This window comes from Ursus arctos, unplaced genomic scaffold (assembly GCF_023065955.2).
Source record: "Ursus arctos isolate Adak ecotype North America unplaced genomic scaffold, UrsArc2.0 scaffold_25, whole genome shotgun sequence".
NCBI classification, from domain to species: domain Eukaryota; kingdom Metazoa; phylum Chordata; class Mammalia; order Carnivora; family Ursidae; genus Ursus; species Ursus arctos.
In genome coordinates, this window is record NW_026622930.1 from 18,096,918 (window position 1) to 18,241,096 (window position 144,179).

The following is a 144,179-nucleotide window of genomic DNA, read 5'->3' on the forward strand; positions in this document are numbered from 1 at the left end:
CAAATCCAACAAAGATCTGTAAAAATTTCAGCCCTCAGATTAACAGAGGAGAACTTAAATTTTTTAAAATTCAAAAATAACTACTTCAGGATGTCTGCTATTAAAAATAATTTTACCCACTTGAAAACAAATCATGGAAACATTTCAAATCTTGTTATTACTATCTCTCTGGCCTTATTTTCTCTCTTTGATCTGGAATGGAAAGTGATTACTAAAGACATGGACACCAAGAAAAACAAAGCTGTTGTCACAAATGCTGCCTATTTGCAAAAAAAAAAAAAAAAAAAAAAAAAAAAAAGATGTATTTTCTTCACATATGCTATCATAAGATCTGTATTTGTATTTATCTTTTGTAGGGACGTTTATATTTTCACCTTTTGGCAGCTTTTAGTTTATTATTAATTTCATCTTCTGTCAACTGGGCATTGGGATTCCTGAGTATCACACCCATTGCTATATTCATTTAGAGGAGGAATCTGGATTAAAAGTATTACAACCCACTTGTCCAAGGATTTGAAATGCCTTTGGCAGTCAACAAAACAGTACTTACAAATTCATAGGATTATATTAAGTGCTTGCATTAGCATAGACAGTGAGGCACATTCTTCTGTTGTTAAAAACTGGCCCATAGAAGTGTTCCCACATTTATCACAGATGGAATGCTCTGGACTTAGTTAGAAGAAGTGAGTTGTAAAGGATGGACTTTATCACATAGATTCCAGCATTCACAGTCGGGGCTGACATTCCACAGTGAATTCTTCCATCGGATTTTTTACTTCTGCTTCCAGAAGAAAATTAAGATGAGAAACACATACATACACATACAAATGAAAAGTAATTGTGCAAAGGGGTTATTTGAGTGTCCTCTAAACATAAGGAGAAATTTTGGTAAAAATTAAGAAGTATATTATTGTATCTAAAATAGACATTTGTCACCAAATATGTGTTACAGTTTAAGGAAGCAAACTCCTTTTAGATGATGAACTATATCTCTACTAAGAAAGAACCAAATATTAAGAAAAAGGGGGAATGTACTGAATCAGGTATTAAGAGTTAAGAAATAAGCAACATTTACTTACAAGTACATGCCATGTTATAATGATTTTTGGAAGGAGTTATGAGAAAAATAATAAAAGTACAAAGATGTTTAGGTTCTGTTTATATGACTGTATAGCGTCCCAGGCAAGTTATCCATGTATCAAAAGAAAATTAAGAAAGTGTTAAAAGTAGCCATATTGAAGTTGACTATTGACTCGGGACAAAGTACTGAAGAACCAAAATACATACATTACTAAAGATCATTTGAATTTTGGGGTAAGATTAAGTGAAGCCTGTGAATTTTGGCCAAACAAGTGGGTAAAAAAGTAGGGACTAGCGACCACCTTTAACAAACTCAGATGTGGGGCTGCTTTTAAGGGATCTGAAACTCTGCCAGACAAATAGACCAAAAAGTTTACTAGGGAAGCTGTGTGTGAGAAGGCTCACTCCAACCCATGGCCGATCATTCAGTGTGACTTCTCAGAATGGGATATGGCTTTTGGTTAGGAAATTAAAGGCCAATATTATCATCAGTCCCTTTACATCAGAGACCTTGTCCTTTTCTCCTGTACCTCAAACTGTACTTGTCTTATTTAAGTAATAAATTAAAGTAATAATACATAAATTAATAATTCAATTTATTAAATAGTGTAATTAGTTAATACACCTAGGCAAAAACACCTTATAGATTATACATTGATTTTCTGGTTAATAATAATAGGTGACATAAATTGTTCTTAATACTCTCTCCAGACTTGTTTTTCTATAACGTTGATTAAACTTCTGACCAAAATGAAAATTAGGTAAAATTTTGTAACAAAATGATAACCAGTAAAAGAGGAAAAACTAATGAAATAAAACAAATACGAAATAGAGTAAGTCAATGGAACCAAAATTTGGTTCTTTGAAAAGACTAATGTTGACACACTTGTGCTGATAATTATAAAGAAAAAAAGGGAAAGGGAACAAAAGAATCACTTGAATGAGGAAGAAGATAGAGCTGTAAAAGATGCAGTCATTAAAAAGATAATGAGAGGGACACCTGGGTGGCTCAGTCGGTGAAGTGTCCACCTTCAGCTCAGGTCATGACCCAGGGGGTCCTGGGATCCAGCTCTGAGTCCTTCCTGCCCAGTGGGGAGCCTGCTTCTTCCTCTCCCTCTGCCTCTCCTACCTGCTTGTGCTGTCTCTCTCTTTCAAATAAATACATAAAATGTTAAAAAAAAAAAAAAAAGATAATGAGAGGATATTAAGGACATCTTTTCATTTGAAATTTTAAAAATCGAGTTAAGATGAACTATTTTATCTAAGTTGCCAAATTTAAGTCACTGAAATCTAAGTCAAAAGAATTGGGTAATTTGAAAAATTCTATAGTGCTTTAAAAAGTAGATAAATATTTTTCCCACCAGCAAAGCAAAAAAACAAAACAACAAAACAAAACAAAAAACCAAAACTAAAAACAACAAAGGAAAAATGGGTCTATACGTTTTTGAGGGTGTCTACACCCAAAATGATAATGTCTACCAAACATTTATAGAAGTGCTACTTTCACTTGTACAAAAACTATTCTATAAAAAAAGAAGAAGAATACTACATATATTGACTTAACTTATTTCACTGAAGTAAGGATAGCGTAGTTATATAAACTCACAAAACAGGAAATGAAAGAAAAATTAAAAGCCAAACCCTCAAGCCATTGGTAAAACAATCCTGAAAAATAGTAAAATAGCAGTGATTTTAATCATGGAAATGGTTAAAAATTATAATTTACCATGAGCAAGTTGAGTTTACCCAAGAATGAAAGATAAATTTAACAGAGGACAATTTATTAATCTAATTTACTGAAAATGATTAAAGAAAAAAAACATTATATGATCTTCTAGATGAACAGCAAAATCTAGTAAAATTCAAGTTTCCTTCATGTTAAAATATCCCAAAAAGTGTAACTATACGTGAATCTTCTTACTCTAAGAAAAGATTCTGCAGCCCCAGTGGTGATGCGTATGGCAAAGATTAATCTTTGACAACATCTTCTTTAAAATTGAGAATTAAAGAAGAATATACTTTAGAATCATTATTCTCCCATATTTTACTGGAAAGTCTGGCCAATAAAATAAAACAAGGAACATAATTGAAGGTTAGAAGGATTGCAAGTAAGATTATAGCACTGTCCCTATGTATAAATGATACAATTATTTAAGTAGAAATACAATTCAATTGTTCAGAGTTTAGCAAGTTTTCTCAAATAAAGGAGTATAGAAATAAATTCCACTTCACAAATTAACTTCTGGGAAAGGTGTTACTAAAATAGTGCAAAAATACAAAGTGTTCTTAGGAATAAACTAAAGAAGTCGTGTACAAGACTTTTGTGGTGATATGATATAACATTGTGTTGAAAGACGTTAGAGAAAACCTAAGTAAGTTGTTCATCTGTTGGAGGCTTATTATTAGAAATATTGCAAGCATCTCCAAATTGACCTATTGACAAATACAATTCCAAGCAAAATCTCAGTATTTTCATTTATTTTTAATGAAATTTGACATGTGAATTCTAAATTTGATGTGGAAATGCAACGTTCCAAGAATAACCAAGAAACTCCTGAAGTGAGACAGATGGATGAAATGTTATACTGATTATTAAGCCATAATAAGTGTATTAAAATTAAGACTATGGTAATGGAATAGAGAAAAAAAAATATTGACCAGTGGAACAAAATAGAGATCCATGAACCGATGCACAAAAATGTGGAAATCCGGCATAGGAGAGATCTGAGATTGAATATCAATTGTTTTACCTCCTCTCTATAGATGAGATAATTATAAGGGTTTGCACATCTCTTAGCACTTCCTTGGGACATCGTTTTATTATCTGAGGCTCAGAAGGAACATCTCTTTTAACTCCCACTTCAATAGCAACACTGTCACAGGGGATGTGTAATACGTGTCTGTAGATGTGCTGGGGGATACATAATATGTGGTATTTATTGAACACTTGATACATACCAGCATCATTCTAAGACCTGCCTATCTTTCTAACTTGTAAACCTCTACGCAATGGCTTCTGTGATCTATATTATTATCATCCCTTTAAACATGAAGAAACCAAAGGTCAAGGTGGTTAAATATTTTGGGTAAGGGTCTTCTCTTTTAACAAGAGTAAGAGCTAGCATTGGGATTTGAATGCAGGCATTCAGAGACCAAGGACGCCACTGCTAGAAATTAGGAGCATAGGAGCACTTCTCTAAAAGCCACATCTTTTAAAACATTAATGTATTTATTTTAATTGACAAACTATCTGTAGAAAATTCTGAGCAACTGGAATTAAATTAATACTCTAGGAACAAAGGTGTTCACTTATCCTACTCAATTCAAAAGTTTCTATATAGCAATATATAGAAAATACAGAAAAGTGACACAGGTGTTGATGTGTGTGGTTGTTATTACTAAGTCACCATGATAACAAAATTGACAAAAAGTTTTTATTATCATAGTATTTCATTTACGTTGCAGTGCCAGTGGAAGTAATCAGAACACAAAAATAAAAACACAGCGTGTGTCAGCTATGCCACAAATACACAGGTGAGAGATTGGAAAGGAAATGTTAACAGTATTTTTTGCCTTGTTGGAGGCATATGAGGATGATTATTCCTTTTATTTTCTGTATTCCCCGTATATTTGGCAAAAGTCATGTATTACTTTGTCACTGAAAAAATGAAATATGCTATTTCTAAGTATTGTTTTAACAAATCAAGAAACATTTCCAGTTTCAGTGTTTCAACAAAGGGTGCAGCAGAGGAAAGACCCATTTCTGGACCTGTGAACTTGCTCAGCAGTTGACCAGTTTCAAGCTCAGGCAAACCCCACATCCTCATTTTAGGATGGAGAAAACTGAAGCTCAGAGAAACCAACGAGCACACAGGGATGTTCTGAAGATCAAATTAGATAATGGACAAGAAAGGACTCTAAAAACCATAAAGGCTCGTAGAGATAAGGTGTTCCTGCATTCTCGTAAAGTGTGAAACCTGCAGTTGAATGAAATACTTGTGATCTAATGGCCCAGAAAAATCAATAGTATGTTATTTTAAGCTCTATCCTTGACTTGCTTCTTACTCAAAGAACATCTTCAGGAAGGAAAGTTAAACTTCCTGTCCTAGACTTTCTCCTGCTGAATAACATGCATAATGCTCTTTATTTCTTTGCAAAACGAATAGGGATCAATACATTAGAACAAATTCAGCTCAGAATATTATTACCATCACAGAATGACATATCCCCAGCCCAAAAGATTTTAGGATGTTACATATTTAAATTATATAAAAATCAAAACTCTAGCACTAAACAGGCATATGGTGTTCTCTCTTCATTTCAGCCAAATTCCTTCATGGCAGTATTTAATGATTCTCTTACAAATCCAGAGGACATTAGGTTGGGTGTTAAAAGTACAGTTGAAGACTCTTGTTTGGTTTCAGCTGGTAAGTACTGTTAGTTTGAAGGTTAAACAAGTACAGGAAAACATTCCATAAAAGAAACTTAAGTGCAGGCAAAAGCACAGACAAGAGGGTTGGTAGGAGTCCCAGTTGGCCTGCATCAGTGGGGGGGGGGGGGGCACTTTATTAACAAATATCAATGTTAATGGCCATGGTTGATTGAATCTTTCTATTCTTTCTTACCAAAGATAGTCTGTTGTGATCAGATCCCAAGGCCAGGAAGTTAGGAACATTTCTGTGAAAGAACCAATACCTATTAATTAAAGTGCCTTTAAAAAAATAAATAAGAGGCAAACACGAAGGCAAGGATGGCCTTATTTCATTTCTCACTTGTTGTGATTCTCATTTCTATATCAAAACTACAGCCACTGTTTGTATTCTCAATGGCAATTACTGCTTACATTGCTCGAGGTTTGTTTTGCTCATGGTTTTTACCCAGTTTGTCTATGTGACCATTAATATGAAATATGTATAATTTGTTATAGATGTATTAGAAATCAGTTGTCAAAACAGTATTCTGAAAGATCAAGACACATTCTACAAGAGAAAGGAATTTTAATGTCCCTTGAACGCCATAAAACTCTATTCCTTTCTTTTTAGTGAACATGTACATTTATTGCTTTTACTGGTAAGGAAAAACAGGACAGATGGCACAGAAATGGAACCTCGGAAAATCGCTTACAGTGAAACCAATTTTAATACCCTTGCTAATAAAGTTCTCTCTATACATATGGGCCTGATATTTCCAGGAAAAAGGGAATAATTCTTCATTTTGTCTGGGGAGTTTAACTCTTTCAATACCCTGGGGCACTATATGGTGCATTAAATTATACTAAATAGCCTGAAAGAATTAACACACTTTCCAAGTCAAGTCTTTTATTTCTTTTTGCTAGGTAACATCAGGCCATTGATCATATTAGAAGGTCTAACCAACTCCCACAAGGCACTTTCCCTTATGTCAGAGCTAGCCAGGTGTGATAGTTTCCTTTCTTGAACTCCAATAAACTTTATAAGACCTATCCAACATCACTCAGCTAAATCACATAATGGTAAATTTATAACCCAATGGCTAAATGATCTAGTTGATTATCTCCACTGCTTGCTAAGTAAATATTAAAAATAAAGCCATCTAACCCAACGTTTATCTAAAATTGTGTTTCTTGACACTTATCATCCCAAACAAGGGAAAAGTTGCATGCCACACCGAATTTCCCTTAATTATGACTTTCTCCAATTGGTCTTGTAAAATGGGGGAGCCAGTCAAGCTTTTTATCCCACCTCAGGGGGTCGAGAGAATAGGAAACCTGTCACTAATTCCTTTCACCTTACAGGCAAAACTCCTTCACCCAATTAACTAAGACCAGGTGCACCCTCCAGTGAGTCTGAGGAATGCGGAGAACTCACAAGCCCTGCTTCCATTTTGGCAGAAAGGGAGTCCAGCCTGCCCCTGATTAGCACGCTTTCCTAGGGCTGCAGAAAGTCGGTAAATGGATATAATTCTCCCCATGGAAGCTGGTAAAGATCGCGAAGGCTGCCTGTGAATGATGATACATGGCAGCAATTCAGACAAATCAGCAAGCACCAGCATGCTACCGTAGCATGCAGACACGAGTGCTCTTTAACAAACTCCAAGGACATAGCTAGAGTATGTGACTAATTGAGTTTTCAAGAGTAAACAGTAACATATTCAGATAAAAATGGTAGAAAAGCAGCCACGTAGGGGGAATGAACACTAATCCTAGTTTTGAAATTAGAAATGACTACCCCAAGTATCAAGTTATGACAAAGGTGGGAACAGTAGCTAATGGTTGCACAAGAGGATGCTGGAATTCCAAAGACCTCGCTTCGAAACACTGACGGAGTTATGACCCCACTAGCATATATTTGCATAAATTCCTTTTAAAAAAAGATTTTATATTTATTTATTTATAGACTTTATTTATTTATTTGAGAGAGAGAGTACAAGCCGGGGGAGCAGCAGAGGGAGAGGGAGAAACAAGCTCCCTGCTCAGCTCGATCCAAGGACGCTGGGATCAGGACCTGAGCTGGAGGCAGAAGCTTAACTGACTGAGCCACCCAGGTGCCCCCAACATTGTATTTGTTTATTTGAGAGAGAGAATGCTTGCACGTGAGTGGGAAGAGAGGCAAAGCAGACTCCCCATTGAGTGTGGAGCCCAACATGGGGCTGGATCCCAGGACCTAGAGATCATGACCTGAGCCAAAGTCAGATGCCTAACAGATTGAGCCATCCAGGCGCCCCCTTGCATAAATTCCTTAATGTCTCTCATCTTCAGTTTCCTCGGGAAAACTGGAAAATTAATAATAATAATAATAATAATACCTACTTTATAGGGTTGTAATGAAGATTAAATGAGATGTCATCAGAGTTTAGAAGACTATGGCAGGCATATAATATGCACTCAGTAATTGTGTGCTCTTATGATTATTGAAGACATTTAATTACTAAAAGTAGCAAAATAATCAAATGAAAAAATATGTTCTTTCCCAGAAGGTAAGTCTTTTAAATGAGAAGTTAAGGCCCTGCCTAATAATTTGGCACCAACTGGCTGGGATCCAGGAAATTAAAAGGGAACGGTTTAGAGCTGTGATTTTTCCAAATGCACTTAGCTGGGTCCTAAAGCAGTTTTTGGAGGTGCCTCAGGGCTCATGCTGCAAAAGAGAAAGAGGCAGAGTGGGGGTTGAGTAGGCAAAGTTTCTCACTCCCATTTTAATCAGGGAGCAGGTTTGCTTTGATCTATTTTATATATTAGATTTTGTCATACAATTTTATTTGAAAATTGTAAAGCTAAAAAATTTTGAAAGCACAAGCTTAGTGTAACCGAAGGCCATTGGTGCTGAGGATAACAATTATATGTTCTTTCCCCTAAAGTTATCTCCCCAATCCATCACAGGTAAAGACTGAAAATGCCCCCACCAGGAGTGCTAATATTAAATAGTCATAATCAGCACTCGCTTGCTGACTCCTTATGAGGTGATCACACAGGAACTGGATCCGAGTTGATCTGCCTGATGCATTAAAGCCAATCACTGAGACGTTAGGTCTGCAGCAAGGGAAGAGTTTATTTGAGAGGCAGACAAATGAGAAGAGGGGAGGATGAGTCTCAACTCTGCCTCCCTTAAGGGGGAGAGAACCAGTTTTTGTTCTCATAATGGTTGCGATTATATACATATTGATGAAAAGGGAGGGGAAACTAGTGACAATTTATGAGGAAAGAGGGAGCACGAGCCTTGAACAAACATATGTGTAACACACATCTCATGTCCACTTTGAGGTGGATGCTTAACATGGGAACGAGGCAAAATTCAGCCCCTCACATCAGAAGGTTATTTTAGGACAAGAAGAGTGGCTATGGGCTTTCTCCAAGAGCCAGTGTAAATTGGATAGGGTCTTGGGCTCCTTATCTCTGGTAGGAATGCCAGGGCCTTGCTTGTTCATGGGCTGGAACCCAGCTGAGCTTGAGTCCAGGCTTCCGCAGAAATAGCGAGTGGATTTTTTTAATGGGATCTGAAAAGACAATAGCTGATTAGAAAGAAACAGATCTCTGAAAATCAAGCTTTGAACTATCTGCTAGTTTCAACCTCATTAACCCAACGGGGCACGGTTTCAAACAATGACACTTGATCCACTGGATTTCTTTAGTGTCTATTAGGGATCACACCGTATCACGGCTTGCAAAAACCTTAATGAATCACAAGTTCTCCAAGAAGTGGTAGTGAAGAACGTCTGCTCTTTGCTGGTGATGTCTGCAAGATTTAACCAATCCTAACAAGTCAACCATTGACCATTTCTTTCCATCCAAGGAACCTATAGTTCTTTAAGAAAGCGTGTGTCTAGGAGGTTGCCTCATTTACAATTTACAGTTTCGTAAGAGGGTTTTAAGATTTCATCAGGGAGGTGAACCCACATAATACTACATAAGCCTCCTTTTGTCTCTACAAAAATCCCTCTTTCTATTTTAGTGTCATCTGCACATCGTCTCTGTTTCTCTGACGTCTCTTCCTAAGAACTCCAGCGGCCCCTGTCTGACTGCTTCCTGCTCTGTTACCTGAGTAGCCCGACAGTCCTGCAGTTGAGGTGAACACCTTGTTGGCTCAGGTGTGCAGCGAAGATTTTAAGTTGTATCTGGACACCTTAGGTTTGAGACCATGAACCACACCCTCCAAAATGTAAACTGAGCAAATATAAATTATGCCCCCTCCCCGTAGCTTTGGCTCAGTCTGAAATAGTCAAAGGACTACAATCCAAAAGATTAGTCTTTAAGAAGACTTCCTGTGTTCAGTTACAACTCTCAAAGCACTTTAAAAGAGATGTAAGTCATAACCCAGGGCAACATCATTGAAAAAAAATTTTAATTATTTTTCACCTTTAATTATCTTTCAATTACTCAATGAGCATTTCATTGGCCAGTCACGCCTCCTGCCACCCATTCCTGACAAATTCCACTCTACTCCAATCTTGAGGAATTATGCCACACTTCCTTCTCAGAGAAAGCCTGTTTTGAGCCCCTTCTCTTTCTTCACATACATAGCACATGAGAAATGGGATTCTTCCAATAGCCAAAAATACATTTCAATTACTAAGTTTAGCTAGTGCTTTCACATATAGATATTTCTTATTGATATGTTTAGACTTTTTGTATAAATAGCTGAAATTTATAATCAGATGTTTGGGGAAAAGTCAAAATATTTGGTAGGAATTTAATAAAACTTGATTGAAAGCATTTGTCATCTGTGTATTTCTTACATGTTTTGTAAAACAGCCCCGTCCTGAGTCTTTCTGTGTATTAATTTTCCATGGTAGTTACCACACTCCTATTTCCTATTCCAAAAAAACAATAATACACAATTTTATGCCATTTTACGGCCCTGGACCTATAAGCCAATAAATTCCTGAAATTTTAAAGACTATTGAATAATTTTTGCCAATTCAGGTATATAAAAAAGTATTCTTTTCCTAGACTGGATTTTTCCCCACAAGTTGTTTTAAAATGTCTTTCATTGATGAAGGAGTATTTTTAAGCCTAGCTTTTCCAATGATTTTTCCCCTAATAAATCAAGGGGAAAATGAAATTAATAAAAAAGTACTTTTTGCAATGGTCCAAGTCGTATATGTAAGTTTCCTCAATAAAATTTTAAAATGTTTTTCTTTAATGTCCACTACTGCAATAAGCACGTAGTGGAACCAAGCAAACCCTTGAGGAACGCGTGTGGATGTGGAATTCGGGATCTCTAGATATAAGAGTGAGTGAGAATGCAGAATACATGCACTTGAGTTCTAGCTTTCTTTATTACCCAATTGGACGACTGCAAAGAAATGTGGGTGGACATTTTGAGATAACTTTATTCTCTGGATTTTGGATAATTACTATATAAAACTAGGTTAAGACTTGCCATTACTACTAAATAGGATTACCGTAGGCTCAATAAAATTTTTTTAAAATAGAGGAATAAAATCTACCACTTGAGTGTTGCTATATGTCAGATATTTAGAGCATTTTTATTTATGTTTGTTCATGCACATGCATATACACTTAAAAGAGTTAATGGATATTTTAAAATCTAACATAATTCATTTGGATACAAGCTTCCATGGGGAAAGAAATCTAATTATGCTCCATTATTCCCCTGTATCTGTGCTACTAAAGTGGCAGCCCCTAGTCACATGTGACTTGCTGAACATTTGAAATGTGTTTAGTGACTGAAGATCTGAATTTTTAATTTAATATAATTAATATAAAATTTAAAAGAATACTTACTTCAGTTAGCGGAAAACTTTTAATCATGTTTGGAATGATTTGAATACATGAATCTACTTTTTCAATGGTAAATTTTATGAAATCTAAATTCAAATGGATATTTCAGATGCAAATTTAGCATCCAGATTGAGGGAAGTACTGTGAATATAAACTATTCACTGGGTTTTTAAGACTTGGTATGAAAAGTAGAATGTAAAATATCTTATTAGTAAATTTATATTTTTATAATCTGAAATAACATTTCGCACATATTGGGTTAAAGTATTTCATTAAAATAATTTCACTCTTTTACAAACTTTTTTAATGTGGCTACTAGAGAATTTACAATTACCTATGTGGTTATATTTGTTCTGGATAGAGCTGCTATGTATTTACAAATGAAATTGTGTTGAAATAAATTTAAAATTCAGGCTCTATGTCCAGAGAAACACAGCATGGAACCTAAGGGTGTGTATAAAATAAGGAAAGGTGAATTATTGGTCTTTGTATTTTTTATGAGAGAACCGATACAGACCTGCAATAATTTCTTGATATCACAAACATTGATAATACATTTTAGGTGGTATGGAATTTCATTGTATTTATCTTGTCTTCATAATTAAATTAAAAAAAATGAAATAGGTTAAATCTCCCCAAATCTCCAAAATAGCATTTAGGTGGCACATTTATGACAGTGAAAATAATTTTTAAAAAACATGGATTTATATTTTTTCCTCTGAAAAAATGCATCCTAAATATCGTCCTATATTAAAATGGAATATTTGAATGACATTCTCCAATGTAGCTATTTAATTTATTTATTCAACAAATTTTTATGTACAGGCACAGCCCACAGTTCTGGGATATAATATAGTAAACAGTGAAGATTTAGGCAACACATCTTAATGGAACTTATATAGACCAAATATAATGAAACACAAATAATTATACATCACTTAATAAATATAAATAAAACAATAAGTCCTTTTACGAAAGAAGTAATGGAATTCAGGAGTAGTTTTTATTGAATCTCAGAAGTCGGACACCTCATTTGAATTGCACCAAGGAGAGAGTAAGTGTGAGAATTAGTTGGTGAATCTGAGTTAACTCTGACGGTTTGAGTATAGCATAGTTCTGTGAAAAGATAAATTACCTGGGGAAAGATTTGGGGATCATTGTAGGGCATTTAAAGAGGAGACTTTCTGGGAAAAGTCTTTAAAGGCAATGGGAATAACCAGTAGGAAGGTAAGGGGTCAGTGATGTAGGAAATCAGTAGCTGAGTTTCTTGGAAAGTGGAAGGTATGACATCCGATCCCTTAAATCAAGGAAGAGACACTTGATGCATTATAACAGAAAGGAAAAAGGGGAAGTTGGACTCTGGTGTAAACAGCCAGAAGAGAGAGGAGTTCCAATCAGGAGAATAGGATGTACAATATAAAGCAAGATTGTCTGCCGAGGTCTTGCGGGCTTAAGCAGATATGAAATTGATACTTGAAGGTGGGACAAAATGAGCTCACAAGAGAGACACAATGGGGCTCCTGGGAATTACATAGCACAGATTTGAGGTTAATGTCCAAGAAATTAAGTTTAAAAAGTTAGTTGGTTGTGCGTTTATTTGTTTCGTGCCCAGTATGGTGGTTCTGGTTCTGGTGTGGAAAGAGTAGATAACGAATTCATCCAGAATTGGGATCTTGCCAATAGAGGAAGCGATGGCCATGGGACCACTCTCTACCATTTTTGGCTAAAAGACTTTTTCACACTATCACACAAGCCCACCTCCTTGTAGACTTTATTTTGAAAACCGCTTATTCATTTTTTTCTCTTTTATATGTTATTCAAGGTTAATGGCTTAGTTTAAGAAATGTGACTTCAAAAAGATCATATGCGAAACATCTGTATCTGGCACATTGTCCACAGAATAAATTCAAAAGGTTTAAACGTTTAAAGTCTCCAGGCAAGAAAAAAAAAAGTGCTGGGATGAATGACAGACTTAAAATGAGGAAGGTGTGCACTGTGAGACACCATGATTCTGGTGAGGTCATGAGGAAAAAATGGGTGCCATGTTTAGCCACAGTAAAGTGAATGGATCTTGTGCCAACTTGGGATGCTTATACATTCCCCTTAAAATGTTGTGGTTAACTTCTCCAAGGAATGTGAAAGTTGATTTAAATAAGTTTCCAGAAACTGAACTGTTTATTCTAGCTTTCTCCAAAAAGCTTTGATATGTAAATCAATTTGGAAACAAAGATATTTTTGTCTCTTAATGTTTCCATTCTCTATGTGTGTTCGATGGCAACCTTGGAATAATTTCCCTTGATCTAAGAAATAGGCCTAATGTAGATTTTGTGAAGGTCAGTTTGAGATGAAGAGATTTAATTCAATCCAACCAAAATGAAATGCATTTGCATTATATGGGGCATATGAAGTAGAAAGATCTGGGAACAGACTTACACTGGTTTAAATTCTTATCTGGCCCAAGTCAAGTCAATGAACCTTCTGGAACCTCAGTTTTATTATCTATGAAATAGGAATAATCACAATTAGTTTCTGAGTTTCGGAGGAATTAGAGATCATGCACATGAAGCATTTAACCCAGTTCTGATTGAAAAGTGAACACCTAACCAATGGTATTTGCTGATTTGGCTATTTTTGCATTTCTAAACATGATTATATAGGTCAGGACAGTGCTTCCTGCTGGATATACTAAGAAGAATAAAAAAAAAAAATATCCCTGAAAAAGCCACACACACACACACACATGCACGCGCACACACACACACAAACCCCAACTTAGAATGTAGTAAAGGAATAAGTGATTTTAACATAGTGTGGTTGTTCTCATGTATGCGTTTGAAGTCTGGCACCTAATAGGCCAATAATATGTTTCCCTTCCCCGTCTGCCAGTGAGAATGGCAGTCAGCCAGTATATATCAGGATGGCGCTATTGTTTTATGCGGCTGATGTACATTCTGATTGGTCAGTGCCTCTGACATACCGATTATTAGATATTTCAAACATTATCCCTACCTTCATGCCTTATGATGGGTGTATTAAGGTAAAAGACACAAGGATCCTCTGACAGAGGCTGAAATTGTGCAAATTGTTTTCTTGTTCTGAGTACATTTTTCTTGCTCTGAATACAAAGTCTCATTCACATCGCTTGATAGGCAAATGAATTGTTGCATAGTCTCAGAATTTGACTATTTATAAAATAGACATAGATAAATCACATCAGACATTTGCACACCAAAAAAATAATAATAAAGTTTTTTCCTAACCTGGAGGAATAGTCATCTTGATCAGGTTGAACTTAATCTTAGCACGTTTTCCTCATTCTGACTTGTGAAACACTTGCCATATGACCAACAGCTGTGTTATTTTTTAAACAAACAGGTTTTCAATAAAAACGTCAGTGTTGGCATTTTAAAATAAACAATTACATTAAAAGTTTGACAAACCAGGGGAGAAAAATTTTAGAGTTTTAGAAACAGCATCTTTCACCAATTCCATTAAGCCTCTAATTTTCACAGACGTCAGTAACAATTGGTTTCGTGTGCTGATTACTTATTGTTTATCAACAGAATAGAAAGTATTATGATTACTGATACTTTTCATTCCTAATGCCATACTGAAGCTGTTCTGTTGACTAATGACAATGTAAAAAAAAGGAAATTGCAGGCCCAATATGGTGTCCCTTAGACAGAGTTCCCCCACCAGGGCTTAATACCCAACTAACTGCAGTTTTAACCTTCTCCAGAGATGTAGTCTTCACTGTCAATCAGGAAGTTCTTTTTCTATCAGCATCAATGAGTATATCACCTGGGTTCTCTCCATCCCACATGATAAGACACTTTGTTTTTTCCCCTAGAAAACAGCCTCATTTGGAATAATCCTTTCCTTTTACTAATAACTTTCTTGTCCCCCATCCTCTGTCTATAAAAATCTCCCATTTTGTGTAATTCCTTGGAGTGCCTCTCTACGTTGCTAGATGGTGTGCTGCCTGGTTATTGCATCCTTTAACAGAGCCAATTAGATGTTCAAATTTACTTGATTAAATTTCTTTTTTAGGGCGCCTGGGTGGCTCAGTCATTAAGCGTCTGCCTTCGGCTCAGGGTGTGATCTGGCGTTCTGGGATCGAGCCCCACGTCAGGCTCCTCCCTGGGAGTCTGCTTCTTCCTCTCCCACTCCCCCTGCTTGTGTTCTCTTTCTCGCTGGCTGTCTCTCTCTCTGTCAAATGAATAAATACAATTTTTTAAAAATTTTTTCTTTTTTAAAGATTTTATTTATTCATTTATTTATTTTAGAGCATGAGAGAGAGAGAGAGAGTGAGTGGGAAGAGGGACACGGAGGGGGAGAGAAATCCTCAAGCAGACTCCCCGCTGAGCACAGAGCCTGATGTTCCATCCCAGGACCCCAAGATCATGACCTCAGTCGAAGTCAAGAGCCTGATGCCTAACTGACTGAGTCACCCAGGCACCCCCATTTTTTTTTTTTTAACAATAGTCAACTCCTTTGGGGAAGAAAGTTCCAAGGCCATGGAATATCATTTATTTAAGAAGTAGTATATGGCCAGTTCTGCTATAAGGCTACATGTGTATTCCTAAATCACCATGCTATGCAAAATCTCACAATAAAATCCATGAGGCTTAGGAGAAAAATGGCATCAGGGCACAGCAATCAAATATGTCATCAGAGACACATTAAAGAAAACACAGGAACTTCACAAAAATGAAAGCTAACGTGCTAAATGGTTAAGGAATAAATGGTTAGGATAATAAATATGGCGCCTTACTTTGAAAAAGACCTGAAGCTTGCTTGTGGAGGTACACGTGGTAAGGGCTGCAGTTCATGAGGTTGTCTGAAACCAGATGGAAAGTCAGAGGCAGATGGGTGTGCCTCAAGGTACAGGCAAGTGAACTGAGGTAACACACAGATGTGTGAGGGGTGTGCAGTCTGGGGGCTCCCTCGATACTGCTAGAATGAAATCTGGTTCCAGAGAAAGCATTACAGCATGACTGCCCCAGAATCATTTTGCAAATCAGATTTCGGATAAGTGAACTGTTTAAATATTTCTATGTCTAAATATTTCTACGTTGAGTAACATTTTTGACGTCCTAAGAAAAGCTCATGCGCTGGTCTGTAGAACATTCATTAAGCGCCCAGGCTTTGATTCAGATGGATTTGCATTTGATCCGTGCTTTATCTGTTTGAACAAGCATCCTTAACCTCCTTAAGCTCAGTTTCCTGAACTGTGAACAAAAGATGAAAAATTCTACCTCACGGCATGACTAGGATGATTAAAAGATACAATGTATGCAAACTCCTTAGAGAAAAAGGCACATGGAAAGCACTTGGTAAATGATAGTTGCTCTGACTGTGTTTAATCATGTAATATACCGTATTATGCTACACATGTGCTGAGCTTGTTTCTACTTGTACTATTTTTCTTTAATATTAATCCTGGTGATTTTTTCTGGTAATGAATCTTTCCAAAGCTTATATTTGTGTACATTTCTTGTTTTCTTAGAATTAAGCACACCTGATTTCAGGAGACATATTCCTGTCATACTCAGACCCACCACACAGGAATGAGTATGCATTTTGTTGTTGTTGTTGGAAATTTGCAGTTACTGATAGATGAGTGAAAATTTGTGGTTATTATATCATTAGATCCCCATCTTTCTGGCTTGAACGTTATAGAGGGAGCCACTTTTCCCCAGAAATGGCCATAAAATTAAACGTCAGTGGGCACCTTGAGGAATATCTAAGTTATTTCTGGTGTCTATCTTTATGATCTGCTGATGATCTCAGAAAAAGAGGAACATCACACCATTGGAATTTGAAATTAATGGACCCTATTAAGTGGATTAGAGAGCGTACAATATGAGATTTTGTGTTTTTCCAAGAAGCAGTCAAGTTTCCTCTGCAGATGTCTGTGGTATGACAGAAAATATGGCATCTGCTGTATGTAGATAGAGAAACCCTTTGCAAGTTTAGATAGATATTAAATCATTATCATTATATTTTTTTTATTTTTTTTCTTTTTTATCATTAAATTTATTTTTAATGATTTTGTGTTCAAAATCTTAAATAAACCACTAGGAGATGCAATGCTGATGTAAAAACTGACAGTCCTTGAATATAGGTGCTTTTGTTTCCCAGAGCAAATAAATATATGTCAAAAAGTCATTATGATTTTTACAATATGGATACAAAGTACAGTAACGGAAGTACGTCTATGGTACTGATGTGGTGCAGAAGAGAGCACACATAACTCTGATTGGAACAGCCAAAAAATTTCTAAAAAGTATGTGGTTTCTAAATCTTTTGGAAAGGTACACAAAAAAATAGGGGAAGGGAAAAATAATGGAAGGCAGAAAGATCAGCACTTTAAAGCATGGTGTGCTAGAGGAAGGATTAACCATGGAGGTTGGAAAGGGGGCAGAGCCAGCACCTGCAGGATGCGAGCCTAGTAGTTGGTGGAAGAGCACCAAGCTTTTCATGTCACAGTTTATTATTTGGTGACTAGAATCCCTCACTTTGAAAATTACATTTTATGCTGGGTAAGGTGGTGTGGGAAAGGACCCTCGGGAATGTTTCGTGTTTATTTCTTTTAAATGAAAAGAGTGAAAACTTGACAATGAGAGGAATCATGAGCCACTCAGTGGGCTAGGGTACTAAAGAAAAGCACGTCACCCCCTTAGAAAGTTACCCATATTGGTAATATGGTGAATCATGGAGGAATTTCCAGAGAATTTTAAGAGGAAGTGAAACTCAGGATTAGGGTCAAGACCCATTGCATTAGCCACCTGTCCCTAAGTGGTGATCTAGAGTTTTCTAAGCCCACATTTGGAGGTAGTTTATGCATTGGTCTTTTGTTAGACGTAGCAACTTCAGCATTGTCTGTTTTCCAAACACTTGATTCTTTCCAGCCATGACCACTATTCGATGGGACTGATCCTTTAATTCCCTTTGGGTCCCCAGCCATCTATCTCTTCTCTTTTCTTTCCTTCTAAGCCCTTCCTCTCTAAATACGTTTAAATATTCAGGGGCTTCATCAATATTCCAAAGTAGTAAAAGAAAACCTTTCTTGACCCTTCTGCCTATTTCATGTCATGTAATTTTTCTCCTCCGTTCCACTTCCATTGTGTGTGTGTGTGTGTGTGTGTGTGTGTGTGTGTGTGTGTGTGTGATAATCTATACTCACTGCTTCTACCTTCTATCCATCCCTGCCTATTTTAAACCTCAGGCACATCATTCTTCTGAAATACAACCTTGAGAGCCCTCAAATGGCTTTCTTTTTGCTAATTCCAATGACCTCTCTCCCCCTCATATTTTAAACCTCTGGAGTATTGAATATCACTTAACTATACTTCTTCCTTGACATCTCTAACACTGCTATATATTGGATTTCATTCTTCCTCTAACTATTGCCTTGGTTTTAAATGCTATCTTTTCTTGATGAACTCTGCTGTATATATCAAAATTCGTCCATTTCATAAGTCCAAGTGTTTCCAATATAATGTTAAATCCCCAAACTGGGATTATGTGATGAAATGTTGATATTGCAAGAATATCCAATATATTATTTTTTTTGGTAAAATGTGTTAGAATGACAAGGTTTTAGTGCAGTACTTATGAATTTAAGAAAACAGAAATAGCTTATGTTCTTATAAATATCAGATACTAAATATCATGTACTTTATAGAATTGTTGGAAACATTATCTGAGTTAAAGTTTGTAAAGTGTTCAAATCAGTACTTGACATGTAGTTGATGCATACATTTTCAGGTATTAATAATTGCTTTTTGTTAATAAAGTGTGTATGAAAGCTGGAATGACACAGAATGTAGTCATTCTTCATTTTTAAGTAAACATTTTTCCCCCTAACTCATACTCACTTCGTATTAGAAATTCCCACAGTTTTTCCTTTGTAATATTATGTACAATTTCTGTCTGGTTGCATTTTTTGGTGTGCATATTTTCCCATGAAAAATACAAACTGACTCCTTCCTAGTCTAAATAAAAGGAAGGGCTGGAGGAAAGCACCTAATCATGAACTTAAACATCTGTGGTCAACATTTTGGTGACAACTTAGTTTTCAAATATTTTGAATCAAATTGCTTTATCCTGAATAGTTAATAGTTGTTTGCATTTTATTACTCAAACTTTGCAAATGGCTTACATCTGGAGAATGGATTATTTATAGTAATTAAGAAAACATTGATTTGGTTTTTGTGGAATATATTTTATTTTTGTATATATCGAGCTAATCAATGTCATTATAAGACTTAAACTTATTAAATAGATAGTTGTATCATTATTCCTAGGATATTATAGTACTTGGGTCCAGGAATTTTATATACCAAGTGTAAAATTGTAGACCCAATTTTTCTTTACTTGCTTTTCATAAAAATTCTCCTCAACCTTTATTTACTTATTTATTTATTTGATTTGATTTATTCATTTGACAGCGAGAGAGAGACAGCCAGCGAGAGAGGGAACACAAGTAGGGGGAGTGGGAGAGGAAGAAGCAGGCTCCCAGCAGAAGAGCCTGATGTGGGGCTCGATCCCAGGACTCCGGGATTACGCCCTGAGCCGAAGGCAGATGCTTAACAACTGAGCCACCCAGGTGCCCCTCAACCTTTATTTTTCATCATAGCTTTATCTTTAGATCTCATCCTTTTGGGTTATTTATTCCTATGGCCATGTTTTAAACACAACATCTTCCATCTCTACCCTGATCAAATTGTCCAATAATATTGTAGTCAACTCTGAGATGACATAATTAGCCTGGTGCGGAAGACTGAAAAACTAGCTGATCTAGTAAAAGAAGGATCTGGATGGTGAGGATGATAATCAAAATATTCTTCAAATAAGAAAGGAGGAAAACAAACATTTTTTTTATTCTGGAAAAGAACAGAAGGGAACACATACTAGCTATTTCCTCATGTTTGAACAACTGCTCTTTCTTTGGGAAAAAAAGATTTAGATTTATGTTATGCTGTTCCAGAGAACAGAGATATAAATGATGGGAAGCAAGTTATCCTGAATATTCAAATTAAATGAAAGGGGTACACTTCCTGGAGGAATGGTGAGTTCAATTGGGATTAGTACAACTTCTTAGTGAGGTTATGCCAAGCATTTATGAAGAGTTTCAGCAAATACCTTCAAGGTAACTTTTGAAAGTCTAAGACACAATTACTCTTGGAGGATTACTTTAAATGGATCATATCCTTCTCATAAGACCTTAAAACTTGAGATGGTAATTGCTAAGATAGCAGGCACCTGAATGACTTATGTTCTCTGTGATATGACCCACAATAATACCTGAACCGAGCGTAACTAGCCCCCAATACATTTGAAATTTTAATATCACATCTTGCATCTACTCTCTTTCCTCTGGTCTAAACAAATCTGTATGTAAAAATTACTGTCTTTCCTTGGTTTTCTTCAAAACACCATTACACAAACAATTTCTGTGAGTCCCAGACTTGACCGAATTTTTGGAGAGTTAGAACCATTTCATACCATGGAAACTGTGGATTAGGTCCCTGTTTTAAAAAATTTCTTAAAGAACATTGTGAATCTCCAATGGCCACCTTTCTCTTCAATCACAAACCTCCTGCCATGAGGCTCACCCCTTTTTTCTCTCATAGAGCTTTTATTGAAACTGTCACAGCATTAAATTATGCAGGACAATTTCTCTCTCTGTTCACTAAACTCTCCGGTGACTACATACTAAAATCTCATTAATATATAGTACATGCCTATAGGCCATCCACTCTGGGTCTCACTTTTTCCCAAAGCAGCCTTTCAAATTTCATTCCTTCTGATCTCTTTCTCTCCCTATACTCTATATAATTGGAAAAAATAAGATATAATTATTTCGTGTGACATTACATAAAAGATGACAGTCGTCTCATTTATTTGTACTCAACAAACCACTTTGTGCATCTAAAGAGATAGGTGTATTTCCTATTTCTTAATATATTTCGTATATTTGCTTTTCTGTAATTGTGTCCCTCCTTGGCTGGAATCAATCACTATTGTACCTATCCAAAAGCTACTCAGCTTTCAAGCCTGACCAAGTTCCATGTTCTCCATGAAATCATCCATCTCCATGCAATCACTCCAATACAGACTGATCTATCATATTTTTTTTTCTGAAAATGTATAGCCTTATTCCCTTATATTTTTAAAAAGTTACTCCCTACACATTGATATTACATCTCCAACTAAACTGTAAGCTGTTTGACACTAAATACTGCGTTCATGTATGCGTATGTGAATGTTCCCCAAATAATGATGGCGTTGCTGTTGCAGAGTATTTATTTCTGTTTGGGACTGCCTGGCTTTGCTAGAGCTCAGTGTCTCCTTGTCATTTCCTTTAATTAGGCTAAATTTTTAAAAGTCATCTGCAGGAGACATTTGAAAACTTCTAATAAAAATTGAAGTCTAGCTTTAACTGTCAAAAATAGAGGCCATAGATCCTAAGAGAGAGAATACTTTGATTTCAGTTCTACCTAAAACTCGTGATCTTTGGCAATTGGAAGATCAGTCTTTCTAATATTACATTTTCCATTCCCACGTAACAGGCAAGATATATTAACAAATTTAACAACACACTTTCATCTCTGTCTTATACACAGAAGCACCAGCATGATTCATAAGAATGAATTATGGGACTAAATGCCACCATAAATGCTTTTTCTTCTTACGCCCATGCAGTTCAGAACATTTTGATTCAATTAACTCTGCATGCCCAAGATTCAAATAACTTTTTTCTCTGCCGGAATCACATCTTAATAATTTCATTGTCATTATGCCTATAAAATGTCAGCTCTATGCATCCTGCTATAGTTAGTACTAGAAAGTAACAGAAATTTGGGTGGCATTCAGGCTTTCTCCTAGATTAGATTACAAAATTTATTAAGAAAGAAGTTAAGCTATAGATGAGATAAAAACATAAATGGAGCAGGGTAAACACAGCCATTGTGAAAAACTGAATACGGAAAGTAGTCCACCTTTGAAAATGAATAGACACGTGGTCTCAGATAGATCCTTTATTTCCTGGAGCAGAATTGTCTCCTTTTAACAAAATAGGAAAACAAACAAACAAACAAACAAACAATATGCCTTCCAGACTGTGAGTTTGAAAATACCTGTAAAGGTCCTATTATACCTGGCGCAAGAACAATTCTCCCATATTTTAATTATTTTCCCATGTTTTTAATTATAATTTTATTGCTGTTGATATTTAAATTACTGCAAATTTAGAATATAGCTAGAATTGTGGAAATTGATTTTCTTTTGTTTCATTTAAGAGAGAGAGAAAGAGAGAGAACACTAGCTGGAGGGGCAGAAAGAATCTTAAGAAGAATCCACACTGAGCATAGAGCCTGATGAAGGGCTTGATCTCAAGACCCCAAGATCACGACCTGAGCCAAAACCAAGAGTCAGACCCTTAACCTGCTGTGCCACCCAGGCACTCTGGTAAGCCGGGTTTCAAAACATGCTTCATTATATTGGTAAATCAATGACTTTGTGTTCTCTATGATTCTGTTTCCACACACTTACATGAAAATATGCACAAAACTGAGTCTGGGTGATAGGATTACAACAGTAATCAAAGAGGACTTCCTAGGGAGGTTGAGCTTTTAAACAATATTCTTGGAAACTATTAAATTCAGTGTTATTTAACATCCTCTTAATGACTCTTTGTTTCTTGCTGTGTTGTAAGTCTCAGATGAATGTGACCTGTAATTATATGACCCTATAAAAGCAAGCTCTCTTCTGGGAAACCAAAACAAGTTAATTTGTTCACGCTAATTTTTTTCTGCATATATCCACTTAGACAGGGTTCAGATTTTGGCCGCAAGGTGCAGTTTTGGTGTTAACCTCGACTTATTTCAAAGAAGCATTTTTTTAATTTTAATGTTTTTTTATTATATTATGTTAGTACAGTACATCCCTGGTTTCTGATGTAAAGTTCAATGATTCATTAGTTGTGTATAACACTCAGTGCACCATGGAATACATGCCCTCCTTTCTACCCATCACCACCCTATCATTTTTTAAATTGTCATATTTTGCTCTCTTGACTGAGAAAATCAAGTTAAATATTTATGATAGCCCCATTAAGGCTGTAATATTTATGTGAGCTCTACTCTGAAACTTTTCAGGTTACTTCTCAGATTGGAGTGGGGAGAAAGAAAAGGACAAGAGAATAACTCCTCAGAACAATTAGTTATCCTCTGGATAACATCTATTGTGTTGCCTTTGGATAAAACATTTGAATTAGGGAACATTTTAGAATGATTAGCATTGATGAAATATGAAGGACTCCTAATTAGATGACCCCAAAAGCTGAAGTTCCTCCAGATACTAATGAAAATTCCCTATCTATTTTGAAGATATGTCATTCTATAATTTCTTCTGATGGTTGTCCCCTTGATCCCACCAAGTCTAAACATTCTTTACCTACAGGTAAATGTACTCAAAAGTTGCACACGTTTTTTTCTTATTTTGCAACTTCAGTGGAGATTGGCAAGCTATTTCACTTGATCCTGTAATCAATCATCCGCTATTCTAAGCAAGAGAGTATGAAAAACTGCAGAAACAAAATGAAATTTTTTTGGAATTAGTATATGGGATCAGTATATAGACAGAGTCTTGGAAAGTCTCTTTCTGATCAGATGTTGCTAACTGTTGCTAGTTCATTCTATCTTTTTTTTTCATTTATTTAGCATTTGTTGAGTACTCTAAGGTCAAAGGTCTTTCTTAGGAAATACATAGGAATAAAAGATAATGGTGACACATTGTCTGACCCTGGGAATGAAAGCATGTCACAAACCAGACTGCAATATGATATAAGGCAAACGATGACTTACCAATAAAGATCAATGAGAATGTAAGTATGGAGCCATGATACAGCCTGAAAAAGAAGCATTTGCTGATGGAGACATGATTGAGGATGCCCAGAGAGTTCCCTGGAGAGAAACTTGTGGTAATTACCATTTCAGAGACTAGAACCCTGAAACCAAGTTTTTTTCAATATGGGTTGGAATAACTGTTGCAGTGTGACCTACTGATGAAAGTTTTCGAGTTGGCTTTTCTTGGATAAACAAGAACTTTGTAGATTGGGGAATTGGAGCACATCTATCTATGTAACTGTATAGTTTAAAAAGAAGCGAGGCAATAGAAAAGTGACAAACTATGTTTGAGAAGGTATAATAAAAAAAGTCAGGTCTGCAAAGAAAAATTGAGCATTCATGGAAGTTGTGTTAAAGTACTCAGTTCTTTAAATCTAATGCTGTAGCTATACCGTAAATATCCTTAAAAGGGGGGAAAGTAATTTAATCAAAGTAATACAATAAAGAATGATTGAATAAATAGTTAAAAACAAATTTTAAAAATGATTAACTTAATTAAAATATATAATGAATACAATAGGATTTTGGTAGAAATAAAACATAAAATTGTTTCATTCCAAAACTTACAGATATATAGAAAACTTAGGCCAATAATAGTGAAGATATTTGGCCAACAAAATCATAAGAAGCAAGGACATAAATGGAAGTCTGAAAATTGTGCTGCAGGAGGAATGATGCTACTATTAATTAAACTTAAACCATGTGTGAGACACAGAGTTTGGAGCTTCAAACATGTAGGCAAAGAACTATATTGGCAATAATTTTATTAATTGCTTTAAATGACTGACAAATATTTATTTTTAAGTTTATTCTAAGTTCAAATTATTACTTTTTCCAGGTCATATATATTAATCTGAATTAAGGAATAATAGGTATGTATATACCTATAGGGTTTTAAAGAATAAATAAAGACATAACCGTGTTATGTTATTTATGTTATAACACATGCATATATATTGCAGATATTTATTGACAGTTTAAATAGAAACATATCTGTATTTATAAAATAGCTTCTATGTAGATAAGGAGATAAATATACACAAATACTGGAAATGTTTTAAAAGCATCCAAAGTGTGTGTAGATGGAAACTCATGTTTTATAATATTTATATTTTCAAATCAAAATTCTATATATATATATATATATATTCACTATATACATGCAATTCCCAATAGTTGTGGTTGTATATTTCATTGGTAGCCTTAATTACCAAAACATCAAACACTCATTGTCAGTGGAATACTTTAGAAAACTCACAGATCACATTAAGCTAGGTTAAAAGTGTGTTTTAAAAAATGTCCAGGGGCGCCTGGGTGGCACAGCGGTTAAGCATCTGCCTTTGGCTCAGGGCGTGATCCCAGCGTTATGGATCGAGCCCCACATCAGGCTCTTCTGCTATGAGCCTGCTTCTTCCTCTCCCACTCCCCCTGCTTGTGTTCCCTCTCTCGCTGGCTGTCTCTATCTCTGTCAAATAAATAAATAAAATCTTTAAAAAAATAAAAATAAAAAAATAAAAAATGTCCAGTCATTAAGACAATACATATAAGATTCATCTGATTGACAGTATGATTTTTTGTAGAACTCAATGGAACTAAATTAGAGAGGCAGCAAAACAGTAATTTAAGGTAAAAAACGGTTGACTGGTAGCCCTGGGCCCTTATGGGTTAAAATAAAAAATAGTTGAAAAATAAGCTTTTGCAATCCCAAATATTTGTATGTGGATATATTCAGATTTATAGAAAGATGTATGTAAAAGCATGTTTATTTGCTATGACATCATTTGTAAGAATAGAAAAAATAAAAACAATCCTGTGGTTCCTGGGTGGCTCAGACAGTCGAACATCCAAATCTTGGTTTCGGCTCAGGTCATGATCTCAGGGTCATGAGATCAATCCCTACTCCACGCTCAGCAGGACTCTGCTTAAGATTCTCTCTCCCTCTCCCTCTGCCCCTCTCCCAGTGCTCTCTCTCAAATAAATAAGTCTTTAAAAAGAAAAGAAAAAAGGAAAACACTATATCTAAACTTAAGGCAACAGTGGAACCCTGCATCCACTTGTCAAAATACTGTTGTTATTAAATATTTTTACTTCTAAGAACATTGAATGTCAGAGGAAATATTAATAATATAACAAGTAAAATAATATATAAACATTATATGTAAAATACTTAAAACATGAATATATTTATTTCTGATCTTTTTCAAGAGTTACATAGAAGATAAAATTGTGTTAACAGTGATCTGCATTTTCTTAAGTTTTTCTATATTTTATAATGTTTACTAATAAATATATACTACTTACCAGAGTTTAAAAAGGTTTAGGGGCACCTGGGTGGCTCAATCAGTTAAGCATCTGACACTTTTTTAAAAAATTATGATTTTATTTATTTGTCAGAGAGAGAGAGAACAGAAGCCAGGGGAGAAGCAAAGCAGAGGGAGAGGCAGGCTCCCCTCTGAGCAAGGAGCCTGGTGCTGGACTTGATTCCAGGACTCTGGGATCATGACCTGAGCCGAAGACAAATGCTTAACCTACTCAGCCAGCCAGGCATCCCTAAGTATCCGACTCTTGATTTTGGGTCAGGTCATTCATGGTCTCAGGGTGGTGAGATCGAGCCCCATGTTGGCCTCTGCAATCTGTGGGAAGTCTGTCTGAGATTCTCTCTCTCCCTTTCCCTTTGGCCCTCCCCTGCACTCTGTCTCTCTCCCAAATAAATAAATAAATCTTTTTAAAAAGTTTATTGTTTTAAATTAGTTGATTGATCTACCCCAGTGAATATTTCCGTGGAGATGTTTAATCAAAATGACCCCATAGTTAAAGGAAACAGTGCAGAAATAAGGTGGTGGTTAATATAGCAACTGGTTAAACTTATCTAAAAAAATCTAGATTAATTTAACACTGATGCTGTAATATTTAGGAGATTCTCTTAAGTATCTTTGAACAATTTGTTTCAAAATTAAACAAACACAATTCTGAATAGATTTATATTTTGTAAAGCTCCATGGATATTTTATAATGTACATTAACTTGACATCAACTCCACCTACTTCTGTTTTACAGGGAAGAGAGTCAAGAGCATTTTCAGCTAGACGTAATACGCAAAGGGCTGACGGCTCCTTGAAATGTGGTACAGGGCCATGTAGTTTTTGGTACCAATATTTTTTTTTAAGTTAAATAGAAATAAGTATGAAAATAATTGAAATTGTACCTTTCTTGGATGTGATGTTTGACCACAGCTTATATTTTTAGTGAAGAAAGCCTTGGTGGAGATGTTGAGCTTTAGATGAAATTGGGAGGAACCATGGAAAAACTGTAAAGTTAATCATTAAGGACCAATGTATATGTTTACTAACAAGGACTGGCTTGTTGTTCACCAAACTATTTCTCTTTTCTTAAGTTCAGAGTTATAATACTTTATTCACTATTTTTCCAGTTAGTTGAGATCATGTGAATGAGTTCTTACCGACTGAATGTGAGTGAATGTGGCACACATAACTTTTAGATCTGGATAATAAAAGAGTCCGTGTGATTCTCCATTTTCTTCCCTCTGTAGGCTAGTTGCAGAGAGCCCTCATGACCCAAGATCAGCAGAATCCTAAGAAAGAGGCAGTGTCTTTGAACTATCATATTTAAGAATGCCCAATGAAGAGCCATAATGAGCTATTCTTTAAATGGGAACAATGTAACTTACTGTGTCAAGTCAAAGCAAATTTGGAGTTGTTTGTTACAGCGGTTAGCCTATGCTGACTAATACAGAAATGAGTACTTCCGATTGAGATACCCCATAACAACAACCTAAAATATGTGGTAGTGGTTTAGCTGGTGTGCATGAAGAATAATGGAAAATGAAGAACATTCCAGAGGGAAGAGCCAAGGACTACTGAAGACAAGAGTGTCTCTCAGAGAGCAGAATCTAGTCTGATTGATGGATTTTCCAAACTTCCTGATTAAAGGTCTTTCCTAATGTTAATTCAGCAGGATTTCAGAAAGACATGGACCAACGTCTGCTGTTTTCTTCAGTCTTCCTTTTTCTAAATGAAGAAGCTCACTGAATTATCCCCTCCCTATTTTAATATCATATACTGGGTGTTGGCAAGTGGTGGATAATGTACCATTTTAATTCACATTTCATTACACTATGAAGAGCTCTGAGGACTATATAGTTCCTGTAGATCTTGGACTTCTAACTGGGTACAACCAGACGGGTCTTTAAGTTAGCTCCCTGGGGAAGAAGATGCATGTATTTTCTGGTGTGGGGACAATAAAATGGATATTTTATTTCCTAAGGTACAGACCATGGCAGAAAGAAGTTGGCTAATTGTTCATCAAGCATATTTTACTTTCCCACAGGGCTCAAGGTAGTCTGCATGTCCCTTCCTGCTTTCTGTTATATATGGCACGTTGACCAAGTCTCAGCTAATGGAGTGGAAATGGGAGTGATATTCTCCACCTCCAGGCCTGGCCCATAAATGCTCTTGCATGATTCTCCACATTCTCTTTTCCTCCCATTTCCAGCTGGATGCAGAGATCTAGGTTAGAATAATAAGGCCCTAGGGAATGATGAAGTCACAGATGGAAGGAGCCAGGGTCCTCAAGTCACCATCAAACACCTGCACTGATGTGTTACATGAGTGAGAAATGAGCCTCTATTGTGTTAAGCCTCTGAAATTTGGGAGTTGTTTCTAAGAACATTTAACTGAACTAACCAAATACATTGGCTTTGTGACCCTGACAATTCACACTGGCACTCAATTTCAAATTAGTCACCTATAGGACAAAGACAAATAAATAATTAACCACAATTGACTTAATTCATGTGAAAAACATATGACAAACTGTTAAAGTAAAAATAAGCACACACACAGAGAACAAGCAATAAAATAATAAAATGAGAGCGTGGGAGGATTATTCCTAATGTACATAGTGATAAATGCAAAAGTCATAGCAAATAGGGTCTCATAATCTAGTATTGGAGATTGGTCCAGATCTTGTCTGGAAACCAAGCAAATTGATTGACGACTAAGCCTAATGATTGATTTCCTTGGCTCAGTAGTGAATTATTTTTCTACAAAATTGAGTAATTTTATTTTTATTTTTCATGATATGGTGGACTGTTTGTGGTTTCCCACAACTTTCTAGCTGAATTAGGGAAGATAGGTCAAATAAAAGAGAAAGTCTTATGTTTGGTGAAGTGAAAGATTAAATGTGGAAAAAAGAGTTGCATTAATGGGAAATGAGAGAGAGAACAGTGAGAAATGTCTGTGTCTATCTCTATGACAAAGGAACAAAGCCTACACAATTCAGCACAGGAAATTTATGTACAGTTGTGGATATGTGTACAGCTCCTTTGACTGTTGAATGGGGACCCTCTCCAATTTCCTGTTTCAGTAACTGTAAGTTGATCATATATCATAGTTCCTGATGCATAGTAGGAACGTAGTAGTTACTCACTAAACTAGAAGAGCAAGAAAGTTTGTTATTCCCAATTAATGGTTTGATGAGGATATTCCAGTCTTCTTTTCTTACACTTAAAAAAAAAAAAAAAGAAAGACAACACTAATATATATCCTTATTTGGATTATAGCTTCATTTTGTTAGGTAGGATTTTTGTCTTCAGAGTTTATTTCTATCCCGCATAACACATGGCATTTCTCAATAAATGTCACTTGATCATTCTTTTTAAAAAGAAACTTCTAGGGGCACCTGAGTGGTGCAGTCAATTGAGCATCTGACTCTTGATTTTGGCTCAGGTCATAAGCTCAGGGTCCTGAGGTCAAGTCCCGCATTGGGCTCCACGCTCAGCACAGAGTCTACTTGAGTATCTCTCTCCCTCTGCCCCTCCCACTTGTGATTGTTCTGTCTCTAAAATAAATAAATAACTCAGTCTTTATAATTTTTTTTTAAAATTAAAAAGGCACCTCTAATTGATCTGAATGTGTTCAGCAGTCTACACAAATTTTAAAAATCATCACTTTAGAAGACTGTTTGGTATGATAGCCTAATTTTGAGGCAAAGTGTGAGAGGTGGTGAAGGTAATGATGGCAAGTAAGTAGATGTGCACAGAAATGAAGATGCTAGTTCTCAAGGTCCTGCAGTGAAGAATGGTTGCAGTTTAATTTGGTCTAATCCTTTCCATCCTCTTCCACTTCTCTTCCTGGGGTGTCCTTCCTTCTACCGTGTCTGGCAGTTGTTTGTAACAGTTACTCTTAATGCTTCCCATGTGCTTAAATCATTTTTTTCCCTATAGCTCACTTGCATAATTAGTGTATCTAATTTTTTCTCATTCATTCATTCTTTCATTTCTTTGCTCATTAATATGTTCTGGATCCTGTTCTGCCTGTTCAGCTAATCTGACAAAATCTGGATCTCATTAGACTAAGTATGTATTTGGCTACTTTTTTTTCCCCACCCTTATTTTCAGAAACTAAATAGTGGTTTATCTAGTCCCTCCCACTCAGTTCTGATCTATTAATGCACGGGACGGATATAACACATGACACCAGCAAGGAAAAGAATTCCTTGTATTGTGATCACTGATTTTGTTAACGAGGCAGTTTAGAAATATGAGAGAGACCCTTCCCTAACGTCTGAAGTCGTAAATGATTAAATGGAGACGAGCTTCTGCTTCTTTACACAGAGTGTCCATCAGAGGTACGAGGACTTTGTCCCCAAAGAATAATACAGTATAACTATCGTTAACTGAATACTAGTTCAATTATGACATTGTGTAATGCTTGATGTTCATTTCCTTCATGCTTCACAATAACCCAAGAGAAGAGGCTCTTAGCCCCATTTTACAGACGAGAACCACCGAAGCAAAGAGAAGTCAACAGCTAGTAAGTGGTGGAAATGCGCTTTAGACCAGGTCTGTCCGATTCCAACACCTGCTTTGCCGGTTTCCTCACCATAAAACAGCTGATATGTTATATCGCTTTCCAGTGTTCTAGGTACTTTTCTACCTATTCTTTAATTGAATCCACTTAGTAATTCTATGATGAGAGCACTGTCGTCCTTCCCGTTTATGGCTGAGGGGACTGAGGCTCTGGTGTGTGATTTTCCCCAGGTAGCATTACCCTGGACTTGAGGTTGGGATTTACTATCATGTCTTCATTTTTCTGCCTCCCCATCATAACTACACGGAGAATTTCTAATCAAATCATGTACACTCGCACATGTATATATTCCCAGTGGCCTTTATTCAAATCAAAAATCCTTCATCATTACATAAGTGGTGAATGCAAACGCCAAGCTAATGAGATTTGAACTGAGAACAAACATCGGGGCGGCTATATATTCTGACTAAATAAAAGCAACACAGGGAATTACAAGAGGTCCTGCTCAGGAACTTCAAAGGAAATAAGCTATCGTTATTAAGAGCTGTTAATGCAAACTTATCCGAAACAGAATGCCTGCTATGGGTATTTTTCTATGCCACTCTCATGCACATCATTGCCCATTGGTCAATCTGAGATGTTAAAAAAAAAAAAATAATGGAAATTTCAGGTGTTAAATTAGCCACCCTGGGGCACGTCTACATAGTCCCTTGAATGCAGTAAAGGAAATATATGGAATGTGACAAAGAAAATTAATTAAAATGGGCCATAAAGACCGCTGAGTTCAAACAAACTGTGGCCCCTAACACATACCGACTCTCTACCTGCAGGCCAGACTTCATGAAATCCAGACAAACTAAAGCGTGTTTTATGCTTTAATGAGGAAAGGAGGTTGTCCTGTTTCTTAGGTATTCAGAAATCTATACTGACCACCTTGCATTTGAGAATTCCAGGAAGGAAAGGTTATTGAATCTTATCACCCTTTCTTCAGCAAAAGGCTTGATGCTCGTTCAATTCTATTTGGGAGTTTTCAATAGGAGATTAAGTTATTAAAAACAGCATTTTGCTTACTGTCCAAAGAAAACTAACATAAGCTTTAGGGTTAGGTGTAGGAGAGTTTATTTACTGGCAAATTTCAATATGAGTCTGGGTTTCTATTTCTTCCATCTCCTTCTGTTATAACACTATCTTAATCATCTCTCCATAATATTTCTTTGTCCATCTCTCAGAAATGGCTAGAGGATCCTTCTTTGGTGAATATTCAACCCACTTTCTGTGGGATTTCTCTCTTTAGGTAAAAACTTACTATCTTTTTATCACTCCCCTATTATTTTCTCTTTGCAATATGCAGTAGCAATGTGATGGCAAAACTCCCTGGCTACCCTGCGTTTCTCAAAATCTTTTACCCTATTTTACACTCTTTACAAGTTTCCCTTACCTGTTTCGGGGACTGCCTGCCCTCTGCTTCCAAACTTACTATTGAGGCAGCCCTCCAGCTATGTTTCGTTTTTGCTTTTTAATTCTTTTGGGGGAGAAAATATCATTGAACTGTCACTTTCAAGACTGTTGCGGTATGTGAATGAAGTCAAATTTATATTGATCAAAGTGACATATTTGCAGAGCCAAAGAAACTGAGACATCCATATAATTTATGGCTTGTTATGTTTGGTGATAAACAGACATTTTAATTAAGTTTGAGGTGGAAGCTTTTAAAAACTTCTACTTGCATTTTATCACCCACAACAAATACAGCCTTGGATGAAGAGAAAGAAATAGCAGAATGAATCCTATACATACATATGGTCTAAGGATGTGGGTATTTGCACTGTTTATGTGAGACGGAGCCGTTAAATAAAATATCAAGAAGGTCCCATCAATTCATAAAAGACATCTGTAGAAACCCTGTCTGTAAAAGAAGCCATTTTTTTCTCCCCTGAGCCAAAACTCATAGACCCTTAAAGTCACAGGTATAATAATGATGGGAAATGAGGAGTGATTCCCATAAATAGAGAGCTTTACCAAAGCACTTACCCGTGGAGTAATTTGTCTCTGAACTCCTCGGAATGACCTCATTTGATGTATTGTTACAAAGGAGCATCACGGGCCGGGGTGGAAGAGAGGAATCGACTTTGAGCCTGTGGTTATCAAGGGCTCCTGTGCCTTCTGGCTGTGCCCGCTGGCTTGTTTCAGAGGCTGAGGCAGCAGAGGGCCCATAGGACTTTTTCATTAGTAACTTGTGTCTTCTTGATGGAATACACAGAAAGCCTGGAGCTAAAACCCAATTTTCAAAGTGACTTTTAAATTTTAAATATAGAAAAATCTGCTGAAATGTGAATATTCTGCTGTTTTGAGAGACAAGTATGGGCATAAAAAATTATGGTTTATAGATCCATTATAGATATTCAGTATGGATATACTGCAATACATGTGACCTTTCCATCAAATCCTGGTGTGTTAGTTTGCTAGACCTGCCATAGCAAATTACCAGGGACTGAATGGCTGAAACAGCAAAAATTTATCTTTTTATAGTTCTGGAGGTTAGAAGCCTGAGATCAAGATGTCATTAGGGTTAGCTTCTTCTGGTGTTCTGTCCTGGGTTTGTAGATGACTGCTTTCTCCCCATCTCCACAGTACTGTAGTATGTCCATATCGAATATCTATAATGAATCTATAAACTGAGGGAGAGGGAGAATCTTAAGCAGGCTCCACGCCTAGCACGGAGATCACGGGGCTAGATCTCACAACCCTGAGATATGATCTGAGCCCAAATCAAGAATCGGGTTAACTGACTGAGACATCCAGGTGGCTCTGTATGAGTACACCTCTGTGTCTCTCTGTGTGCCCAAATTTCCTTCTCTTACAATGACATCAGTCAGGGTAGATTAGGGCTTCATTTTAATTTAATCACCTCTTTAAAGGACCTATCTCCAGGGGCGCCTGGGTTGCGCAGTCCTTGAGCATCTGCCTTCGGCTGAGGGCGTGACCCTGGCGTTTCGGGATCGAGTCCCACATCGGGCTCCTCCGCTGGGAGCCTGGTTCTTCCTCTCCCACTCCCCTGCTGTGTTCCCTCTCTCGCTGGCTGTCTCTCTATCACAGAAATAAATAAAATCTTTAAAAAAAAAAAAAGGCCCTATCTCCAAATACAATCACACTCTGAATTACTGGGGTATAGGACTTCAACCTACGAATTTTAGAGGTATACAATTCAGCCTATAACACCTGCTACACTAGAAATTAAAGCTCACACAAAGATGAATTATAGACAAATAAAATAAACATCATTTTTCTATAGAAAAGTTTCATATCTTGAAAATTACTACCTAAAGGAATGTTCAAAACATGTTCAAAACATGGTTGATGAGATATTTGAACAAAAGCATATGCAAATGCAGAGATGTATAATTTTAGCTGTCTGTAAAGTTTAGAAGCACATCTAAATTTGATGTCTGAGAAAACAGTCATACCGATCCTCACTATCGTTCAATGTCATTGTAATGATGTTTCATGATTACATACTGTATGTTTTAGTTTCAAAGCATATTCTCATTCATTGTTTAATTTTAGCCTTGAAATAACCAAGGGAGTACTGGTATTGATATGCCAGATTTTTGTTTGTTTGTTTGTGTTGGGAGAACTGGAGTGTTAGAGGGGTTGAGTTGAAGGACAGCTCTCTTTAGAAGATGTCCCTTATCTTCTATTCTGGCTGGCATTCTGCTGGTTATAGTCTCTTCATTGGCATCAAGGATTCTCACTTCATATGATGATTTTTTGAAATGGGCATAAACTTTTCCCATAAATTAAAAAAAATTGTGCTGATACTTGTTATGTTTAAGAAACTTTACCATGTGTCACCGAATTAATTCTCTATGTAATTAGGCATAAGATTATAGTCCTAGTGTCTGAAAATATCCATATTATTACCTGTGGTAACATGATTTGGAATTCCATTCTATTCTTGATGTTCATCTGATACCAAGATTTCTAACTCCATTGTCACTTGGAATCTAAATCATACAAAAAGAGAGACACAGAGAAGGACTTCCCAATGGATCGATCTCCCAGGCAAGAGAAAGTCATCTTTGACTTCTCGTTTTCGAGTACCTGTGGGACCTAGTATGGAGATAAGATGTAAATTTTTATTAAGTCACGCAGCATATACCTCTGCAAAAGTGACTGGTTTACTTTTTTTAAGGAGAAGTGGCTTAAACATAAGCTGATTTATGTTGATTTCTCTGTGGTGGGGGGTGTGCTACTTCTCTGCAGTTTCATTATAATCAGTGTAGTAGACATTGATGTAGTATTTGAAACACTCTCTATGTTCATGAGAGCTTTCATTGTTATCTGGCAGTATCGTTATTTGAAAATTCCTCAACATAAAGAAGAAGGAGCACCCACGATATCTAAATCAAGATTTTTAAAAATATATTTTCAGTAGCACATCTCAATGTTTTCCATCTGTGACTCTTCCTAGTAACTTTTCAATAAGGTGTACATAAGAAATAAAATGTATCTTGAAATCAAAGGAGATTGAGAGCTTCTAAGGACTGATTACAAGCTTGATAATTCTTGGCAACATCCGAAGGTATGGTATAAAACTCTGATGAATTGTAATTAATTATGTGGTGAATTATGGCCATAATGGAAACCAACAACAATTAGAAATAACTGAATCAAAATCTTGCTATTTGAGACAACATGGATGGACCTAGAAGGCATCATTGCTAAGTGTAGTAAGTCAGACAAAGACAGAAAAATACCATATGATTTCATTTATATTTGTTCTCTAAAAACCAAAACAAAATGAACAAACAACAACAAAAAGCCCTAATAAAAATAGAAATAGATTCATAAATATAGAGAACCAAATGGTAGTTGCCAAAGGGTGGGTGAGTGGGGGAGGGGGGTAGGCAAAATAAGGGAAGAGGATTAAAACGCACAAACTTCCAGTTATAAAATAAATCATTCACAGGATGAAATGTACAGCAAGGGAATATAGTCAATAATACTGTTATAACATTTTGTAGTGACAGATGGTAACCATACTTACCATGGTGAGAGTTTCATAATTTATATAATTCAATCACTATATCGTACCCCTTAAACTAATACAATATTAGATGTCATCTATTCTTCAGTTAAGAATTAAAAAGTAAAACAAGACTATTTTTACAAAATGCTTTTTTTCTGAGGGGGTGGGAGGGACCTGAGATAGACGGTCATGTGGATCCTCGTTAATGTAAGAATTCCTACAATTGTCTGCATTGGAATTGGTTAAAGTGTATTTTTTGCTACTGCTATTTTTGTCTTCTAAGTGATTATCCCCAAAGTGATCATTGTCTTTATGAAATGATAATTACCAGTTAGATTAACAAAATGTCAGTGTTTTGAAGGCAATAAAATATAGAAATTTTATTTATTTTCAAACTAAAAGAAAGTAATGTATGCTTACCTAAAATATTCGTTATATGGCTCTGCAAAGATTAAATATATAGATCTACCTTTATCCCTCCTCAGTCTTTCACGGGAAGTAACCACTATTAAAAGTTTATAAATGTACATATCAGTATATGTAACCTGCATAATATCTTATTGTTTATTGTCCTGTCTTGACATGAGAAGGTTATAGTAAAAAATTTATCAACTTACTATGCAGTAAAAATTAAAAATAATTTAACATCTTTTCTAAGTCTTCTTTGAAAATAGCACATGCTCTTTATAAAGTGAATCAGAATGTCTTAAATATTTTTTAGCTTTTTCTTCAGGCTCACTGTCTATACAGCTGATGATCCCATGTCTCTCTCATCCAAGCCGATGTTCCTTGTAAGTTTCCCAAATCCAGACCAAGCCAGATTGTTCATATTTCTCATTTTCCCTCTTTAGCTTGGCAATTTGTTAACCGAGCAGAAGCCTCTCCGTTTTCTTTCAATTTTTCTGTTGTTTCATTACTGGAATTCTGTGTCTCAAAGGAGAGTCAAGAAACTAACCAAGCATGCATGAATCTTTCTTCCTTAGAGCAGGGGAATGGAAGTATAAATACCCCAAATTAAATGCATCCTTTCAAGTTTGCCACATTTTCTTGTGTATACACACATAGATATACATGATTTATCATGTATACCTTTAAATTATAGTTCTAGCTTTGGACATTCACTTTTACACCAAAGAATATCATGCAGATATGAGGTTCTTGGATTTCGAAGTGAGTAACAAGTAATAATTCAATTTAATGAAGAACAACTGTCTCCTTTTATATATGACAAGAATCTTTCTAAAAGGAAAAAAACACCAACACCTTAAATGTTCAGAAACCCCTGAATCAAAAAGGAAACATTTACATAAACAGACAAGATCTTCAAATGAGAGAATCTGTAAGTATATTGCTCGGCTGATAAAATAAGTTTCTTACGAATAAACAGAAAACAGAAGTTGGACTTGAGCCAAAAGTGGAATTTGTAGGGAGCAAAAGTCAAAGCAGTTTTGCTAGCAAAGGAAGGTTGGTGGGGGGGGGAGCTCTTTGTAGTGCAAGTGTTGCATTGTCTGGTTTGTTTAATTTTTGAAGTTGACACATCACACATTGTTGAACTGACTTGCTGGACGAACTTGAGTGTGGGGTAGAAACTATAACAAGCCAAGGGCTCTGCCCTCACTTATGAGTCACCAGTGGTAAAAAATACATGTGGATCAGTTTGTCTGGAAGAATTTCCCAACTTGTCTGGATGTTGTGGACATGTTGTGAACAGTGCAATGTCATCTGAAAAACTTGAAGCAATGTTATTTTAAAGCAATATGCCAAGAATTGAGATAATGCAGACATATATTCATATTTGAACAAAGTGACATCTTAATGAGGCTAAAGCAATATGTTTCAGACTTTGAAAGCCCTGAGGTCTCATCACACATAGCAGTCATTAAGAACAGTTTAGCTTCTACCCCAGAATGAGATCACATAGAGTATAAAGCCACATAACACGTCTGGTAGGGAATCATGGAAGGAAATAGGGTTGTGCCCTTTTGGGTAACATTTCAGGTCACCAGAATATAATTAAGATACACTGTAGTTTAGTTAAGCCTATGCTGATAGATGGAAGGAAGGAAAGAAGGAAAGACAAAGAAAGGAAGGAAGGATAGAAGTGAGGGAGGAGGGAAGGGCAAGGAAAGAAAAGAGAAGGGAAGGGAAGAGAAGGAAAAGGAAGGGAAGGGAAGGGAAGAGAAGGGAAAGGAAGGGAGGAATTTCAAATAGAAATAAACTGAGCCTAATGAAATAAATTGCCTGGTGTTGTAGCCAGAAACAGTAAATACCCTTCACCATAAGGTAAATGGGACCCAGCCTAATGAAAACTAACTGAGTGAATTAACATGCAATTTTCATTGTATATTTGCTGTAATTTAAGGAAGAAACTTACTTTTTTTGTCTCCTTTGCAATTGTCTTTGATTTAGAGATCCTTCTGATGATGGTGACATTGTCCAGTTTTGGTATTTAACTTTTATAAACACATGGAATGTGAGACTTATAAGGGCTCTTCAAGATCGTCAAGCCTAAGTGTTGACGACAAAGTAGCCTTTGACTTGAATCCTGATACAAACTACTGTGGGGAATGTCTAAATGGAAGTAGTCAAGCAGCCAACTCCAAGCGACTTATGGAACTACTTTTTATAGAGAATAAGAGAAAGTAAAAGGAGGTCATTTACTGAAGAATAGGATTGACTGTCTTAACCTGATTAACCGGTACTGGAGCCCAGATTTTAAGGATGCAGTTAAAATTTCAATTAACACTTTTTTTTGGTACACTGGTTTCATCTTTGGAAACTATGAAGTAAGTATATATTAGGACAGATTATGATTAGAACTTGCAGAACTATTAACAACATATGAATTATGGCTATTGCTAGCAGAATTTTATTTTTTTACACAATTTTCTGATGTTATATAAAGCTTATCCCAACTCTACTTCAATCCGGATTTGTTAGGAGAATTTCTTGTATAATTTTCTATAAAATGTAATATATCTAATCCTAGGGATCTCTGCTAGTAAAATATATGATATACCTATAGTTTACTCGCTCATTAATGATGTTAATTTTAAATGCCAAATCACTGGCCGTAAGAATTGAAGGAACTCAGTTGCAAATCACATGTGTTCTAGAACTTTTTCGTAAGGAATTTAATTTGGGGGTCATATTTTCCCCATTTAAAAAATGTTTCTGTTGGGGTACCTGGGTGGCTCAGTCAGTTAAGCATCTGCCTTTGGCTCAGGTCATGATCTCAGGATCCTGGGATCAAGCCCGGCATCAGGCTCCCTGCTCAGCAGGTAGTCTGCTTCTCCCTCTCCCTCTGCCGCTCCCCCCCGGCTTGTGCTCTCTCTCTGTGTCAAATAAATAAATAAAAAATCTTTAAAAAAAAAAAGTTTCTGTCTATGACATCAATGATAGAATGTTACCCACTGCTCCCCACCAGCTGTCTACATCCTAACAGCCTCAGATGTTCAGTTTGGAAGCAATGTGATTGTAGGGAAGTTGGCACCATCCCTGCCTTATGAGGTGGTGTAAATGATGTTAGCTAAACCAGCCAGTCTTCCTATTGAGCTGTTCACCATGTTAAGGTTAGGAACTAGCATCAGATATAAGCCAGACCAATGCTTTGAATCTCCTCCACTGGATATGAATGAGGAAGCAGTAGCTCTAAAAACCCTATACCTGTTAAAAATTTGGGCTGAGATCCAGCCTAAGGATACTGTGACACTGCAGAATACAAAAGAGACTGAAAGAACTGGGTTATTTGATGATATCATTGCTCTGATTCTCCCACTCTCCGTTGACAAAGAATGGTATGAATCAGGGTATCTCATTGACACTGACGGTTAATGTCCATCCATGATAAGCATGATACTGTTATTTGTGTTGGCAGCCTACTTCTTAACTCATGATAAAGGGTTTCTAGCATACATCAAAAAGGTTTTAATACAAAAGACAATTTATCTCTGGAAATCTAAGCAGTAAAGAAGTTGGTTTGATTAAAGCTAAGAGTTTGCCTTGAGGGAGATTAAGACCCAGTGTTGGACATAAAGAAAATGCTCTTTATATGCATGTTCATTTCTTATTCATTCATTTCAACTCCTTTTCTTTCTTTCTTCTTTCCTTCCTTCTTTCCTTCCTTCTTTCCTTCCTTCTTTCCTTCCTTCCTTCCTTCCTTCCTTCCTTCCTTCCTTCCTTCCTTCCTTTCTTTTTCTTTTTCTTTCTTTCTTTCTTTCTTTCTTTCTTTCTTTCTTTCTTTCTTTCTTTCTCTTTCTTTCTTTCTTTCTTTCTTTCTTTCTCTTTCTTTCTTTCTTTCTTTCTTTCTTTGTCTTTCTTTCTTTCTTTTTCTTTCTTTCTTTCTTTCTTTCTTTCTTTCTTTCTTTCTTTCTTTCTTCTTTTTCTTTCTTTCTCTCTTCCTTTCCTTTCCTTTCCTTTCCTTTCCTTTCCTTTCCTTTCCTTTCCTTTCCTTCCTTCTAGAGGATCAAACTTAACCAAAGGCAACAAAAGGTACATTATACTAGTGTCTGGTCTGTTCTTTCTGCTAAAGTGTTTAAGGTTCAAAAGAACATAAATGTCTAGGCATTACCCTATTGTATTTGTAGAAGCTAGTTCAGTACCTGACATTTACTAACTATCTAGTTTGACTGAATAATTAAATAAGTTTTAATTTAGTACCACATTACATAGGGAAAGAAAGAAAGAATTTTGTTTTGATGACATTTATATCATAATTATTTTTAATAATGTGATGGCTAAGGATCATTTTTCTTCCTCTCTATTCTAAGTGATGCTTACACATCATTATCATTGTCCAATGAAGTGCTCATTTTATGGGGACTGTGCACATCAATAACGAAATCATATACAAACACAAGTAGATAGATTAGATAGATAGATGATAGATAGATAGATAGATAGATAGATGATAGATAGATAGATGATAGATAGATAGATAGATGATAGATAGATAGATGATAGATAGATAGATAGATAGATAGATAGATAGATAGATAGATGATAGATAGATAGATGATAGATAGATGATAGATAGATAGATATAAATAGATAGATAGATAGATAGATGATAGATAGATAGATAGATAGATAGATAGATAGATATAAATAGATAGAGATATTATGAAGGGTAATTTATGTGTCAGCCTGACTAGGCCACTGAGTGCCCAGATATTTTTTTCTCATTTTCAAATGTGTATTTTGGACCAATTAATCGATTAAACATTATTCTGAGTATATCTGTGAGGGAGTTTCTGGATGAAATTAATATTTGACTTGGTAGACTGAGTAAAGCAGATAGCCCTCCTAATGTGAAAGGGTCTCATCTAATCCACTGAAGACCTGAATAGAACAAAAAAAGTCTGAGTAACATAGGATTCTCTATATTCTTAACCATCAACAAGCTGAAACATTGGTCTTCTGTCTTTGGACTCAGAGTCATACTTGAACTTACACCATTAGCTCTCATGATTCTCAAGGCTTTGGACCAGGACCAGAACTATAACAAAGGCTCTCTTGGGTCTCCCGCTTAATAACATCTAATCTTGGGACTTCTCAGTCTCCATAACCATGTGAGCCAATTCCTTATAATAAATTTACTTATTAAGAATAGAATCAGTAGAACCCAGATTAATATAGAGAGATATGTAATTAATGGGAATATAGATATTAAAAATGCAATAAAAGAAAATGTTCATACTGAAGGAGTGAAGGGACAAGCTCATTTAATGAGGGAAACAGGTTGTGAACACAAGTGTTCCTATTTCATTTTTAAAATCTACCTTTTCTACTATACCACTATATGTTTTATTAATTTATTAATGTATTTAGTTGTTAATTTATTCAACAATCACTCATCTTTGAAGCTCCAAAGCCCACCATGTTAAGGACAATCAATGAGACCCTCTAAAGGTCATTACCAACTGTCAGAAAAAACCCACAACCCAACAATGAAAGCCTCTATGCTAGGGTTAGGTTCAGTGTGCTCTGGGAGAAAAAAAAAGTGGGGTGGGTATGTGACTAAATCAGACTGGTGAAGCCGGCTAAACTTCTGAGAAGAGTTAAACACTTTAATGGCAATCATGAGTTTTCCGTATTTGCATACAATATTTTCCTTGGTCTGCCCAGCAGTCTGGAGGAAGAGACAGAGTCCTTAGCATCTCTTTTGAAACTATAGTGATTTTGCTTTTATTTCTAACTCTCAAGCTACTGTCAGGCTTCAGTTTGCTGCACCTATTTTGCAATAATGAGGCAAATGGGCAGAGCGCACCACCGTGTTAAAAAGTATTTCATTCCTGCATTTCAGAAGACACTACCTCTGGCTTGAAATCTGCACTGCACACTGATCTTTGCACCCCGGCTATTGGGTCCCACCTCTTTGAGGTGGAAATGTCTGCACAATTTACTGAGGCTTTAGGCAGGGTTATGTTGGTCTAGCAGTTAAATAGTTATGTTAGGAATAAAAAAGTATTTAATGGTTTATTGGAAAGTCAATGGCATAATGTGTGAGGTGCCTCTTTAACAATATACTAAAAGTGTCAAAATTCCATGCAATTTTCCACACATAAAAATGGCATAATATCCTACAGGTGTCAGCCGTTTATTTCCACTTGCTCTGCTCATTAGTGAAATATTTCAATACATAGTCTCCCGTATATTAATCTGGCATGTCCTACTGAACAGCCAGGCTAAGCAAGAAACTAGGTAGGTTCTGAAAAATATATCAAACACTAAGAACTTACTGCAATTTATCTGGAGTGTTTATATTGGTTGTGGTCACTTCCTAAACACTAAATCACTGTGCGGATTGTTGCTCTGCCCACTGATGAATGTAAATTCTTTATGGAAAATCCAAATGTCCTTGGTAGATATTTTATCTTTACCTTAAGTGCTCTACCAAAATGATAAAGATTGCCTCAGGGGAATCTACAACCCTTTGAGAAGTAGACCATTTTTTAAAAATGGTAATTGATTTTCAGTGGATATGGACTTTCGAGGAATACATGCTGGTATAATGGTGGACATAGCTCATGTCCTTCCCCAGATACACTCTGCACGTAAAACCTCACGGCAGGGAGCTCTGAAAAAAATCATAACATTCTTCCACAATTAAAAAGAAGTCCCTCCCCCAAGGAAGTTCCTATTTTATAAAGAAATGATCTTATCATTGCAAAATAATATGTATCGTTGACATTTTCTGTGTTTAAAATGCATATACTTTGCTTTAAGTAGATGTATCTATCCATGTTTTAAGAGTTACTATCGATAAAAATACATATTATATAAATGGGGTGTGTGAGTGAGTGGATAGATAAATATTGGTCTAGCCTTACGATATATATTTACTTTGTATATGGAACTGTATTTTATCTTATACATCAGTGTAAGGGTACACACACTATGTGAATTACATTCCATCATATCATCTATTCAATTCCTTTGTGTAGCAGAAATATGTGGGTTGTGTGTGTGTGTATGTGTGTGTAATTTCTACAGAGTCCACAAGAATATAGGGAAAAAAGAGAAGCAAAACTATGCATGTATATGTACTATGCATCTGACCCATTCTTTAAACTTAGCATCTCATAACTTCCCTTTAATGTTTTATAAGAATAACATAGAAATATCATCGTTACATCTACCAATTAGTAGATTATTAGCTATGCTTTTAGTGATCTGCCATTTATCTCAACTCCATGATAAAATTATTTAGAACAAGTGAATAGTAATTATAATAAAAGATCATCTTGCTCAAAGGTTTCAAGGGTATTATTCTATGTTTAAGGGCATAAAGCCATTCAATAGTAATAACTATTCTAACAAGGCTAAATTTTAACTAAATGTTTTATTTGGGTTCGTGTTATAGATTTCTCTACTTATTTTTTTAATTTATCAGATGACATAGTTGGAAGTTAAGTGTTTTCTTTCTTGTTTGCTTTCAACTGTAGTCAAAGGAGTTTTAAGAAACAAACATGTGTAAATAATTCTGCCTGTGTTTACTGACTGCCTCTTGAAAATTAGGAACCCACCAATACTATTAATTTATTTGGATTGAAAGTAACAACCTCTTCATTTAACTTTACTGATCTGTTAATATTTGATATATGAATCTATTCACATTGCAATTTTTAAAAGAACTTTCAGAGTTACTTATTTAATCTCATTAATCCTTCTTACGCTTTAACCTCGTTATCCATTTCAAGAATTTTTTGAGAGTGGTGACAATTTCTAACTACTTCTATCACACATATCCCAACACATGTTATGCTGTGATTTCTGTCTGTAAATTTCTATGACTAACACATTTCCTGTCTGTCTTTACTAAATATTTGTAAACCTTGCTTTCAATTATATTTCTAGCCATTCCAAAGTAAGGCTGCTAGACTGCTTCCCATTTTCCTGAGAAATTGAGGAGAGATCCACAGGCTTGTACCACCTCAAGCTCCCACCTCCCTGCTTCTGTGCTTCCGTGTTGCCATTGCCCAGAGTGAACTGCTGGTATTCTTGCCTGAGACCACCCCTTCCTGTGAGCACCAGATCCAATTCATTCCTGACTATGCAATGAAATCATTCCAGCAATTCTCTCTTTTCTCTCTTATTTTGTAATTAATGCTCCATTTGATACCACATCTTTTCCATCAGCACTTAAAAGTGTTCCTATTTTTGCAAAAATTAAAAAAAAATTTTTTTTAAAGCAAAGCTTAACTAAATTAAATAAAGCAAAACAAAACTCTTATGACCTCACTGACCTTCTGGGTTCAATGATTTCTTGTCTCCCTTTGCCTCACATTGTCTATTCTCACTTTAATTTCTTTCCTCCCCTCTTGTTGCACCCAAACCAATTCAGATGTTTTTCCCTTCACCACTGCACGCCACTCCTCTCTACTTTTCCTGTTTAGCTTACCAGTAACTGCCATATAGCGAAATCCAATAGTTCACTTTCAGTCTTCATATTGTTTTGACTATTGCCCTCCCAAAACTCATGTCCACCTGGAACCTCGAATATGACCAAAGGCGAGGAACTCGAACGATTGTTAGCAATTACCAGAAGCTGGTAGAGGCAAGGAAGGATTCTCCTCCAGAGCTTTCAGAGGGAGCATGGTCTTGCTCGATTTCAAACTCTAGACTTAGTGATAAATCATTGAGGCAGCCCCAGGAAGCTGACATAGTCCTTATTTTACTGAATGAGTACATTTGATTCAGTTGCTTACTCTCCTCTACTATAAACATTTAATTTACTTGGCAACCAAGACACTACAGTCATCTAATTTGCCCCCTACTTCTCTGGATACTCCTTATCAGTCTCCTGGTCCTTCTTTATCTCCCTAACTTCCAAACACCAGAGCACTTAGGGCTTGATCCTTATACTAACATCCTCCCTGGGTGATCTTATCCAGTGTCATGGCCTTAATTATGCTGATGATTCCTGAATTTATATTTCCAGTCCATACCTTCCACCTGAACATCTGTGTAGTTTTCTTCTTAATATTTCCATCTCTATTCCAATGGGCATCTCAAATAGAACATGTCCCCCCAAACTGAAAAAGTAATGAGTAGGACTGTGCTATTTTGTGTACTAATCAATAGAGAGCATTTGCCTTCTCTCTCCAACCAAGAAATAATAAAAACTAATAATCTGGCTATAATTCGGATTAAACACCTTGGTATTTTGTCTTCTTCATTGGAGTTTTGGTTTTTGAAACCTCACACTGTATATTAGGTTTCAACACACAAGTTCGGAAGAGATACAAGCATTAAGTCTATAGCAGTCCCAATCCAATCATAGGAAGTCATGTTAGCTTTATAATTTATTCAAAGTCAAATTACTACTCCCTACTTCCTGTATTGGCATGTGGCTGCAAAACACCATGATCTTTCTCCTGCAATATTGCGCTAGACCCTCAGTTGGGCTTTCTCTTTCAAACATTTTTTCTCTACAATTCATAGGAGCCAGAATGATCCTTTATAAATATAAATCATATCATGATATCTCTGCCTCATAACTTCCAATACCCTTGTGTTGCATTTATTGCAAAATACGAACTCTACCCTGGGCCTGTAAGATCCTATGGGATACAGCCTCCATGACCTCCTCCCACGTGCCATCTTTCTCATTGCTTCTTCTTCTCAAGCTCCCTTACTCTTCTTCTTTTTTGTCAAACAAGCCAAACTTCTTATATAGCTTTTGCCATGTCATTCATGTCGATCTTACTACAAATTTTTAAAGGCTATTTTTTGTAATTTAAGTTTTAGATTTAATGTAGCCTCACAGAGGTCTTCCATGACCATCTGATTTGTTATTCTAAAATTCACTCATATTAAAAGGCACTGTAGTATGATATTCATAATTTATTTCAAAAGTGTCAGGTTACACAGTTTTATAATACATGTGTGCCAATTATCTTGAGCTTTGATTAGAAGGGTGTCTACTGCCCTAATCAAGAATTCACATTCCTGGGATGGTTAATTCTGCCTTTATGGCAGGAAGCATATATTCCAGGGGGACCTACTATAAGTCATTCAGCCACCACATTGAGAAATTAGATTTAATTGGTAAAATTAGTGTCCTTTTAACTGGAATAATGAATGTTTAGGATGGGGTCTCATTAATAAATTTGAAGGTAGAAATGAAGTGCTGTTGGCTTAAATGCCTTATATACATTCAGCACTCTGGTATGAATAGAGTATCAATAACCAGAATGGTATGTAAAATGTACTCTTGGGGATGGGACACATGAACTAATCACTAACAGTCATCCAAACTCTGAAATTGGCAGCTTTCTGTTTGATTTTAATTCTAAGGGGAACCTCACTGTAATGGAATTTCATCAAATTTATAAAATTTATAAAGCGAGGTTCATGGACTGTTTTGTGTCTGCTTTGCTAATTAATGGTTAACTAATAAATGTCAGTATAGTGGCAGTAATTGGTCTAAAATGTGCTATCAATTTGTGGGTAGAACAGCTAATTGGTGCTCTCTTTAAACAGATGACTATTCTTAACTATTACAAAGAATCTGAGAGCTATGCTTTTCCTGTGCTAGTCTTTTCTCCGAGCCTTGCACCCAATGGTAATCAGTAGAACAAATTATTTAAAAGCTCAAACGAGTTTGAACTTAATCCATTCTGATCATTCAGTTGGTCCTTCAGGAAATGTTCAGCCGGCTTTGCAGGAAAAAATTAGTCCTTCGCATAGCCACTCTTTTCCCTCTTTCTATTCCTGAGATGGCATATGCACATACTGTGAGGAAAAAGCATTATGCATCCTTGCAGCAAACATGCAATTTGTTCTTGGTTAGAATATCCTCTGGCACCTGGGTGACCCAGTTGGTTGAGTGTCTGACTCTCAATTTTGGCTCAGGTCATGATCTCGGGGTCGTGAGATTAAGCCCCGCATCCGGCTCCACACTCAGTGCGGAGACTTCTTGAGATTCTCTCTCCTTCCTGCTCATGCTCGCTCTTGTTCTCTCTCTCAAATAGATAAATCTTTAAAAAAATATATATATAGCCTCTGGAATCTATGTCAGGTCCCATTTCCACCAGGGATTTCTTGCTTTCCATTTGTAGCCAAGTTTTGCTACAAGTGTGACTCATGGTCTGCACAGGACCCACTCATCCTCCCTGGCTGACTGAGTTCTTGCCAGTAGCAGATCCTTAAGTGAGGATGCCCAATTTTTCCATCCAGTTGCTGGTCTGGCATTGACCATGCCCTCCATGCTACCAACCCTTGTCTCAGAATCATCTCATTCTGACACAGCAAGCTCCATGGAAGGGCATCTGCCATTTAACTCAATATTTAAAAAAAAAAAAAAAAAAAAAAAAAAAACAGGAGAAATAAGGGTTTCTCGAGAAAGTTAAATAGTTCTGGTCACGGTCCAGGTTGGGAGGGGAGGCACAGTGGGAAAGAGGGACTCCTGCATGCTAACACAGACTCCAAGTCCAAAGGACTGATTCTTTGCCTTTATGATGTTCCCTTAATCACAAAAGCATCTTACACTTTTTTCTTTTCTTTTCATTTCATTTCATTTCTTTTCTTTTCTTTTCTTTCTTTTCTCTTCTCTTCTCTTTTTCTTTTCTTTCTTTTCTTTTCTTTTCCTTTCCCTTTCTTTTCTTTTCCTTTCTTTTCTTTTCTCTTCTCTTCTCTTTTCACTTTTGTTATTTAAATTCAATTAACCAACACATAGCACATTAGTTTCAGAGGTAGTGTTCAATAATTCATCAGTCACAAGTAACACCCAGTGCTCATCACATCAGGTGCCCTTCTTAATGCCCATCACCCACTTACCCCATCCCTCTACCCCCCTCCCCTCCAGCAACCTTCAGTTTGTTTTCTATAGTTAAGAGTCTCTCATGGTTTGTCTCCCTCTCTGGTTTCTTCCCATCCAGTTTTCTCTCCTTTCCCTTATGGTCCTCTGCACTGTGTCTTATATTCCACATATGAGTGAAACAATATGATAATTGTCTTTCTCTAATTACTTATTTCACTTACAATAATACCCTCCAATTCCATCCATGTCGACGTAAAGGGTAAGTATTCATCATTTCTAATGGCTGAGTAATATTTCATGGTGTGTGTGTGTGTGTGTGTGTGTGTGTATATATATATATATATATATATATATATATATATATATATATATATATATATATATATATCTCACATCTTCTTTATCCATTCATCTGCTGAAGGGCATCTCAGCTCCTTCCACAGTTTAGCTATTGTGAACATTGCTGCTATGAACATTGCGGTGCAGGTGTCCCTTCATTTCACTACATCTGTATCTTTGGGGTAAATACCCACTAGTGCAATTGCTGGGTCATAGGGTAGCTCTATTTTTAACTTTTTGAGGAAACTTCATACTGTTTTCAGAGTGGCTGTACCAGCTTGCCTTCCCACCAACAGTATAAGAGGCATCTTACACTCTTGAAACTGAAGTACTGGGGACATAAATGAAGAACAATTTATTTCAACTCATGGCTCCCTTCCTTTGCTCTTCCTCGTTCATGTTATTGTCTTCCACATCATAGCATTCTTAATTAGTGTGATAGACAGAATTTGGGCTTGTAAGATATTTTCCCCATGTACAATAATGTTATTTTACATGACAAAAAGGACATTGCATATGCAATAAATGTTACTAAGTAGCCGACCTCAATATAAGAAGATTATTTAGATTATCCCAGTGAACCAAATGTAATCACATGACCCCTTAAAAACTTAAAAGAAGGCAGAAGAAAAAGTCAGCAAGATAGCAGGCATGGAAGTCAGAGACATTGGGACCATAAAAAGGCCTTGAGCCACCATCTCTGGTTTTGAAGGGGTTGGCAGGAGGGAGGGGGTGCACTTAACAAGGAATCTGAGCAGTTTCTGGAAGCTGAGAAGGATCTCCAGCCAACAACCAGCAAGGAAATGGAGATCTCACTCCTCCTACAACCACCTTGATTGAATTCTGTCAGCAAACTGAATGATCCTGGAGACAGATGCAGTGTCAACGTCACAGTGGGGAGTGCAGCTCTGTCACCACCTGATTTAGGCCTTATGATACTGTTACTCAACCAAGTGTGTCCAAACGGCTGGCCTACGGAAACTATGGGATGATAAATTTATGCAATATTAAGTCCTAGATGTTGTGGTAATTGGTTACATCAGAAATACAAAATTAATAAAATTAGTTAAGTTTTGATGATGAATAGGGTTATGCTCTCTACCCTCTAAGAAAAGTATAATAGCTGAATTCTAAACTTTATTATTGTCATTCTAAAGATTAAGATGGAAGAATTTGTAATACTCTTGCTAATGACCATAGTTGAACATGCCAGGATATTTTCTTACTGTGAGTTCTAGTATCTTTTGTCTACTGTTCATGTACGATAACTAGGTTTCATGACTACCTTGCAGAGATTCTGCATTGAGAAATGATTCAGAAGGAGATATTAAAGGCATTAGATTAATAATTGCTGAAAAAAATCACACGATTGCCAGTAAAACTTCCCTTCAACTAAAATTAATTTTATCCTTTTCTAGGAGATCCAGGCTTTACAAAGTTGATAGACTGAGAAGACTCTTGAAGGTAACTTTTTTTTCCCTCTTTTTCCTTATTCTGAATATCCCCAATATGTAATTTCTTTCTGTAAAATTGTAGATTAGTTTCAACACAACCTGCCTTTCTCATTTTAGTTTAGAGATTTAATAAGCATTGACTATATATAGTCTCAACTAGGCCACCCCTCTTCCATTCATGCATATCGCACATTTATATTTATTTATTTATTTATTTTAATTATTTTTATTTTTAACAACATTTTATTTATTTATTTGAGACAGAGAAAGAAGAGAGCATGCACATGAGTGGGGCGAGGGAGGGAGAAGGAGAAGCAGACTTCTCACTGAGCACAGAACCTGACCCGGGGCTCCATCCCAGGACCCTGAGGTCATGACCTGAGCCGAAGGCAGACGCTTAACAGACAGACACCTAGGCATCTCATGGATATTCTACTTTTAAAAAATGTAAAGCAAATGTAGGTGTTTTTCATTAAAATATTTGCATTTGGCATTATCTGAGAAACTCTCTCTTTCCCTTTCTGTGTATACACATATGTATGTATATGTGTATGTATGCATGCTTTTATGTATGCATGTATCTATCATCTTTATAGTTCTCCTTGCTTTACCTCATACCTTAGCTTATTTATAGTGAAATTATTTTAATTTGATTGTTTATACATTTTTTTGTGTAAATTAGGATTTTGCAAAGTCTAAAAGAGAGAAAGGAAAGGAATGTGACTGATTCCTTTATACAGTACCACTAAAGTTCAGAATGAGTAATATGGGAATGACATAATAGAGTAGAGGAAGTAGAAGAATAAAGGAAACATAATTTAAACATCATAAATTTATTTTGTCAATATTTTTGAAATTTTAAGTATCATAGTGTTACTTTATCAATATTTGTACCTATAACTGTGATTTAGGATTCCACTATTAACAAAAAAAAGTGATATGTTTCTTTTGTGTCAAATGCTATATATAAGAATATATAAGAATTTTCCATGTATTTTAACATTTGATCCTCAAAATTGTGAATTAGCTATATTGTAGCCATTTTGTTGCAATAATGGTTCATTGAAGGAAAGTGATCAAAATTAATTTAACTAGTGTTGAAGGATCTGAAATTGTGCTCAGGTCTTTGGAAATGTGGTAATATACAAAGTATTTTTTTTCTACTATACTGCAGTAAGATGTCTCTCAAACACTTCTACTACTTTAGATTCCCATTACATTCAGTTGGTTCAAGTTCTTATTACTCAGATATCTACACTGATTCTATACTGGACCCTTGATATTGTAATTTGTTCTTTAATTATGTTAATGTTCCAGAAATACTAATTTCATTCATTCATTCTCTTGTAAAAAAAAAAAATTTCTGGCTCAGAGTAAAGTCCAGATATGAAAGATCAAAATTGTATGAATATTTTAAGACCCACTGTCTGTATAACATGAGAATAAATGTTATGACTATAAAAGCACTAAGAGACCACTTTCGTTAAATAGTGGACAATCTATTTGGACAGGTAATATACAAACCAAAGTTAAAACACTATGAAATAGTCTACTAATGCCAACATATGGGTATGAATATTTACAATGTAGATAATTAATTTTGGGAGTTTTGATTTTTTTTTAAGTTTTATACTTTATTTTTTAAGGATCTCTACAACCAGCATGGGGCTTGAACTCACGACTCCAAGATCAAGAGTTACATGCTCTACCAACTGAGCCAGACAGGCACCCCATGATTGGAAAGATTATAATCTGAAATGGTTCAAAAGACTACAATGAAAATAATTTTGCTTAAACCAGTTTCCAAAATACGTGGATAGTTGACTGGGAAGAATGAAGGATATTTGAGGGGTAACAAAACACATGCATGAAAATGAGCATGGGGTTCGGACACTACACAGTGTCCCTCTCAGGGCCCCCCTACAATTCCATGGATAATTTTGAGCTAAATTAAGGAGAATTTGGATGTTTGACATCAGAGTTTAAGATTTTGTTCAAGTCAGGGGCGCCTGGGTGGCACAGCAGTTACGCGTCTGCCTTCGGCTCAGGGCGTGATCCCGGCGTTATGGGATCGAGCCCCACATCGGGCTCCTCCGCTATGAGCCTGCTTCTTCCTCTCCCACTCCCCCTGCTTGTGTTCCTTCTCTCGCTGGCTGTCTCTATCTCTGTTGAATAAGTAAATAAAATCTTAAAAAAAAAAAAGATTTTGTTCAAGTCATAGAGAACCATTTGAACATTTGTGGGCAAGAAATCAAGAAAATTCAGTGTTTTGGAAAAATAAGGTACAGGATGAATATTGAGGGAGAGATTGAAAGTGAAAAGAATAGTTAAGTTGGAAGCTAAGGGGACACGATAAAATATGAACATTAAAAAAGATGCTTCTACTTGTGAATGATAGTTATACTTAGCAGTGCTTAGGAGTGTAACAATATCACTTCTTTCCCTGGCTCAATATTTAATTCACATAGATATTGGCATTCTGGCATAGAACTGGGGTGGGAGGGAAGGGAAGAGATAAGAGGATAGAGTGATTCCAGCATTTAATTTCAAACTACTACCAGAGATATCTGGGTAGAAGGGAATAAAGAGAGCAATTTGCTCAGCATCACTGCACTTAGTACATGAAACGATATAAAACCGACACTTTGTGAAATGCGTTGTCTATTACCAATTTACATGTCATTCTTTTTGTACTTCTGACCCTTCTTTCTGATTAGATGGTAAATATCATTTGAACCTTTTGTCTTACACATGCTGATAAAGAGAATTAAATAATGGTTATAGATGGGTTGTCAAATATTTAAAATACTGACGGAAACCTTAATTTAAAATGATTTTCTGGATGTAAATTTGGATTTACCTAAATGGTCTGTTATTCTTATGTTACATTACTACATTATTAACCAAGGTTTTTACTTCATTAATTCAGTCAATCAACATGGTTTTAGATACTGGGGGCTTAGGGGCAAATAAAACAAGATCCCTGTGTCCTTGAAAATTAAAGTCAAGATGCTGCACATGGTATTAAGATATTAAGATATTGTATGAGAAAGCTAGGCAAGCAGCAGATACTGATTTGTCAGAAGCATCTTATATAATGAGGAAGATTTGGAAGAGTTGGACTCTTGTCAGAGCACTGTACTTCCATTTTAGTTTGAAAATATTTTCCTTTCATTTCAATTTAAGAGTCATCAAGGATACCCATTGTGGGCCACTCTGCTTGGCTTCCTCATCCCATTTCTCCATATAGCAAGCTGTATGGTGACAGGGGAAAAAATAAGCAATATTTCTACTTCTCTGTCTTCTCACTAGTTTTGTGATCTTGACCTAGTCACATAAGTTTATAAACTTTCATTGTCTAATCTAGGGAAAAGATGTAACAATGACATGAGAAAATGTTTAATGGAGACCACAGGTTATGAAAAACCATCTGGCATTGTTTCAGAAGCCTAAATTTTGTTTGAGCATTTTTACAAAAATTGTGTGTAATAACTAGCTACAATACACATACAGCAGCATACAATAACTTTTTATGTGAAAAAATAGGCGGCAATGGGATAGAAATGAATGCAGAATTCACCTAAAGAGATGCTGACAGTAAAAAGTTCAAAAAAATTTCAACTTGGATCTAAGGTTTTCCAGTGACAGAGCCCCCCTGCCCCCACGCATGTGATGGGTAAGAAACAAAATTACCCTTCTCTGTCTTTGTGCTTCCTGCTCAGGTAGAAGAAACCTCTAGAAGCATTGAAAGAGTAGCTAGAGGGGCGCCTGGGTGGCACAGCGGTTAAGCGTCTGCCTTCGGCTCAGGGCGTGATCCCGGCGTTCTGGGATCGAGCCCCACATCAGGCTCCTCCGCTATGAGCCTGCTTCTTCCTCTCCCACTCCCCCTGCTTGTGTTCCGTCTCTCGCTGGCTGTCTCTATCTCTGTCAAATAAATTTTAAAAATCTTAAAAAAAAAAAGAGTAGCTAGAATAGTTCTGTGGGCTCAGTGGGTTCCCAAATCACAGCTATTATAAGTGCTGTCACTGTTCATATGATCATGGAAGTGTCGTATATTTTTCTGAATTGAAGGGAGTATATTTACCATATGTTTCTGATAGTGTAAAACATACCGGCTGGCACATTTGGGCATTCAGCGTATGTTTTTGTGATTGAATTCTACTTCATTCATTCAAGAAATGCTTATGATTTTTCTTGGATGTCTTGCCTGCGAAGATGTATTCTAAATGCTTGAAAGATATTGTTTCGTCTTTGTTTTCCAAGCCCTAAACCAAAATGGTCTAGATTTTCCTTGCTTTGAATTAACGGCCAAAATAACTTCACTCAATAAAAACCTGTGAGAAAACTCAGCCAAAAATTCCGATCTATTCACATCCATACTCACACACAGAAGAAGGAGCTTGGAAAAGCTTCCCTTTGCATATGGGCATCACTGTTATGTAACAGGAAGTACTGCTTCAGGAGGTCAAGAAACTTCTCTAATAGGTCTGTTAACTCATCAACTTGAATGGTTTTTTGGATTAAAAAAAAGAACTTACGTGTTTCTGTCACTGTGTAGAATAGGCTTAGTATTTATCTCAGGTGTTGTTTTCTTTTGAATTGCATCAAAGGGGGACAAATGAAAACTAGTTTTGCAAATAAGGGAGAAGATTTTCTTCCTAGATCTTTGTTTATATGTTTTACTTAAAAATTGTGTAGTAATCGAAACTGATTCATGTTCTCCTCCCGCAAGGGTAATGGACTCCTGAAGATAGGGAATGAGAGCCGGAGTTTCACTGCACCGGTCCTCTGGGTGGAATGTGTGCAATCTAAGAGCTTGGAATAGAAGGTGGCCGGCACTGAGATTTTGGCACCGTTATATTTACCAGAGTCTCAGTGACACTCCTTTCTTCCAGATCAGGTTACCATCATAGGTCTAGACCTTCTGATTGTGTGTCCACCAAACTTTAGAACCATTGCTTACGTATCTTTTTTTTCTTCCCCCAGAGAACTCATCGAGAGAAGCAGAGATGAGGGTAGAATTAGAATTGTTATAAAAGCATCCTAACCTGGAGGGTCTGGGTGGCTCCAGTTAAATGTTTGATTCTTGATCTCAGCTCAAGTCTTGATCTCAGAATCGTGAGTTCAAGCCCCACGTTGGACTTCAGTGGGCGTGGAGACTGCATTAAAAAAAAAAAATCCTAACCTGGTTTGGCTGAGCACTGGCACCAAGTTCCACCTGAAAATGTCCTTGTGCACTAAGCCTTTATCAGCTGGTATTCACTTCTCGAGAAGGGCTAATATTTAAACACCCATCTCTAGCGGAATCAAAACAGGGGCTATAATAAATAATTTACTTAAAATACTTGTCAAATCTAAAAGATTTCTAAAATACTAAGCACACAGGACTGTGCCATCCCTTCACAATTTGCATCCCCAGGGTCTTTTGTCATATTCTCAGGAAGGCAGTGAAATTTCATGTTATCTTTTCATATATTCTTCTCTATCTGTTCTGATCATGAACGTAATGTTTCTCTTGTTATTCTAAGACTCTATGTTCAACCTTTTTCTGGAAAGAATATATGTAAAATTGCAGGGGCCATCATTAAAAACAGTTTAAAATCAATGAGCTTTAAATAAAAACAAGTTACTCTGTCTTGTGAAGTTTTAATTCCCCAGCCATCGATCATAATCTCACTCCTTATTTTTACTGTGACTATAGCTGTGTCATTTAAATAAGTAGTCTTTGTTTTCTAAGCCCCTTGCATTAACAGGGAGCCATTTAAGACCAATGGCAGGAACATGCGTCTCATGGAATGACAGAGCAGGGGTTCGATCCCCCATCTATCTGATTAACGAGGACTTTCAAGTACCTTTTGAATATCTCCATTTGGATATCACACAAGTACTTAAAAATTAGGAAAAAAAATTTTTTTTCTTCCTCTTTTCCCCTTCATACCCCCAAACCTGTTGTGCTATCTTTACCCCCAATCCCAGGGAATAGTACGACGACTCAGCATCCATAGGAACTCTAGGGGTCCTCCTAGTTTCCTCCATCATTTCTTATACTCCTTCCACCATTGTCATTGTTATGTTTTGACCATATTTATGCTCACCAGCCACATATTGTCAGGAATACAGAAGTAGTCAAAGTTGGTTCTATTACTTACTGTATCAAAAGGCCACACACCATGGGGCCAATAGGGTGTCTCGATGAGAGAATGGGCTTGCTGCAAGATTTGGACATGGGTTGGGTGACTTGGGGAAGGATCCAAGGAAGCAGGGCTTTGTTCTGGGTCGAGGAACTTCAGAAAGCAGAGATAAGTTGGCAACATGATATCTTCACATCAGAATTGAGGAGAATAAAAGAGAGCTAAAGATGGAATTGGTTTAAAATATGTAGCACTCAGGATAGCTAGGCAAATGATGGGTGGGCATTTTTGTGGACTGTACAGTCTCTTTGTTGTTGTCTGTGCTCAGACATATGTACAGAGAGGTGTCTTGGTTTGCTCTCAGTCCATCACAGTCACAAATAGTGTGCTATGTCATGACAATGGCCTGGCTGTTGGTGCCAGGTCATACTCTTCAGTCCCTACCCGCTCTGGCTAGTAATTTATCCTGATCTTTCTCTCCTCCACAGATATTTTATACCCCCTCTAAAGTTGCCCGAGTGCCTGGTGCTTTATGTCTGCCTGTCTTTTACAAGAAGTTCCCTTCTCACAGGGTACCTGTCTGCTGTATTTTCGGTTCTCTTAAATCTTATCTTTAGAATCTGAGATTAGTGCATCCCTCTGAAAACCATCCTTTAAAGGGCCTCTTTCTAAATGATGTCCCCTCCCCTGTGTTATTTCCAAACATCAGTAAGAGCTTGAACTCTTAGGGTACGGGCTATCTTCAACACACTCGCCACGGTGTCTCCAGCACCTCGCACAAATAGTGAGCTCTTAGAACATATAGATTGAAACAATGATTTATGGTGTGCTTGTCCTGTGTGAAGACAGGGATAGATTAAGGTAAGGATAAGTATAAGAAATGGGGCAGAAATGTGTAACGATAGCCTTGTCCTGAAGTAGCTTCTATCAACTGGGAGGTATTGAATGTTACGAATTCAAAATTAGTTAGGTAAATTTAATTAAATAAATAGACGTCAGCATTGTAGAGACTTTTGTTTTGTTTTTTGTGTTTTAGTAGGGGAGGGCTGCAAGAATCAGTTAGGAAGGAGATCATGTGAAGCCATGTTGCTACAATGAAATTCCTCGTTGTGCACACGGAGACTTTGTATTGATTTTTCAAATTCTAACACTAGGAACGAAATCACTGCATGCACAGGAGGACATGTTTTGATCTACTTCTGCAAAAATGAAATTTTTACTCAAGCATTATTGTATCGACCATCACTTTCATTTTGCTCCTTAGGAGCCAAGAGAATTACCATTGTGGGGACATGCACCTGTTAAGTTCACGGCTACATGAAAAGAATCCTTTACTCTATAACTTAAGGTGTAGGGAATCTCTCTTCAGTACCTTGCACACGTAGATAGGACATAAACAGCAATAAATATGTAACCAGATTAGACAGAGGTCTCCTGACGGAAGAGCAATGTAAGAAGCTTGACCGCTCCACTTCCACGTGCTGGTGGAGGCAAGCATAGCTTGTCTTTCCCTTATGTGAGCAGTTATAAAACCTGACAAATACAAGAGCAACTTCCCGTTTCAATTAGTTAAACTCGTTAGCAGGACTTGGTTGTTCTTTTCCTCTAGATACTTGAGGTCAATTCGGTGTTCTTGGCTAATACATTTAAAAGAAAAGGAGCTTTGCAAATAGTACTACTGCACGTAAATAATTAAATGTAGTTTGCTGTTATTAGAACATTTTAGTTCATTTTCTTTTTAGAACATGAGTGAGAAGTGGGCAGAGCAAATATTGTCCCCTCCAGTTGACAGATGAGAAAAGACATGGCTAATCTGTCCAGTACCCACCGAAGACATCGCTATTGCATCATAGAACGCCTTTCTTTGGAGTTGATACATGATATATCATCTTTTTCGAGACAGTGCTCTCAGAAGCTACTCAGGTGTCATCAAGAATGGGTTATACGCTCAGAAATATTTTACATTTCATCTAACACTAGTAGTGAAAAATATCTTTAATACATGTGGCTGATTAGATAGTTTTTATCTTAAAATAGCTATACTTATTGAGATTTTTAAGAACATTTCTTAAGCAAGTACTTGAGATTACTACCAAAGCTTTTAAACTTCTTGGCCAATGGCTATCCATTGAATACTAACCATAGAGGGAAAAAAAATATGATGTAGATATTTTTGCTATCCAATAATCTATTTGTATGTTACACACATGTACATTAATTAGTTAACACACATCAATTAAATATATAAACAGATCTATATGTGTGTAAAATGTAAGTTAAAAAATACAATTACTTGATTATTTACATTTATTTATCATATATAACAAATACATGTATATTACTGTGTTCTAAGCACAGTTTTTCTGTCTATTCTGCAGAAATGTAGATGTTAGTAATTTCTACACTCAACGTGGGGCTTGAGATCAAGAGTCACATGTTCTTCTGACTGAGCCAGCTAGGCACCCCTGAAATATAAACGTTAGTAGTAACTACTCCACTCCCATAGGCTCATGATGTATGGAAATTCGTTGGCCGTGTGTCTTGTCAAATGCAGTGCTCAGGTGCACTAATGGGCACATTTTGGGCGGGGTGGGGGTATGTTGTGACTTACGTCTCCCATAGATAGGTGTTCTCTAAATATATGCTCATCCTGTTTGGTACTGTTAGCTTTTAGTCAACTTAATTATTCTCCCTATTATACAAATAATATAATATTCTAAATACAACACACGTGCAAAGGTTTATGGATTGTAATTGTAGCAGTGCTCTTTATCTCTCCAGAAAAGCAAGTAAGTTAGTAACTAAAGGTGAAGTTCAGTAAAGATGCTCCAGGGATGCTTGGGTGCCTCAGTCAGTTGGGTGTCCGACTATTGATCTCAGCTCAGGTCTTGATCTCAGGGTTGTGAGTTCAAACCCTGCATTGGGCTCCACACTGGATGTGGAGCTCACTTAAAAAAAAAAAAGAGAGAGAGAGAGAGAGAGAGAGAGAGAGAGATGCCCCCAATGGTCCTTTGGGATTTCATTATCCAGACTTGTCCTAGACATCACATAAACAAAATTTCAACTTTTAAATTGCATCACCAAGAAAGAACATTACAAATTAGTTATACCTACAGGAGACAGGAAAAGCAATGAGACCCAGAGCAATGCTTGTCAAACTGAGGCCAATAGGTCCAGGGCCCACAAACTCCCGTTTACCAGTATTGTTCCTGAGTTAGTTTTCCCATTTCAATGATAATTTTAAAATGACATAATAATTACATCTTGCCTTATCTTGACGACTACATTACAACCTAATATTGTTCTTAACTTCAGTGCTGTTTTAAGATTTTGTGGTTTTTATTTGTGGTTTTTATTATATTGGCATTTGTCTATATTGATAGCAATTTGTTTAGCTTGACTTTATATCTGGCTGCTATAATTTGCATATTCTAATGCTAACATGACAAAAAAATCCATTTCCTCCAGGGCAAGCATTTTGAATTATTTTACCAGTCATAAAATCAAAATGCATATTTTTCAGTGGAAATCTGAAATCAATTTTTTTTCATTGAATATGACTTTAAGTCATTTATTAAATCAAAACTTTGATTTGACATGTGAAAACATCTTTATATGATAGAGTCAGGGCATATTTACCCGAGAGCTGAAACTTATACTAAAGTGTCAGGGCTCCCGGATGGCATGGATCACTTCCAAGACCTTAGAAGAGTCCTGGAACTGGGTGTGCAGGGTCCTATACACTATTGTAAAACATACAAATGTAAGTTGCGTTAGCACTTTTCTTAATACCACCGTCTCTTTCTAGTGCCACATCCTTCCTGCGACACCTGATTTCATCAGGAAGAAAATAGAGTGGTGCCGGGACTGTTGAGGTCTAGGTAGCATGTATGAGTTGGCTGGGGCTGCAGTGACAAAACCACAAACTGGTGACTTAAACAACAGAACTTTATTTTGTCACAGTCTGAAGGCCGGATCCAAATTCAAGATGTTGGCAGATTTGATTTTTTACTGAAGCTTCTTTCCTTGGCCACCTTCTTGCTGTCCCCCAAAGATCCTCTGTGTGTGCATATATCTAACTTTTCTTTTTCTAAGAACACTGCTCCGGTTGGATCAGGGCCCATCTTGGGTGTGTCCAGGTACAACTGAGAAATTGTAAGATTAAGCCTATTGTATGATCTCTCTCTTCTCTCTCTTCCAGAGAGTCTTCTCTTTATCTCATCTGTAAATATTGCCTAGAGTGCTTAGTATCAGGAGGATAGTAAAACCAGGAAGAAAGAAGGTGTAAAATACCCAGAGCAAAAAGCAAATCTATGGGAAATCCTTTCAATTTTCAACTTATAAACTTGAAAATTAAAAATTCCATGCTTATTAGCATCTTCAAAAGGAGAGTGAAAATGCACATACCTATGTAATTATCAATGTAAAAAATATAAAATTTTCCTTTTTTTTTTGTAGAAATCGTGTAAAATTCATTAGAGTTTCTATTTAATTGGGCACAGCCCTGACACACTACTAAGAATTGAGACTGTTTGTGAAGTCTCACACCTTATGCATTTTAACATTTCAGATCCTATCTTTGAGTATCAACTAATCTTGTACTGTTAAAATCCGGCAGTCCCAGATGAAACAGCACGCAAACTTCCCTGCAATGCCGCACCATGACTTGAAGAAGCAGGAGTTCCAGGGACAAAAACTCTTACACATTGTCATCAGTTTGTCAATAAATGTAGTGTGAGAGTATTTCTATTATAAAATTATGTCTGCTGAAATGGAACAGCAGCAATTCAAACACATCCGAGTTGCTATTCTGGATGCTTTGATTTTAAATTAATTTTATATTTTCTTTAATCATCAAAAACTGAATGATAGGGGCGCCTGGGTGGCTCAGTCGTTAAGCGTCAGCCTTCGGCTCAGGGCGTGATCCCAGCGTTCTGAGCCCCACATCAGGCTCCTCCAATGGGAACCTGCTTCTTCCTCTCCCACTCCCCCAGCTTGTATTCCCTCTCTCTCTGGCTGTCTCTCTCTCTGTCAAATAAATAAAAAAAAATCTTAAAAAAAACCAACTGAATGATAGTACTATCTTCTCCATCTTTATATTTGAGATATTTGTCAGCATTTTTCAAATATCTAAAATCAGCATTTTTCAAATATCTAAACGGTTGGGACTTTCTTCTCATCCTAATAGCGATTACTTTTGTATGTAATGATACAATAAGATACTTGTGTATCCTGATGCTAATAAGATACTTTTGTACCTATCTGTCAATCTATCCATCTTACTTTGTTTTAAAAGTTGCTTTTTTTTTTTTTTAAAGGCTGCCTAAATTGTTCAAATTTTGCTCCACAACATTTGAACCTGCCTCAAATTTTATGGAGTAATGTGATACTTAATGATTGCAAGCAAATGGAAATGAATTCAGGGAGACTCAACACATAAGTGATACTATTCCCCACTCATTAAAGCCCACATGCACCGATGTGTGTCTTATGACTAATACTTTTAAAGCAGTTTGTATAGGGGCGCCTGGGTGGCTCAGTCAGTTAAGTGTCTGCCTTTGGCTCAGGTCATGATCTCAGGGTCCTGGGATCAAGTCCCACATTGGGGTCCCTGCTCTGCAGGAGTCTGCTTCTCCCTCTGCCTCTACCCCTCCCCTTGCTCGTGTTCTCTCTCGCAAATAAATAAATGAAATATTTTTAAAAAATAAAGCAGCTTGTATAGATGGTGGCTTAGAACTGAGTTAATCTGGTATGTGGCATTAACGATAAGCAAAACTGGCTCTGCCGTTTAAATGACAAGAGCTGATTTATTGTCAGAAAAGAAAAATCATGTTAAAACCTAAGATTCTTCCTTCAAGTTTTAGTATTGTTTATAGTTAACTCATAAATTTGGCTTTTATAATTACATTAGAGCCATAAAATAAGGATTAAAACTAATTTTATCAAGTACATGTTTAAGCTCCATGATTATGAACCTTATTATAAATGCAGTTTTAGGCCTAATTTGGGGTATTCGCTAGGAATTTCTTCTTTATTTAAATGAGTAGGAAAGTAAAAACTAACCACTCAAACTACAAGGTGTTAAACTGAAGGAGTAAGACTGCTAGTCTGCAACTCGATAGCATTCGAGCTCAATTTTGTTGTGACATAATTGTCTCGTCTGTGATGCTTAAATCAGGTGTTCTCTAAAGATCTTTTTTATTTATAAATTTCTATGTGCTTGTAATCAATGAACTGCAGACCTGGTGATCTTAACCACTCTGCCAGAAGTGGGTCTGTGGCTTGGCTTCTTCCCCTGTCTCCATGTTGACAAGTACCTGAGGGCATAGGTTCTGTGACATGCCTTAAGTCCAGAGAGGAAATACAGAAAGTGCTAGAATGTCTATTTTCAAAGTATATTGTGCTCTGATTTTTTTCTCCACAGGTCACAGAAAATTATTTAAATTAAGTCTCTTTAAAGATTTTATTTTTTAAAATTTAGCATATACTTTTGTATCAATGTGATCACTTCCAAGTTAACTCTCAAAGGATTAAACATGTATGATTTTGCCTCGATCAATCTAATCATGTAGGATTGCCCCAGTATTATTTTATTTTATTGTTTCATTTCATTTATTTTATTTTTTCCCCAGTATTTTAGATAGAAGTTTGTTCGCTTTGGGGCACCTGGGTGGCTCAGTAGTTAAGCGTCTGCCTTCAACTCAGGTCATGATCCCAGGGTCCTGGGATAGAGCACTGCATTAGGCTCCTTGCTCAGTGGGGGGCCTGCTTCTCCCTCTGCCTCTGCCTGCCTCTCCCTCTGCTTGTGCTGTCCCTCTCCTACTCCTCTCTTTCTGTCAAATAAATAAATAAAATCTTCAAAAAAAATTTTTTAGCTTTATATGGTTATTCAGATTTGCATAACGTATGATTAGAAATAATTTCTACTGTCTTATTTAATATAATAATTTATATAAATACATATCAGAATTCTCTAATTTAACCAAATACACATCACTTTAATACTTTGTTAGAGTTAATGAATACAAAAAATTAATAAGACTCCTTTGCTGTCCAGTCTGCTCAATTATGTGAATTATCCAGCTGGGTAACACTTAAAGACTCTAAAATCTACAAAACAATGAAACAGACTTTCCTGAGTATCTGTCCCTGAATGTCTTTTCTGAGGCCAAACTCCTAAACATATGGATCTCTGAAATTCATCCAGAAAAGGAAGTCCTAAAAATCTTACACTATCTTTTTAAAAAATGAGACTTATTTTTCAGGAGCTAATTCCAAATCCAACTCTAGAACGTTCTGTGATTTATTCAGTGTAATTCAATACTAAATTCAATATTAGAGAAGATAGAACATCCAGGGATTATTTCCAGCAGTTGTGGTAATTTAAAATACTGTGTGTTTTTAAAGTGGTATCACAAGATAAAAAGGCAAGGATATTTTCAAAAAGCATATTAAGGGGGACTAGGGAGTGCAACTCAAAATGATATTACTAGTTCCATTAAAATGCAACAATATTTAGCATAATATAATACTTGCACAAAATAAAAGCACTCCTTGATGGAAAGCCATAAATAGATCCAATGACATATAAATCCTCGATATATATGAAAAAGTAAGCTTTAAAACCAAGGGAGTACGGGGAGTAAGAAAAGATTACATGATAAATAATGCCAAGACAACGGAAGAGCAATTTTGATTAAAAATTAATAAAGAATGAAATTTAATCCAGTCATTGTACCATCTTTCTAAGTAAATTTCAAGTGGCTTAAAGAGCTTTAGATTAAAAACAAAGAACAAGGGAAAACAAGACTAGCCAAAACAATGGGATGTATCAAAATTGGGGAGAAATTTAACTTTGCTTTGCTTTGTAATGATGGAGATATCGCTAGAGAAAATTTGGAGGGGCGCCTGGGTGGTTGGATCGTTAAGTGTCTGCCTTCAGCTCAGGGAGTGATCCCAGGGTCCTGGGATCGAGCCCCACATCAGGCTCCTCCGCTGGAAGCCTGCTTCTTCCTCTCCCACTCCCCCTGCTTGTGTTCCCTCTCACTGGCTGTCTCTCTCTGTGTCACATAAATAAATAAAATCTTTAAAAAAAAAGAAAATTTGGAGACATTTAATATATACACATTCAAAAGTTGTGTATGCTTAAGGCTTCAAAGGTGTCAGTTTATATCAATTCTGTATCAAGAGTTAGTCAAACTATAACATCAGTCTACTAATAAATACACAGACACAGCACATGAAAGGGCAAGTCATACCTAATTTAAACTCATAAAATATAAGCAACCAAATCAACCTTCAGGTTTATCAAATAACTTACTGAAAAAATGAAAAAGCGTTATTGTACTGTGAGTTGGTGAGGCTCGTGTGCCCATTCATTGCTCTTGGCAGGGTAACTTCGAAGAAGGCTTTTAGTAAGCAACACAGTGCAAAAGAAGAGTTCTAGCCGTGGTCGGATCTTGTGATTCAGGAATTTTAGCCCTGGATCTACCCTAAGCAGACAAAATATATCATATGAAGATGTTCATTGCAGGATTATCTAATATAACCTCCACTTGGATGCAACAATTTCCACAGGATATGTAAATCAAGTCACACGGACACAATAAAAATGTATTCCGCAACTAAACTAAAACAAGATATAATAATGAAAAGAAAGCAATCTATTATATAGTAAATGCATATGTCAATGCATTGTGTAACTGTGCTTACATGTTTTTGATAATGCGCAAGAACAAAAATTGTTTTATGTTTGGGTGATTAGATTATGGGCAATTACAGATATATTTTTAAATTAATGCAACTGGTTTAGAAAGACTCTCTTGACCTAAGTTTTTTTTTTTTAATTTCCATTCACCATTTTTTTGCACATTTGATTGAAATTAATCCAGATATTGTTACCTTGTTAAGGGAGGAAGTTTATTTTCTGTCTTCTTGCAGAGGACTTTCGATCTCTTTTTCCCTGCCTCTGCTTTGCTCCCTTTGGTGCTTGTGTGATCTTTTGCATTCAGCCGGCTAATCTTCAGAGAAATATGTGCATTGTTTCTAAGGATGGCAGAGCCTCAAGGAAGCAATGTGAGCAGTGCACTTTCAACCCGCCTGCTTCCTGCGGCTCCCTGCTCACTGCGCGTGATGCAAAGTGGCATTATCTTTTTCCTATCTTGACAGATACCAGGTTGAAAGAGCACCATTTGGCCGCCAGGCAATAGATCATCCCCTTTGTTCTCTTGAACCTGAATCCCCACAGTACAACCTCGAGAGGCCCGCGTGGGCTCCGCACTGAGCCTCTGCTGGGAAAATGCCTCTGCCAGAATCCCACATGCCAAGTATTTAGTCATGATGGTTGGTGGATGTATTTTTGTTTTGTTTTGCTTTGCTTGTGTGTTTAATGACAAAGGCTATGCTTAAGCTTTTTCAAAAATAAATTATTGGAATGTATTTGAATGTCATGTTTAGACACAACACCTCCCACCCCACTCCCAGCAATATGTATGTTCCACCACAGGAAGCTGACAAGGAGGCTTCAGGGGCTCATTTGCCAAGGAGGCCTAGTTCATTTCATTTTCTTTCATTTCACTTCATTTCCCCCCTTTATTCCCAATTTGTGTTCTGCCAAACTCAGAGACAGGCTTTTGTGATATGCCAATGATCAGAGAAAAAGTCCTGCTCTCAAGTTGCTCACTGTTTAGTGGGGAAGACAAACAGATAAACAGAGGCCTACAAAGCAATGTGCTAAGTGTTCTGTCATTGGTGCAAGCAGGGCCTATGGAGCAGAGAGGAAGGAGTCCTAACATGTTGTGAGGCCTTCAGAGGATGGAGACTGTGGGTAGAAGCTTTCAAAAACAGGACTTGTCTTGAAGACCTTTAGACATTTTTGAGACATACAAAGTAAGAAAAAGAAGAAACATCAGGAATGTTGGAAGCTTAGCATGGGTGGTGTCTGCAAATCGTTTTAAAATTGTAGCCTGAGTACCAGGGAGACTAGAGGTGGGGGCTGTTGTCAGAACTTCACTATGAGATCCTTGGGTCAGGTTACTGGTATTTCCCAGCATCAGACATAATGCCTGAGATGCAGATAACAGCTTGCATGAGTTGGAGAATTGATTAATTGAGCAAATGAATGAAAGCCCCTTTCTAAACATGTGTATTTTTATATATTTATAACATCCACAAATGATAATTATGCTAAAGGACATTTAATTTCTTGAAGGAGTGATATTATTCCTAAAAGAGTCGAGTTTTGGGGCACCTGGGTGGCTCAGTCAGTTAAGTGTCTGCCTGAGGCTCAGGTCATGATCCCAGGGTCCTGGGACGGAGCCCCCGTGAGGCTCCCTGCTCAGCGGGGAGCCTGCTTCTCCCTCTTGCTCTGCCCCTCCCACCCAACTCATGCTCTCTCTTTCTCCCCCTCACTCTCTCTCTCTCAAATAAATAAATAAAACCTTAAAAAAAATTAAAAAGAGTCAAGTTTCATAACATAGGTTTTTAGTCCTAGTTTAAATCAGAAAATGATAAAATTCAATTAATTTTATTTCTGAGATCTGGAGTATATGTATGTATATGTATACATATACACTATGTATATCTGGAGATAAACATATATACATATATAATGTACGTACTATAGTATATAATATATACTGTATTATAGATGATGTATATATTATATGATATACCCTATACTATTATATAGGACGAGTGGTTTGTCTTGATAGAGGTGGTTGAAATTAAACCTATGAAATGTAACTTAAACATATCTCTTAAATATCATGTCGGCCCAATATACTTTATAATAATTTTTATAAAATCAATATACTAAAATCATAATGTACATACTCATTATGATTAATAGCACTCCTACATTTTAGTTTTGCTGATCAGAGTCTATAAATTAATAGAATTTAATAGAGTTACCTGCACTTCATGAATTATTATTTGGGCAATTACTTTGCTTTAAGGAATTCAAACAAGACTTAAATAACCTACTTTCTGCAGGCAAATTTTGTGAACCTGGTCTCAAGGAATAAAAATTGACCTAAGGTAATTTTTCTCCATTTCTATTATTAGCTTCCATTGTGCAAATTCAGCTGTGAAGGCCACAATCAAGCTTCCAGAAGTAATCTAATCATTGTACTTTTTATCTCTTTAAAACATAGCCCAGAAGAAAGATAAAACCGAGAATGGGAGAATAATTCTTTTGCCAAGTTTGAAGCCAGAGAATCTCATAGATACTAAAATCCCAAGCTTATTTAAATTTATAAATAAGAAATAAACTTTTAGCCGAGATCAATGCTAATATTTGGCAGTTTTAGGTAAATGTTTATATATTCATTAAATTTCGTCAGAGGTAACTGACTTTCAGCATCCCAATTTACTTCCAATCCAGGTACAAGTGTTTTGAAATAATATCTTTCTTGGCTTACATATATTATCTTTCTGACTCTATTAGAAATGTGTGTCTATTCCTTATTCTGATGTGTAAAGATGAACATATCGAATCTGCCTAAATATTTCTCTCTCTCTCTCTCTCTCTCTCTCTCTTTTTTAAGTAGTGATTCCAACGCAGGGGTCAAACTGAGGACCCTGAGGTCAAAACCTAAGCTGAGATCAAGAGTCATATGTTCAACTGAGTCACCCAGGCACCCCTAATCTGCCTAAATATCTGAGTAGGTGAGGAAAAAATGTCCTAAAAACCATGTGTATTTACAATTGCTAAGAACTCTAAGATTTACTCTATTTAAAGTTTGTTTCTGAATCTGTATTTATTTTAAGGACATTAAGTGCATTAACTATAAACCAGATGTAAAAACAGAATCAGCAATATACATCAGATTCTAACATGTATTCAACAATGTGGAGCGACATAAAATGATGCTACTTTTTAGTTGCACAAGCTGTTCCTGCGGGGCCCAATGGGCAGGACAGCTTTGCTAACCCACTCCTTCATTTGTGGGGAAACGGGCTCAGCAGGATGTCTGCTTTGAAAGACTCACAAATCACCATGATATCACTGATCTTGATTATTTTGCTGGAGAGAGAACTTATATTTCACACGTCAAATAAGAACTCTTCCAGTTTGGGGGCACCTGGGTGGCTCAGTTGGTTAAGTGTCTGCCTTCTGCTCAGGTTATGATCCCAGAGTCCCGGGATGGAGCCCCAAGTCCAGCTCCAGGCTTGGCTCAGCAGGGAGTCGGCTTCTCCCTCTGCTCCTCCTGCTGCTTGTGCTCTCACCCACTCTGTCTCTCACTCTCTCTCTCAAATAAATAAAATCTTAAAAAAAAAAAAAACTCTTCCAGTTTGATTAAAATGTTCTTTTCAGAAAACTGGACATCTTTCCATTTGAAAGCAAAGAAAATAAACAAGCAAAGGCCATTTTAATTGGAAATTTCACATTAAAAAACTCATGCCAAAATTATTTTAGTCTTTCTTTTCCTCCCCAGATGTCAATGGATCGTTCAGGAGGGCAGTGTCAGGGTAACCGCATTGTTGCCATAGTCCCACTGAAAGCTGACAAGCAAAAATTCACACCATAAATGATCATGTGTCATGTTCATAGCTATGGTGACCCATTGTGAAAAAGAACACATTTTCTTAGCATCAAAGGGAGCTAGAGGATGAATCAAGCTACGGGATTTCGTCCTTTTTACATTAAGTATACTATATGCCAATTTTTTTTCCCTAGCTTCATATTGCTTGAGACAACCTAATTAAGGCTGGTTAAGAGGACTCAAGATTCTGAAAGATGGGAAGATTTTACTAAAAAGGTTAAGAGAAATTGGATATGATGGGATTTACATGTTTTTGGAATCGCTGTTAGAAAAGCTATAAATTGCTGTTAGATCATCTGTCCAGGTGGAGCAAGGGCTTTCCTTTAATCATCCCAATGAGACGTCTGTTCACCTGCTGAAAGGGTCATTTCTAGGTCTTATAAGCTTTGGCGAGATGCCAACAGGAAAAAAAAAAGTCAGAAAAACAAGAAGTTGGCTTCTACTCCCTTTTCTCTATCTATAAGAAGCTGCCGCGTGCTACAATACTGTATTTATTGGTCATTTACTATCACTTAAATAGAAATTTAAACATTTTCTCTCTTCAGAGGATAATCATTGAATTTGCGTTCCAGTACACATGCACGTGCATAATTAAACACACAGAGTAGGGGCGCCTAGGTGGCTCAGTCAGGTAAGCATCCGACTCTTGATTTCAGTTCAGGTCATGATCTCTGGGTCCTGAGATCATTCCCGTGTGGTGCTCCCCGCGCAGCACAGAGTCTGCTTCAGATTCTCTCCCTCTCCCTCTGCCCTTCTCTCTGCTCATGCTCTAAATATATAAATACATACATAAAATATTTTAAAAATATATAGAGTAGAACAAAATGGAATCTTTAAAGTTATCTTAATCTTCGACTGAAAACTAAATGATTTCTAATTTCTTAGTTTCATTCAGAGAAAGTAATTGAGATAGTTCTGCCCCCACTTTTCTTCCCGAGGGAGAATATCCTACAGCCGGTGTTACATTCTCTTAGGTTATAATTTCTGATCTACAGTCTAAATGTTCTTTTCTAGGTTTCTTTGTAGTGCAGTGTTAAACTTTCTTAACAAATATATCCATTATTTCTTTCCCTGTGATGTAATTCACTGCCATGCACAATTGTAGTAGTTATGCTTGTTTTCTCATGATAGCTTCCCTTTAGGATTATTTTTTTATCCCTAAGATATGGACTCTGTAATTATGTTCATCTAAACTCATAAATCAAGTCTGTCAGGTCTTTTCATGTTTTTATTGCTCTTTTCCAAATTCCACTGAAATTTGTATCTGTGTGCCCCAAATAGGGACCCAGACAAAATTTCAAGATATTTTGATTTCATAAGCAGTGCAACACTCAGTAACCTATTGGAAGTCAAAAGAAATGAATTTAGTTTTTTTTTGTTTTCAGAACAGAATTGAGAGTGAAAAATATATTAGTACAATTGATGAAACTAAAATAATAATGATAACAATAAATAATAATAATAACAAAATGTTAGAATCAAGCACATTATGGTTTTAAACTTTATAAAGACCAAATTTTTTCACATGGATTAAATAACATTTTGTCATTTCATAAATTCGATTCAACAAATATCTATAAAGACTCTTATGAATAAGTTCTTTACTCAAGAAGGAATGTGAGTTGAAGGGATGGGGGGAGGACTGATAATTATGAATTGCATTCTGTGAACCACATAGTGCTGTCTGTTAGAAGTTATATCAACTATCTGAGCCCTGTCCCGGAAGGCAGCTAGCCTACATGTTTACAAGTGTGTACTATTCCTCAACTCAGGAATAGCACACACTTTGCTTATCTAACTGTTACTATCAGAGCTAAGATTTTGTTAAAAAGTAAAATGAGGCATATGTAAAATTTTAAGTTTATTTGAACAAAAATTGATTTGAATTGGGCAGCATCCAATCTAGCAGATGGAAAGTTGCTTCGAGGAAAGACTTTTATAGGCAGAAAAGAGCAGGAATGAGGAAGTTTTACTGGCAAAAAAACCAAAAAGTGGGTTAGTTATTTCAAGGTTGCCTTCCTTCAGGGGGATGGCAGGGGTGTATTAGGCAGATTACCTACCTAGTGCTGGTTAGGCAATTCCTGATTGACTGGTTTAGGATTCCATTTCTGGGAAAGTAAAAACTATAATTAAGTCTCCGTTTGGTGACATGGGGTTTAGCATAAGTGAACTCCATTTTGGGCCTGTTGTCTTGTTTTTAAGCTATTGAAGCACAAAGAAATTTCAATAAGAGAGAGGTAAATATTATTTAACAATTATTATCAAATAACATTTTTTTTTTAGAGAACAATATTATTTTCTACAAGGTTCATTTCTCTAATGCCTCAAGTAATAGACAATAACATGTATCATTTTCACATGACATTTATTAATTTAACTTAGTTTGGAACCAAAATAAATTGGCATAAATAGCTTAAAATTGTGACTACTACTTAACTTAATAAATGATTATTGCCCATAATCATTTATTTTAAATTTCCAGTCAATAATCATTTGATTATTTGAAAGTCATTGCAGCAACATTGACCACGATGTATTAATTGCCTATAAGCAGAAAAAATTCCACATGCTTGTCCACTGGGTCATGAATTGAACATTAGGTGCTTGTTGAAATTATTGCAGCATGATAGTATCTCAAACCCAGAGCCCTTCGATAGGATAAATCCAAGCAAAATATTTTCAAGAAAATGGGAATTGTGCAGATGGTGTTTCTGACTTAGAAATGACCTGGAATCTGAGAGAATAATATGCTTTTCACGGAAGGATTACTATTTCCCAAAAAGAAAAGTAAAGCTGTTATTTTGGTTTTGAAAATAAATTTCAGAGCAATCTGCTCCTTTATTGAAATCAATATGTATGTATTAAACCAATGAGTACTTATGTAGTGATCTCTATTTGTCAGGCAGTATGTTAATGGTGATTTGCCACATTTCTTTAGCTATATCTGTCTGTAAGGTATTTTTTTAACCTATTCCATATTTTCCTATTATTTTTGAAATATTTAAAATGCTTTGTTTCTCATTTGAGCCTGTGTTTTACTACTACTTTATATATTATTCATTTATTTCATTGTTGCCGTCATGTCGTTATGCAAAATGTGAATGAATTAGAATAAATGAATAGAGCCCCAAAGAGTTTTTTTAAAGAAGCATCCTCTTTAAATATAGGTAGTGACATTACACATGGTATCTGTCATCTTATTTTTTAAAATTTTTAAAGATTTTATTTATTTATTTGTTTATTTATTTAGAGAGAGAGCATGAGTGGGGGGGAATGGCAGAGGGGGAGGGAGAGAGAGAAACTCAAGCAGACTCCACGCTAAGTGCAGAGCCAGAGGTGGGGCTTGATCGCGGGACCCAGAGATCACAACCTGAGCGGAAATCAAGAGTCAGACACTCAACCAACTGAGCCGCCCAGGTGCTCCTCTGTTCTCTTATTTTATAGTCTCACTAAAACCTATTATACAATTTATTCATCCTCTCTCTTTACTCACCAGGCTTGCTTTGATGATTTCTAGCTTATTCCGTAGACCACTGATTTGCTCCTGTTGATGCTGTTCAAAATAATATGCCACAAATCAGAAATACCGTAGTCTTTAGAAGGGGTTACACAATACTTTGAATTGAATTTGTATTTTGAAACATCATCTGAATACCCATATGGCTCCTCATTATAACTACTTTACAGAGTTTCTGTTGAATTAAAAACAACAGTAGGTATCTTTCCTCTATGGTCATAAATGAAACAATTAATCAAATCTTATTTAAAGCAAAATAAAGTTTGAGTATTTGGATTACATGAACTATGTATTCTAAGCCTGTGAGTATATAGTTTTATTCTATTTGTGTACTTTTGGAAGATGCAGTGCTTATGGTTGTCCCTTGGTGGCTCACAACAAGTATTTTCATTTATTGATAATTTATTCATTCAAATATGTATTCATTCCACATGAAAATATTGGGCACTATGTTTCAGGCACTACTCAAGGCACTGGGGATATATTACTGAGTAAAATAGACAAAAATCTCTGTTGGTATGTGACTTGTTTTGGAGAAAGGATAAAAAGAAAAAATCTGACAATAAACACTAAACATATGAAGGAAGGTTATATGTATAAAAATAATAAAATCCAATAATGGGAGTGATCCGTATTTGGGACGGCAGTTTCAACTGAAATGAAGTTATCAAGATAGGATTCATCCAGTGGTGACATTTGAAAAATGATCTGAAGAAAATGAGGACTTTTACCATGCTGGTATCAGAAAGGCAAGAATTCCAAAAAAAAAAAAAAAAAAGGAAATAGTGAATGTTGGAGTGATGAGGGAGGGAGCAGAAGGCTAGCTGAACTCAAAGCATAAGCTGACACCCTGTAACCTCCTCCTTTCCCCTACTCCTGAATGGGACCTGTGTGACGTTCTTCCAGGGATCTCCCAACTATCTTAATGTTAATACCTTGCTAGAGGGGAAAACAATCTTAACTTTACAATGGCAAGACCTGTGGTATCCTGTAGGTATCTAGGTCGGTCCACTTTAGCATATGAAAGTTCTTTTAAAACCTCCCTTTTCCTTATGTTCCCAACTCCCCAGTATATAATCAGCCACTCCTCAAGACCCTGGTGCAGCAATTCTTTCTGCCCATGGGTTCTGTCCCTGTGCTTTCTTAAAACCACCATTTTGCACCAAAGGCGTCTCAAGAATTCATTCTTGGTCGTTAGCTCCAGACTCCATCCCACCGAACCTCACCTATATTCCAAAATCACATAGGGAGCATGACTGGTCTAATACAAAAAAGGAGGATGCTATTCGAGCTAGAGCTTGGTAGCCAGATATGAAGGGCCTTTAGACCATTGTTACTGTCTTGACTTTTATTCAAAGCACAAGGATTCTCAGCTTTGACACTGTTAACATTTTGGCCCGGGTAACTCTTTGTTTGGCTCTGTGCACTGTCGGATGTTTCACCCCCCTCTAATCTCTCGGTGGCCACAGCAACTCCAGTTGTTAACCCAAAAATGACTCCAGATATTGCCAAATATCCTATGGCCCCCATGGAGTACCAGTGATCTAAATGGAATGGAGAAACATACAGATTGAATATTGTCCCCCTGAAATTCATGTCTACCTGGAAACTGTCAATAGGGCATTATTTGGAAATAGGGTCTTTGCAGAGTAATTAAGTCAAGATGAGGTCATATTGAAGTGGGAGAGATAGGTTCTTGTCACACGGAGTCGAAGAATGAATCTTGAGGACAACGGAGAGTGAGTAAAGCAATAGAAGTTCATTAGGTGAAGACAGAAAAATCTCTCAAGAGTGAGAGGAGTCCTGAGGGGTTGCCACTGAAGTCCTTTAGGATTGGTCTTTTTTAGAAAGCTAACCAGGGAACTTAAATCCTTTTAATATTTGTATTGATATCAGCACTGAGCAAGGACTAGTATAACACCTTCAATTGCTTACTTCCTTCTTAGGATGTGGTTATTCTTTGTTAGTCATAGGTGATTATCATAAAAAGACACCCACCCCACACACCTAGGGCAGGGTGGTTAGGTTTGTCCCTGGTTTCCCCACCCCTCCACGTTTTTTGGGATTTCTGTGAGCCTGATCACATAGCCCCCTATCTATCTCTCCATACCTAACCCCACCTGTCTCTTACTCAATATTGCACTAGGGTGGGTTCTAAATTCAATGACTGAGATCTTTGTAAGATAAATGAGAGGAACGTCGATATACAAAGATATAGAAGAAACAACGGGAGGAAAGCCACATGAAAATGGAGGCAAAGATTGGGGTGGTGCAGATTCAAACCAAGGAGTGCTAAGGGTTACCAACAACCACCAGAAGCAAGGAAAGAGGCGATGAAGAATTATTTCCTGGAGTATTCAAAGAGAATACACCCTCTGCTGGCAACTTATGTCTGACTTTAGCTTCCACAACTGTGAGAGAACAAATTTATATTGCCTATGTATACCTAGTTTGTGGTACTTTGTTTGGGCCCCTAGGAAATGAACACAGAATAGACTGTCACTGGAGAAATATAAATACAGAAATATCACCTGACCTCAGTTTTAACTATTTTTCCGGATGCAGTAGAGATAGTAGACACTTTGGGGGTGGGGAGGGTGAGAGTGTGGAAGCAAGAAACCAATTAGAAGCACAGGACAGCATTTAAAGGCAGAGATGACGGCAGATTGGACCAGACAGAGAGAACAATGGAGATGGTGAGAAGGAGTTGGATCGTCTATGTGTCGTTAATACAAATTAACAGGGTTTGCTGATGGATTGGATGTGGGGCATGAAAGAGAGAGCAGTTAAGAATAACTCCAACTTCAGACTGAGTAGCCAGAAGGAGGGAGAAGGCTGTGAGGGAAGACTTTGGAGTTAAAATCAGCAGTTGTGTTTGGGAAGCATTGAGTGTGAGATGTTGAGGAGACATCCAAGCACAGCTATTGAGTAGGAACTTTGAGATATGAGTCAGGAACTTAAGCAGAGATTCATGCTGGAGATAAATTTAGGAGTCACTGGCACATAAAAGGTATTTAAAGAAATAAGCCTGGGTCAGAAAATAGAGTGTGTGAAAAACTGATAAAGGGAGGTTTACCTCATAGTTAAGAGGGCAGTAGTAAGAGAAGGGATCAGCAAATAATGACGAAAAAGAGCAACCAGTGAGGCCCTAGCAAAACCAAGAAGGAATTGACTGTTGACTTCTGGAAAGTAGTCTTTTTTTGTTTATTACTATTACATTAAACTTCCATTACAGATGCATTTTATTGAGAAAAATCATAGAATATAAATTGTACACTAGGAAGATATCAATAGTTATTTTTTTAACTTCATATGAAGCAGGTCAAAGCGTATCTGATGATTACCTGGTAAAAATAATGGAAAGTACAAGGAACTTGAATATTTATTTTGTTTGACTATAAATACAAGGCTTCCTCTCCATGCAATTATTTAGATATGTGTCAGATAACCTTTCTCAGCCTAGAAAGGATATCTCAGGGGTGCCTGGGTGGCTCAGTTGGTTTAGTGACTGTCTTCAGCTCAGGTCATGACCCTGGAATCCCAGGATCACTCCTGCATCTGGCTCCCTGCTCAGCAGGGAGTCTGCTTCTCCCTCTGACCCTCCCACTTCTCATGCCCTTTCTCTCTCTCCTTCTCTCTCTCAAATAAATAAATACAAATCTTAAAAAAAAGGATATCTCCTCATGAAAAGAATAATATAGATCATGACACTAAAAAATTCCTGCAGCTAGATTTTTTTGTCTTTATACAACCAAAAGGGACAACAACAAAGAAAGAAAGAAAGAAAGAAAGAAAGAAAGAAAGAAAGAAAGAAAGAAAGAAAGAAAGAAAAGGAAAGAAAGAAAGAAGGAAAGAAAGAAAAAGAAAGAAAGAAAGAAAGAAAGAAAGAAAGAAAGAAAGAAAGAAAGAAAGAAAGAAAGAAAGAAAGGAAAAAGAAAAGGAGAAGAAAAAACAGTGACACAATTCAGGGGATATTCTGGATCTTTGTATTCTGTAGAGACTAGATCTAGATATCTGTAAATTTTCCATTCTGTGTAGAGATTACAGAGAAAAACTAGGTCTCCATATGATTCCAAATTATTCTATGGGATCACTCAGGTCTCAACAGGAAATGGATGAACTATCCAAAATAGTGGCTAATTTATAAAGGTGTAGTTATGAGGAGCCAGAAAGAAGAGTGCATTTATCCAGAGCTTATAGTAACCAATGTGTTACCACTCATAGGTCTAAAGGAGAGGGAGAGGGATTGGCCAGCAGAACCCAAAAGAACATAGTTGTGTAATCCACTCTTTTGACAGAAATAGTCACCCCTGGTCGAGGCACACAGCCAGCTTGAGGTAATCTCACAAGCAGGGAGGCAGGGAACGATAAGTATGCTGCCCTCACTTGCTTACCTTTCCCCTGTTCTCTTGCTCATTAGCAGGGGCTCTCCCAGATGTCAGAGGAGATAGGAACGTTTAATATAATCCCTGCAGGTCAGCCTCCCAGGGAAGCGAACATGGTAGAGAAGGAAGAACAGTAACTAGAAAGAGAGGCCAAGTGAAGCTGTCTTGCACACTCTGATTTGGTGCCCTTTCAGTTAGTTTCATACCTCTGCCGAAGAAATGTTTCATGATTAGGTGAAGAGGCTCTCTTCTGCCACTGAAAGTCAGTCTGCTATTAAGCAGATAAATTCTTCTTTGACCACTCAGAAATGGTCCTGATTGAAAACAATTTTAAAAATTAGCATCACACAAGAGCTAGTGTTCTCTATCCATCTATGGCTTATATAACATTACTAGTCTCTTGCATGGGAATAGGATAAACCTATCAATGTTCAATAACAAAGTGATTCTATTGATACTTATGCTAATTCCATCTTAAAAAGAAGTGCCTGCAATATTTTTCTTTTCAAAGGGCAAGTGTATCTTCTTTACAAAAACAGCAAATACAAAGATGATAGCACATTGCTGGGAAGACAAAATAATTTTAAGAAAATGGCAGCTACACATGTGATGAGTAGATGTGACATTTCTGAGAGACATTACTCATACTGAAATTTCACCGTTAGCATCTCCAGTTCAAGGTCCAATCTCCTAAAAGCAACCAGTGCTGGAGTTGCCATTAATATACAATCCTCACACTGCCATAACCTGCATGCGTTTTAGTTTCACTGTTAGAAAAATAGAAAAGTCAATGTTCAAATTTAAGGACCATCGAGTTTATTAATACTTTCCTGTAAGATGTTTGTCATCCTTGGTGTGTTCACAATCTATGGTATTTTTAAAAGCAGTGTCATAGCTTTTTAGGCTAGTCCCATTTGGGGCTTTGGATATCCAGGCTATTCCATTCAAAATGCCCTGAGTGAACGATGATGACCATATTGGTAACCCTTCTTTCTGAGGTTCATCTCCACAAGTGTGGGATCCATTATTCATGTCGATGACATTCCAATAACACGCTGCATGATTTTACACTGAGTGAGCAATCCGACAGCCTAAACTAAGAGAGAGGAAGAAATTAAAATTAAAGGTTAATGTCACTTTTTATAGTAGGTTGGCTCTTTTAAAACAGATGTACAAAAAGGTGGCCACTAAAGTCTGGTATATTTATTAGGCATGGAGACATCTGAAATGCACAATGTCAAGGTGGGGCCTTTCCTCCCAGGAAGAGGAGTTACATAGAGTCTGCGTGGCAGCTGGCCTTTCCCATTGACGTTGTCAGCCTGTGTGAGTTCTAACGACTTGCACTTTAGTTGCAATTTCTTCTTGGATGTGAAGTCAAATTTAACTGTGGTAAAAATATGATAGTAGAATAAAAATACAGTCTCATTAATGAACAATGCACATTTCTAATGAAATATAGGGTTAGTCACCTATGTGAAAAATCTCCAAACTCCAAAACTTCTAAGTGAAATGAGAATTTCTATTATTTTTTTAAGAACCAAAGAAATGAATCACTCTCAGTAATAACCTAGTGGCATAAAGCAGCAATTACTTTCCTTTCACAGGCTGCTCTTAACACGAACTAGGAAATGATGTCCATCCTGGTCCATTCAAATTGCTGGCTTTCCTCTGATACTAAAAATATTCATACTCTAGCATTAAAAAGTAGTAAAGGTGGGGTACCTGGGTGGCCCAGTTGGTTAAGTGACCAACTCTTGGTTTAGCCTCAAGTTGGATCTCAGGGTGATGAAATCAAGCCCCAGGTAGGGCTCCGTGCTCAGCTCAGAGTCTGCCTGAGATCCCTTCCCCCTCCTTTTACCTCAACTCCGCTCCTCCCCCTGCTCCCTTGCCTGCACCTGTTCTCTCTTTCTCTTAAATAAATAAATAAATAAATAATCTTAAAAAGTAGTAAAGGTGGTATTTGCGTACCTACCAAACTATTGATAAGGCCATTCAATCTTGTAACTTCCAATGTACATATTTGGTGTACATATATATACAGTGTATATATGGTGAAACCCTAAGTTGTAATGTTGATTCCCCAAATTTAATTCCATTTAGGCAAAAGTCAATATCAATATATTTAAAAGCCTGACAAAATTAGTCAGCCATACGTGTGAAATAAACAGTTGTGTGCAACAGTTTTATAGAACTATAAGTTTAATATATTGGTTGTTGTGTGCGGTCCATTGATTTGTTTGTGCTTTGGATGTTTCCTGGGATAATGAATGGTTTCCATATGAATTGAAAACTTCTAAGCAAAAGATATGGGTTTGCCAGTGAATCGATATTTAGAAAAATATACAGGTCATGGCTACACTTACACATTGGTTTAATACATTAGCTTGGAACTTCTTATGTGCATGCAATATGCTGATTTCTTTATTAACTCCATGTTTAAATAAGTGCAATCATCAGAATCTTCCTTCTCAAAGAAATGAGACTTGAAATTGAGTTGACTTAGGAGGTTAAATTGCTGTCATTATCAGAATATACACTTGTGATAAATATAAACTTGTGATAAATCTTATTATATCTAGCCACATCTGTATTATTTCAACACAGCATTTGCATAGATTTAAGAAGGCAAAAGAGAGATTTCATCTCTCTTTCAATTTGTTGAAACAAATTACAGGAAGTAAAAATTATTAACATATGAAAAAAGGGAAATACAGAGAATATATTCAGGACTTTTAGCAGCAGTGTGGGGTCATGAGATGAAGAAGACCATCTTGGATTTAGAGAGCCAAGACTTGGTTTTCAGTCCTCTCGCCAACACACTCATGGGTTCTGTCTTCCTTATTGCCACTCAAAGTAATTTCACCTCATCCTCAGTGATAAAATGGTCATTGCTACCTGGTACTCATGGAGCCGCTGAGAGCATCACTGTTTGCACAGGAGGTCTGTAAAACGTGCTGCATGTGAAGAGTAAAGGTTGGCTGGTGCTTGCAGTTCCGAAACCAGATGGCATGGGCTCATAGTCCATCTCTTTAACTTACTAAGTGTTTTATTATTTGTAATTTTGATGTAGCTTTATTGAGATATAATCGTATATCATAAAAGTCACTCTTTAAAATGTGCAATTCAGGTGTTTCTTTTAGCGTATTCACAGGATTCTGTGACCATTACCATTATATCATTTCAGAATATTTCATAACCTAAAAAGAAAACCTGTTCCCATTAGCAGCCACTCTCCATTCTTCCTTCCAATACCCTACAGTAATCAACCTGCTTTCTGACTCTCTGGATTTGCCTAGTTTGGTTATTTCATACAAACGGAACCATATGATATGTGGTCTTTCGTGACTGGCATTTATCATTAGTATAATGTTTTCAAAGTAAATTCAAAAGCGTGTTCATTACCAAATGTTTTCAACCATGGTGTAGCATGTATCAGTATTCCTTTTTTTTTTTTAATCTCCAAATGATATTCCATCGCGTGGATATACACATTCTGGTTATCCATTTCTAGCTGATGAATATTTAAATTGTTCCCACTTTTTAGTTAATTTGCTTAATGCTGCTATAAACATCCATGTACATGTTTTTGCATGGAAATACGTTTCATTTCTATTGACTATATACATAGAAGTGGAATTGCTTACTCATATGGACACTCTATCTATAAGATTTTAAGGAACTGCCAAACTGTTTTTTTTCCAAAGTTGGTTGGCCATTTTAAAATATTACCAATATATGGGGATTCAAATTGCTACACATCTTTTTAACATTTGTTATTGTCTTTCTGCTTTATTTTAGCTATTCTAGTGGGTGGGAAGGGATTTTTACTTGTATTTCCATAGTGACTGATGATATTGAACATATTTTTGTGTTCTTGTAGGCTATTTCTATATCTCCTTGGAAAAATGACTATTCAGATTCTTTATCCAGTTTTTAATGGGGTTATTTATCTTTTTATTGTTTAGTTTTAAGTGTTCTTTACATATTCTGGATGCAAATCTCTTATCAGATGTATGATTTGCAAACATTTTCTCCTCTGGATTGTATTTTTACTTTCTTGATGGTGTACTTTGAAGCAAAAATGTTTAACTTTGATGATGTGCAATTTATTTATTTTTTATTTTGCCACTTACTCTTTTTGTGAAATATTCAATAAACCATTGCCTAATCCAAAGTCATGAAAAATTATTCTATCCTTTGTAATTATTAATTTAGCTCTTACATTTAGGCCTATAATTCATTTTGAATTAATTTTTATATATTGTGTGAGGTAAGGGTACAACCTCATTTTTATGTAGATATCCAGGAGTCTCAGCCCCATTTATTGAAAAGACTATTCCTACCCCGTTGCAATGTCATGGAACCTATGTTCAAAATCAGTTAACCAAAAACACCTGCCTGCCTGTCTCCCTCCCTCTTCTTTTCTCTCTTTCTTTTCCTATTTTCTTTTCTCTTCTTCTTCTCTTTTCTTTTCCTTTCTTTCTTCCCTCCTTCTCTTCTTCCCTCCTTCTCTCTCTTTCTTCTTTCTTTCTCAGTTTTATTCCACTGATCTATATATCTGTTATGAAATTGGGAAGTGTAAATGCTGCAATTTTGCTGTTTTTTCCCCCAGATTGTTTTGGCTAATCTGAGGCCTTTCATTTATATATGTACCTTAAAATCAATTTGCTAAAAAAAAAAAAAAAAAAAGAAAGAAAGAAAGAAAGAAAAGAAAAGAAAAAAGAAAGAAAGAAAAAGAAAAACAGAAAAAGAAGATGTGGGATTTTGCATTTTTTCTTATTTTGATGTAGTCAATGCCTTTTAATGATGCTTGGATCACAGTAAACACTCTCAATTTAATAATTAAATAAATTAATGTACAAGTACATCAAGTTTTGATATAACAAGCCCAAAGGATAACCAGTCTTAAAAATAAGACAATAGTTTTTAGGAATAAAAAAATTATCTTTCTCAAGAATTCTTTCTTTGGTTTTATTTCTTAGGTTTTATTTAATTTGCCTGTTTGCTAGTATTACATAGACTTCTGTGCTCACAAAGAAAGCATGCTCGCTTCTATACATGAGAGTCCCACAAGATATAATTTACTTTAATTGCAAAAACTGTATTAAAATGACTTAAAAATCATTTATTGGGGGTGTTCGGAGATTTTTCATGAGATGAGGAACAGAGGTACAGTGGCACCTGTGCTCCTACTTTATTCATTTCTCCAAATCTATAATTTCTTTTCTCTGCTTCTCCTGGTTCAGATGTCCTTCACTTTTATTTTCTCTCTGAAGAATAGCTTTGCTTGTTTTGGTGTCAACATGATCACTTGATTTTCATGACTTTTCAGCTCAACCTCTTAACATTAATGAGAATCTCAATGTCCACATTCTAAATGTGCAGAAAATAGAAGTGGCCCACCTCTGGTTGCCTCTTCAGTCATCCACCCCTTGCCCATTCAACTGTGGCCTGAGATCTTCAGGGTTGCATAACATAAATATCATTGCAATGCTCAGTGATGGAGATATGTGTGACCTTGAATTGCACCCCAAAAGAAGTTGCAACATCTATAGCTGTGACTTTATGAAGGGAAAAGAGGTAGTCAAAAATGTAAGAGACATTAAAAGAAAAGCAATCTTAGTAAAGAAAATTTTTCAATGATTGAAGGAGTGGATTCTTAAGCAGGGAAAAGAATATAGGTTAAATTGGGGATTATGATTTATTCTCCTAAATTTATGGATAAATATAGCTACCAAACAAGTTAAAGTTGACAATTAAGTAATTTCAGAATTAAAATTAAATTTGTGTACTTATTGATTGTTCGTCATGTTTGATGTTAATTTCTGTATCTACCACAGTATCATTATTTATAAGGTTGGCATAGTATTACTATCAAGTGCTAGTTGTTAAAGACGGTGTGACACTATGTAAATTGAGTCTGTGTAAGTTTATCGCAAATGGTACTATACTATAAGGGTATAATTAAAATCATTACCATGGTTTTAGGATCAGTGCTTCTTTGCCCTCTCATGCAGGTGGATGTTTAGATAGGCAGTGATGAATGGAGCTGGTCTGACAGTTGGAGCCTCAAGATCCATGTTGCAGTTGGTACGATAAATAACTCTGTGGTTTTGGCAGGTCATACCATCTTCCCTCAAGTTGACCTAATGCGGAAGAGTTGCTTGATTTCAATTCCTTGAAACTATCTCTGGTTTTGAGTGCGTCTTATTGACATAAACATGGGAGCTCTTGGTGATGGGAATGATAACAGCAAAGCATAGTTGGTCTGACGAGGACGCCACCAAACATAAACTCGGCGTCTTTAAAGCAGATATGGAAAATTTACGAGGGAAAATCAATCTTTTTAACAGAACACATACTTTAAGTAAATGAAATCTTTCCTGCAGCACAAAGGCAGCCTTCAAGCAACTACAAACAAGAGAGTCAAGCACCGACTTTTCAAATGACATCATAGGTCCTTGGTTCTGCTTTCATTTTAAGTGATTTTCAGTGGATGCAAGCACAGTGTGCAGCTTATTTATCATAAAGCTGAAATCCATAAAGGTCCTTCAAGTGTTTCAATAAACTTATGAAAAAGTATTTTTCAAAAGAAAAGCCAACTGGCAATTTATTTTTCTCATGGTTTGAAATATGTTTAAATCCCAAATTTGATGCCACGATCCTCTTCGACTCTCCAGAATTGCAGGTTCTCCCTGACACTTTGATTACCGTAGAGAAATATATTCATTTGACCAGATAAATAACTAGAGTTGGGAAGAAGTAAGTCCAATTTAAAAAAGAATATAAATTTGGAGGTATCACCCCCTGTTCCCTGTATTCAAATGAAGTTAATTTAAGGCACATGTATTCTGTCATGTTCAGAGGATATATTATAATTAGTATAATGTGCATTATACTGGGAAGCCAATTACTGTACTCTAAGGACATGCCATTGGATTTATCTAAAGTAACAGAAATGCTCAGAGTTAATTAAGTTTGTCTTATGCTAACAAGAAACTGTGTCATATTATAGAAAGATTTTAGAATACTAAAAGGTCAATCTTTACTGTAAAAAAATCTGCACATAAATGTTTTATAAGGGATTGGCATAGAATAACATATGAACAAAACCGTAATCTGTGCTTAGTCCTTTAATTGGATTTTTTTAAGTTCTGTATTTTAATTAGGATGGTTTCAGCTGTAGGTAGCAGAACGGATATAAGCTTTACATGTACAAGATGATTTAGTGATACATATATTGGAAGTTCAGAAGTGGCTCAAGCTTGGCATTTGGCTTAATCTACTGTCATTTGATCTTCTATGTGACTGCAAAATGAAGGCAGAAGACTCAGGCTTATCAACTGCATATTTGGTCATTCAGGGGAAGAGAGAGCTTCTTCTTCTTCTTCTTCTTCTTTTTTTCATATAGGCAGGGAGATGTCTTTCCCAATATTTCATAACAAAAATTTTCTCTCTACCCTTGCTTGAATTATGTTACATTACTGTTTTGTTTTTTAATTAATCCCTGTGATCAGGTAAAAAAATCAAAAAGTGGCTACCTTAGACTTTAATTCTTGAAAAAAAAAATCATTATGGCATAGAGTTGGGGGATGAAGTACCTTCAAAGCATTCTGGACTCTGCAGAGGTTGAGGCCAATATCCCCCAAAGCACGTGGTGTGTGTGTGTGTGTGTGTGTGTGTGTGTGTGTGTGCCATAGAGGGAGGAGAACAGACTATATGTTCGAATAAGATGAGGAAAAGTTTAGGAAGGGGAAAGGTAGGAATTTACTGAGAAGGAGGCCAACAATGTCTACCATACTCTGTAAACAAGTGTTATGGGGATATTTGATAAGGTGAAGGCACACTCACCTCTCAGGGTTTGTTTTGTCCTGTATAACAAGAATGATAAAAATCCATCTTATAAGAAAGTCCCAAACGTCAAATTCTGTATCTTCTGAATGTCACTTAACCACTATATGTAAAGAAGGGTCCCTCTGACTGCATCAGAACAATGAATATTTTCAAAGTCAAACCATATCTTCTTCCTATCTCATAAGACCCTATATTGCCCTATATAGGTATAAACTACCAGCTAAATTACTCTTCTTGCCTCACTTCTTCTCACACATATCATATTTACTATACCCCTACATATTTGCTCCTGTCATGCAATGTCGTCCATGTGCTGCTCTGCCTATTCAGATTCTAGTTATGTGTCAAACTCATCTTTTCTCTGAAGACTTTCCTATCTACATTCGTGCATGTTGACTGGTCTTTCCTGATCTCCAAAGGCAATTCTAGTCTTTCGTATTACTTTCATTATTCATGCATTAAAGAATATATGTTGGCAATGTATTAACTGGAAAGACCTTCTTCTAGGTATTCAGGATAGAAACAGAAATATTTTCAAATGGAGGTTCTGGCATATGTGTTTATTTGTATGCTTATATCCCCCTCATATTTCTCCAAGTAACTTTCAATTTTCTTTTTTTTTTTTAAGATTTTATTTATTTATTCGACAGAGATAGAACCAGCGAGAGAGGGAACACAAGCAGGGGGAGTGGGAGAGGAAGAAGCAGGCTCATAGCAGAGGAGCCTGATGTGGGGCTCGATCCCATAACGCCGGGATCATGCCCTGAGCCGAAGGCAGATGCTTAACCCCTGTGCCACCCAGGCGCCCCAACTTTCAATTTTCTTAAGTGTTACAGCTACCTAATAGATTTGTTTCCTTCCACAATCTACTGTCAATTTTGCCATAAGAGAAAAGAGATTACGCAGGAAGGTAGGAAACACTAAAAATTGTGTGGCTTGATTTTCATGTTTCCATGGCACTGGCTGGCAAAAAAGGATGTTATTGAATTACCGTAGCCAAGGTAGGACAGTTTCAAGCAATTCTGAAAGTTTAGTACGTATTTTAGGAAACTAACAGCCCTTGTCTTTGGGAAATGTTGACTTTTTAGCCAAGTTGTAGCTGAAATTATAGAATTTCGTTTCTTGGGAACTCTTCTGCCAATACCATGGATTTGGGTCTAATTTCATGGTTTCTTGTTGAAGTTGATTTTTGCTCCCTTGACCTAACATTGCTAATTAACTTCTTTCTCACCCTAATACACTGATGTTACCTGTACCAGAAAGCTTTAAATGTTACATACAAATAATGACAACATGCCTGCCACCCAAATGTACACACACACATACACAAACACACACACACACACACACACACAGAATCTCTGGCCAAAATGCAGGTTATCTATCAACCTGCATGGAAAGTTCCAATTCTTTAGAGTCTCAAAAGGTGAAAATTATGACCTGGTTCCTTGGTGCTAGACATATATGTTTACTGATCTTAGTGTGGACCCCATAATTAATCGACATACCAATTCAAAGGTAACCTATAGAGTCACAAATTTTCCATATAGAAGAGACATTTTGTCTTCTTTCATCTAGTCTTGCTAACTTCATAAATTGTTTTTCCACTACTTAATTACTATCAACGAAGAAATGAACATTTCATCTCGTATATATTCCCTAGGAGACAGATTTCCTAAATACACACAAGATTTACATTCCTGCATAACCTATTTCAAACCTATTCTTACCTTTGTCATCTACATTTTATTCCATACAATCCCAGATAGGAGTAAAGGAGTGAGGTTAGAACCCCCCCCCCTTTTTCATGCTGAGTGGGATACATGGTTTCTACCATTTGGGCCTGAGTGATGAATTTGCCATTAATTAATTTGATTGACTGAGTAATGTGGCATCTTTCCCTCAATTTTGGCAACTATAAAATGGCAAATCTGGATGAGAGGAAAATTAGATTCTTTTCATCACTTTTAGTCTGTGATGGTACACTTACATATTGAGAGTTGAACCATGAACAATCAGGATTTTGTAGGACGTATGTGGAGCAGGGAAAAGTGCGAGATAAGAAGGAGTGGAGAAGGTAATTCAGCATTTTCATCTCAGTGATTGACTAGTATGCTAGAGATGGCCAACTCTTATTTGAACATATTTGTTTTTAAATGAATAAAATATGCCTCCTTCGCGCTTAGTGCTTGAGTATTACATAATCCATCAAGTACAGAAAATTAGTAGTAACACCTTGATGGAGACAAAGGCTTATGCCATTTTGCATTGTTCATATTTCTTTGACTTTTATCACCTTAGTGTGCAAGTATGCTTCAGTATGTTTTATAGTCGAATCCATGAGCTGTGAGAAACTGAAATGTCATTTGGGGTACCTCCGTGATATAATATTTATATTGAGACTTAATACATACTCTGTGCCTTTTATTGAACTATAATTTGTAGTATTACAACTGAAACTTTTCAGCTGCAGCTTAAAGCTGAGATATTTAGAAAAAGTGTGATCACTCTAAGGGAAATTCAGAAATTTTTAATCATTTCTGAAACATGTGGAAGCTGGTGTTCTGTTGGAAATGAATTTAATCTAAACATGCTATGGTTTATGAACGCTGTCAAAGCCAAACACAACATAATGAAACTTCATTTTAGTGTGCTCCCATTTAATATTTTCTAACATTTACCATTTGTTTATTAGATTTATATAGCACCTATTATCCAAATAGTGTTCAAAACATTGTTCAAAGAATATTAAACCAAGGCCCTTGTATCAAACTCTCTTGAAAGGATTGGGACAAAGGGAGAGAAACCTTGATAAACCACATGCACAGAAGAGAAATGTCAGCCAGAGCCTACGAGGCGATTTGTGTCCATAAAATGATTCCGGGTACTACATCCGTGGACATTGATACTTCACTCTAACTGGATTATGAACTCAAAATTTAAGTAGTTCTGATCAAGCCTGGGTTGGTAGATAAATTCCATTGATTTCATGTGCATTTCCAAAAAAAAATCAAATTTGTGACATTAAAAAGAAAATGTGACATTTAAAATCTGCAGTTTCCTACTGTTTTTTAAAAATATTATATTTAAAATTACTTTGTGTTTTTCAATTATAGATAAGTTTTGGTAATACTCAGAATCAGTACTTAAGCTGCAATATTGCTTACTGTCTTAAATTCACATGGGAAATGTTTTCATTCTTTGAGGATAGGCATGAAACTTTCAAACAGTAGCTAGGTATTCCATCTAACGGCATTGAGCACATAGTTTCCGCTATCTTATATTCTACCCCCATATCGACATTCGTCTATAGATATAAGACCAAATAATTTTAGAATTGGGCGAATCTCTAGAGTCCATCAACTATGACTCCTTCCTTTTGAAAATGAAGATACTTGAGACCCAGAGATTTCGATAATTTGCCTAAGCCCACCCTCTCAGTTTCTCACAGAGCTGGAGCCAGATTGATTTCCAGCTTAATCATCTTTCCTCTTTAACACAGTGCTTTTTATAAATTGCTCTGATATTTAAAAATCACATTTCCAAGAACTGGGGGTATGAGTATTTGTTGGGCTCACATTGAACCTTGAGTGTTTCATATTTCTGGATCTCTCTCACTGTGAGAAACTTTGCCATCCAGTGTGGGGTATAATGTGGCCAACCTTATTTGTCATACTTTGCTGACGCTGCTGTTCAGGGGGCCCAGATTAGGGGGTTAGCATTTCATATGGTGTGAGTTCTTGTCATTGAACAGTAAATTCACTTAAGACATCTTCGAGCCAAAACGGCATAAGTCAATGCCTATATCTCACTGATAGAGATGTTTTTCACACCTCTGTGCTCTGTCATGGACCCTGCCAATTAACCATACAGTCCCATCATTTTATTTTACAGTGGAGGACCAGAGATGTTAAGTGTCCTGCACAAGGTGACAGTCCTTGTCAGCAAGCACTTTTGACTCTCTTGTGTTTACCGTATTTTATATCTGGGCAATGATTTTGAGGTTAGATAAGAAAATGGTCTTGAAATCTCATCTTTCCACACTACAGCTTAACTCTATGACTTGATACCTGATTGATCTTGTTCTGGTTAATTAAGCACATAAGGTTCTGTTAACACATTTATAAAATTGAGATTATAATTGTGCTAATCTCATAGAAAGTGGTGAATATTTATTGATATTATTTTTATTATGCTAACTTTCATGATTCTGCAGCAGTTGCATCAATTAAAACACAGACACACACACACACACACACAAACACACACACACACACACACACACACACACACACACACACACAAGGCTTTTCAATACTATTATATCATTCTCCACTATCCTAGCCACAGGAATATTTCCAGAGAATTATTGCAAAAATTATGAGTAAATCATTTGAGAGAAAAAATCCTAATGTTATACTAATTCACAGGTCCTGCCCAAATTCTTCAAATCCACTACCTTTAATTCTTGCTTGGATTTGTATTTTCAAGTTCTCTTCATTTAGCCATGTTATAGCCTTAAGGGCAAATCTGATCTAGGTAGGAAATTGAGTAAGATATCTAGTGCATCTTTTTTTGAATTTGTACAATACAATACAATTTGTAAAGTGACATGTTCAAATTCTCTACTTTTCATGCAATCGCACCATAATTTTACCAATTAACAAGTGACAGAGCAGAAAATGGGCAATGCTTCTCCCTGGCTGTGGGGATATTGAGCTGTTGCTTTTTCTTTCTTCTTCATCCTTTCCTTGCTCAAACAGCACCCACTCAGTGTCTCTGCTCAGCACATTGAAGTAGTGTGATGCCATTTTTAAATATCCCCTTAAAGGCTGAGTGGTTAAGCATAGGCATTTAAGCAAATACAAAAGTAGGGTAATCGATCCACAAACTATCAGTTTATGCCAATCAGATTAAACACCAAAGCATGGTGTGCCCATGACTTTAATAATAAAGTATAGGCATTTATGAGCATAACTTGAATTTATACATACAAGTTTGAACAGAAGCAGACTGCCCATATCAAATTGTGGAAATGAACCAATAGTCTATTTCTTACCTTTTTTGTATTAACCCTTTGAAAGGACCCCTTTCTTCCTATCTCCCCCACTTTAGTCTCGTTTCCTCAGTACTTTACCATCAAATTATGGATAACTCCAATATTAGTCATCTGTGATAGTAGTTGCAGATAGTAATCATTATTTGGTTAACTGATTATAACTTTAGTATTAATTATATTCAGTTTTGTATCCCCTATTCCAATTGGAATGATGGCTGGTATCGAAGCTGCTTGGGAGATTTTGTTGTTTGTTTTGTTGTTTGTTCTTTTCCTTTTAAAAATTGCTAGGGAGAAGAGCAAGTGCCAGTTTACCACCAATTCTGGAAGAAGCTTTTGGAAGCGCTTCAACCTCTTCTCTACATCTCTGCAAATCCCTTTATTGGATCACTGAAACTGAAAATCTAGTCACATCCTCTTTAGAGGCAAGAACAAGGACCATTATAATTATGCAGGTGAAGTATGGGAGTTGGAAAATTATTAGCATTATTTGCAAAGTAAGTATAAAGTTAATTATCATAAATGCCAGCTACATACAACTAATCTTTAGTTATTAATGTAAATGGATAACTGTGAAATTGAAAACATTACTTTTAAATATGTGTGAGTATGTGTGTGTGTGTGCTCATGGAGAGAGAAAGAGAGAGAGAAGAGAGGGAAAGTTTGCTTATATACCATAAAACTCTGGTTTTATAGACAGGGCTTTTGTATCTTTGTTAATTTTAAGTCTTATAGAATTATTAGGAACTCACAATTAAAACATAAAGCATAGAGGAAACAGTTGGATTATTCTCCTAATAATGACAATGTGCAATGACTAAAAGTTTACTAATGAGTACTTGATAAAAGCTCTCATATGATAAGAACAAAAGTTCAAAAATATATGTATATTTCTTGATTTATGGTATTTCATATTAAATAGAAAAACTCTGATTTGAATGGTGGTGGTGTGTGTGTTTTTAAATGATACATGAAGAAGAAATTTAAAATAACTTTGTCCTGATGGAGAATCAACAAAAATGTGCTTTGTAGTATGTACCTGGAAAGTAATTCACTCAGTAAATTCAGAGAGAAAATAGCTGTCTGATTTCTAATGTCTATAATGGATTTCTCAATGTGTCTCTTTCCCTAGAAACTTAATATTATATTTGTCTATATTAAGTAAGTCTCTTAACATAAATGTTTAAAAACTTTGTAAAAGAATAATTCACACTATTTGCTGTAAATGCAATACTTTCATTATACTATTAAGTACTAAACATGTTATGACAGATTATAATATGCAATTAATTCAGAGGTTAAGAAGATTTTAAGGATTCAAACTCTACAACTTCAATTATTATTTATTTTGTGTACTCTGATCTTTTGTAAGTTTCCAAATCCTCTAAGGTTATGGCAAATAATGACTTCTAGGGGAGTGGCACCTAATATCAGCTCAAACCCTACACATGATTCCCTCCAATGTCAGTCACATTACTAAAGAGGCAACGAAATTCATCATTTTTATGCTGGCATAAATTCTCCACGTTGCTGACTCAAACGCAGTCCCACAGTGTCCCTCGACATTAATTTCAACCTGCACACTTCAGATGGATACAAAGCTCGTCTTGGTGATGGTGCTGTATAAAACAAAAAGAAGAACCTATACTTCCAGATTGGCTGCTATTGCCCGAATGTATTGCCCACCTCTTTGGGGGCCTGCAGCATCTTTGTCAATTTCTGAAGTAATCGCATTTTTAGGATAACGCTCTGAATCGTTATTAAAGGGGCATATGCTTTTGATTGTTTCTTCATTGAAACAGTCCAGGTAGACAATTTTTGGATGTATCCTCCTTCTATTAAACCACGGGCCATGAACCCACAGTGATGGCCTTCTCTGCATATGCAATTCAAGGAGCTTTATGTACAGTGTGGAATAGTTAATATCACATTTAGTTCAAAATCCCGTGGTTCTCTGATGGGGTCTGTGCAAGACACAGAAACCCAAAAGAGTGAGATTTTTGCAAATGCCATCCTCTACAGCAGCATCTCAAGGTGGTTCAGTAAACGTCGTCCATCTGCAGGACGAGCAATTAGCCCATCAACATGAGTTCAGTTTCGATTGCCCTGGGGGAGATCATCTTGATATTCCCTTTTGGCTCTGACATTCCAAAGAAAGCTTTCCTGTTCTCGCTTTCTTGGTATGTGCCACTCATCAGTGTTTAAAAGGTTATCTTCTAGAGAAAATGGCCAATTACGATGAGAACAAATTAGTTCTGTTTATGTCTGGGAAAGGAAGAAAATTCATGACGAATTATGTCAGTGTGGGATAATAAACCTGTGGCTATAAAATTAAGGGTGCTAAGACACAAGACGAAGCAGAAGGATGAGAGTCGAGAGAAGGCAGAGCCACAGATGCGGCAGGCAAGATTAAGGTATCTGGGCCACAGTAAAATGGCATCGAGTGCCTGTAAATCAGAAACTGGGAAGGGTGGTTTCTCCTGGAAGACACTTATACTGCAGGGATTAAGAGATCAGAAATCAGGAAAAATCTCAAAGAACCATGAACTAAAGGGGAGTGTTGGGTGAGCAGGAAACAGCTGTCTTATAGCAAACCCGGGAACCCTTGAAACTTCCCAAAAGAGGAAATTATCTCTCTCCATCAAGATGCTTCATGCTGCTTAGTGCAGAATTACTTTTCAGTTGGGACTAGCCTTGAACTTGGAAGAGGAAACAAGTAAATTGTAACTTCTTACTGAGTATAAAACTAAAAGAAAATCAGCAGAGACATGAATTAATGCCTGAAATATTTGTGGTTAAAACTTCAATGAAGTTATATTGATGCTTTTTAACTACATTTTTACTGTTCACCATATTTATTATGAACTATTTAGTTATTCATTCATTCCTCCATGTAAACCTTTACTGATTACAAACTGGCTCAAGGTTTTACTGTATATGTGGAGATCTGTGTTATCTTAGTAATGTACTTTTTATAACAGAGGTCATTCAGGTAGCCTGAATGTTGGTCCCACTCTTCTCAGTTGTATCTTTCTCAACTTCATTTTCCTCATGTGTGAAATGGGAATAATAATATTGATGTCAGGGTTATGTGGGAATTATTTAAGATAATATATGTAAAGAGCTCAAGTACCTTTCACTTTCCAGGCACTGCGCTGTGTCATGAAGACACATGACGATCCCACCTTAGTGGTTTAAATTCCACATCTCTGAAATGGTTTCCTGTTTGATTTCCAAATCAGTGACGTTTCCCAGAGCATTGTCTTTGTTTTATATTTCTCCTCCCCCAGGAACTAGCTCAACATAGAGGGAATAGCAAGTATTCAACAAAATGAATTTGAGTTGTTTTATATCCTTGTGAGGTAAATAGGGTAGCTGTATGCCTTCTATTGTAACCGAATACCAGAAATCCAAAACTGTTGTTTATAAAGCCCGAGAGTCACCCAGCTAGGTGATGGTGAAGGCTGGTCAGCACCTTAGTCTTGTGATTCCTACCAGAATGCATTCTCCCCCACCTATGCCCAATCCACTCCTTGTTGATTTTACAGGAAGATAATTAAGCAGAAAGACAAGATTGAGAAATCTGGGCTTTGAAAAAGATAAGCATATAATTTTCGTTTCAGTGATGAATTGTAGAGAATTCCTCAAGATAAGCATCCCCCATGAGGAGGTATATGACTGATGAACAAAAGTACAGAAAGTATATGAACTCCAGACTCCTTTCTTTTTCTCTGTGCAATGTGCTCTAGATTTCCAGTTAGACAGTTTGCAGATTCTTTTCCTGCTAATGTGTTAAATTAGTCATGCTTTATCTAAGGCTCAAAAGCAAAATTAGTGATTCACCATTGGGTCCTACCTGCTAAATACAACCTTGTAAAGTCTATTTTTAGGCATCTAATATTTAGGCTATATATACTATCTTGATATATTACTTTAAAATTATTTATCCCTTGAAAACAAAATGCAGACTGGTCTGTCCATAGTCCACGTGTCACATACTATATGAAAAATCGTTTGGGGATTCGAAGGGTTGTAACTTATTTTAAATTGAATTATTCTTTTATTTTGCTAGTGCAGAATAAAACCACAAAGAAGAGTGATTATCTTTTTCCTTTCTTTTTTTTCATTAAAATGCAGACATAAAATTTGATCTGAGAAATTGGAGACACTTTAGAGTTCATTGGTTCAATCTCTCACTCTGTGCAGAAATGACCAGTGTAATAGTTTTGATAGGTATTCATTCAGCTTCGGCTTCAACTCTTAAAATCAGTATCTTCTCAGAGGCTCATACCATTTGAAGAGGTCTGAATGGACTCTTCTTCAACACATTGAAAGTAAATTCAATTTACTGCAATTTCTAGCTGGTGGGTGCAGTTCCACAAAGAATGTCATGGAATGTCTAATTCCTCTTTTTCCATGTGACTTTCTGATATTTGGAGAAAATTGTTGTGTCTCATCAAAACTCTTTTACAATCAAGTTGTTCAAATTCTTTCAACTATCTCTCTTGTGATATGCTTTTCAGACATGTTTATATCCTAGTCTCTCTAGCCAAGTATTAAATTCTTAAAATACATCATCTCAAACTGACCGCAATATTTCAGATGTTCTTTAATCATGTCCAGAATACCATGCCAAGTTGTCTTTTTATTTCAGGAAACAATTTTTTTTTTCAAATTAATTCAGCCAAATATGTTCACCCCTCTTGACAGCTGTACCATATTGCTTCCTCTTTTTGATCACATAACAAATACAAGTTTTGGGTAGAGAATTAGTTGCCCTCATTCTCTAATGGGGGATTGAGTCTCTTAAATTGATTTGTGGAACTTTTCATATATATATGAAAAACTTTGCATTTCTTTTTCTTTTATTTGGGCTGATTTTTCCAGTAACTTCAGATCCAGTACACACATAAGTGTCATTTCAGAACATGTGCTCTACTACTTTCTGTTGCCTGAGTTCTAATCTTGGTTTCGACACTGATGAGCTGTGTATTTGCGGGCAAGGCAATTAGCATCACTAAATTTATTCATCTGCAAAACAGGAGTAATAACAGCATCTACTGATAAATTAGATGAAGTTTGTAAACCAATTATATCAGTGCTTGACACAAGAAAATTCCGAAAAAAATATTCCCTATTATCATTGTCATTATTAAAGTGACCAGCTGTCCCATGGGGCGCCTGGGTGGCTCAGTCAGTTAAGCAGCCAATTCTATTTTTGCTCAGGTCATGATCTCAGGGTCGTGAGATTGAGCCCTATATCAAGCCCTATGTCAGCCCCACATGGAGCCCTGCAGGATCTGGCTTCTTGCTCACTGGGCAGTCTGCCTGAAATTCTCTCTCTCTCTCCCTCTGCCCCTCCCCTCACTCATGAGTTCTATTTCTCTAAAATAAATAAACGAATCTTAAAAAAAATAAAGTTACCAGCTGTCCCAACAAGTGTGGTACTGCATGCAAATATATAGCTGTTACACATTTATTAAGCTGTAGTAAGAGTCATGCACAAAGAACAGCTAAGCACAGATTAGAGCCTGCCTCTAGTATCATTACTGAACTTGTAGGGCCTTTTCCCCATTTGAAAGCTCACTGCTTTGACATTCAGGCAAACTCCCCTTATGAAACTGATGTTGACTGCAGTTGACCATAATATTCTTTTGGAATTGTTTACATAAAATATATTTTTTGAATGTATATTAAGTTCCTAAAATTTAGCCTTAGAAATCAGTTTTTCCCAAGTTAGAAAATATCAGAAATGCATTTACTTGTTCCTAGTTTTGTTATACTGCTCTCATTATTTCTTATTTTATAAAGGTCATGATCACATCTTTAAAAATTTCATGCATTCATTCAACACACATTTTTTAATTCCTACTGTGATAATGTAAGTTTCTGCAGTCTCAATGAGTTAATGGTCCATGGGACAAACTAAACATGATCTTGCATTTTAATGCTCAATTTATGTACAAATTTTAATAAAAGCAAGAACAAGAAGATAATAACTTATCTCAGTAAGATTTTTCCATTCCTTGATATCTAATTTTCATTAGAAATACTGAGGTGTTTCCTACAAATCTCTGGACCTATTATGAATTCAGCTCTTTTTTAGCACGTTTTCTCTTAGCCGCTCTGGGAAGCTCTTTTTAATTAATAAAGAAATTAGAAGCAAAATAATTTTCCAAAGTTTTAAGCTTTCCTTGTCATCTCTTAACTATATCTGCCTAAAGACTGGATCCATGGATGCTTTCTTTGAATTATAACAGTCTATAAAGGTCTACTTTACTCTTGGCATGGTTAAAATCCTTTCAGGTTTTTGTTTATAATTTTATTGGGGAATATATATAATTTTACATGTGCTATTTTAAATAAGAATGTAAAAAAATCCATGTGTATACCAAATAACTTAAGACATAGAATATTACAAAAGCTTTCAAGCCTTCAGTGTGTCCCTCTTTAATCACATTATGCTTTCAACTCAGTGGTAAGCATCCTGGCTTGTGCATTAATAAGTCTCTTGCTCTCCTTTATAATTTCACTTCATATGTGAAAATCTCTAAATAATATGCATATATGTACAAATATATTAGGTATACTCTGCAATTTCTTGTAATTTTGACTTGCTATAGTTTATACTTTTTGAAATGGATTTTGTTCAATATTTTATTTTTGCAAATTAATTAATGTTCAGTTTCAATATTGAAAATTCAAATTAAATTTTGAAATTCCATCTTTTTTTTTTTTTTTTTTTTTTAGATTTTACTTTAGGGGTGTCTGGGTGACCAAGTCAGTTAAGCACCTGCCTGCCACTCAGGTCATGATCCCAGAGTCCTGGGATCAAGCCCTGAGTCAGGCTGTCAGTTCAGTGGGGAGCCTGCTTCTCCCTCTCCCTCTCCCATTCCCCCTGCTTGTGCTTGCTCTCTCTCTCTTCAAATGAATAAAATAAAATCTTTTTTAAAGAAATAACTTTCTTTTTTTTTTAAGATTTTATTTATTTATTTGACAGAGATAGAGACAGCCAGCGAGAGAGGGAACACAAGCAGGGGGAGTGGGAGAGGAAGAAGCAGGCTCACAGCAGAGAAGCCTGATGTGGGGCTAGATCCCATAATGCCGGGATCACGCCCTGAGCCGAAGGCAGACACCTAATTGCTGTGTCCCCCAGGTGCCCCCCAAAAAAGATCTTTCTTCTTGAAGTGATGGGAGATAACAAAATGTCTACCTGAAGAGATGAAGTGAGGGGAATGATGTAGGCACTGTGATGTAATATTGGGCTATTACTGACCTTCTGATAATATGTCAGAAGGAGGATGGTCTCTTCCGGGACCATGAATGACTGCAGGTAGCTGAAACCCCAGAAAGTGAAACCTAGAAAGGGAATACCATATACACAAGCCTCAGATGTATTACACATGATGATATTTTTATGTCTCCCTGGAGGCTAGAGATAAACCTATCTTTAGTGATCTATACCTAGGGGATGAATTGCTGGAGCTTAGTATTTGCATCCTTACATTACTCGCTAATGCCACATTATTCTCCCTAGTGGTTGAATCAATGTATATTCCCATCAGCAATATGTGATACCTTGCCTAGCTTTACAGTCTCACCAACACTTAGTATTCCTGGATTCTATAATATTTGTAAATTTCATGAACATGAATTTACCTTTATTTGTGACTTTATCTCAATGGGTGCCCCTATGGGAAGATTATAGAAACTTCTAAGGAAGGCAATCATCATTATCAAGGAAAGAACTACCTATCTTTGATATAGATTGGCAAGAGACACTCTGGGGCTAGACAGCAGACTTGAAATTTGGCAAAAGAATAACATTAGAGATAACTCGGGGGCAAGAGGGAGCATGGGGCAGCTCAGGAGCTGGAAGAATTTCGGAAGGCTGAGGAGGAAGAGCATCAGGGGCCAAGATTAGAGAGCACTGGGTGGTGTTTAAAAGAACTTAATAACCATTTAAGGAGTTTGAACTTTATTCAATAAATAAGTCTCATGAACAAAGAAGTCTTAAGTGTTGTCGGTGGCGGAGCTCATTACAACACCTGAGTGTAGAAAGATTACTCAGGTCGCAGCACGGGAAGTGGGTGGGCTGGAGGTGGAGTGAACACTAGTGACAAAGATAAAGCTGGCACCAAATGACGGCACAGTGTGGGAACCAGGAGAAATGGTCAGGCTCGAGAGCTGATCTGGAGATGAGTTGGTGAATAAGAAGGAAGAAGAGATCAAGGATGACAGGCTTTTACGATAAAATTGATGATGAAGGGGAGACTTTGACAGGAGGATATGCAATCTCAGGCCTGTTGAAATTTGCCCGGTGGACAGTGGAGGAAGTGAGTCTCCTGTTAATGAAAGAGAAACATTTAGAAGTTACTGGTACAAACCATCCAGAATCACTGGTTCTACAAAATTTTAGGTATTAATGCACAGTTTCCAATGGGGGAAATATCTTATTTACTTTGGGATCTTTAGGAATTTAAGGTATCAAAAATAATAACAATAACGATATATTTTAAAACATATGCATACATACACCTGCCTGCAAACTTACTAGCTTCTTATGCTGAAGAACCATTTTTACATTCACCAGTATCCTTGGGCTTGTCCAAAACTAGATCTGTGAAGGACGATTTGAAGAAGTAGCTGTCTAAGCCCAAGCCTTTCGGGTTACAAAGGTTCTTTTATATTTTAGAATTCCACCATCTCTGCTCTGGTCATTCTATAAAATGGTCTTTCAGAATAAAAACAGTGACATTAATTTGTGAAGGTAGGATTTATCAAGATCGAATTTCACAGGTATGACAACTTTTTCTTGTTGCTAATGCTTTCCAGTTATTGGTATGTGGGTAGAGGACTCCTTAGGGAGACACTTCCAGGGGTATGATGAAGCCTATAGATCAGAATTTCTTAATAGCAATACTATGGACATCCTGGACCAGGGAATTACTTCTTGTGGTGCTGTCATGTGCAATGTGGTTGTGTGGTGGTATCCGTGGCCTCTACCTACTACACGCCAGTGACACAGCCGCTTTGAGTCATGACAATCAAAAGTGTCTCCAAACATTGCTGAAGATCCCTAGTGAAGTAGATTACAATCCCCCACAGTTGCTTTTAGAACCACATCTGTGGATATGTGAGAAAGAAAAAGTTAATGTTTCAAGAAATATCCGTTACCTACGGCAATGAAGAGCGTCCTTTTTATATCTTACAAATTCTCATTCCCGTAGCCAAAAAAACAGGTTAATAAGTAGAGATTTGTTCATGTGTTAGCTGCAAGCTGTTCTTTCCACAGGTGGGCGTGTCTCCGCTAAGAAATGCTCGCCAGTGGCAGCAGCTCAGAGTATTACTCACCCTGTCGGAAATATGCTACAACGGAAGTGAGTTGGTCTCATCCATGTGGTTGAATTACATGAAGGATGAAGCCACCTTGGTAACATGACTGGCAGCCAGACACCTGATTCTTAAGCTTTAACAGGGATGTTCCCAGTTAGAAGGATGGGGAGGAAGTTGATTGTCAACTGTTGCTTTTAACAGTAGGTGTTGGCCTAGGGGACAACGTGTTTCTGCTAAATTGGAGCTATTATTGCTGTTTGTTTCTCATTTCCTCGGTTTAGTGCTGTCTAGCATTTTGCAAATTCCTGCTTTCCAGATATACAGAAAGACTTCTGAATGTACCTATATTGCTGATCAACTAGAAAAACGTGTGCCAATCTCTTCTTTTTTTAACCTGTTTTACCTGGAAGGGTGTATATGATTGTATTGGGGGGTTGAGTAGTGTATTCTCCGTATAGGATTTAAAAGCATGATTTTGAAAATTGCAGAAAACTAAATCACTGTTATAAATTAAATTTGCTGACACACAGTCAGGCATGAGATAGGCCTTCCAAATGCTGATTTCTCCTCGGATTCTTTTTAAACAGGGATAGATATTTGTTTAAACCTGAGAAACGTAGAATCGAGTACCAGAAGAAAAAAGTTTCATTTGAATTATTATGTACAATGGGATTGTGACAGATGCTGAATAAATAAAAATGAATAACAAGAATATGATTTTCCTGACAACTGTGCACAAAGGGCTGTAACAGATTATTTTAAACTTTGAGGTTTTGAATGAACCTCTTCAATGTCTTACAATTTCTTTCCCATAGATTTGAAAATTCAACCTGTCATTAAAGATATTGCTCTCCTTTACTTTCTTCTCATTCCCAGCTCTTGCAAGAAAAACCCCTGAGCAAACGAACATAAAGTGCACACAGCAACTGTTCCACATTTAGGAAAAATGTTCAGCACACCGTTACCTATAATTTTTGTTGACATTGTACAAATGAAAGAATTACAATATTTTCTAAGTTTTGAACTGATATATTTTTTAAAGATTTTATTTATTTATTCGACAGAGATAGAGACAGCCAGCGAGAGAGGGAACACAAGCAGGGGGAGTGGGAGAGGAAGAAACAGGCTCATAGCGGAAGAGCCTGATGTGGGGCTCGATCCCATAACGCCGGGATCACGCCCTGAGCCGAAGGCAGACGCTTAACCGCTGTGCCACCCAGGCGCCCCTGAACTGATATTTTTTGACATTTAAAAGTTTAATTATTAAATATTTGGTACATGTGGAATGCGTACCACATATATGTAAGTGATGAAGCATTGTAATAAAATGAACGATGAACCCACCATTCCTTTTAAGAAATAGAACATCGCCAATGTCATTACATGTAAATAGGTGCTTCTTTTTTGTCCCACTCCCTTGCCTTCCCCAAGAGGTAGCCGTTACCCTGAATAACAGGGTTTATCTAATTTGGTTTTAAAATGTCATTCAGTGAAGTGGTAAGAGAGGGTTTCAGATAATCTCTGAAGCCAGCCTGAATTCTTCTTGAATATTTTCTGAGGTACTTCTTGTTTTAGACTCCTTTTGTCCTTTTAGATTTGAATTCTAGCCCCATCTTCCATTTGTGACCCTAATCCACTCTCCAGATCTGATGTTTTGAAATGGATTAAACAGGGGCGCCAGGGGGGCACAGTTGGTTAAGCATCAGACTCTTGGTTTCACTCCGGTCATGATCTCAGGATCTTGAGATTGAGCCCCGTATTAGGCTCTGTGCTGGGTGTAGAGCTTGTTTAAGATTCTCTCTCTTCTTCTCTCTCTGTGCCTCTCCCCACCCCTCAAAAAAATTAAAAAAAAAATAGAATGACATGTCTAATTTTTTGCATATATGGCTTCCAGAATCTGTCTTATTGCCTATTCCTTATTTGTTGACTCAATATTACTATAATTCCCCATCAGCATTTGCTCTCCATTTTCATTTCACTTGATAAAATGTATATGTGCATGAGCGTATACATACATACATATATACACATATATATGTGCATTTATATATAACATATATAATATATAAGATGTATAAACACATTACTAAATAACCTGTAAGTGCCAACTCACCTCAAACTAACCTACAATCCATCCAAAGACCATGAGCTTGCTATCCAAAAGCAGTTTCTGGAAAATTAGCTTATTCATACTTCAGTACATCTAATTATCCAGAAATGAAAAGCCTTACAATATAGAAATTCTGGATAAGCCCTGGCAGAGACGTTTCTGCAGAGCATGTGTGAAATCTACTAATCAAAAGGGTAAATGCATGAAGATAGCGGCAATTTTACTAAGAATAACTGTAATTAAATAGAGTGTATTTTCTCAATTTTTACAAAAATAAACTCATTCTAAGTTATGTGATTAGAATTAACTCCCACCAGGTCCCCTGTCCTAGTTTATGCAGACCTCCCCTTCAATACTTAGACTGCTTTTCCAGTCCTCACTTACCATAATAAGCGATAGAGTTTGAACCTGTTCAGTGGGGGATTGTGCTGTGATGATTCTCATGTCAGGAACTTTCCCAGCCTACTCTTTCTCTTCCTCAATTTTATGCTCCTTATCGAACTTCACACTTTTGTAATTCCAGCCTCCTAAGCTACTTGTACTTTCCCAGTGATTCCCCTTACGTACATATGTTTGCCCATGATATATTTTCTCCATTCTCTTAGTCTTTTTCTGTTTGAAACCTTAAGCCATTCAGTTCCTTTTATTCCCCTAGAAATGAATAACTTACGACAAATGTGGGCTGCATAGGAGTAGCTCATAAAAATAGAGGGGACTAGTCCAACATGTGATGCCCTTCCTTACCAATTATCTTGCTTATGGAGCACGTTGGCCAATTGCTATCACATCGTCCTCCCCCACTAAAAATATTGCTTTGCTATCTTTCACTATTTATATCCTATAGCATCATATTTTTCCTCTATTTTATTTTTTTGTTTTGTTCACTGGCTAAATTTTTATTTTTTTCCAAACACTGACATTCTCCATAATAAATGACATCTAGTTAGTTTAGTTTCATTTATATACCTGCTTTACCTCTGCTTATTTCTGAAATTTGTATTTAAGAGGTTCAGAACATTTCTAGTTAATTTAATTGCATGTTTCAATAATTAATTCATTACCTATAGCAGTTTTCCAAAGTTTGTAAGTTGACATCGTTTGGTTATGGTTATAACCCAAGCCTGCAGTTAATCCATTCCCTAACAATGGCAGTGCTACTGCCTACCATTCACGAAGAAATGTAGAAACTTCAAGAGGGTATTTTCATAGAAGTACACTTAGCCAGAGCTTGCAAATATACTTACTCACAGATCTTAATTAAATAAATGATGTCATACCAGTAAATGGCTTGTTTCTAAAATGGAAACTTTGATATCTTATTATTGGAAATTGAAAAAGAAGATGTCTCATTGGTCTTCAAACTTCGAGGAAGTGCTTGCTCATGCACTATGTTTTATTACAGTAGTTTGCAACCCTCACTTACTTCCATCACTGAAATGCTTTAAAAAAAAAATGCTGACGTTTGGACTCAACGTCTTAATACTCTGCTTTCATTTAGGTGAGTTGGGGCCCAGGCTTCAGTATCTTAAAAGTTTCTCCAAAGATTCAAAAGTGCAGCCAGGGTTAAGAAAACTGCTCTATTACAATACCTATTTAAGTACATTTGCATGTTAATCTAGCAAGTAGTTTAAGACTATACTGCCAATAGATAATCTAGCCTATGGAGACAGTATTGCCTTGTGTGCAGGTTATAGACTTTGAAAGTCAGACAGCATGCCTTTAGAATTCTGAATGTGTTGGATCGGCAACTTAAGATTTTACCTTCACTATCATGCTCCTTAAGGATACCTCAGTTTTCTCATATTTAATACTGGCCTCACAGAATTATCCAAAAGATTAAATGAAATAATCTACACAAAACATATAAATTATTTGGTCAAATTCTTGACCTACAATAGACTTTCAATGATTGATAATTATATTTTAGATTACCAAAAAGAGGAAAAACTCACTTAGATAAATATTTGACTATAATAATATGACTTCCAGTATGTATTCTAATATATATGTGCATATCTATATACACCATATATATATCTTTTCTAGTATATGTGTATATATACCATATCTAAATGAGAGAAATAAAAACAATATAAAGTATACTCAAAGTAGTCTAGAAAAATATTCCAAAATTAAATGGGCATGTATTAAACATTTATCATGCCAGGTATTATGCTATTTTTATAACAAATACTGTAAGGTATAAAGAATAAATTTGGTGATTTAATTTAAAATAAGATGGCAAGCAGTGAAACAAAAAGTGGTTTCTAACTGCAATATTCTCTTTTGAATGAACTGAACTGACATTCAGCAGAGGTGGTTTCCTTACTCTCTATGTACTATATAATTCCAGGGCACTTGGCTACTAAAACAACAGAGAACAAAGCACAGATAGTGGAGAAAAATAACCCCATGGAGAGATATAAATACACTCACAAAATTTCTCAGAATTGATTTTTTTCCACAGGGGCAATGCCTAAAACTTAGAAGAAAAATTAATTATTAGGAAACTTACTCAATCCAAGCTCTAGACAGTCTTACACAAAGAAATGAATAAGAGTAAATGTCTACACTGGGAGAGAAAGAATGAGTAAATTACAGTATGGCTTGGAAGCAGTAGACCATAGTGGTTAAGAGTATGACTTTGCCATTTTCTGGCTGTGTGGACTTGGGCATATTACCTAATGTCTTTGCCTCATTTTCCATATCTATAAAATGGGCACCTGCAAATATTTTTTAAGATTTTATTTATTTACTTGAGAGAGAGAGAGCAGGAGCTGGGGAGACGGAGCAGAGGGAGAGGGAGAAGCAGACTCCCCACTGAGTAGGGAGTCCAATTTAGGGCTTGATCCCAGGACCCTGAGTCAGATACTTAACCTGCTGAGCCACCCAGGTGTCTCTGCATGTATTTTTTGAGACTCAAATGCAATGATTTAGTTCTGTGCTTGAAAATTGTATATATCAGGGTACCTGGGTGGCTCAGTCATTAAGCGTCTGCCTTCGGCTCAGGGAGTGATCCCAGGTCCCTCGGATCGAGCTCCGCATCGGGCTCCCTGTTCTGCTGGGAGCCTGCTTCTTCCTCTCCTACTCCCTCTGCTTGTGTTCCCTCTCTCGCAGGCTGTCTCTCTCTCCGTCAAATAAATAAATAAAATCTTTTTAAAGAATTAAAAAAATATATTTTTTTAAAAAGAAAATTGTATATATCATCTTATTAATAAGTGCTATGTGAGTGATACATATTATGACCATTACATCTAATAGCATTGAATATTATGAGAGTATTTCACTTTTTATGATCACAAGAAAGAATATTATATTATTGAGTGATATAAAAATAGTATATAGGGCTTATGATTTTGCCATGTGAGTATCATGCATAAAGGAAAATTCTAAAAATTAAAAATAAAAATAATGATTAAATTGATACAGCTGCAGAGAAAACAGGATAAGGTTTCCTCAAAACACTAAAAATAAAATACAGTAGGATCCAGTCCTTCCACTCCTGGGTATTTACCCAAAGAAAATGAAAACACTAATTCAAAAAGATATGTGCACCACTGTCTATTGTGGCGTTATTTACAATAGCCAAGATTTGGAGAAGCCCAAGTTTGTGCATGGATAGATGGATGGAAAAAGGAGATGTGGTGTGTGTGTGTGTGTGTGTGTGTGCGTGTGTGTGTGTGTGTGTGTACACAGCCATAAAAAATGAGATTTTGCTCTTTGTAACAACGTGGATGGACTTAGAGGATATTATGCTAAGTGAAGTAAGTCATATAGAGAAGGACAAATACCCTATGATTTCACTTATATGTGGAATCTAAAAAACAAAATAAGTAAACAAAAATGCAGAAACACACTCACCAATACAGAGAACAAACTGGTGGTTTCCAGAGGAGAGGGACATGGAGTGATGGGCAAAATAGGTCAAGGAGACTAAGAAGTACAGAGTTCCAGTTATAAAATACAAAAGTCATGGGATTGAAAAGTACCACATAAAGAATACCAGTCGATAATATTGTAATAACATTGGATGGTGACAGATGGTGACTATGCTTATCTTGGTGAGCATTGAGTAATATATAGAATTATTGACTCACTATGTTGCACACCTGAGCCTAATTACATATTCATGTCAACTATATTTCAATTATTTAAAAAGTAATAAATATTTTTTTTTTACAAATTAGTGATTTCATCCCAGATAACACTGTCAATTACTAACAGAATAATGCCTGTTTTTGCTGAATTAAAGCATGCCATGTTTTTTTGTTGCTGTATAATTAAAGGGTATAAGTAAGTTTAAAAGTAATAATAAAAAATAAAATAAAATCAACTGTGTTAACATAGGGAATGTGTAGGAAATGAAAAGGTAAATGATTTTTATTTTCATCTTACACTTATCTTTATTTTTTTTTAAAGATTTTATTTATTTATTTGACACAGAGACAGAGAGCACAAGCAGGAGGTGCAGCAGGCAGAGGCAGAGGGAGAAGCAGGCTCCCCGCTGAGCAGGGAGCCTGATGCGGGGCTCGATCCCAGGACCCTGGGACCACGACCTGAGCCGAAGGCAGATGCCCAACTGACTGAGCCCCCCAGGTGCCCCTATTCTTATCTGTATATTCTAATTTTCTACAGTTTTAGACTCATTTTATAACTAAAATAATGTGTGTGTGTGTGTGTGTGTACGCTTGCTTCTCATTCTCTGCTGAAAGGGTTAGTATAACATTGATAGTATTTCTTCCTCAGATGTTTGGCAGAATTCATAAGTGAAGCCAATTAAGTAAACTTTTCTCATGAGATGATTTCTAATTACAAATTCAATTTCTTCAACAGCTATGCCACTGTTCGGATTTCTCATTTCTTTTTGTGTCAGTTTTATAACATTTATTTTTTAAGGAATCTGTTCATTTTGCCTAAGGTTTATATAATGTGTTCATAATATCTTATTATCTTATTAATGTCTATACGATTTGTAGTAATATCTACTACAGATATATATTTTCTTCCCTCTTTCTTCAGTGCTGTAAGTGTTTATCAATTTTATTGACCTTTTCAATAGACCCACTTTGGGGTTTGTTGATTGTTCTCTGTTTAATCTCTAGTTTCAATTTTATTGATTCATGGTTTTATCTTTATTACTTGCTTCTTTATCCTTACTTATTTTTAATTTGCTTTTTTCCTAGTTTCTTGAGATAGAACCTTATCTCATTGATTTTTTTAATAAAAATTATTATGAATAATGTCCAGTTCACACTAAAGTAAAAGGAATCTTATTATGAATCCCCATTAATTATCATCCACCTTCAATAATTATCAATATATTACCCCGCTGGCTCCATCTATACGGCCGAACCACTGTCCTTGCTAGTGAATTGTTCATTGTTCTGTTGAGGTATAATGTTCATATTGATCACATGTTAGAAATGCAAAAAGGTGATTTTAGTAAATGTATGGAGGTGTGAAATCATCACCACAATCCAGATCTAGAACATTTCCATCACCCCAACCTACAATCCACTTGGCAGTCAATCCCTACTCCCACACCCAACCCCAAGCAACCACTGATTGTCCCAATGATTTAGCTCCTCTGGAAATTTCGTGTAAATCAAATCACACAATACAAAGTATTTTGAATCTAACTATCTAACTCCGTTCACTTACCTTAATGGTATTGAGATGTATCCACGTTGTAGCAAGTTCCATTGTATTGCTTAATATATTCTGTTACATATATAAACCACATACTGTTTATCCATTCACCAATTTGGACATTTAAATTGTTTAAGGTTCCTGGCTGTTTCATGTAAAGTTGCTATAAATATTCACACATAAGCCTTTGTGTGGACATGTTTTGATTTTTCTTTTGTCAATGTCTAGGAGAGGATTTATTAAAGTGCATAGCAAAATTATGTTTAATTTTTCATTTAAGTGCCAAAATTCCACCTTTTTATATTCCCTAGAGTAATGAATCTAGTTTCCAATTTCTCCACATTCTAGGCAGTGTTTGTTAGAGCATATCAATTTTATTATAGCCAATCAAAAATGTGTGAAGTGACATCTTCCTATAGTTTTAATTTGCATTACCCCAATGACTATTGATATTGAATATCTTTTTTTGTGTTTATTGACAATTTGCGTATATATATATATATTTTTTTTTTTATGAAATGTCTGTATACATCCATTATGAGTTTGTGTTTTTGCAAAAGTTATTTTAAAGTCCTAACCCCTGGTACCTGTGAATGTGACCTTGTTTGGAAATAGGAATTTCCATGATGCAGTCAAGTTAACATGAAGTCATATTGGAGTAGGGTAGGACTTTAATCCAACATGACTAGTACCTTTAGAAGAAAAGGAAAGACAGAGAGAGGAGCACCACGTGAAGACACAGACACAGGAGGGAAAAACACAGCGTGACGTTGGGCAGAGATTAGACTGATGTAGCCACAAGCCCAGGAATGCCGAAAATGGCCAACAAACCTCAGAAGCTAGAAGAGACAAGAAAGGAGTCTACTCAGAGCTTCAGGAAGAGCATGACTCCGCTCGATTTTAGGCTTATAACCTCTAAAATAGTGAGACAATAAACTTATGCTGTTTTAAAGTCACTTAGTTTGTGGTAGTTTTTTACAGCAGCCCTAGGAAACCGATACAACATTTTTGCCAATTTTTAATGGAATTGCTATGTTCTTACTACGAATTGTAGGTGCTCTTTACATGGTCTGGATATGAGTGCTGTATCAGATATATAATTTGCAAATGTTTTCTTCCAGTCTGTGTCATTTCTGTTTTCTTCTCTTTATTTTTATAGAACTGTTTTAGGTTCACATCAAAATTAAAAGGAAGGTACAGAGTTTTCTCATATAGCTCCTGTCCCCACATGTGCATAGCCTCTGACATTATCAACATTCCCCACCAGAGTGGGACATTTGCAACAATTGGTGAACTATATTAACACATCTATGGTTCATAATTTACCTTAGCATTCATTCTTGGTGTTGTACACTCTATGGGTTGGGAACGAATGTACCATGAAATGTATTCATCATGATAGTATCATACACCGTACCTTCACTGTCCTAAATATCTCTGTGCTTTGTCTATTCATCACTCCTCCCACTTTTATCCTTTCATTCTATAATGATGTCTTTTGAAGAGCACAGTTTTCATTTGATGAAGCCCAATATAATATACACTTTTTTTTTTTTTTTACTTTTACGGCTCTTCTTTTGATGTCAGATTTTAAAAATCTGCACAACCCAAAATCATAAAGATTTCTCCTATATTTTCTTCTATAAGTTGTAGAATTTTAGCTTGTAAATTTAGGTTTATGGCCAATTTTTATGTATAGAATGAGGTTAAGGAACTAAATTAATCCTTTTATATAAAGGATTTCTACTGTTCCTGCATCACTTGTTGAAAAATTTCCCATTGAATTCCTTTGACATCTTTGTTGAAAATTAGTTGACCATGAATATGAGAGTTTATTTCTGGATATTAATTCTGTTTCATTCATCTGTATGTTTATCTCCATAGCAGTTACCTCATTGTCTTGGTTTCAGTAGCTTTATAGTAAGTTTTGAAATCAGGTAGTAGAAGTCCTTCACTTTCTTCTTCCTTTTAAAATTGTTTTACTTATTCAGGGTTCTTCTTATTTCCATGTGAATTTTAGGATCAGCTTGTAAATTTCTATTAAAAAATTGCTGGGATTTTAATAGAGATTCAATTCAGTCTGTAGAAAAATTTAGGAAGAACAGTCATTGTAGCAATTTAGTCTTTCAATTCACAAACATGGAAAGGCTCTCTATTTAGATCTTTAATTTCTCTCAGTAGTATTTTATAATATTTATTGTATAGGTCTTGCATTTTTTGTAAATTTTATTCTTAAGTATTTTCTATTTTGATGTTATAAATGAAATTTAAAAATTTATTTAAAGATTGTTTATTGTTATTACATGGAAACTATTGACTTTTTTATGTTGATCTTATATATTATGCCATTGCTGAACTCATTGATCAGCTCTAGCAAGAATTTTGTGAATTCCTTAGAATTTTAACATTCAGGATCACATCATCTAAAAATTCAGTCAATTTTCTTTTCTTCTTTCCAAACTGTACATATTTTATTTCTTCTTCTTGCACGATTTCATTGTCTAGAAAGAACCTTCAGTACGATGTTGACTAGAAGTGTCAAAAGGCAGACATTTTTGTTTTGTTCCTGATATTAGGGAAGAAACCGTCTTTCGCCATTAAGTCTGATGTGCTGTTACCGAGGTGAGAAAGTTTCCTTTAATTCCTAGTTAATAGAGCACTTTTTTTTTTTTATCAGAAATGGGTGTGAGATTTTTCAAACGGTTCTTATATATTTGTTGAAATGGTTGTGATTTTTATTTATATTGTTAATATGGTGTAGTACATTAAGTGATTTTTGAATTTTAAACCAATCTCCCAATCTTGGTGTAAGTCCCATTTGGTCATGATATGTAATACTTTTCGTATGTTGTAAGATTCTTTTTGCAAAAATTAATGTAAGGATTTTGCATCTATGCTCCTGCAGGTTGCTGGCCTGTAGTTTGCTTCCCTTGCAATGTTTTTGTCTAGCTTTGGAACTACCAGACCAAGACTGGGCTTCTAGAGGGAGTTGTGAAAGAAATAGTTCCACCTTCTCTATTTTCTGAAAGATTCTGTAGGACTATTATTTCTTCTTTGAACATTTGATAGAAACATCCAATTAAGCCATCTCAAACTAGCCTTTGTGGGAAGAATTTTAATTACTAATTCAATTGTATCACTTGTTATAACTCTACTCAGATATTCCGTATCTTCTCTTGTTATTTTTAGTAATTTGTATCTTTCGAAAATTATTTATTTGACTCTATTGTATCAGAAATACATGGTTTCAAAAGAACAAGTCTGGGAATTAGGACACCAGGGTCAGGTCTTCCTTTTCCTTGGATATCATTGGTAAAACATTTCATAACTCAGGCCAGCTAACTTCTCATTTGTCTTAGAAGGAAATGGCTAGATAACCTTTGAGGGACCAAAAATAAAGTGATCCTTTCACATTATGAACAAAAGACCATCCCATTAAACAATAACACAGTTAGTTGTTCCTTCTGAATGTTTTACTTTGAAAGTTCTTATTTTGTTTATGTGTGTTATTTTTCACAGATGTTTTGTTTTTGTTCTGTTTGTTGATGCTATGTAGTGGAGCTTTGAAAATATTTATTATAATGTGTTTCCTTGCCCTATTGTTCCTAGGGCAGGAGGCCTGGAATACTAAGGAAACTCATTTGAAAAGAAAATATAAAATTTCATAATATTTAAGATATTTGGCAAGTCTGTGATTGGAGAAAAAGCAATTTGGCAATTATGAAACTTTTTCTCACCACAAATTCGCAAATTTCCATTATTTGCAAAAATAAATGTCTTGGGAATTGTGGGATCTTGACCAATGTCTTCTGTAAAATAAAAAATTTAATTTATTTAACCTGATTTATTCTAGATTTCTTAGTATAGTTAGGTAATTGTCACTTATGAGACAGAACCTAATCCCTAGACCTTCAAATATTTTTCTAAGTGACCCATAATAAGAAATGCATTTTATAACACAACTTAGAATGTGCATGCGCACGCATACACACACACACACACACACACACACACCCTTCCACACAGTCATAGACATATAAATGTTTCTAAAACAATGTACAAGTGTACAAGTGTACTTCACACTTGCTATTCTTGTCATCCTACTTGGTTTCATTTTTGCATGGGAGGGAGGTTATCCATTGAATTGATTTTATCACCCACTAATGGGTCACAACCCACAATTTAAAAAATATTGGTCCAATAAATGCAATTGGCATTTAAATCATGTAACTTATAGAACTCAGGGGTAAGTCAACTTTTTAGAGGTGATATGCTAAATATAAGCTAGAAGCTGCTCAGAGCAAACTAGTGGAGGTCCTCAGCCCTTCAATGTGTACAGAGAGTTGGGAGATGACACATCTGCTTGAAAAATTTTATGTGCCAACATCACCGCTATGTGCCTACCTACCTTACCCCTACATTGTCCCTAATGCAGCTTAGAAGATAAAAGGATGTATAGACAGATCATTTTTTCAGTCAGAGAAACCTAAGGTTGAAGCTGGGCCCCATTTATTAAATATATGATATTAGGTAGATTGGTTTTCTAACAAAATACAACAAAATACCGCATACTGGGGGGCATAAAAAAACAGAAATGTATTGTATTATACTTCTGGAGACTAGAAGTCCAAAATCAAGGGCCATGCTCCTTCTGATATCAATGGGAATCCTCCCTTGCCTCTTCTTAGCTTCTAGTGATTTGCTGGCAATCTTTGGCTTCTCTTGGCTTGCAGCTGAGTGACTTCAATCTCTACTTTCTTTGTCACATAGATTCTTCCTATTTTTTCATGTAGTTGTCTTCCTATAAGGACACCAGTCATTGGATTAGCAATCCCCCTTCCTCCAATATGATCTCATCTTAAATTATTATATCTGTAAAGAGACTATTTTGAAATAAGTTCACATTCTGAGGTACTGGAGGCTAGGACTTCAACATATATTTTGTGGGACAGACAGATTTCAACCCATAACACTAGAAAACTCATTTTTCCACACTCTGTTGTGTCTCAGATTTTATCTATCCAATATCACCATGTCGTAATTTATAACTGAACTGTCAGGAGGCTTGGGGAGAGGATAATTGATGGAATGAGGGATACCAGATGAAAGGAAAAACAAGCAAACTTTGATTGCAAGCCACGAAACTGCAAAAGAAAGCTTGTATTTTAATTTGCAATATCACACAAGACTGTTCTGGGTATCCAATTTTGCTTTCAACTCATAACTTCGACATAGAATCTCATGTTTTCCTCTCTCCTCTTTTTGGCCAGCAAATAATTCTGAATTCCTAAAGTCATCAATTCCAGTCTAACAACTCCAGCTCGGATCGTTCTTGTTTCATTATATTTGCAAGAATGCTGAGCTTTGGATTAAAAAGGAAAAAAAAAAATCCATCAGCTGCATGGCTTTCCCCTGCTGAACTAGAGACCGGAAAATAAATGTTTGCACCTTTAATGACCTCTATTGTCCTGACTTCACAAAATCCCCAGTGGGCAGCTAATCCTTTGGAACAATACAGTACAGATGTTTCACATGATAAGAAGGCTAATTCCAGACCAATCAGAGCCACTCCAAATGTCAGCACACCAAAATAAAGTTAAAATATGGGGCAAACAGATGCAACTTCCACGGTCTGATCTCTTTGTTGGTGGGTCATTCTACAGTAATGGCTGATATGTCTGCTTTGTTTAAGGCAATGGCAACTTCGTCTTTAGTAAAAATTGAGCTACTCTGTTCTCTTGTATTTGCTGTGTTTACTACTTTCAGGAAAACCTAGGAAAGGCTATAAATGCACCCCTCTCTCTCTCTCAATCTGTCTCCCTCCATCCTTTTTTCCTCCCTCTCATTTTTTGTGTTTCTTTTCTGATCTTCCTGATATTTCATAGTAAATTTAGAGATGAAAGTAGATGAACAGAAAGTTAAAATTTTATAGTAAGTCTGCTCAATTATGTGATACATTCACCATTGTAGTGTATCATCCTTTCCCCAAATTTTCATTTTTAAAGAAGGCTTTCATTTTGTTTCCTTGCTTACTATTTGTTTCCATCCCATTTCTCAAGAAATACCAATATTCAGATGCTATTGAACTTGGCAAATCTGAACCACAGTTCAGCTTTCCGACAGAACTATGACCTACCTATAACATGTCTGTTTGTTTGATTATTTGTTGGTTATTTTCTTACAGCTACTTACACTCAGGAGTTGACCATTAGTCAACCAAAACATTTACAAGGTAGTTGTTCAGTGCCCAGGTTTGCTTGAAGAAATAATCCTGGCGGTATGTTTCTTTCAGGAAAAAGTAAAGGCTTCCTAGCTCTTAGCTTATGATCTATTTATGTCCTGGCAGTTGGGAATAGAGTAATTTAATTCCACAGGCTTGATTTTTAAAATGCTCATTTAAACAGCTCACACATTAAATGATGATGTGGTCTTTGCACTTGAAAAGACCCTTATGCAACATGAATAATCTTAAAGTCTCCGTTTGGCTGCTGACATACTTGATTGCAGTGTTCTTATAAAAACTTTAGTTCCACTCTGAGAAAAAAAATATAAATGATTATCCAAGCCAAATTTACACTAACTAAAAGAGAACAGCCAGAAAGTCATAAGTTTGGGATCTTTGGAAAGGAAGAAAACATTTTTTATAAATAAATAAACATTTGGGGATAAAAATGGGAAGAAAATTCAGTGTTTGGCAATAACTGGTCCTATAAAAAGGACAGATAATTGCGAAGTATTTCTTAGAAGCAAAACCCATTAATTGAAATACAACATTAAAAAGTAGATTATTACTTTAAATGAAATTAAAGTTTTGAGAATTACATTGAGACATTTTTGCTTTTCTATGTGATCATATCCTTTCTTCCAAAAATGTGTCTTATTTAATCTGTTCTGTAAGGAGTTATCATGAATTTCTTGGACTATTTCATAATTTGGGGCTTCTAAGTGTTAAGCTAATAAGAAAACTATGCATGAAGATAACTATCAGAACATCTGTAGGCTCATCCATCATAGTGAAGAAATATTTAAATATTCTGGGAAATTCTGCTTAGAGCCATAGTGAGAGAGAAAACTTATTTAAAACAATACGATTTTTCTGGTCACGTGCCATATTTCCTGCTCCATTGTGTTTGGCAACAGGAAACAACTTGGCATGAGCTGCTGAAAAATCCATCAGCAACTGTGTCAACTTTATCACTTCCTGAGCTCATGCTTGCAGGAAATGGATACAAAAACCGTGGTTTAATAGGGGAAAAATTACTCTTTGCCATTTGAAAAATTAAAAAATATATACATTTAACACTCACTTGCTCTCACTCTGTAGCAAATAAACTGGATATTTGTCTGAAGACGGGACAATGAATATATTAATACATCAGATGAGCCTTCATCTCTGAAATGAAATTAAAAATGCAGTCCCTATTGTTTTCACTTGGTTGTTGAGAGTCCTTTTTAAAAACTGAAACAAATTATGCAAATTTAAGTGTGAGTTAAAGGGATAGGAAGAGAAGATGGTTATACAGGATTTCAAACTCTAACACTGTAAAGATGCTACTTCCAGGGAGAAGTGATTATTCTACTTCTTTTATGGAGAGGGAATAGGGGATCAGAGTAGACGACCGAATAAGAAAGAAGATTCACAGGGCAGAATGCGATAATGGCAAAACAACTCTTCATTGGAGATTTTAAAAGAGATGGATAGATACACACTGTTTTCTTATACTACATTTGGAGGAGAAAACATAATAGGTAAAAGGACAGAGAGTCCGTTAAATATTGGTGGCACGAGTCTGCTCTTTTGGCCGTGGCCTATAAAACAATCCCATTCCCTCAATGCCCAGCTTGGCTACAGCTACTCACCTGATTATGTACAATACTTACAGCTGAGCTATTAATAAATGATCATTGTTAAATGTGTATTCCCTAGAAAACAGCTTTGGCTTTCTATCAGAATTTTTTTTTCCCTTATTCTACCGCACAAAATTTCTTCCAAAAACCTCTTTCTTCAAATCTGGCTAACTGCTGCACGATAAGTTAAATCCAAATATTCCTTGAATGAATTGGCTATCAGAATGGCCTAAATATTCAGGCAGACAGATACCTCTCTCTCTTGAAATATGTAGTTAGGCCATATTTTTATTAGACTGATAACTTTGGAAACAAAGAATTCTAGATTATGCCTAAACTCATACACCTAACAATGTTTCAAGAATATTTCCAGTTTCTATAGTACCAAAAAACTCCTTCACAGATATTATGTTTTCAGATGTTGGAATTCTTATTTCATAATTAATAATACTGAATTCAGTGATGAAAATGACTTCTCTGTGTCACAGAACGGGTAACTAGCAAAGTCTAGACTAAAAACCGTATCTGTTGATGCCAACATGCTTTTCAATACCTGTCTCCATGTGTTTCAAACTGTGGCCTCCAACTCCTAAGGGCATTGAACTGAAAGCTCAGGTGTCAACACAGGGACCAGATGGAGTGGCCCCACCGGGATGCTCCCTGAGCGCCCCTGCCACTATGGAACCCAAGCAACGGCACTGAATCGATTTTACATAATAAGCTTTCTCATAGGTTTTTATTTGGAAAAGGGGCTTGAAAACAACACCATGCACTCTACCCTTATTCCCCACAGATTAGTACTGTAGTTACTGAACCACTAAATCTAACTTTGGCAAATGTAAAGTGTGAGAAAGACTGACTAGTGAAAGATGAAACTATATGAGATTAACCTACAGAATTAAGCTATATGTCCTTCAAACAAACCTCTAAATTGATTTCATAGAATCCTACAGCTAAAAAGAGTTTTAAGGGTCAAATAGCACAATTTTTTTTTTGCATTTTATTAATAAGAGAGCAATCAGAGACAAATAGGTAAAGATAAGTAACAAAAGATAAATTTGGTACTCTTTTTCCAGCATTTTCAAACATAAATATACAAATTACTGTATTTACACTAAGAGTTATACAATAGAGTACAGAAAGTATCAGACAATTATATTGACCTGGTATTCTCTGTTAAAAAAGAATATTGAAAGATAAATGCTTTCCAACTGTCAACTGAAATTAAAATTGCTATAAAAAGATCTATGTTTGCACTAAATTAAGTAAATGAAGTTTTACTAAAATAAAGAAAGTAAATGAATCTCATAATCAACAGAAGAAGTAGTGGGAGAGATTTCAGTAAATATGAGAAATATTTTAGTATAGAGGTGCCTGGGTGGCTAAGTCAGTTAAGCATCTGCCCTTGGCTCAGGTCATGATCTCAGGCTCCTGGGATCGAACCTCATGTCAGGCTCCCTGCTCGGTGGGAGTCTGTTTCTTCCTCTCCCTCTGCTCCTCCGCTCTGCTCATTCTTTCTCTCTCTCTCATAAATAAATAAAAATCTTTTAAGAAAAGAATATTTTAATATAAAAAAAATATTTTACTATAAAATCCAAAGTGACACTAGCCTGCTTATAGCGATAGTGAATTCTTTCTCCCTATGGTACAAATGTCTGATAAAAATTGTATTAATTCATTAAAATATATACGTTCTTCTCATTATTCTTGGTAGTTGCATTCTACAACGTCTTCATGAATGATGAGCTGGTGAAATTGAACCGTTTGCTCCTAGGAGAAATACCAGATTAGGTTCCTATAAGCCTCTGGTTACAATATTTTCATCAATAGGTCAGTAAGTAACCTGTTTTAACATATGTTTCCGTTTAAAGACACCTTATTCCATATCACTGCTGGGTCTTTAACGTTGAACTCACAACCAAAAAGTACTATAAATTATTGGTGAATGAAATTTATCTAACACACATGTTTTCTTCATAAGGCACATCCCAGCCTTCTGGAGCTTGGTAAATAACACCAGACAACACTTTGGTACTATGCTTGCAGGATATTTTAAACAGTAAAATCACCACCGCCACCACCAACAAAACATAAAATGAGAAAGACATGGCACTAAATAAACTGTGAAAGGGACACATTTAAGATATGAGAACTAAAGCAAAAAAGGCAGAATGTTACTCTGTTCAGCCTTAGCTGGGAACATGCGTGATAGGATAGGCCATTTTTTTGCAGCTCAGTGCATATCCACAAATGACAGTAAAAATGCTGCAAATATTGATTTGGGCGATTGGAAATAAATTGCAGTGAATAAGTGAATTCACAAGCATGAGATCCATGGATAATGAGAATTTGCTTACTTATGGAGACACCCGAATGAAATGTGTTTTTTTCCATATTTATTTTACCGGAAATCTTAGCAACTATAAACAGTTCCCTTGCTCCTGCTTTTTGGAAAGTTTCTCTTCCTTTCATTACCAGGACATTGCACTCTCCTTCCAAATGTTCATTTTCCCCCTCTGGCTTTCTTTCTCAGTGTCCTTTGTGGACTCCATCTCCTCTACCACGTTTTAAAATACTAAAACTCTTTCAGGAACAGTCCCAAAGCCTCTTCTCCTTTCACTCTATACTCTCCATGCACAAACTCTTCCATACTCGAAAGACGAACCAAAATTTTATCTCTAGTTCAAAGCCTTCCTCTGAGGTTCAGACATATATGAATGGACTACTAGATACTTCAAGGTCTCAAAGGCATCTAGAAATCAATGTGCATAACATCGAATTTATGATCTCACTCTGCAAAATGTGAACCTACAATCTGAAGAATTTATGAGCAAAAGAAACTTTTATAGTATGGGTCCTGGGGAATATCTTGAAGATGATTTTAGGTAGCACACGGGTGTAGGGACAGTCTTCTTCTCAATATTAAACAACTTGGGTTCTTTAGCAAAGGAGAATGCAGACAACCTTTCAGAAGGCCTCCCGTTCCCCGGGGCAGGACTATCATCTTGCCAAGCCGTATCATCTCCATCTCTGGTAGCACACTACACTAAGTCCAAGATTCAAGGCAGAGTGATATACATGTCAGATAATCTCATTAGATTTCTTCCTAGTCACCAGATTAAAATTTCTGTTGGCCGTTATGATATAGCAGCAAAAATCTATAAAACGTACAATTACCCACAATCTTTTGGTGGTGATTTTTACATTGAACTAAGTAAGCTAAATTTTATAAGGTGATATTTTTCTGATTACACTTTTATATCTTCCAAATCTATGCAGAGTATGTATTACTTTTTACTGATAAAATAACTAACATCATCCATAATTATATAAACATAGACGATAATTTTTGTCAGCCTTTGATAACCCTGTTTCTTTATTTTATCAAAAATTCAGCTTCTGATTGCATAGATCAAGGTAAGTATTTATAGAGGGTAAGTGATGGCACTAGTGAGGTTTTAAAATTCAGCATTTGCTCATTAGAGGAATAGCTATTTAGTGTTCTGGTTAATATAAATTTTGAAATTTCAAGTTACATATCTTGGAATCTTGTTGGTACTTAATAAACAGTTTTGAATGAACTATTGAGGCAGATGATGAGAGGAGGAGGAAAGACACATTTTTATACAGTTTCGGATACTTTTCCTCTTTCCAGATACAGAATAAACTTTTCCAAATGGCCAACATTTCTTGTCCTTTGATTTATTTTTTTAAAGTCCAGTGTATAACTTTGTAGCTTGTGGAAATTCTTTACAGATTCTGATCATAAGTTGACTGGCAGTTTTATGATATTCCTTTAAATGTAATTTAATTTAAATTTAAACCCCAAGTTTCACAATTAAGAATACTGAATTTAGTGATGAAAATGACTCTTGTATGTCACAGAACAGGTAATTAGCAAAGCCTAGACAAAAACCATATCTGTTGACTCTAACATGCTTTGTAATATAAGTGTCCCCATGTGTTTCAAACTGTGGCCTCCAACTCCTAAGGGTATTGAACTGAAAGCTCAGGTGTCAACACAGGGACCAGATGGAGTGGCCCCACCGGGATGCTCCCTGAGCGCCCCTGCCACTATGGAACCCAAGCAACGGCACTGAATCGATTTTACATAATAAGCTTTCTCATAGGTTTTTATTTGGAAAAGGGGGCTTGAAAACAACACCATGCACTCTACCCTTATTCCCCACAGATTAGTACTGTAGTTACTGAACCACTAAATCTAACTTTGGCAAATGTAAAGTGTGAGAAAGACTGACTAGTGAAAGATGAAACTATATGAAATTAACCTATAGAACTAAGCCATATGTCCTTTAAACAGCCTCTAAATGGATCTCATAGAAGTGTAATTGTTCCTCATATAGCAGTTCCGTCGATTCTCCTTGCCAAGGGGATCTTCCACATAATTCAGGACCCAACCTCCTTTTATCATATGGCTCTGATTAATGCTAAAGTTTTGAAGATCTATACTTGGAAAAAAAGTGTAGAGAAGGGCCAACTGCTTCTTAACCAACCAGAAAGACAACACTTTACTCTTAAAACAAATGTCCTTAAAGTCATCTACTTGAGGACGGTTTCTCATCATCAAATATAAAATCACCACTTGGTGTGAACAAATGTAAATATACTGTAAATAACTGTAAATATACTGTAAATAACTGTAAATATACTAATCCATTATGGGAGATCCTTGAGGTCAAGGATGTTTTTGTTTACCTCTGTATTCATATCCATCTTCTCATCTTCTCGTGGCTATTTTTTTCTCTCCTTATGTTAATTCATCCAGTCAGTCCCTCTAGTCATCCTGTCTCATAAAAGGGGGTCAGGAGACCTAAAAAACACTTTTAAGGCCACAGCCCAGAGACCCGGGCCTAATGAAAGACTGAGATTTATCGTAAAATTAAAGAATGTTTTCCCTTCTTTCACATCTAAAGAGCTCTAATGTAGTAATAGTTGTTTTCGGCTGAAATACCTGCAAGATTCCTAGGAGGAATATTTAGAAAAGTCCAAAATCAACAGAGGAGAGAAAATAGAGATACTCAGAAGCATTTGAAACCTCTGGCACTAAAGCTACAGCAAATATCAAAGACAACCCAACTCCTCATCAGATTATCATAAATCCTCTCACTAAAAGCTTATTTTTCCAAGTTCTAATTACTTGATAAACATGCTGAACTTTCAAAAAATAAATAGCAAGACATGCTAAAGGGAAGTAGAAAAATACAGCCAGAAGAGGCAAGACAGTAGCAGAATCTGACGCAAATACGACAAAAGTTGTCCGAGTTATGAGATGGGGAATGTAAAATAACTATGATTAGTATGTAAAATACTGTGACAGAAATGAAGAAGGCCTTTGATTGACACAAGGATAGACTCAATATGGCCAAGGAAAGAACCAGGAGGCTTGAAGGAAGATTGATAGAAACACACCAAACTGATATGCAAAGAGGCAAAAAAATGGAAGGAAAAAGAAAAAAAACTAGAACATCAAAGAACTGTGAGTGTGGGGGACAATTTCTAAAGGTGGAACACATACATTATTGAACTATCAGAAACAGAAGTTAGAAAAACATCAAAGAAATGTTTGAAGAAATGATATTTGCGAAATTTCCAAATTAATGACACATACGAAACCAAAGATCAAGAAAGCTCAGGCAACACCAGGCAAGCTACGCACCAAAAATGACACCCAGGCATTTCATATACAAACTGGAGGACACCAAAGGCAGAGAGAAAGTTTTGAAAGAATCTAGAGGGAAAGCAGTATACGTTACTTCTAGAGCAACAAGGTTAAAAATTAAAGTGAACTTTTTGTCAGAAAGTATTCAAGCAAGAAGAGAACAGATTGAAATATTTAAATTATTGATAGGAAAAGAAAATAATCTAGAATGCCATATGCAGTAAAATTATACTTCAAAAGCGAAGGAGAAATAACAGCTTTCTCAGACAACTATAAAGTAATGGGAATTCATAGCCAGCATATTTGCACTGTGAAAATGTTTACTAGAAGTGATTCTGGGAGGGGCGCCCAGGTAGCTCCATTGGTTAAGCGTCTGCTTAAGTGTTCGGCTCAGGTCATGATTCCAGGGTCCTGGGATGGAACCCTGCATCAGATACCCTGCTCAGCAGGGAGGCTGCTTCTCCCTCTCCTCATCCTCCCCCCTGTTCGTGCTCTCTCTCTCTCTCAAATGAATACATAAAAAAAAAAATCTTTAAAAAAAATAAGTGACCCAGAGAGAAAGAAAATTACTTAGGTTAGAAGCTCAGATCTACATAAAGAAAGGAGAGTGTTAAAAAAAGGATAAGTTATGACAAAATAAAGTCTTTAAGTTCTTATTATCAAATTAACTAAACATAACCATGTATTTAAAGTAATGATAGTAACCATATACTGGATATTATAACAGGTTGATAAGAGCAATGAATGACAGAAATGTCATAGGGGTAGGAGGGAAAAATTGGAATTACTCTAAGTTAACTTGCACTACACATGGAACAGTATAGTGTTATGTGAAGATTCATTTAAATTTGTTAAAAATATATATTGTAAATTCTGATGATAACCAACAATTTTTAAAAGAATTTCATAGATAGTTAAGAAACTTAGATAAATGCATAAGTAACATCAGGAAAAAAGAGAAAAAATAAAAACAAATGCAATGAATAGAAAATGTTAAAGATTGTATTAAACCAAATATATCTATAATTACTTTATATATGAATTGTCTAAATATACCAATTCAAACACAGAAAATGTCAAAGGGATTAAAAGAAAAGCAATCATACATTGTTAACAAGAAGCCTCTTTTAATATAAAAACTCTGTTGGGAGAAAAAGTAAAGGAATGAAGGAAGATATGACATGCTGACTCCAATCAAAAGTGGAGTCGCTAATACTAATTTTAGATAAAGTAGACCTCAAAATAAGATAAAGTGTCAGCCTTAAAGTTAGTTCTTTGAAGAACAAGTGGTCCTCAGAAAAGATCAATAAAATTTATAAGCCTCTAACCAAGCCAACCAAGAGAAAAAGAGAAAAGACAATACTAACAATGTCAGAAATGAAAGAAGAGCCATCACTCCTGATTCCTGAACATAAAAGGATAGCAAAGGAATATTATGAACAACACTATTCCCATTCTTACAATGACTTAGATAAGATGTACCAATTCCTAGAAAGACAAAAACTACCAAAATTCACACACAAAGAAATATATAATTGAAATAACTTTGTATCTACTAAGGAGATTATATCAGTTAATAGCCCACAAAGAAAGCACCAGTCCCAGATGTTTTTACTAGTAAATTGTAGCAGATGGAACCAGAGGTAATACTTCTTAATGCATTCTATGAGGGAAGAGTTACCCTAATACCCAAACCAAAGACATTACAAGAAAGCAAAATTAGAGATCAATGTCATTTATAAATCTAGATTTAAAATTATTTAACAGAATATTAGAAAATTGAATTTGACAATGCATACAAAGTATCATACTCTATAAACAAGTGAGATATTCCAAGGATGCAAGGTTGGTTCAACATTAAAAAATCAATCATTGTAACTCACCACACCAAAGGCTAAAGAAGAAAAATCTTATGATTATATCAACTAATGCAGAAAAAGCTTTTAACAAAATCCAATACCTGTTAATAATAATTTTTAAAAATCTCTGAAAACTATGCACACAAGGGAACTTCCTCAGCTTCATAAAAGAATACTAAATCCTGTACATTACAGTATAGGTAACAGAGTCTCTCTCTAAGACTGGGAACAAGACATTCTTATTTCTATTCAAAGTTATACTAGAAGTTCTAGATAGTACAATGGGACGATAAAAGAAAATAAAGAATATATTGCTTAGAAAGGAAATAAAATGGTTTAAGTAGAAAAATCCCAAAGAATCACCAAAACCCTCCTTTACCTAATAAATGGATATAGCAACATTGCAGTATAAAAGATTAATATACAAAAGCCAATTGCTTTCTTATATATCATCAGTGAACAATTGGAATTGGGGTTAACATTTATAATAAGTACCTAAAAAAATACTTAGATATATATCTAACAAACTATGCATAAAATCTATATGTGGAAAATTATAATACTCTAACGAAAGACATCAAAGAAGATCTAAGTAATGGTTATATTCTGTGTTCATAAATTGGAAGACTCAATATTTTAAGATGTCAATTCTTCCCAATTTATTCTATAGGTTTAATGTAAGTTCAGTTGAAATCCCAGAAAGCTATTTTCTAGGCACTGACAAATTGATTCTACAAATTTATGAGAAAGTAAAGACTAAGAATGGCCAACACAGTCTTGAAGAAGAAAATTGGAGGCCACTCACTGCCTGACTTTAAGACCTACTGTATAGTGACATAAACCAGGTGGTTTGGTAGTGGCAAAAAAGTAGACACATAGATGAATACAACAGGATAGAGAGCCCAGAAATAGAGCCATATAAATATAGTCAATTGATCTTGGATGAAGAAGCAAAGGCTTTCCATGGAGAAATGATAGCCTTTCAGCAAGCGATTTTAAAACAATTTGATGCCCAAATTGGGAAAAACAAAAACAAAAAACAATGAGACACAGACCTTACAAATAAAACAAAAAACAAACAAAAAAGCCCCAAAACTCAAAGTTGATCACAGAGCTGAATAGAAATCACAAAATTTTAAATTCTAGCAAGAAATCCTGTAAGAAAATCTGTGACCTTGTATATGGCGATCCATTTTTAGATAAAACAGCAAAATTATAATCCATGAAAAATAATTGATCAGTTGGAACTTATTAAAATTTTTTAGAAATGGAAAGAGAATCCAGACATTGTGAGAAAACATTTACAAAACACCTATCTAATAAAAGATTTGTTTCCAAAATATGCAAAGCACTCTTAAAAATCAATAATAATCAGCAACCAATTAAAACACGGGCAAAATACCTGACAGATGCCTCAACAAAGAAGATATACACATGGCACATTTAATCATAACTAAAGATGTTCAAATAATTTTTTATTAACAAATTGCAAATTAAAATGAGATAGTAATACACTCTTATTAGCTAAAAAGCCCAAAATCTGACAGTACTTACTCATAGCTGGCAAGAATGTGGAACAACAGGTTCTCTCATTCATTGCTGATAGGAATGTAAATTGTCACTTTGGAAGACAGTTTGATAGTTTCTCACAGAGCTAAACCTATTTTTACCATAAAACGCAGCAATTATTGCACTTGATATTTACCCAATATATTTGAACACCTGTGTTTACATGATAACCTGTAGGTGTATGTTTACAGCAGCTTCATTCATAATCCCCCCAAACTGGAAGCAACCAATATGTCTTTCAATAGGTGAATGCAGAACTTGTGGTACATCCATAAATTGCAATAGTATTTACTGATAAAAAGAAATGAGCTATTAAACCAAGAAAAGCTATTAAATTCATATTGTTGAGTGAAATAAACTACTCTGAAAAATTACATACTATATGTTTCTAATTATATGGCCTCTGAAAAGGCAAGACTATAAAGAGGTTGAAAAGATCAGTGGTTAACAGGCGCTTGTAGTGATGGAAGGTTAATTGGAAAGACAACACAGAGCAGATATTTATGATGGTGAGACTATTCGTATAATACTGTAATGTGGATATGTTTCAAGACCCATAGAACCTTAAAATACAAAGAGTTATTACATATTTGAAAATGTGTGCCAAATTTTAAAAAATCAAGAGATCAGGGAATACCAGGATGCACTGCAAAATGTTACAAAAGACTCTAATTTATTACAAATATATAAAACAACCTCACCAAAGGAAGTGCGGGAAGAGGTGTTGACCTAAGTAATTTGGGAAATGAATTGTGTCTGTAAGACTAAAGGCTAAAGAAACTGTACATGAGGACTGTAGTCTAGTTGATAATTTTCCCCCATGGGGGTATGGGTTAACAGCTCAGATACTGATATACATGTGCACATGTATACTGGAGCTGAACAATTTAGTAAATGGATGGCAGATGGTAGAAGCCAGTGTCTCACTGCTGGAGTGAGAGTTTACAGGCAAGTAAGGGGAGAGGGCTAAAATGTTTCATGTGCTGATGGATTCGACTTGGAAATATAAGTAAAGACTCAATATTGATATTTCTACTGATATTTAACTTAATAAGGATAGAGAGATATATAGAAATACATAGCTCTATATATGTTGATGTACCCACGTGTTTTTCCTTGTTGTGTCAGCTGAGAAAGCATAGAAACAAAGGCACTCCAGTAGTGTTTAGCACTCCAAGGCTCCCAGATCTTGCTTTGTAATACTACTTTTCAAAAATGGCTGATTTTTTTTCAAGATTAGGGACAGGAAAAACAAGATGAGCTTGGCATCTTGCAGTGCCTGAAAGTAGGGAAGTGCTCAAACAAAAACCCCTAATATGGAATAGGAGCCAATTAAAAGAGCTCCCAATGGTAAAGCTGGAATGCTCTGAGCAAGAAAATAGACAAAATAGTATCAGATTATAACCCACAGTATAAAAAAAATCCAGGAGTTCATATTGATACAAGTAAATGATTCAATATTTAAATGAAGGGTGAGTTAGGGACAAATCTCCTTACAGTAGAATTCCAAATAATTTCTGTAGGCACTCTATTCTCAGGGGTAGCATAATTTTCCACTCCTGAAGTATGAATTTCACGTAGTGACTTCCTTCCAGAGCGCAATGTGGAAAGGGGAGGTGGGAAGGGAATAACCTGACGGCACAAAAACCTGGCAGAAACTACTTCAGCCCAGTAATTAAGGTCAACATAAGTCATGTTGATTGTATGTGCCCTTGATATGAGATGAAAATGGACTTTACCTCTGTGCTCTCCTTTGCCAAAACACATAATCCTGGTCTAATCATAGAAACCATCAGACAAATCTCAATGAGAAATGTTTGACAAAATAACGGGGCAGATCTCTTCAAAACTCTCAAGGGCATCAAAAACAAGGACAGTCTGAGTAATTGTCACAGCCAAGATGATGCTTAAGGGGGAAAGACAATCAAATGTAGTGAGGTATCTGGATGGTATCCTGGAAGACAAAAGAGATATTCAATAAAACTAAGGAGATCTGAATAAAACCTGGACTGTAGTTAATAACGTTTCAATATTGGTTCATTAATTGTGACATATGTACCATGTTAGATGGTAATAAAAAGGGAAGCTAAGTGGGGAGTATATGAGAACTTTCTGTACTATCTTCACAATTTTTCTGTAAATCTAAACTGTTCTAAAATAAAAATTTAATTTAAAAACAGTTGGGCACTCCTCTCTTTTTCTCCATTGCCCCACACGTCAATTTTATTAGCAAGCATAGTCATGTCTGTCTCCCAAGGGGTCATGCCTGTTTCCATACATACATGTCTCAGTCTACATTCACTAGATATAAGAGCTTCAAAGAAGCATTGAAGGATTGACACTCTATGTGTGATATACCAGCCCACGGATGGGAGGGTGACGAAATATCAAAGCATACAAATGATGCCAAAAAACAAATCATGTAAATGATGCATTATGTTCTGTTACAATATGGAACACTGAGAGTCAAAGCAATTGTTTCCATCAGTGAAACCATATCTAGCTTCAGATCATGAAAGGGAGGAAAGGGTGCTTGGGTGGCTCAGCCAGTTGAGTGTCTGACTATTGACTTCAGCTCAGGTCATAGTCTCAGGGACCTGAGATCGAGCCCCAGGTCGGGCTCCACGCTGAGTGGGGAGTCTGCTTGAGATTCTTTCCCTCTCTCACTGTCCCTCCCCCTGCTTGTGCTCTTTCTCTCGCAAATAAACAAATAAATCTTAAAAAGGGCGGGGGGAGAGAGAAGGGGAGTTTTAACTTATTAGCTTTATCTTGCCTCATATTTCCCATTTTTAAGGTTTTCTGTGGGAATTATCATTTGACCACTATGACACTACTCGAAAACACAGATCTCTTGCCATATGGACTGACATTTCATTCCAGTTGAGGTAGAACAGTGATATAATGGGAGTGGGATACCAACCAAGAGAGAAGATGGCAGCTGAGGGAAGTACAGAAGGCATGTGAGCCGTGGTGTGCTAGAGCCAGTATCAGAATGGCTTTCAAGAGCTACTTCTATATATCTCTTCCCAGCTATATCTTCAGTGATATCACACTGGTAGCCTGAATATATTCATTTACAGCACAAAAATCGATACCATCACACATTAAGGTTTGTTTGATTGATTACAGAGCCAGATTATTGGCACACCACAGCCAGAAAGGCTTGCATCCAAGGAAGAACCCACCCCTGATAACTCTAGTGTCTCCACTACTCCCACTTCGGTTGAAGACGTGTGTGCCTCTTGCCTAGACTCTAGTAAGAGCTTCCTGTATGTTCTGCTTTCTTTCTCTCTTGCTTCCTACATTTGATTCTCCAAACAACAGCCAATGATATTGTTAAAACATCTACCAGAACATGCAAATCTCCTGTTTACCATCACTCAGTGGCCCATCACTCATTTAGAATCAAATGTAAATACCTTGAAAATTTTCAAAGTGATCTGGTACCTGCTTACCTGTCTGGGAGCATCTTCTACCTCATGTCCTATCACTCTCACTGGCTTTCCATTGTTCTTCAAATGTCCCAAGATACTTCCAACTTTGGGACAGTGAGCCTGCTGTTCATGGTATATGAAAGACTCTTTAGATGGCTGGCTTATTTCTGCCACTGGGATCGTATCTTACATGTCTCCAGATTTGTAAGGGATTTCTTAACCACACAATCTCAAACAAAGCCCCTCCCTCTTTCTCTGTCTTACTACCTGATTTATTTTCTTCCAGTATTTCTCCACTCTAAAATTAACGTTGTAGTTGTTCTTACTGTTTTCATGTTTGTTTTTTGACCCACACAGGACACACCCCCAACTGGAATGTCAGATCCTTTCCAGTAATGATCCTTTTATACCTCCATTGCTTAGAATAATGCCTGGGACAGTAGGCATTTAATAAACTTTTTTTCCCCCAGTGAATATAGAATGAACACGTGTGGGGTGGGGGGATGGTATATGTCAGACCTACCTGCTGGTTTCACAAACTACTGAGAATTGCTTATATCAGCCAGGAGTACCTTGGCACCCAGTTCAAATAGGCACCTCTCTTGGTGAGTACTTAGGCCATATTTGGTCCAGCGCTTATGTGAATTATGTGCTCAGCTTTATATCAACACATAGCAATACAAGTAAAGAATATGAGGCACTGCCAGGTCCTTAGATGGAAGTCACAAATTACAGAAGTCAAAAGTTATTTAATAGGGGCGCCTGGGTGGCACAGCGGTTAAGCGTCTGCCTTCGGCTCAGGGCGTGATCCCGGTGTTATGGGATCGAGCCCCACATCAGGCTCCTCCCCTATGAGCCTGCTTCTTCCTCTCCCACTCCCCTGCTGTGTTCCCTCTCTCACTGGCTGTCTCTATCTCTGTCGAATAAATAAATAAAATCTTTAAAAAAAAAAAAAAAAAAGTTATTTAATAAAGAATGAAAAGCATGAAATTAGAAAATGGACTTGCTATACTCGTAAAATTTTAAAGCGAAAGAATTAAAATACACCAAAGGCCTCTTAAGATCACTTCTAATTATCCATATGTTCTTCATTAGAACCACAGTGCTTATGACACAAAGGATTTATTATTTCCTAGTGATGGTATGATAAAGCCAATCTCTTCCTATGTTGTTGATAGAATCGTATAATTCTTTTGAATGAGTATGCAGCTAATAATTTTTCAGCTCTTTATGAATTCATAGAAACATTACTTAAGTAAACACTTTTCTGGAACTTCTTTTAAAAAAGATCAAATGTACGAGGGCTATGTTGGAGAGAGAGGCTTATGCATGGATATATTTCTAACAGCATTATTGATAACAGAAAAAAATTGAAAAAATTATAGTGCAGGCTAAGCACCTTATGGTTCATAAATATGACAGAATATTGGTCTGTTCTAGTTCTATAAAAATTAAAACACATTATTAAATTTTATAGCATAATGATAAAAGCAATTGTATGGAGAAGGATGAAAGGATTATGGGTAATTATATTCCTTTTTATCTCTTTTCTAATTCATTTAACTTGGTGAGTACTATTCTAACTTGAAATCTATATTTATAATAAAGCATTAGTTGCTTTTTAGAGTCTTTGTAAGTATTATCATTCTGCAGTTTGTAGAATTTAAGAGTTAACAGTTTAACTCATTAAATTCATTAAGAAAATTATTACATAGATATTAAAAATTTGGTTAGATCTTTAGTTGGTAGGAAATTTTATTCAGGACAGTATTATCCTCTGGAAATAAGAAAAATGTATGTGTGTGTGTTTAACCTTACCACAATAGCTGTGTGATCTTGGTGTAATCACTATACCTTCAATATATACACTTAGCTGGGGAGCCCTATTAACTCTAAAATTTTACAAAACAGAAGCTAATGTTTCCAGGTAGATGTGAAATATTAAGCAGATCTATGTCTGAGATTGTAGTTAGAATTTCCTCTAAGCAGAGAGGTGAAGAATTGAGAGCAGTGAATACTTCGGTGAATATTACGATTCACCAGGACTCCATTTTAGCCATGAAAAATACATGTCCTTATTTTTCTTCCTCCTTAACATAAAATATCATGATACATCTACTTTTTCATATTCTATCACTCCCATCCCTTATGTTTTCCAACCACCCAATGGTATACAATACAATGGTGTACAATAGTATGCCACTGTAAAGAGTATGGACTTTAAGTTAAGAAGGTCTGAGTTGAAGTGTTGGTTCCATCAATGACTAGTTATGCAGACTTAGACAAAGAATTTACATTTGCTATGCCTGAATTTCTGCGTCTTAAAATCCAGAGTTGATGTCTATTGGGCAAGACTGAGAAAGAACCCTAAAGTGGCTGGCATGCAGAAATGTTCAAAATGTCAGTTGCCCCTTTCCCAATATCACCTACTGCTTAAATACGTACAAACTGTATTATATTCTCCTAAGTTCAGGGACCACAGCATGTAGAGTAACACAGAGCACAATGATTTGTATTCCTTGCAGCACCTAGAACACTGCCTTGAACATCATAGGTACTGTCTAAACATTTGTGGATGGATTTACTGAGCACAAGATTCCTTTTATGGTCACAAAGAGGGCTATATAAATCAAAAATATTATATCTGCCTTTTTCCCTTTCTGAGTGTTATTTTTTTTTCGTGAACCTTATACTAATTAAAATTCTATTAATCAACATATTCTATTTAACTGGCTGCTGGTAGATTCTTCTGTTTAATCAGGCTAATCAAACAAAGGACACAGTTGCTGTTGCTGTTCTATTCAATGCAAATATCTTACAAAGCATGCCCATAAATACTACCATATGCATTTCTTAAAGAAATAGAAACAGGTAGATGTGTTGGCTTTAAGTAAAGCCACCATCATATTATTGCCTGTCAAAATTATACAAAATCACACTAGGGACATTATTACTTTGAGAATTGGTATCATTTTCAAAAGGTATGTATTTTTTTTAAAAAAGATTTTATTTATTTACTTGAGAAAGCAAGAATGACCAGGGGGAGGGACAGAAGGAGAGGAAAAGCAGACTCCCCACTGAGCAGGGAGCCCTACAGGGGCTCAATCCTGGAACCTGGAGATCCATGACCAGAGCTAAAGGCAGACGCTTAACCCCCAGAGCCACCCAGGAACTCTTCAAAAGGTATGTATTTAAATGTGTCTCATATCACCAAGAGATTTTACCTCTATAGTGACTGAGCAAAGGGTCATAATTGCATTAATCTGAGGGAAAATATTTATGTGTCACTCTTTGGATGCAAATTCTCTATGATAGCAGCTCATTGAGGTGATTGATAGTCACCATCTTCAGCCCACTGTGAATGAAGAGCATTTGGTAAAGAAGTAATTTCTGCAATAAGACTGGTATGTCCCTGAAGTCATTTTCTGACTGCTCTCAACACGCATTGGCTCTGCAACCCAACATGTACACAGACTTTGGCTGTGGTTGGAATTCTGGCTCATTGGCTGCCATTATTGTGATAGCCATTTATCATAGAAGCGAAACCATGTGTGAGGTTATCTTCTGCCCCAATGGATGGGGATGTTATTAAAATCAACCTGAACATTAGCTCCCACTCATTGTCTGCACCCTCAACATCCCTAACATCCAATCAAGAGAACTATTACATTGCTTTGAAGAAAAATAAAAGTTAATAAAAAGCAATTACTCTAACCATAACTGATACGAATTTTATATGAATTTTATATTTATTTTGGAGTTTAACTTACTGATGTTGTTGATCCTGAATTCAATTGCATTCCGGTTATATTGCTAATGATCTATTATAAATTATTGTATAGCAGTCCACGGGTTAAATGTATCCAAGATATCATGACTTTATACTATTTAAGATTTTTATTTCACTCAAGCATTTTTCCAGATTTATGCACATAAAAATTCATACAGTAACATTATGACTGTCATTTTCCAATCAAAATTGAATTTAATAATCTGTCAGTAAGACCACAAATATCCGTTGAACACCAACTACATGGAAACATTATGTTGAATATTCAGGAGAAGTAATTATGAATAAGTTAAGATTCCTGGCCTCAAAAAACCTATACTATGGATAGTGTTGTGGTGATTTTACTGAATTTCTTCTGTGATTATGCTATCTATATTATCTTAAAGGAAATGGTAAAAATCACATTTATTGAGCATTTTATATGTGCCAAGTACAGATTTCTGAAGACAGAATGGTATGATGTGGTGCATGGGTGATGGGACCAAGTATTTTACTTTAAATACTAATTCTGGCATTTGGTACCACGGTGGCTTAGAACACATCAGTTAGCCTTCTGGAGTTTCATTTGAAAAGAAAACAACAACAACAAACAAAAAATAAAAAAACACAAACTTGTAGTGGTGAAAAGTGGCTCTCATTGTTGTGAGGACTAGAGATAATATATGTAAAGCAACTGGAATATAATATATAATATAAATGGTTGCTATTTTCATATCATTATACATATGCTGGAATCATTTAATTCTCAATGAAAAGAAAAGATCCTAAAATATGGGTATTATCCTTATTAACAGACAAAGAAACTAAGGCAGAATTAATTTGAATAATCTGCCCAATTTATCAATATAATAAGGAGAAACTGGTTCTCAATTTACATCATTCTCACTTAAACCCAGTTGTGTCTGTTACACCATGCTGGTCTGAAAGTAATGAGTGCTAGAATTTGCTTGCCTGGGTAATACAGTCAATCCAAGATTGTTGAGGCTTAGCAAGCACAGCAGGGAAGACCATGGCCCCCATCAAAACAATACCAATGACCAACGGTGTACAGACTGGTGTTTAAATCAACAAGACTAGGGGAGCTGCTGAAAGCAAAACTGAGGGGCTTGGTGCACAGGATGGATGCATCATGGCAGAAAAGCTTTTAAAGATCTTGGTACAGTTGTGCCTGGAATCACAGTTCTGAGTTAATGCAAGAAATGCTGGAACAGAATCTAGCTTGAAATGAAAGTGCAGTGCATATGTGTGGGCACTGGGTGCATGAAGATAGATGTCCTGGTTGGCCACTGTCTTGGAAGGAAATATGTAAAAAGCAGGAATTTGGACAGGATGCTTCAGCAGAAGTTTAAAAATATGCAGATGACTTAGAACAGAACAGTTAAATAAATATGTGAAGAAACCTGGCATAAGATAAGGGGAAAGATTATGCCCCACCTAAACTCACTCAGATTTTAAAATTAAAGAGATAAAAGCCTAAATATAGTAGAGAGACATTAAAAACTAAATATAGAAGCATGCCAATTTCTGCCAGCTGGCTCACAGGGCACTAACCCTGGTGCCATGGTGAAATTCTAGGTAGAAAGGCATGACAAGAAACTCATATGGCAGGGGCACCTGGGTAACTTAGTTGGTTAAGCATCCGACTCTTTGGTTTTGGCTCAGGTCCTGATCTCAGGGTCATGAGATCGAGCCCCGAGTTGGGCTCTGCACTCAGCATGGAGTCTGCCTGAGATTCTCTCTTCCTCTCCTTCTGAGCCTCCTGTTCATGTTCAGTAGCTTGATCCCTCTTTCTCTCCCTCTAAAACTAAATAAATCTTTAAAAAGGAAAAGAAACACATAGCACTAGATCTCAGACGACACAGACTGGAGGCAGCAGACTACTTCCAGTATATAAGGTATTCCCAAAGTATAAATAGGTTTTATTTTTAATGGCTCAAGGCATAGTGCACAGGGTAATGTGTGAAGGGCCAAGGACGTAAACCCAAAATTCACTGATTCTTACCACCTGCAACTGAGTCAAGCAAGAAAAGTCAGGACAAACACAGATATAAGAGCTGGAATAGTGACTCCTATGGATCCTCTCAACTGTCATTATGGAATTACTATAATGAAAAAATATGTCATGCACATGTACATTTTATATATTATATATGTTTTATACAAATGCACATATATGTGTGGATATATGTAGGCATATGCACATATACATTTACCAAATGAAATGGAAATGTGGGGGATGTTGATGGGGAATTACGGTAATATCGAGTCAACAAATAAGGACTAGGCAATAATGGGTTCTGGAAGCCATATGCGCAAAAAATTAGACTTGTCATTTTAGAAATTATTCCATAAAATTTATCGCCCGCATGTGATGTTCTTCAAATATATGAATAATAGCAATTTAGAAATTTATTATATTATCCCTTAAAGAAATACATTATAAGATAAATTTATAAACTGGGTGTATAAGAATTCAATAGAATGTAGACAGATCATGTGTATTTCTCCAAGTACCAAATTTTGGAAGACAATTCGATGAAAGCCAACAGACTTGTAGAGTATTTTATTTTTTATAATTTGAATCAAATAAGATATTCTTGAGGCAATAAATATTCACATTTCTTCTTTATGACTTGTATAGTCACCTGTGTAATTCCAAGGACATAGAATATTGTACAAATTACTCTTTATATAATTCTAGCATTCATAAAAGCACTAGTATATGATTTATTTATATGCCTATCTTGACTACAAGTTTCATGAGGGTGGTAGTGAGACTTGGCAGAACTTCTTGGCTCACTAGGAATTTTCCTGGGGCATGAGCAGATGAATGATACTGAAAGAATTCAGGATATGCATCCCAAAATATGCCACTTTGTCATATTGATTATTTTGAGTCAAAGGCACTTGAAACACTGCAGATACTACAAAGGAGATAAAATTCCCACGTGAAAAGTGTCTTTCTTGCATCTGGAGGAAGAAACATTCTTAGCACCAGAGATGGCTAGTGGAAGCCGAGAACATTTGCGCAAACAGAACTTGTTAAAATAACTCTTAGCTTCCTTCAGTGTCCCCTATGTTTTAGTACTTTTCCATATTTTCTCCTCTTCGTTCAAGCTAGTATGTAATCACTTAGGCCTAGTCACTTCTTTGAGTTTTCTTTGTGTGTGTGTGTGTGTGAGAGAGAGAGAGAGAGAGCTCTCATGTACCAGTAAATAATACTCGTATGCTCTTCTCCTATTAATTTGTCCTGTCAATACCAGGTGAGACACTAGGAGGGTGAAGGAACATTTTATCATCTCTGCAATATCAAACAGAAAGTCCTGAAATAGATTCCAGGATATATGACAACTTAATATACACTAAAGATAGAATCTCAAGTTATTGGTGTACAGGGATTTTGTATTTTAAAGATATTGTGTATGAGTGTATATAGGTATGTATGTATGTATGTATTTGAGAGAGAAAGTGAGAGCACACAAGCGGGGGGGGGTGGGCAGAGAGAGAGGGAGAAGCAGACTCCTCACTGGGCAGGAAGCCCAATATGGGGCCCAATCCCAGGACCCCAAAATCATGACCTGAGCTGAAAGCAGATGCTCAACTGACTGAGCCACCCAAGTGCTCCTGGGTAGGGGGATTTTAAAAAAATAAAGGAGATTGTAACAATGTGATTGGCTTGGAAGATAATAAAACTGGTTTTACATTTCACATAATATATCAGAATAAATCCAATTGTATTGAATATCTAAAGTGAAACCAAACTAGAGGTGCCTGGGTGGCTCAGTTGGTTAAGCGGCTGGCTCGTGATTTTGGGTCAGGTCATGGTCTCAGGGTCCTGAGATCCAGCCCCACGGGGGCTCCATACTTAATGGGGAGTCTGCTTGAGATTCTCTCTTTCCCTCCTCTCCTTCCTCTTTTCTCTCTCTCCTCTTTTCTCTCTCTCTCAGTCTCTCAAATAAATAAACAAATAAATCTTTAAAAACAATAAAAAATAAAGTTAAACCAAAACAAGCAACAAAACAAAACAAATGCTGGTAGAAAACATGAGTGTGTCCATTTATAACCTAGGAGTGTGGAACTCCTTGATTGTGACTCAAAGAGGCAACTAAAAATCTTGATACAAAGAGAATCAAATGTTACTTTTGCATGGGGAAATTTACCATCAGCAAACTGAAAAAATCAACTGCACTCAAAAAATTTCACTCTATAGGGGTCTTGGGTGGCTCAGTTGGTTGAGCATCTGACTCCATTTCACCTCAGGTCATGATCTCAGAGTCCTGAGGTCGAGCCCCATGTCAGGCTCCATGCTGAGTGTAGAGCCTGCTTAAGATGCTCTCTCTGCCCCTCCCCACCTGCTTGCTCTCTCTCTGAATTAATAATAACAATAATAATAACAATAATAATTTTAAAAGCTTTAGAAAAAGTTCTTTCTCTCCCTCTGCCCTCCCCCACCCCCTCATGCTTGCTCCCTGTCTCTCTCTCTCTCTCTCTCTCAAAAAGAAAAAAAAAAAATCACTATACAAGGTATTATCTCATAGCAAAAAAATACAGAGGAAAATTTGAATTCAGAGAACAATTGCTTCTTTTGTCTTTAAAATGTGACTCCTCTTCCTTGGTTGTTTCAACGTTCAGGAAAGTTGGGGAAAAGATTGGATAGCACCATTTTTAATTTTTCTCATCAGACAATTTAAAAACTAGTTTTCTGGAACAAAGATTGCCCTTCCATTAGGCCAAATTTTATAATTGTAATCTTCAAATAATTACAATATAAATATGCTTACTTAAACTTACTAAATTGCCAGCAACAGAAAAGATTTGAGAAGAAACCTCATGTAAAAATACAGTAGTTTACATAGTACCAATGCTATATTCTACCCATTATTTAAAATGGCCCTTTAATTTTTAATGCTCTTTCCAACATTTAGATATAAAATATAACCATTGAGATAGGATGATATTGTTTTAAAGCAAGTCAACATTCTTGGTAGAGGGAATAAGTAATGCAATATATGCAATTTGCCTTGCAAAATCATCTGAAAAGGAGTTATAAAAATATTTACAGAAATGTTTAAGGCTCAGAAAAGTTATTGGACAGAGTTATGCACAGAGGCATAGATTCTCTATATACACAAATGTCTTCTCCCAACATAAAAAAATCATAGCGGCTCTTAACGCGCAATGTAAATAAAATAGTAAAAAATTTGAATTTGGTTTTGAAGGACCCCCTCAGATAAACTCAGTACATAGATAAGGACAGGGTACACTTGGCCTTTAATGAAAGAGATTCAATGTGCCAGTTTTCTTGAGACTGTGCCGGAGGGATCAGCTATGTCAACCTCATACTCAAAATGGTCTGCATGTTTATCAAGACTATTTTTTTTCTTCCTCCTCAGCAGCTAGACTGGGAGCTGGAGCCATATGGTCAGTGACTCACAAGGAAGGCAAAGAAAGGGAGATTTGGGATACAAGAGTAGCATTGATCAAGCTAGACAAAAACACAACTGTGCAAAATTACAAAAAAACAAACAATTCTTTCACCATATTTGCAGTGCAGCTACACTAATGGACATCCTCACGTCATACTAGACACTCTGTATTTATTTTTCTGATGGATTTCCCTATAATCTGTTTCAGATTATCTTGGCTTACAAAAATACTTTTTTTTCCAAGATTGGGGACCACCAAGGAACTGCATATGCACACATATAAAATATCATTCCTTTGGTCCTGAATTTAGAATATTCTTTAACTCGGTTCTTTCTACCTAAAGACAAACACACACCTACCTCCCTTCCCCTCCTCCTCCTCCCAAAAAACTTTTCTAAGTAGCTTTGGGTCAAAATGATGAAATTTCACTGAGGTACAAAGCTAATCCAGCATTGCTGCAACAGGTTCGCATTTTGGCAATTCCTGTTATGATTTCTGCAGGTCTGTACTACCCACAATGCCAAAGGACCTGCTGCCCCCATATTAATATTGAAAAGGTTTTGTCAGTGTTACAGTGACCCAGAGCAAGAGAGAGTCTGCCTGTTTTTCATGGATGATGATGTTTGCAAATGTTTCCCGTATCTCTAGTAACTGATACACTTGACAACTTTCTGAGAATATTTGTTAGGGCTAGTTCTGCCTCTCTTGGTCCTAACTTAGAAAGGAGCAGGGAAAAATGACCATTTTGAGTACATAGTTTTTGCTAGAAACTGGGCTCTCACAGATACACTTCTTCTTACCGCAATTTTATGAATATCTCCACGGCAAGTAACTTGCCAACAGCTACCCAGAGAGTACCTGGCATATCAGCTTGAATTAGAGCCTCAACTATATGCCAACAAGTCTGTATATGAACTTTCTGCTTTCTTAGAACAAGTATGGGGGTTACAGATTTTTTCTTCTACCACCTGAGTCAATCTGTACAGGGTTTCAAGACATCTATAATTGGTTATTTTCTTCAAGTAACTTAAGACTTTTGAACAACAGAATGCTGGTATTTGATTTGAATCAGTGGTTATGTCATGATTCCTATCTCTACAACACCCTTCTCTGTTCCTCAGTACACTTGATCATAATTCTGTGTGTGTTATTTAATATGTTGGTGTACAATAATGGTGACATGATATTAGCATCATGTTATCAAAGTGCTGATAACTAAAAAGGGAAAGAGAGTAGCTGTCCAAGAATATTCTCTCAGCACAGACAGTTCAATATTTTACACCTGACTGAAGTAGCCATGTAGCTAGTTGGTGTAATTGCTCTCCAACACTCGACAAAATGGACACTGTAACCGATGCTGTGGAAACATACTGGCATGGCCTTAGAAAGGCAATAACTTTAAAATTGCATGAGATTTTCATTTTTCAAAATCACCTATTTTCCTGTTATCAATGAAAGTGAAAAGTCATATAAAACCACACTTAAAAATTCTATTACTGGATTGGACTGGATGGCATTAGTACCCCAGGGAAACTTTGCACGTGTAAAAGGTTTCATCAATATTCAAACAACTCAGAAAGAAAAGTGGAACGCAGACAGACGACAGGGATGAAAATGAGCAGCTCCAGGACCTACTCAGTGCTTTCCCTTGACTGTAGTCACTTCATCAGTTTGCATCAAGTGGACCTGAATCGAGAAAAAGAAGAAGAAACGGGGCTTACCACTGAAGGCAACAACATCTTTCATTTACTTCAATACAGATAGGTTTACGATGAAACAGATTTTTGTGAGGTTTGCCAAATTTGGAAACAATTCACTGCAATATGTGCATAATCAGAAAAAAAATATCTACTAATAAAAATAGTATTACTGACGCTCTCAAGCCAGCTGTGTTTTCAGTGAATTTCACTCAGTTTCCACATGGAATTGCTTTAATGGTAAGGATAATGAAGGTATTTTCCTCCTGAAAGATACCCAAAGGATACTACCCATAGGAATCATTTCGTTCAACACCGAATTCTGCAGTGGGAAGCAGCAGCTGTGAAAGTGTTGTCCAGCTGCTCTGTGAAACCCGGTGTGGTAGAAGAAGATGATTTATCAAGACGTGACAGATTTTCTTATTAAGAATTTGGCCGACAGTGTAGAGCAAAGCAGCTAGACATAATCGCCCTCCAACGTCGCCAATGTGGTAAGTGTGAAAAAAAAAATGCATGTAACAGACTCCAGAAAATAGGAAGTAACATTGAAGATGTTGAGATGTAGATGGACGAAGACTGTCGATTTCCACTTGTGTGTTTCTGTCATAATGGTGATAGGGAAGCATCTAACCGGATGATCTTAGTCCCAAGTATGCAGATTTGACGGTGTCCCAGTAAACTAGGAATTCTGGGACACACTGTATCTTCAAATTCTAACATTAATACAGGCCTCAAACAAATTTGTTGGAGAAACAACACAGCCCATGACTTGCAAATCCATAATGACATACTTCGTGAGGATTTGGAAACACTTGACTTTCAGCCCATACACTGTGAAATGAAACACAGAGATACTCCTGCCACAGAAGCTTAATCACATACTCCAACTGTAAGATGGCTCGGGAATTTAGAATCCTGACTTTCAAATTAGCTTAAGACAAAAATGTTGTGGGTTATAAGAAATGTGGGATGAGCAAAAAATGACAAGGTGCCCATCATGGGTGGAGACAAGGCAAGATCCTCTGAGGTCAGTCCTAGAAGACAGAGCTCCCAATCGGCCCAGTCCTTTGGCTGACTTACACACCTTATTGACCACCGCCTAGACTCATAACATTCAGGAAGACAAAAATGCTTTCCAATTAGAAATAGAACTAGTCAGCATGCGGAGTAACTCAGAGTTTTGCGAGTTAAGGTTTTCTTTTGGCATCCATATATCCCAGAGTTGGTTCTGAAAGGGCCAACATCTCAAAACACAGCAAGTGCAAACAAAGAAATGCCCATCATGATATTTCTTTTAAGGCAGTGTCTACTCTTTCTAGCCAAAAGACTAGGAAAGGGGCAGCCTAGCGAGGCAGGCAATTGTAGACAAAATCTTCTCTACTCCAGCCAAAAACCACAAGGAAAAACAAAACAAAACAACCCTGCAGCCCAGGCTCCCACCCAGGCCCTTACCAGCAGAAGCCAGCGGGGAGCCCAGCCTTCCACCCTGCCCGCAGGACACAGCGTCTGTCTTGCTCATCATTGTGCCCTCACCACAAGAATAGTGCCAGGCATATAATGAGCACTCGATAAATACTAAATGAATTAACACGTGGAAAAGAAATACACTTTATTCAATAATAATGACAATAAAATTGCTAGCAAAAAACCACACAATGATTTGTAGATCACGTGTTTTACTATGAATCAAGAAATGCTTTTTTTCCCCAGGATGAATGTACGTATTTCATAAATTAAACAAGACAATATATAAAAGCTTTTAGCATAATTGGTATCATTTCTAGATGAGGATGCTGATGTGCAAAATTTAAATATCTGTCATGAGATCACACCTCTAGAATGCTGCGTAGAACTTCAGCTTGGGTGACTGGGGAGTTGTAATTGTGTTTCTACTCTGTCTCCCCAACGGTAATTCACAGACCACTGCTGATCGTCTCCATAAAATCACATGAAGATCTCTTTAAAAATGCAGCTCCCTGGACCCTTCACTCACAAATTAAAATTTGGAGGTAAATTTTGAAGCAATTGTTTAGTTTTTTAGGTGATTCTGATGCCAAGTTAGGTCACTGTATTAGTCAGAATTTGGCAGAGAAACAAAACCAGTAGGATGTCTATATATACATTTGTGTGTGTGTGTGTGTATAAAGAGATTAATAAGAAGGAGTTGGCTCACATGATTATAGAGGCTAAGCAGTCCAAAGTTTTGCAGTTGGCATGCCAGAGAACCAGGAGACCTGATGTGTGGTTCAAAGGCCTGTGAGCCAATGGCATAGTTCCAGCCAAGTCTGAGGGCCTGAGAAGCAAGAGAGCCAATGGTATAAATTCCAGTCTGAAAGCCAGCAAGCTTGAGACCAAAAAGAGCTGACTTTTTAGTTAAAGTTAAAAGACAGGAAAAGACCAATGTCTGATTCAGCAGTCAGGCCAGAGGCGTTCCTTCTTACTCAGACTTGTTGTTTTATTCAGGTTTTCAACTGATTGGGTGAGGCCCACCCACATTAAGGAGGGCAATCTACTTTACTCAATAGACTTTGATATCTTTTCATCTCATGCAGAAACACCTTTGTAGACACACCCAGAATAGTGTTTGGAAAACTCTGTGGCCCGGTCAAAGTTGACATATAAAATTAACCACCAAAGTCAGGAAAATATAAAAACTATGTTTTACCATTGTTATACAATTAGTATTTGCCAGACATTTTGATAAATGTTTTATATAGATCATCTTTCAGAATAATCCTGCTAGCTAAATATTATTACCGTCCACACGTTAACAGGTGAGAAACTGAAGTCAGATAAGAAAACATACTTAATTTTAATGGCCAGTGAAAGACACAACAAAGATTTGAAGGTACACTGTTAACCTTTATGCTGTATTACGTTATGATACCACCAAGCTGCTTCCAAAATTCATATTCTCTTTTGGGGCAGACATGTAGGGATTATCATTTTATTTTTGGTTATTAGTAAATATATAATCATAATTCTAGTAGGACACAATTGGTACACTGAAATTGAGTAAGAGGATAATTTAATGTTTATTATAAGGGAAACAACCAGATACAGTGTAATACCACTGTTAGTAATAGAAATAGTTTCTATTCCCTGGGCCAGAGGGATTAAGTAGTTGAGGGGTTATTGGAAATGAAGAAAGCTGTGTGGAGGGAGTGGTCTGATCATAACTTTATCCTCTGGTGGAGGAAAGCACCAAGAATAGTAACTTGCAGGGAGGGGTGAGGGAAGGACATATCAAGCTCTTAGCTTCTTCTCTCCCTCTAATCTACCATTGGTGGTAGATCTGAACCCAACAGGAAAGCAGAAGGCAGAGGACCCCTAGTGAAGTCCACACGGAACAGCCTCCTGGGACACAAAGCAGATTGGAAGGGCAGAGATGGAATCAAGAAGGGGCATAGGGAGGCTCAGAAAAAGAAGGTAACTCTTCTCTCAAAAGCTAGCCTGGCATCAGTGAGATGGAGAAGAAATAAGATGGAATCAGAGAGGCCCTAAGAATGTAATTACAAACACCAAAGGGTGAGGGAACTGCACCCTTACCCAGGGAAAAGGGAGGCTTGGCTGCACACAGATTCAGTTAGCTGGATCCTCATGGCAGCCAAGCTGAATGTCAATGCTACGTGTTTTTGCATGGCTTCCATATGATGGGGTGTAAATATCCTGCTCCCTAATCTTGACCCATTCCTCTAGGGGCAACAGATGGAAAGATTTGGCCATGATGCATTCTTTTTTTTTTTTTTTAAAGATTTTATTTATTTATTTGTCGGAGTGAGAGAGACAGAGAACTTGAGCAAGAGCAGGGGGAAGTGGCAGGCAGAGGGAGAAACAGGCTCCCTGCTGAGCAAAGAGCCTGATGTGGGACTTGATCCCTGGATCCTGGGATCATGACCTGAGCCGAAGGCAGACTCCTAACCCACTAAGCCACCCAGGCATCCCTGGCCATGATGGATTCTTACCTGGACTATCCCCTTATTACATGGCAGCTGCCAGTTCTCAGAAGAACTCTTTGGATTAAATATAGAACTGCATTCAAACAAAATCTAATTTCTTGAGATATTATCTAATTTTATATAAACAAAATACAGTATGTAAAGGTATAGATTCATCCTACATATTTTCCCACCCATTTATAGTCTACTTAAAGAGTCTTTTAATAATAATAGGCAAATTTAAAAACATAATGAAACATTTTTTTTTTCAGCTGGAGGTAACAAGGTAACTGCTTATGCTAGTTAGGCGGCTTTTAAATCAAAGGATACTTTTAATGACAGTAACTCCCATTAGGTTAGCCTCTTCAGTTTCAATATTTTTCATTAGCAACAATGTTATTTCAGCATTTATCCAGTGTCAGCTGAATATCTGTAGTCGCTAAGCACTATTGTCCTCACTGGGAAAATAGCTGTTTACATCCCAGAGAGAGAGAGACAGAAAAAAACAGAGGTGGGAAGAAATGCATTCAAGAGATAGCAGGACAGACAGCGTGGCCATGGCCCAGTTAATCAGGATGAGAGTCTTAGGGATGCGGTTGAGACCAGCAAAAGCCAGATCCTGCCAGGGTCCCAGGACTCAGCAGGTAAGTGGAGTGCTCAGGGTCACATTTTCAAAGCAATGCTCCAGCTGCCGTGTGGAGGATAGTTCCTGCAGGGGCAAAGAGGAATCAGGAAACACTAAAGCAATGTTCCCTAATTAATTAAAACCAGAGCCAGGGTTAGAACTCAACTATACCTACTTCGAAGGATGCCTGCCATCATTATTCAAAATTCCTTCCCACACTACAGAGTTTGAGCCATTCTTTGGTTTCCTGAACAAACCAAATATTTGCCTGCCATCAGACCAAGTGTAAACACAAACCTCTTCATTAGAAGCATCTGTGCTGTAAACACTTCTGAAAAAAAAAAAATGATGATTTTCTTTCCTTCTTAAAAGGACAAATGTAGCTGTCCACACCTCCACGGGGTTACAGAAACAAAGACAGCTGTTGAGGATTGCTGAGTGTCCACACAGAGGCTGAGATTACAGAGGTAGTTTTGTCTATCAATCACCATGTGGCTGCAGACACGTCATGAAATTATTTACAACTGTGCTCACCACCTTTGGGAGAATGAATGAGCTGCGTGTGTCTAGTGCACGTATCTAGTACAGAACACAAAGCCGGGGTAGAGTAGATGAAGTAGATAGCTCCTAAATTAACTAGCTGTGCATTCTATTCTTGATTGCTGTATTGGGCTGAATGCTTGTATCCCCCCAAAATTTGTATCGAAGCCGTAACCCCCTAGTGTGGCTATTTTGGAGATAAGCCTTCTAAAGAAGTAATTAAGGTTATATGAGACGGTAAGTGGTGTGTGTGGAGAGGCTCCGATCCAAGAGGATGAGTGTCCTTCTAAGAAGACACGCGGAAGATCTTGCTTGTCAGTGCTCTTTCCAAGTCTGCACAAAGAGGTCATGTGAGCACACAGCAAGAAGGGAGCCACCCACAGACCAAGGAAAGAAACTTCGCCAGCCTCCAACTGCGCTAAGCATTGATCTTGCCCTTCCGGTCTCCATAACTGTGAGAAAATAAATTTCTGTTGTAAGCCACCTAGTCTATGATATCTTGTTATGACAGCTGAAGCAGACTAATACAGCTGTCGAGAAGCAGAGGTTGCTTGTTTTTGTTTGCTTGTTTGTTTGTTATTTTGTCCTGGGTATGGAGACCAGAGCCAATAGGCAAGGTCACTTCGTTACTAGGAACCAAGTCTAACTCTTGCATCAGAAAGTACAGAATTTCATGCATCCAGCTTTTTAAAAAATCTTATTTTAACTTAATACTGAAATTCCACAGCATATCACAATATTACATTTGGGAGGACACAGAAGCCCTTAAGTTTTGGGAAATAAGAAAAGTAGTTAATTTTTACAAATGAGTACTTAGCATCTACTTTCCATTTTTGGTACTAAGGTGATTACATTCTCATTTTGTTCTCATTTTATACCAGAATGGGTCTAAATGTCTTGATGACTCATTTCAAACCTCGAATTATCATTTGTGATTAATCCCACCTACACCGGAAACTTTTTGCTTGATCTCCCTCCTGAGGGATGGGTTCCGTGTTTGAGTATCCCATTGCTGTAAAGTGTGAGTTGTCAACTGTTCTATTTGGGGGTGGAAGCAGG